Genomic DNA, 144,179 nt, shown 5'->3' on the forward strand with positions numbered 1-144,179 from the left:
CCTTGCATCATGAAATTTTATAGCATGCTGATCATATTTTCTACATGTTTCTTACCCATCTCTCTTTTATAAAATAAGCTTAACAGATAGAAGATTTTCTACAATGGTATCGTTTATGAGGAAAGATTCTTGCAGGAATTCTCTGTGCTCCAATGTAGATGTAAGTACCTGTTGTATATCACTATATTTTTACATCAGCATGTATTTTGTTAATCAGTGTGAAGCCAACCTTTATCTGATCTAAACTTAGTTGTAGCAAAATGTATGATTAAAGGCCACAATGTTGATTTTTGCAAGGAAAACTGCCTGGTAGTTTTGCATCCTGAGCTGCATGAGTGTACTATCTCATATCAGCGGGTTTGAATACTTTGGTTCTGAAGTGGGTTTTTTAGTGTTTTTTACTGTGTTGTCCTGTCGTATCCCTAGCTCTTACATCATATTCCCTCCGTCTGGATTAAATGTCGCAGAAATGGATAAAACTGTATGTATCTACAACTGAAATATGCCTAGACCCATCCTTTTATTTCTGGATGGAGTGAATACATGTCAGTATGTCATGCCTTTCTATTCTTCAGTACCTATTCCATCTCTGTTGTAGCATGTTTTATAACTGAATCACCATTCTTCTATATAAGGCATGCAAGGGGAAGATGACTATGTTAGAATCTGAAGGGTTACAAACCAGGTCTTTGCAAAAGATCCAAACACCAGGAGATAATAAACCAACTCCATTTTTCATAGATACTGCTCCAGCACAGAGAAACCTAACTCCCACTGATAATAAGAAGATTCCAGTGGCCAAAGATCTAGGCCGCTCCAGTCCAGCAAAAGAATGTCAACTCCATTCTAAGAAGCGTGTGCGTATCCTCGCATCATGAAATTTTATAGCATTCTGATCATATTTTCTACATGTTTCTTACCCGTCTCTCTTTTAGAAAATAAGTTTAAACGATACAAGACTTCCTCCATTGGGATCGTATTCAAGGAAAATATCTTGCGGGAATTCTCTGTGCTCCAGTGCTGATGTAAGTACCTGTTCTATATCACTATATTTTTACATCAGCATGTATTTTGTTAATCGGCCTGAATCTAACCTTTATCTGATCTAAAATTAGTTGTAGCAAAATGTTAAAGGCGCCAATGTTGATTTTTGTAAGGAAAACTGCCTGGTAGTTTTGCGTACTGAGCTGCATGAATGTGCTATCTCATATCATGCACATTACTGAATTGTAGTGCTTCTCTGGTTGCCCATTCATTCATTGTGTCAATGTTGCTTTCGTATTACCTTACCTGGCTGATGATAGCTGTGCCATATTGTGTTAATTTGGTGTAGGCTAGTTTCCCAAATGTTCGTTGCTTTCCTATTATCTGACCTGGCCAATGATAGCAATGCTAGTGTGTTAATTTTGTGCAGGCTGCTGAAGATAAGAAGACAAACTCTGAAAACAGCAAGGCAACCCCATTGTTTCTTTCCAGTAAATCTAGGCCAATTAATATGGCAATAACTCATGATTAATTTGTTTGGTTTCTATCCTAATTTATGTTATGATGAAGTGGTCAAGAGACTCTCCACTATCAATAATACAAGCCTGCCAAAATCGCCATCTGAATCTGTTCAGTATCCTCTGTCTCGAATGTGACAGAATAAATGTATGTTTGTGAACCAATTAATGGCTGAAGCAATGATGGAAATGGTGGATGAATCAGAGGTGCAGAGTCATGCAACACAACAACTGATCAATGTTTTCAGAGACAGTGTGGCAAAGCAGCAAGAACTTGCCCACATGCTTATGGGTGTCATCTGTGCTGAGGTTGCAGATTGTGACGTTGTAGATGGTTAGGTTCTGCTCATTTATTTGCACTGGCATCAATCTTTGATTGCCCAGTGGATGTAATTTCCTGTAATATATTCTGGATGTGCAACGTTATTCCCTGTATGCCATACCTTTGCTCGTCGTAATGGGCTCAAATTATCTAATTTGGCCTAAATACATGAACGAACTTTAGTGGGCCCATTAAGTTGATGGCTTGTTACTAGGCCGAAAGTTAATGGTCGGCCCTCTTACCTCCCAGGTCGTTAACAGGCCGACATCGAAGCGGGCAACAGGTGGCCCCAATTTATGTCACGGGCCGTTAACAGGCCGTTACTAAGTTTGGGCTACATATGGCCCAACTATACTGTAGGCCTTTAGCAGGCCGAAAGAGACAGCGGGCTTGTATTGGACCATGAAGAGCATTGGCCGCTAAGAGGCCGAAAGTCAGGTCGTATTGTAAATGGCCCAACTGTGTTGTGGGCCTTTAGCAGGCCGAAAGAGAAACCGGGCTAGTATTGGACCATGAAGGGCATGGGTCGTTAAGAGGCCAAAACTAAGGTCCGACTACAAATGGCCCAACTCATTTATGGTCCGTTAATAGGATGAAAGGCACACAGGGCCAGGAATTGTCCCAACACTTAAATGGGTCGCTAAAAGGCCAAAACTCAGGTCCGACTACAATTGGCCCAACTGATTTATGGGCCGTCAACAGGCTGAAAGTGACACCGGGACAGAAATTGGCCCAACACTTAAATGGGCCACTAAAAGGCCAAAACTCAGGTCCGACTACAAATGGCCCATCAGATTTATGGGCCGTCAACTGGCTGAAAGACACACCGGGCCGAAAATTAGCCCAACATTTAAATGGGTCGCTAAAAGGCCGAAAGATGTACATCCTGAAAATTGGCCCATCCATTAAATGGGTCGTTAACAGGCCGAAATCTCGTCGGGCCGATATTGAGCCCAAACATATAGCGGGCTGTTAAGGGCTCGAACTGACGATGGGCTGCAATGGTGTCAAATCTTTAACGGGCCGAATTGGCACATCTCGTATGGGCCGTGGGCATAAATGGACCTGACACAAGTAGGCCTTATATGGGCCGGCCTGCTAATTTTTACTGAGCTGGCCTTTTTCACCAGAATGGGCCACTATTGGGCCGTGCCACGTGTCGACCTATCATAGGCGCCTCCTGTCCAATGAGTGGATGACATCTGTCCCAGCGATGATCCGACACGTGTTTCCTCTAGCCAATGATGATTTTACACATGGAAAATCCCCATTGGTCGGGGCTGTTAACGGGTTATCGGATCCAAAACCCGACCCGATAGTGAAAGTGCGTTATATCGACTAGAGGGGGGGTGAATAGGCGATTTTTATGAAAGTCTTCAAAACATGGAAGTTATGAAGAAAAACAATAGAAATAAACCTATTACCATGCAGCGGAAGGTAGACTACACTAAGCAAACCATAGTCAAGTATTCAATGGAGTGAAAGCACAATGACTAATAGCAGCAATGTAGTAAGGATCAGGTAGGAAGATATTATGAAGCCAAACAGAACACGCAGTCACTCAGTGAAGACAAAAGATAGTGCAATCATACAATGACTTCACAAGGACAAACAGTAAGTAAAGGGAAGGGAAGGATGAAACTAGTGACTCATTGAAGACAATGATTTGTTGGAACAGTTCCAGTTGTTGTGACAACTGTACGTCTGGTTAGGGCGGCTAGGTATTTAAACCTGAGGACACACAGTCCCGGACACCCAGTCCTGAACACGCAGCTCAGGACACCCAGTCCTCACCGTATTCCCCTTGAGCTAAGGTCACACAGACCTCGCCCAATCACTCAGGTAAGTCTTCAAGGTAGACTCCCAAACCTTCACAGACTTCGTTCACCGGCAATCCACAATGTCTCTTGGATGCTCAGAACGCGACGCCTAACTGGCTGGAGGATTCACAGTCCTCAAGTGTAATAAGTCTTCAGATCACACAGACAAGAAGACTTAAGTGATGCCTAACACTCTTTGGCTCTGGGTGGTTAGGGCTTTATCCTCGCAAGGAATTCTCTCTCAAAGGCTTCGAGGTGGGTTGCTCTCAAACGACAAAAGCCGTACTCTAACTCTGAGCAGCCAACCGTTTATGGTTGTAGGGGGTGGGCTATTTATAGCCACTAGGAAACCCGACCTGATTTGTCCGAAATGACCCTGGGTCACTAAGGAACTGACACGTGTTCCAACGGTCAGATTTCATACACACACGGCAACTTTACTTGGGCTACAAGCAAAGCTGACTTGTCCGACTCTGGACAAGATTCGCTCTCATAGTCTTCACTCGAAGACATATGTTTTGGTTAAGCATCACTTCAGTCATTCTGACTGGTTCTCTTGGACCCCACTTAACAGTACGGTGGTTCCTATGACTCAATAAAGAAGAAAAAGAACTACAAAAGATCTAAGTCTTCGAGCTCCATAGGCTTCATGCGATGTCTTCTCTTGTCATAATCTTCAATGTGAGTATCTTCACATACCACCTTTGACATCAATGTCTTCATACATTTTTAGGGGTCATCTCTGGTAGGAAAACCGAATCAATGAGGGACATCAACCTGTGTTATCCTGCAATTCTCACAAACACATTAGTCCCTCAAGTAGGTTTGTCGTCAATACTCCAAAACCAACTTGGGGTGGCACTAGATGCACTTACAATCTCCCCCTTTTTGGTGATTGATGACAAACTAGTTGAAGTTTTCAACAGGGAATATAATATGTGAAATTGTAAAGGATAAGGAATTGTCTTCATAAGTTGCAAGGGCTCCCCCTGAAGATGTGCATATAAGTAATTTGCTTTTGGAATGCAAATGCACATGGCAGGTTGTACTTGTGGAGCTCCTCTTCAACTTATGATGACAATTCATTATGCATGTGAAGATATGTGAAGATAATGACATGCATAATGGAAAATGGACGTCTGCAAAATGATCTAAGTGCGGATTTTATCGTTGCACATGCAGAATTTATCATAGCATCACAAAGTGGCAAATAAGCAGCATACGACCATTGAGTTTAAGTGTTACAACTCAAAGAACCAAATGTATCAAAACGAGAGTTGTAAACACGAAGCAAAATATAAAGCACCCGCCCATATGGACCTGCTTGAAGACTATCAAACTCATATGCTTCTCCCCCTTTTGTCAGTAAGGACCAAAAAGGTTTGAAGACATAGAGCATCTACTCGTTCCCATGAAGAGTAGGTGAAGCAGCAGGGTCGTCGGTGGTGTTCGGCGGTGCAGAAGAACTGGGAGCAGTGTCGAAGCGTGCTGAAGGAGGTGGCGGTGAAGTGGCATCGTCTTCATCCTCGATCACTCTGCCATTCACAGTTGCAGCAGAGGAAGAGAACTCAGAGTCTTCAAGAGATGGAGTGCGTCGCAGCACTACCCTTCGAGGAGGTGTGGAGTCAAACTTGAAGCATTCAGAGAAGCCATCCTCTTGAAGATCATCTTCAGAGCACATCAGCGTCAGCCCCTTCCATATGCGTCGAGAGGTTTCATGGGAAACAAAAGCATTCTTGGTGGCAAGATTGCGAATGCGGTTGACATCCACCAAGAGGCTTTGCATTTGACGCTTCAGCCAGTCATGATGCCTATCCTGTTTCTGATGAAGAGCCACCAAAAGCTCTCGGTCATTAAGAACACGAGTGCGCTTCTTGGGTCGTTGGGCAGTTGTGCTGTTGGTGGCTTCAGTAAGGGCAGGATGTGGTGCACGTGTAGTTCCAGCCAAAGGATACACATGAGTGACTGCTTCAACTCCTTCAATGTTCTGAGAAAAACTTTGATGCTCCGCATTCTGAAGACTTTGAGGTTCCTTGGCAGGCTCAGGATAGATGGCTTCAATAGACATATCCACATCAGGTAGAAAGATCCGATGATTGTGAGCAGATGGCTGATATGAGATAGCGGAGTGAAGTTTGATCAGCCGCATTACCCATGGGGCGTAGAACTTCAAGCCAAAAGGATCAGAGCCTGATGCAGCAAGTTGGCGAATGAAGAAGTCCTGTGCATTGAAGCATTTGCCATGAAGAATATAGAAGACCAAAGTCTTCATTGCACCTTCCATCTTGGCATGTGGAGAGTGTCCTTTGATGGGCCAGAGAGTTCGCCTTATGATGTGATAAATAGTCCTTGGCAGATACTCTAGATCTTCAACAAAGAACTCTTTGGGATATGCAGCATCTTGGGGCAATGGCTTCATCATACTGAGCATCTGACTCATGTTAGGTTCAGGCTTCTGAAAGATGCTCTCCACAGCTTCACTGTGAAGTTGACAGCCAGATTCGTAGAGATCGCCAGGAGTGGGTAGACCAGTGAGCTCAATGATGTCAAAGGCTTTGGCTTCGTGATGAACGTTTCCTGTCATCCACTCCAGGACCCAAGTCTTCGGATCTTTGTTGTACCCGCGGATGTGAAGTGTGGCATAGAATTGGATCAGCAACTCTTCATTCCAATGCTCTTGATCGGTGATGAATGGCAGCAATCCAACCTCTTTGAAGCAATCCAGAGCTTCTTCCAGACAGGGCAGACCAGTTATTGCTTCAATGTCAAGACACTTGTGTGGGAAGATGCAACCTTGATTGTATAGAATGCAGGAGTAATAGCTTCGCTGCGGATAGCTCCAGAACCGATTAGATGATATTCTTTCCCTTGAGTAGGGGTTCCTGGAGCTATTGAAGAATCTGTTGTCTGCTCTGAAGCCATTGACACTGAAGGATCCAGGTGCTGATGCAGGACCTGGAAACCTGGGCAATCTTGGGATTGGCTTCTGTACCTAAGTCCTGTGCTCAACATGATAGTCGAACTGAGGACCAGCAGCAGGCGCAGGAACAGAAGCAGTGGGATCAGTGGCTTCGCTGAATTCTGGTGCTTGGGTTGGTGAAGGCTCCACATTAGCTTCAGCCATGACAGCGCCAGTTGCTTCATTTGTGTTGGTGGTGGCATCCTCAAGATTTTCAACCTCCACTTGACGAGTTGGAGGGTCGGTCACGGTCACGTTCTCCTCGAGAACAGCTTCTTGGTGGGACGGGGGAGTAGTAGCTTTTGGTGCTTATTCTTCATCGGCTGATGCAGCCGGAATGTCTTCAGCAGCTTTAGCTTCAGACTCAGAGACTGGAGGCCTTGGTCCTTTGCAAAGCCTGCGCAACGCTGGCGACGCCTGTGGAGTTGGAGTTGGCTGGGCCTCAAAGTCTTCTTCCTCTTGTGGGCGATCAGCCCATGATGCATCCTGAGCAATTGGCGTCAGAGGACGACCAATGCTGATGAGTTCGCTGTGTGTTAGCACAGGCGATGATACCTATTGGTGCTCGAGCTGAGGAAGGACTGCATCATCTTCAACATGGTCATGGTGACCAATGTCTTCAGCAGCGATGGGATCAGCTGCTGGAAAGTCTTCAGCTTCATGAGCCTCTGTGAAAGCAAGCTCATGGACAGTCAGTTGACGTTCTTGCGGTTCAGCGTCAGGGTGAACCATGGAGATGGGTTCAACAATCAAGGGCTCTGTGGGAGCAGCCCGTTCCTTCTTGGTCTTCCTCTTCTTCTTGGAGGGGCAGTAGCAGAGGCTTCAGGATGTTTCCTCTTCCTGGCTTCAGCCTCAGCAGTCCTCGTCTTCTTCAGCTCTGAAGCGGTTGACCGGGCCTTTGGCTTCGAGCCAGTCATGCTAGTTGGGAAGACAATGGGATCTGCTTCCTGCCTTGGTGCGTTGGGTTTGGCCACAATGGGCTTCTTCTTCTGCTTAGCAGCCATCCTGGGATCAATGCCCGGACGCCCAAGGGCCTTGCGCTTCTCAGCCTCGTTGTAGCCTTGCACACACTTGTCAGCCAGGCTCTTCATGCGCTCCCGAGAACCCTGAGCTTCTGCGAGTTTCTTGAGAAAGGCTTCTTTGACCTCGTGCAGCATAATCTTGAAGTTTTTCACCTCTTGCACGCTGAGCTTGGCCATCTGCTTCTTAAACTGAGGCTTTTCATAGTCAATCTTTTGCTTCAGTTTGACGATGCGCTGAGCGAGAGCTAACTCTGAAGCAATGGCGCCATGGAAGGTGACACTGAGGCCAATGGGTAGTTTCAGATCTTCGAAGCTGATGTTGGGCATGTCAGACCACTCATCAATGAAGTTGTGGATGATTGTCACATCAAAGAGAGGCAGATCATTGAAGATTTCTGCTTCTTCTTTGCTCTTGATGAGTTGCTCAAGAGCGTCATCTGCAAGATCTTCATCACTGGACAGATCAATGGCATCGTTGCGCAGAATGGCAGCAGCTGTCAGCTCTTGGCCGGTGTGTGGCAGAGGCATCTTGACCTTCTGGGGCTTGGAGATGCGTGACAAATCTTTAGACTGCACACTGTCTTCAGGAGGTGCAGTTGCCAATGGCTTCGCTCGTGAGATTTTTGGTACAGAGGCAGGCTTGGAAGCTTTTGGCTGCTTCAGTTTCTTTGGCTTCGGCACTGCAGGCACTTCATCTGAGTCAGCGTCATCTGTAGGCTCATTTACAGCAGTCCCTTGAACCACTATATGGGTGATGAGACCTTCAAGGTTGTAGAAGGGCCCAAGAAGATTGGGTTCAGCTTCGCGAGTTCCATCGGCACGGGGAGCAGAGGGACCAGGGTTGAAGTCTAATCCCAAAGACTTCTTGTTCTGCTTCGCTGAGTTCTTGGCAAACTGGAAGTTGCGCTTGAATAGATTGTCGTCGCGGCACCATAGTAGCAACGATGGGTGTGCATCTGCAGGCTGTGGCCCGCGGACCATGCAGGGATAGAAGCCTTGTTCAATGGCTTCTTCTCTAGACCGGGGTTGAAGATTCTTGTATAGGATGTCTCCCCATGGTCTCTTGATGGCATTTTTCTCAGCATATTCTTGGGTCACAAACCGGTATTTGAACCATTGTTCTACCCAATATCTTCAAATCCACTGGATTCGGGTCTTGCACTGATTATAATCCTCTTCAGGATCTGTCTTCTAAAGTTCTGAGAGGTCATCAGACAGATCTCTTGATGTTCCGCCATGACGCTGTCTGCCTCCCTTCCTTGCAGCTTTCTCTGAAGCCATGAATTTTAACCTGAAAGGCTTCAGTATGTTCAAAGGCTTCAAGGGCTTTTGTTTGCTGGACAAACAAGAACTAGCTTCGGGAGAATTTATATGATGCTGTAAGAATTCTGCAAATGAATGCAGACTATGAGAACCAAGGGATTCTCCCACGGACATGTACCTATGACAGCATTAAGGTGCGAGGGAAGGGGAAGAGGTCATATGCATTCTCAGAAGATTTTGAAGATAAATCAGTTTAGAAGACATTGACCTCATCGTGCGAAGACATTCACTCATAGATAAGGAGTTGGTTCCAGATTTGTACGAATCCATGGATCAGTACAAGTGAGGAATCTAACTACTTTGTGAAGTACAAGTGAATATACTAGGCATATTATGAGATGCAGTATGTAAGAGATCCAACTTGTGTGAACAGAAACTGCTTGTGGTAGAAAGTGACGAAGCTATAGGATCAAAGGGGCTGTAAAAAGGAAGTTTTATTTACCACACGAAGAACTTCTAGACGGAGTGGAAGAGGAGGCCGAGCAATTCGATCGTCCATGCCCTAACTTGGCGACGGAGGGCACCTACGGCGACGGCGGAGAGGACGATGTCCGCGGTCGGCGTGAGGACGGTGTCGGAGAGGTTGCAGCAGCGAAGCGCTTCATCATCGGCGTCGTCGAGAGTTAGCAGTGGTGCTAGGGTTCGTGCGAGAGTGGAAGAAGAGATAATGACTGCGGTGAGGCATGTATTTATAGGGACAGGGGCGGCTCAGTGTTATTACACAGGTGCCCCTGGCGATTCACATCTGAGGAACACGTGGCCATCATGCAGCATGTCGGAGGTTGTTCCACGTCCCACGCACGCCTGGATTGTCGGGTGGTCGTTCCCACTTCTCCGGGTTTCAGGTGAAGGAATGAGCATTGAAAACGGACTTAATGTTTGTCTCTGTATCTTCTGCTGACAAGGACGCAGAGAAGACATTCGACAGTTTCAATAGAATGCATATGACTTGGAGAGATGGAGTTTGAGATAGAAAGCATAGAGAGGTTAGGGTCCGATCACATTCACTTAGTTCAAAAGACTCAACATGAAGACATAGCTATAAGTGAATGCTGTAGAGGACGGAACACTAGTATATATATATTCAACATAGTGAAGATAATCATGAGGACATGTTGAAATTTAAGCCAAACCAAATGTGAAGACATAGCAAATGTAACGCCATGAGTGAAACACTTCGAACAGAACCTTTGGTGGTGGCGTTACCCACCGTATAGGAAGTATTAGACCCAGACACGGCGCACAATTATCATGGCGTTCCGAAGTCAAATTCCACATTAATGTATTCACACTTAGAATGTATGTCTTCATTGATTGAAGATATACTTTACTTCGTGTGTTGCACATCTAAGTCATCAATATGCATAAGTGTTAGGATGTGTGCCTGATCACAGGACATTTGAGGATTCCAGGATATTTCGCTCACACCGTAACTTGCAAAATCTCTTCTCATCCAAGGGCTTGGTGAAGATATCTGCCAATTGCTCTTCAGTGTTGAGGTGTATGATATCAGTATCTTCCTTCACAACATGATCTCTGAGAAAGTTATGATGAATTTCAATGTGCTTTGTCTTCGAGTGCTGAACTGGGTTGTTGGCAATCTTGATGGCGCTTTCGTTGTCACAGTAGAGTGGCACTTGCTTCAGATGAATGCCATAGTCCTTGAGTGTTTGCTTCATCCACAGAAGCTGAGCGCAGCAAGATCCAGCAGCAATGTATTCAGATTCAGCAGTGGAGAGAGATACATAATTCTGCTTCTTTGAAGACCAACATACAAGTGATCGTCCCAGAAAGTGACATGTGCCTGATGTAGACTTGCGATCCACCTTGTCACCAGCATAATTAGCATCCGAGAATCCAACCAGATCAAACTCTGAGCCCTTTGGATACCATAATCCTAGAGTTGGGGTGTGAGCCAAATATCGAAGAATTCGCTTCACAGCTAAGTGATGCGACTCCTTTGGTGCCGCTTGGAATCGGGCACACATGCAAACACTAAGCATAATATCTGGCCTAGATGTACATAGATAAAGTAAAGAACCAATCATGGAGCGGTATACCTTTTGATCGAACTCTTTACCATTGTCGTCGGGACCCAGATGATGTTTGGCTGGCATTGGCGTCGTGAAGCCTTTGCAGTCTTGCATACCGAACTTCTTCAGGCAATCTTTGAGATACTTCTCTTGAGATATGAAGATGCCGTTGCGTTGCTGTCGTATTTGAAGACCGAGGAAGAACTTCATCTCTCCCATCATGGACATCTGATATTGCTCTTGCATCATATATCCAAACTCTTCACTGTACTTCTGACTGGTGCAGCCGGAGATGATGTCATCCACATATATTTGGCACACAACAGTTCACCATCATATGTCTTCGTGAAGAGAGTGGGGTCAAGGGCACCAGGTATGAAGCCTTTGCTTTTCAGGAAGTATTTGAGTGTGTCATACCAAGCCCGAGGGGCTTGTTTGAGGCCATACAGTGCCTTATTGAGCTTGTATACCATGTCAGGATGTTTGGGATCTTCAAAGCCAGGCGGTTGTGCAACATACACTTCTTCTTCAATCTTGCCATTGAGAAAGGCGCTCTTCACATCCATTTGATATAGAAGTATGTTATGATGATTTGCATAGGCCAGTCGTATGCGTATGGCTTCAAGTCGAGCCACAGGAGCAAATGTTTCATCGAAGTCAATGCCTTCCACTTGAGTATATCCTTGAGCAACGAGACGAGCTTTGTTTCTGACAACTTGACCATGCTCGTCTTGCTTGTTGCGGTATATCCATTTGGTGCCTATTATATTGTGCTTCCGAGGATCAGGACGCTTAACCAGTTCCCATACATTATTCAGCTCTAACTGTTGAAGCTCTTCTTGCATAGCTTGAATCCATTCAGGTTCCATGAAGGCTTCTTCAACTTTCTTGGGTTCTGTTATTGAGACGAATGTGAAGTGCCCACAGAAATTTGCCAGCTGAGTTGCCCTTGAATGAGTGAGCGGACCAGGTGCATTAATGCTATCAATTATTCTCTCAATCTGCACTTCATTGGCAACACGAGGATGTACAGGGCAAAGGTTTTGCTCTTGCTGTTCATTGTCATTGTTAGTGGGATTGTCTTCAGGCTGAGCATTGTCTTCAGGTTGATCAGGTGCGGAGATGATAAGTTCCTCTTCAGGTTGAGCCTCAGAGGGTATGATTTCTCCAGTTCCCATTAGCTTGATTGACTCGCTGGATGGAATTTCATCTAGCACATTTGGCATGTGCTCTCTTTGTGAACCGTTAGTCTCATCAAACCGCACATCCATTGTTTCAACCACTTTATAATTAAAGAGATTGATGACTCCGTAGGAGTGCGAATCCTTTCCATATCCAAGCATAAAACCCTCATGTGCTTTTGGTGCAAATTTTGAAGTTTGATGTGGATCCTTGATCCAGCACCTGGCTCCAAATACTCTAAAGTAATTGACATTTGGCTTCTTGCCAGTAAGGAGCTCATAAGATGTCTTGTTCAGAAGCTTGTGAAGATAAACACGATTGATTGTATGGCATGCAGTATCAATGGCTTCAGGCCAGAATTTTCTTGGAGTCTTGTATTCATCAAGCATCGTTCGGGCCATCTCAATGAGTGTTCTATTCTTGCGTTCAACGACGCCATTCTGCTGTGGCGTGTACGGAGCTGAGAATTCATGTGTGATGCCCAAAGTATCAAGATATGTATCAAGGCTAGTGTTCTTGAATTCAGTGCCATTGTCACTTCTGATGTGCTTTATCTTGGCGCCATAGTTGTTCATTGCTCGATTGGCGAAGCGTCTGAAGACATCCTGCACTTCAGTCTTGTAGAGGATTATGTGCACCCAAGTATATCTAGAATAATCATCAACAATGACAAAGCCATAGAGGCAAGCAGTAGTAGTAAGAGTTGAGTAATGAGTGGGACCGAAAAGATCCATGTGGACCAGTTCGAAGGGTCAAGTGGTTGTCATGATTGTCTTTGAGGGATGTTTGGCCCTCGTCATCTTTCCTGCTTCACAGGCACCGCATAAGTGATCTTTCTTGAACTTGACGCCCTCGATGCCTATGACATGCTTCTTCTTTGCAAGGGTGTGAAGGTTCCTCATGCCAGCATGCCCTAGCCTCCAATGCCAGAGCCAGCATTCTGAAGCTTTTGCTAGAAGACACACGGCAAGCTGTGGTCCTGCTGAGAAATCTACCATGTACAAATCATCTTTCCGATACCCTTCAAACACTAGAGACTTGTCAGATTCCATTAGAACAAGGCAGCGATATTTTCCAAACATTACGATCATGTTCAAATCACAAAGCATTGAGACAGACATTAAGTTGAAGCCAAGGGATTCAACAAGCATGACTTTATCCATGTGTTGATCCTTTGAGATTGCAACTCTACCTAGACCCAATACCTTACTTTTACCAGTGTCAGCAAATGTGATGTGACTCTTGTCGGATGGACATAAGGTTGAGTCCATAAGAAGGCTTCTTTTGCCAGTCATGTGATTGGTACACCCACTATCAATAATCCATTCTGAAGACGCTGGTGTCGTACCCTATAGTGCAGTTAGGGGGATAGGCTTCACGAAGAGAATTGTGAAGCAAAAACATTTGACGAACCAGTGGGTTATGAAAGCTTAGATCCATATTAGGACTAATAGGGAGAGTAGCAAGCGATTCAGGAACGAAGTACATAGTAAGACCATTCGGGCATTTGATCTTGCGCCCTACAAGATGTTTAAGGTTCCCAGCAATAAGTCTAAGTGCAGCATCTGAGAACTTTGGCTTTGGAGCCCTAGCAAACAGTCTTGCAGGCGGACAATAGTACTCATAAGAATAAGTAGAATAGTTCTTGGTCTTATGAACATGGCGGTTTGATGAACGGCGCTCATATTCATAGGCCTGAGTATGGTTTCCCTGCAAAACATTTGTGTTAGTGCGACTCAGGTGAGTCCTCTGTCTGTATGAAGCCTTTGGACCGTATGAAGCCTGTGGTCTGGGGTTTGTCTTCTTCACGTGTGGTGTCATGATGACATTCACAGGAAGATTCTCCAGACACTTTTTCGGAACCCAGATCTTCTTCATAGGCGGTCCATTCCTGCAGTTAGTACCAATGTACCTGGCAAACACTTCACCATTCTGATTCTTAAACAGTTTATAGTTTGCATCAAAGGATTCATCAATGACAATAGGGTTTGCACAAGTGAAGCCAGATAGGGTGGATGGATCTGCTGAAGATTCCTTTGCAGCAACCCATGTGGTTTTGGGGTACTGCTCAGGTTTCCAGTAAGAGCCATTAGCATTCATTTTCCTTACGAACCCAACACCCTCTTTCCTCGGGTTTCGGTTCAAGATCTGCTTTTTGAGGACATCACATAATGTTTGATGCCCTTTAAGACTTTTGTACATCCCTGTTTCAAGCAATGTCTTCAACCTAGCATTCTCATTAGCAATAGCAGTGGTATCCTCAGCAGAGGGGTTAGTTTCCACATCAACAGTTGAAGATGTTGCAACAGTAGCAGCAGTAGAACATTCAGCAACAGAAGTAGTATTATCACGCTCAATGCATTTAAGACATGGTGGTTCAAATCCTTCCTGAGCGGAACTGATCTGTTTGGCGCGAAGTGACTCATTTTCCTTTTGAAGATCTTCATGAGCCGCTCTCAATTTCTCAAGATCTTGCTTCCTTTGAAGATAATCATAGGAAAGCTTTTCATGAGTTGTTGAGAGCGTTTCATGACGACTTTCAAGTTCCTCATACTTAACATGAAGATTTTTTATGTCTTCAATTAAGGACTCAGATCGAGTCATTTCAGCGCCTAACAGATCATCGCTTTTGTCTAACAGTTTTTGAATATGTTCCATGGCTTTCTGTTGTTCAGTTGCAATTTTAGCAAGTGTTTTGTAGCTGGGTTTTGAACCACAATCAGAGTCATCGTCACTAGATGTTTGATAGTGAGTAGTGCGTGTGTTTACCTTGGCACCGCGTGCCATGAAGCAGTAGGTAGGAGCGGAGTAGTCCTTGTCATTTGCATCGGTGTCGGTGATGAAGTCATTGTCTTCAGTGTTGAAGATGGACTTGGCAACGTATGCTGTAGCCAGACTTGCGACGCTAGAATCGGACTCCTCCTCAGACTCCACCTCCGCCTCCTCAGAAGCGGACTCCTCCTCTGAATCCATTTCCTTGCCAACAAATGCACGTGCCTTGCTAGATGAGCTCTTCTTGTGTGACGAAGACTTTGAGGAAGACTTGGAAGAAGACTTTGAGTATTTCTTCTTCTTCTTGTCGTCAGAGTCATATTCCTTGTTCTTCTTATTCTTTTTGTTCTCATTGTCCCACTGCGGACACTCAGAGATGAAGTGGCCAGGTTTCTTGCACTTGTGACATGTTTTCTTCTTGTAGTCATGAGCAGAAGCTTCACCATTCCTTGTGCTTGATCGGGAAGACTTTCTGAAACCTTTCTTCTTGGTGAATTTTTGGAACTTCTTCACAAGCATAGCAAGTTCCCTTCCAATGTCTTCAGGATCATCAGAACTGCTGTCAGATTCTTCTTCAGATGAGGAGACAGCTTTTGCCTTCAAGGCACGAGTTCGCCCATAGTTTGGACCGTAGATATCTCTTTTCTCAGAAAGCTGAAACTCATGTGTGTTGAGCCTCTCAAGTATGTCAGACGGATCGAGTGTCTTGAAATTAGGACGTTCTTGAATCATCAGGGCTAGGGTGTCAAACGAGCTGTCAAGTGATCTCAGTAGTGTCTTGACGACTTCATGCTTGGTGATCTCAGTAGCGCCAAGGGCTTGAAGCTCATTCGTGATGTCAGTGAGTCGATCAAACGTGAGCTGGACATTCTCATTGTCATTTCTCTTAAAGCGGTTGAAGAGGTTGCGAAGGACACTGATTCTCTGATCTCTCTGGGTTGAGACGCCTTCGTTGACCTTGGAGAGCCAGTCCCAGACTAGCTTAGATGTTTCCAAAGCACTCACGCGGCCATATTGTCCTTTGGTCAGATGACCACAGATGATATTCTTGGCAGTAGAGTCCAGTTGAACAAACTTCTTGACGTCAGCAGCAGTGACACCTTCTCCAGCCTTGGGAATGCCGTTCTTGACGACATACCATAGGTCGACGTCAATGGCTTCAAGATGCATGTGCATCTTATTCTTCCAGTAGGGATTTTCAGTTCCATCAAAGACGGGGCACGCAGCGGAGACTTTGATTATCCCTGCAGTCGACATAGCTAAAACTCCAGGTGGTTAAACCAAATCACACAGAACAAGGGAGTACCTTGCTCTGATACCAATTGAAAGTGCGTTATATCGACTAGAGGGGGGGTGAATAGGCGATTTTTATGAAAGTCTTCAAAACGTGGAAGTTATGAAGACAAACGATAGAAATAAACCTATTACCATGCAGCGGAAGGTAGACTACACTAAGCAAACCATAGTCAAGTATTCAATGGAGTGAAAGCACAATGACTAATAGCAGCAATGTAGTAAGGATCAGGTAGGAAGATATTATGAAGCCAAACAGAACACGCAGTCACTCAGTGAAGACAAAAGATAGTGCAATCATACAATGACTTCACAAGGACAAACAGTAAGTAAAGGGAAGGAAAGGATGAAACTAGTGACTCATTGAAGACAATGATTTGTTGGACCAGTTCCAGTTGCTGTGACAACTGTACGTCTGGTTAGGGTGGCTAGGTATTTAAACCTGAGGACACACAGTCCCGGACACCTAGTCCTGAACACGCAGCTCAGGACACCCAGTCCTCACCGTATTCCCCTTGGGCTAAGGTCACACAGACCTCGCCCAATCACTCAGGTAAGTCTTCAAGGTAGACTCCCAAACCTTCACAGACTTCGTTCACCGGCAATCCACAATGTCTCTTGGATGCTCAGAACGCGACGCCTAACCGGCTGGAGGATTCACAGTCCTCAAGTGTAATAAGTCTTCAGATCACACAGACAAGAAGACTTAAGTGATGCCTAACACTCTTTGGCTCTGGGTGGTTAGGGCTTTATCCTCGCAAGGAATTCTCTCTCAAAGGCTTCGAGGTGGGTTGCTCTCAAACGACAAAAGCCGTACTCTAACTCTGAGCAGCCAACCGTTTATGGTTGTAGGGGGTGGGCTATTTATAGCCACTAGGAAACCCGACCTGATTTGTCCGAAATGACCCTGGGTCACTAAGGAACTGACACGTGTTCCAACGGTCAGATTTCATACACACACGGCAACTTTACTTGGGCTACAAGCAAAGCTGACTTGTCCGACTCTGGACAAGATTCGCTCTCATAGTCTTCACTCGAAGACATATGTTTTGGTTAAGCATCACTTCAGTCATTCTGACTGGTTCTCTTGGACCCCACTTAACAGTATGGTGGTTCCTATGACTCAATAAAGAAGAAAAAGAACTATGAAAGATCTAAGTCTTCGAGTTCCATAGGCTTCATGCGATGTATTCTCTTGTCATAGTCTTCAATGGTAGTATCTTCACATACCACCTTTGACATCAATGTCTTCATACATTTTTAGGGGTCATCTCTGGTAGGAAAACCGAATCAATGAGGGACTTCTACCTGTGTTATCCTGCAATTCTCACAAACACATTAGTCCCTCAACTAGGTTTGTCGTCAATACTCCAAAACCAACTAGGGGTGGCACTAGATGCACTTACAGATAGCTTAACGGCGTTCCGTTACGGTGGATGCCACGTGTCGGTCACCCTTGACGAAAGCACTTCTGTGAGGCGCGATTTATCGTCATGGAAGTGGACACTTCCGTGATGATAATTTTGGTAATGTCATGGAACACTTCTACGACATCACAGGTATGACTATCTTGATTCTGTCATAAATTTGTCATGGATGTACATGCATGACAAAAAAAGTGACCTACTGTGACAAACACGTATCATCACGGAAGTGTATTTTTTTTGTAGTGCAAGTCTGAAACATTTGAAAAGTTCAAAGAATTTTAGAGTGAAGTGGAGAATCATCGTAACAAGAAAATAAAGTTTTAACGATCTGATCGTAGAAGCAAATATTTGAGTTGCGAGTTTGGCCTTCAGTTAAAACAATGTGGAATAGTTTCACAACTCACGCCACCTGGAACACCATGGCGTAATGGTGTGTCCGAACGTCATAACCGTACTTTATTAGATATGGTGCGACCTATGATGTCTCTTACCGATTTACCACTATCATTTTAGGGGTTATGCCTTAGAGACAGTTGCATTCACGTTAAATAGGGCACCATCTAGATCCGTTGAGATGACACCATATGAAATATGGTTTGGCAAGAAACCAAAGCTGTCTTTTCTTAAAGTTCGGGGTTGCGATGCTTATGTGAAAAAAATTCAAACTGATAAGCTCAAACCCGAATCAGAGAAATGCGTCTTCATAGGATACCCAAAGGAGACTGTTGGGTACACTTTCTATCACATATCCGAAGGCAAGATATTCGTTGCTAAGAATGGATCCTTTCTAGAGAAGGAGTTTCTCTCGAAAGAAGTGAGTGGGAGGAAAGTAGAACTTGATGAGGTAATTGTACCCTCTCCCGATTGGAAAGTAGTTCATCACAGAAATCAGTTCTAGTGATTCCTACACCAATTAGTGAGGAAGCTAATAATGATGATCATGAAACTTCAGATCAAGTTACTATAGAACCTCGTAGGTCAACCAGAGTACAGTTTGCACCAGAGTTAATAAGGATCAACGTGATGATCCTAGTGTTTTTGCCCGGTCTTTCACCGCAAGAAAACCGGATAGCAAACCTTCTAATCATGAGATCAATCCACGCAACCTGAAGATGAGGAAACGAAACCAGCAAGCATCGTGGAGATGAACAACATGCCTCTAACCTTGGCACGATAATCCTTGATCACACAAGAACCTTCACGCAATCATCACTTTATTTGATAAATAGCAGTGCCGTCCTCGGAGGGATGATTCACCACGTGGACACAATGTTCAAAACTCAATCTAAAAATTTAACCCCCTCTAAACCTAGCCACTGGCCTCCTTATATAGGCATCTAGAAAACTAGTTGGTTGGACAAGCCCACACCGAAACACACAAAAAAAATCCTAAGTGGCACATAACATGACCTGGAAATAAAAATAGATAAAACTAGAACCAATGGTTCGGTCACCCCCTTTGGAACACCTCTATCTTGGAGGAGTCCTGAAGTTGGGCTTCACCTTCTCCTTCGTGGGAACAACAAGATGTACTGGGATGCCCTCATCATCCTCCCCCCATTGAAAGGGCATTGTCCTCAACGCTGGAGGGCCTTCTCTAATGAGTGGCATCAAATCAGCAACAATGGCATGCTTCACCGCCATTTCCAAGTCTCGCTGACCTGCCACACCACCTCCTCCCTCTCGGCTAGTTGTACTTGTCACAACGGGTGGCACCACTATGGCACCCCGGCTCAGAGAAACCGGAACGTCCCATATTCTAGCCCAGAGATCGAGGAAAGTCTTCTGGAATACGGCACTGCTTAGTATAGAACAAATCAGCTCTTTATTACAATCTATATGGGTACAAGGGGGGTTACATCGGCATAGCGACACTATGCCTGCCACGGTTGCTCTATGCAAGGAGCTGAACAACATGAAGCAGCGGAATGAATACTGGCAGCGGAGCAGCGACGGCCATGGTGAACTCCACTCCGCACAGACTCTGGCTGGAACGCTTATCCTAGCTCACAAATAAGGAATCCACGTCAAACAAGCAATCAAATCCGGCATGACCTGCAAACTGGCATGACACGCCAGGTCAGTACATTGAATGTACTTGCAAGCTCACAATAACCAGAAGCAATCAAGACAGAGAACAACATGGCAATTACAGATTATTAAGCAAAGATGAACACAATACTATCAGAACAATAGGGCATGTGCAACATGATACAGCTATAACAATACGAGCATGGCATAAACATATGAACATGATAATACTAGCATGCAACATGATGACGCTATCATGCACCAACTTACACTGCTCGGGTTACCTCATAACCATCACCTGCACAAACTTACCATCACGGACATCAGATGATCATCTCAGGATCCAATCAAGCTTGGTATTAACAATACCGTAGTAATCATTCATAACCACAAGGAGCTTGACTTTTACCCTTGACTCTCGCATAACGCCACAAATATCCACAACGCGGTATCCTTGAAACCACGGTGACCCTCTCACGATCACATAAATATCAACCAACTTCTTTCATCATCAAACCGGGGTTGTTATTAAGCAAATTATTATTATTACTGTTGACCCATAGTGTGACCGACTATGAACTGGGCCCTTATCCACGGGCGCGGCTATCGATAGGTTAAAACACACTCTACAGAGGTTAGCACACTGTACCCACACCACAGAACCCATGGCCTCACACTCCCATTCGGGTGGACCAACAGTGTTCCGACAAAACCGTCCTACTGCCATGACACTCTCCCAGCCACTCCGACCAACTCCCCTTTGGGCTAAGTCCTGGGTGGCCCCGTGCCTACCAAAGGCACCAACGGCCATCGTCGTGGCAAAACGGTCCCAAACAGGGACAAGGATCCATACTCAACAACGGGCACACAAGGCTTATGCCATCCTACCTGATCAGGGTAGCGCCCACGCATAACCTTCCCTCATGGGAGGCATCGGCAAGAGGCATGACAGTAGACCCAGCTAGGACCTTCCCACAAAGGTAAGCGTGGTTGCACTAGTCAGCTCGATATGGTGGCACCATGACTCAGCCAACAGTTGTTCAAGTTCAATTTAATCCGGTTAAACTTGAATGCAAATATGCTGAGCCATGATAAAATAACATGATGCAATTACAATGAATGAACATGATATCAACATAAGCATGGGGGTGCAACATAACTATCACCCATATCAACAATAAATCATATCCAACTGAGCATGTCATAATGACGAGCATGAATATCACCAGTACAACACTACTCATAGCATAACATGACCACTAGCATCAACAATAAACATCATGCAAGAACATAACGATAAAACTACTATGCAAACTTTTAACCAACTGGATGCAAAGGAACTTGCATAACATCGGTACTCGGAACAGGCGATAGTCCTGCACCGAAGACCATCACCAACATCCACATGTACTACTATCAATCATGACATATTAAAGTAATACTAGCAGGTAGAACATAATAACAAAGTGCAAGAAACCATGGCATGACGGTAACCACATAACGGAAATAACGATGACAGTAGCAAAACAAACAGACATGTATTAAAGATTTAAGTTGAAAACCAATGCTACTGCATGGCTATCATGCAAATGGTGGTTGTGGCTTGCCTGGGATGAAGAAGGCTCCGGAAAGAAGTGCGGACCGATCGTGGAAAGAATCACCGGAAAGGGTTCTCTCAGAGGGGGCTGATTTGGGGCAAGGGCAAAATGGTCATTTCCAGAATTTTAAAACATAAATAAAATGGTTCCAATAGAACGGGCTCGACGAGACGAAGATGTGGGCATTGGATTCACCTCAATCGGAGTTACAGGTAAAACGTTGTGAAGAGATGAAGATCAGGGACTTTTCTGCAAATTTATCATCACAAACAAGTCCCTGAGTGGATAAGACAGATGCGCAAAATTAGAAATATGCTCTCTGACTAAGAAAACATATTCCAGGGTGAAACAGAGAGGAATACGCTTTCAATAAAAGAAAATGTACTCCAGCTGAAGGAGATGGAAAATACGCTTTCTGAAAACGAAAACGTACTAACGGGTTTACGCCTCCACATAATCCAGTTAGCAGGGTGCGGGGCCGACCTAGTCTCGCTGACATGCGGGGCCCGCGACCAGTTGGCAGGGAGGGTGTCATCTCCTTCTTCCTCGCGCGCCTGCCCGCGCTGGGCCGAGGGAGTAGCCGCCCCGACGAGGTTCATCGGTGACTCCGACCACCGTAGGCGGCGCCCGACCTACCAAAACGCTCAGCAGGACAAGCCGCGTCGACTGGTAGGTGGCACTGTCGCCGGAGACGACGGAGGAGAGCAGGGCTTCGGCCGCGGCGGACGGCCGGCGTCGATGAAGATGGAACTAAGGCCATGGTGCTCTGGAGGATGAGGTGAAGGGCTGAGAGGCTTCGCCGTGGTGGTGGTGGTCTACTGGTGGTGGAAGAAAGGAAGGGGAGGGCTCAGCTTGAGCCAATTTAGGCCGAGGCTGATGATGGGCACGGCGGCCATGGCAGGCAGAGAGGGACTCTGGAGCTCGTTTGAGTAGCTAGGCGGGGTTCTGGGAGTGAGGGGGAGGCGATGGAGTGCTCGGGAGCCATGGGAAGGGGCTATATATAGCCGAGCGGCGAGGGGTGAGGTGGCATGCGCGCGGCTACGTGTCCGCGCTCCGGCGACGGGCACACGCGGCCAAGGGTCACGGGGAGGGGTGGCAAGGAGACGAGGGAGGATGCGGACGAGACACAGAGGTCACGGAGATGAGGCAGAGGTCGGGGACAAGGGAAGGAAGAAGCCAACAGAGGTGAAGAAGACGGTCGGCTACAGCGCGCCCGTGGACCCGCGGCAATGAGTGCCATTAAAGCCTTGTCGGAGGGGGAGAGGAGTCCAAGGGGACGGCGATGATGCGGGGAACACGCTGGACAGGCTCACGTGCGCGAAGACGACGAGCAATAGCAGGGCCGAGGCGAAACGACACTCTGGACATGGCCGCTACATGCCAAAATGGTGGTCACCACTGGCACTGGCACGAAGAGGACAAGGGAGGCTACGAGGAGTTGTCAAGTGACTAGTCCCTGCATAATAGAGACAGAGGGAGGTGACGGATCACGGAAAAGTGCCAAGGAGAGGTGTGAGTGATCGTCTAAAGTTTGTTGCATCAAACTTGGCTGAGTACTGCTGATCAATAAGGAGCTGATTGGGGTCAATGGAGTTGTCTGGGGTGTTTAGGTAAGGAAGGACTATGATCCTGGAGAGTTTGAAAGGGAATGGACCAAGATTTAATATGGTTGCTTCACAACTGCTTAAATTGGTCCAGAATCAAAATGATGAAGTGGCACTCACTAGGAGTAACCATTTGAGCTGAAAATGAACATGTCAAGATTATTTGGGCAAATGAGAGTGCCATAAAAATTTCATGCCATTTGGCCAAGCCAAAATGGTACTTCCTTCATAGCTATCCTCTCTGTCCAGAAAATTGGGAAAAATCTTAAGGGAAATGGCTAGATGAAATTATCCCAAAACTTGTGGATATAGGTTATATAGGTAGGAGAAGGCCTAGGAAAATATTCAGACATAATGGAGCAAGATAAAATATACTTGCTTCATTAACTGAAGATTGGGACAAAACCAAAGAATTGAAGATGAGCTCATGGGGAGGCATGACATGAGCTCAAATTTGGTGGAGGTCTATGATATTATGATATTGAGTTCATGCATAACTTTCAACTCATTTGGATATGCCTAGCTTGTACCTCCTTCACAAAGTTTCTTTCTGGACAGAAACTTTGGGAAATCATTGATAAATAATAACTAGGCAAATGAAGTTGAATTTTGGCATGTGGCAATGATATGGACATGAAAAGATGTCCAAGAAGTTTGGAGTCAATTACACAAAGATAAATAGCACTTGCTTCACAATGTGCTATTTAGGACAGAATAGGGAGTGAATTATTTGATCATGATGGAAAACATGGCAAGTGAAATATTTTGCCATATTTGAGGAAAACATGACCCAAACAATTTATGAGAATTATTTGGGAATTTTAGGAGTGATGGAAATATAGGTTGCTTCACAACCTAGGGCAAATTGAGTTATTCCTTTAATAGAAAAGGAATATTCCCACTAAAAAGAATATTGGGATTTGGTCCAAGGTGGAAATGGCAAAGTCTTGGGATGGATATGGGTATGACAATCCACTCTGGAAAGAAAGAATAGGGCATCTTCTTCAGTTTCCAGACCACAAAGCCACTGAAAAAGAAAACTCAAGCAAAAATCCAGAAAAACAAACGAAAAAGAAAGAGCCAAAAATCAGGCTATGACAACTCTTCCCCCCTTAAAGAAATCTCGTCCTCGAGATTTGGTTGCTCAAGGAACAAGTATGAATATATCTGACTTAAGGAAACCGTTTCCAGCTTGGGTATCCTTTTTCCTTATTGATTGTTCTCCGCTGGATTTTATCTGACTGACTGTCTGTCTCTGGAGTGGTTTGCTTCACAGTATCCTCATCCTGACAGATCTTACCTCACATTTTCATGCTTATACTGGCCCCAATTGCCCGTCTCACAAATCCGAGAGTGATTACCAATTGTTGTGTCTGTACTAACAACCTTCCATAATTTGGTGATCAGATTTTTCCTGATGAACACCCAAGCTCAGATTCCTTGCATTGGGTTTCTCCACTAAATGCAGGTTCTTGGGGTTCCAAACAGAGAGTTGAGACATAACCGTTTTCCTGACAAACTCTAACTTATTGCAGGAATTTCTGAATCATCCTGACTGACTCCACTGTGTCGAGCCTCAGATTCATATCAAATATTTGATTGTCACCTATCATGGCCAGCATAAGGGGTATGACCTTATATGATAATATCCTCATCCTTGACTGACGGTGGCTCTGGCGAAAAAATTTCTTCCAGGCAGGCTATCCTTCGGTGATTCACATAAGTGTGGGCACATGCTTCGAGACGGTTATTCCTCATACTGGTCATTCATTTTGTTGGTATATCTATGGGGATAGTAGGCTGTGTGATGCTTTACCATAATCGCTGGAATCAGACTATTGAATTGACCTTTGGTCTGACTTCACAACCCAGATATTCGATATTGACAAACTTGAGCATATGTAGTTAAATGAGCGGGTTGTCTGGATATGGGTTCCTTACCAAAATTTGAGTAGACCCCTTAAGTGAGTATCCATGGCGGTCGATACTGACTTAGACTGTCCGGGGTCCCGGCACCATATGGTTCACACAACCATTTTCATATCTGCACCACTGGTCTTGCTCCTTCATTATTGTTTTCTTGATCTGGATCCTTGGTTGAAAGAGCGAGGTCATATTGCTTCTTCGTGTGACCATAGGTTCTGTCGGGTGCAATATTCCAATAGGCGTACCTTTATCCTCATCTCCTGACATAGTAGCATCATTCAAATCGCATGTTCATCGTTCCTCAAGTTTCAACCGTAGGAAAATGATCATCTAAACCCTTGCAACAAATCGGCAAATAAATTAGTAGCCACTAGAATGGTCTTTACAACTCAGATCTAGGACATCACTGAAATGGCTCAACCACGGCTCAAGACGGCCAAAAAGCAGCTCAGAGCATGAGACCGTGTTGATAAGAAGAAAGTGGTAGTTCCCTAAGACGGCTGAAAAGCAGCTCAGAGCATAGGGCCACTGTCACAAAAAGAAACTCAATAGATGTACGAGACGGCCGAAAAGCAGCTCAGAACCGGTGATGGTTGTTGAATAGAGAAATATAAAGTCGGCATCCACCTTGGACACCCAAAAACGGCTCAGAACACAGGCGTGGTGCCATTACTAGAGAAAAAGAAGACAAGGGATCATCGGGATCATATTCCAGGTGCACCGATACTTGTACAGAGCTCAGTGTTGTCGTCAATCTTCATAGTCCTTTGTCACACTGAGGCGTATATCTGGCTTCCTCCACATATATCTGAGAATCTGATTCCCGAGGCAGACTTGTGTTCTGACTGATTCTTGCTTCTGACCATCTGTTGCGGATCTGATTCTGCCATCTGCTGTCAATTCACAATGTACTATCTTGCACCAGTGTCGTACTGAGGATGATTGGAGGGCTTATGTTGGAAACCATCGAGAGTATCTTGCTGAGGAAGACTGGGTTTCGTGCTTCAGAAGATGGATATGCGGACCGATTACCACATATGCATACCATCTTAATATTTCTACGGTTGATTACTTGCATGAAACAGGGTTTGCTGGACTATCCTCCTTTCTATGACTGAGATTATACTGTTGGTCTTGCACATAGCTTATCTTCTTGCTGATTTGATCATTTCTGTCATGAAGAGTGCACCATGAGGCAAACTTTATTATCCGTACTGTTGGAAGGAGTGCACGCTAATACAAACATGATACTGACTGTCCACCCAAGATTCCTTTTGCATTCAGATGAGATATTCCAAATTTCACTGTAGTTTGCTGATAACTTCATTCCGTTTATCTGAGCTCCCAAGTATTTGAATTCCTTACTGATTCTTCAGGTCTGGTGTTGGTTGACGAGCAACTTTAATAAGGGGAAAATAATGCCACACCGCAGGCCCAAAGAATGAAGCAAAAGAAGCAACGAAAACAAAATCACACAAGCATACTAATGATAAAAAAATATCAAGCAACATCACATATTACTGCTACTCACAACAATAATATGAATGCATACCTAAGCACACAAATCTCACGGAAACTCTGGTGTTATGATCTAATATGCTGTGGCGGTGAGCAAGAAAATGAAATCCATGTGTGGAAGGAATTGGTGTAACCAAGGCTACACCAAAGCGCTGGTTGAACTCCGGTTGCAACTGGATGGATACGGAGGCGAGGACGGACTTGGTGATCATGTAGCGAGACACAAAGGTCATGACCACATCATTATCAAGCGTACGGAAGGAAACCGTACACGTACAAAGAAATGGAATGATAGGGTAGGATAGGGGTGGAAAAGAAAGGCTGGCTGGCATTGCCCTTTTCTGATAACAAAGATCAGTAAGGGTTGCCAAAGGGACGAGATGGAGAGTACGATTCGGGACAAAGATAAGTCTATCACCGAAACGATATGGGTGGGTGGTGGAAAGATATCGATGCGATACCTGAGCATAACTCCTGCAAATGGTGTCTGGAACACTTGGTACCAGGGCATCACTCTGCTAGGACAGAGATGACGCCAAACACCAAAGAGCAGGCATGCAAAGAAGGAGGGTGCAGGTAGTAGATCGAAACCGATACCACCTACACTCACAAGATCACTATAAGCGACCAGATAATATTCTATATGCATGCTATGCAACAAACAAATGCAACAATCAAGTGCAACAAATCAATTGGGGTCTATACTACCGTTTCAAACGTTCGCGCAGGCTAGGGCATCCTACAGCCAGACCTGCTCTAATACTAAGCCTGTGGCACCCCCGCTTAGAGAAACCAGAACGCCCCGTATTCCAGCCTAGAGATCGAGGAGAAGTCTTTTGGAATATGACACTGCTTAGCATAGAACAAAATAGCTTTTTATTACAATCTATATGGGTACAAGGGGGGTTACATCGGCACGGCGACACTACACCTACCACGGTTTCTCTATGCAAGCAGCAGAACAACATGAAGCAGGGGAATGACTATTGGCAGCGGAGCAGCGACGGCAGTGGTGAACTCCACTCCGCAGGGACTCTGGCTAGAACGCTTATCCTAGCTCGCAAACAAGGAATCCACGGCAAACAAGCAATCAAATCCGGCATGACCTGCAAACTGGCATGGCACGCCAAGTCAGTACATTGAATGTACTTGCAAGCTCACAATAACCAGAAGCAATCAAGACAGACAGCAGCATGGCAATTACAGACTATTAAGCAAAGATGAACACGATACTATCAGAACAACAGGGCATGTGCAACATGATACAGCTATAACAATACGAGCATGGCATAAACATATGAACATGATAATACTAGCATGCAACATGATGACGCTATCATGCACCAACTTACTCTTCTTGGGTTACCTCGTAACCATCACCTGCACAAACTTACCATCACGGACATCACATGATCATCTCAGGATCCAATCAAGCTTGGTATTAACAATACCGTAGTAATCATTCATGACCACAAGGAGCTTGAGTTTTACCCTTGACTCTCGCATAACGCCACAAATATCCACAACGTGATATCCTCGATACCACGGTGATCCTCTCACGATCACGTAAATATCAACCAACTTCTTTCATTATCGAACCGTGGTTGTTATTAAGCAAATTATTATTATTACTGTTGACCCATAGTGTGACCGACTACGAACTGGGCCCTTATCCACGGGCGCGGCTAACGATAGATTAAAACACACTCTGCAGAGGTTAGCACACTGTACCCACACCACAGAACCCATGGCCTCGCACTCCCATTCGGGTGGACCAACGTCATTCCGACAAAACCGTCCTACTGCCATGACACTCTCCCGGCCACTCCGACCAACTCCCCTTTGGGCTAAGTCCTGGGTGGCCTCATGCCTACCAAAGGAACCAACGGCCACCGTCGTGGCAAAACGGTCCCAAAAGGGGACAAGGATCCATACTCAACAATGGGCACACAAGGATTATACCGTCCTACCTGATCTGGGTAGCACACTCTGCAGAGGTTAAAACACACTCTGCAGAGGCTAGCACACTGTACCCACACCACATAACCCATGGCCTCGCACTCCCATTTGGGTGGACCAATGGCATTCCGACAAAACCGTCCTACTGCCATGACACTCTCCCGGCCACTCCGACCAACACCCCTTTGGGCTAAGTCGTGGGTGGCCCCGTGCCTACCAAAGGCACCAACGGCCACCGTCGTGGCAAAACGGTCTCAAATGGGGACAAGGATCCACACTCAACAACGGGCAAAATAGTCATTTCCAAAATGCTAAAACATAATGAAAATGGTTCCAACAGAACGGGCTCGATGAGACGAAGATGTGGGCGTTGGATTCACCTCAATCGGAGTTACGGGTAAAAAGTTGTGAAGAGATGAAGATCAGGGACTTTTCTGCAAAAATATCATCACAAACAAGTCCCTGAGTGGATAAGACAGATGCGCAAAATTAGAAATACGCTTTATGACGAAGAAAACGTATTCTGGGCTGAAACAGAGATGGATACGCTTTCAATAAAAGAAAACGTACTCCAGCTGAAGGAGATGGTAAATACGCTTTCTAAAAACGAAAACGTACTAACGGGTTTATGCCTCCACTTAATCGAGTCAGAAGGTTTCAGGGCCGACCTAGTCTCGCTGACATGCGGGGCCTGCGGCCAGGTGGCAGGGAGGGCGTCATCTCCTTCTTCCTCGCGTGCCTACCCGCGCTGGGCCGAGGGAGTAGCCGCCCCGACGAGGTTCGTCGGTGACTCCAGCCACTGTAGGCGGCGCCCGACCTACCAAAACGCTCAGCAGGATGAGCCGCGTCGACTGGTAGGTGGCTTGGTCGCCGGAGACGACGGAGGAGAGCGGGGCTTCGACCGCCGCGGACGGCCGGTGTCGGTGAAGATGGAACTGAGGCCATGGTGCTCCGGCGGATGAGGAGAAGGGCTGAGGGGATTCGCCGTGGTGGTGGTGGTGGAAGAAAGGAAGGGGAGGGCTCGGCTTGAGCCAGTTTAGGACGAGGCCAACGATGGGCACGGCGGCCATGGCGGGCAGAGAGGGACTCCGGAGCTCGTTTGAGTAGTTAGGCGGGTTTCTGGGAGTGAGGGGGGCTATGGATTGCTCAGGAGCCACGGGAAGGGGCTATATAGCCGAGCGGCGAGGGGGTGAGGTGGCATGCGCGCGGCTACGTGTCTGCGCTCCGGCGACGGGCACGCACGGTCAAGGGTCACGGGGAGGGGTGGCAAGGCGACGAGGGAGGACGCGGACGAGGCACAGAGGTCACGGAGACGAGGCAGAGCTCGGGGACAAGGGAACGAAGAAGCTAACAGAGGAGAAGACGACGGTCGGCTACAGCGCGCCTATGGACGCGCGGCGACGAGCGCCATTAAAGCCCTGTCGGAGGGGGAGAGGAGTCCAAGGGGACGGCGACGACGTGGGGAACACGCTGGACAGGCTCACGTGCGCGAAGACGACGAGCATGAGCAGGGCCGAGAAAAAATGATGCTCTGGACATGGCCGCTGCACGCCAAAACGGTGGTCACCACTGGCACTGGCACGAAGAGGACAAGGGAGGCTGCGAGGAGTTGTCAAGTGACTAGTCCCTGCATAATAGAGACCGAGGGAGGTGATGGATCACGGAAAAGTGCCAAGCATAGGTGTGAGTGATCGTCTGAAGTTTGCTGCATCAAACTTGGCTGAGTACTTCTGATCAACGGGGCGCTGATTGGGGTTAATGGAGTTGTCTGGGGTGTTTAGGTAAGAAAGGACTACGATCCTGGAGAGTTTGAAAGGGAATGGACCAAGATTTAATATGGTTGCTTCACAACTGCTTAAATTGGTCCAGAATCAAAATGATGAAGTGGCACTCACTAGGAGTAACCATTTGATCTGAAAATGAACATGGCAAGATTATTTGGGCATATGAGAGTTCCATAAGAATTTCATGCTATTTGGCCAAGCCAAAATGGTACTTCCTTCATAGCTATCCTCTCTGTCCAGAAAATTGGGAAAAATCCTGAGGGGAAAATGGCTTGATGAAATGATCCCAAATATTGTGGAGATAGGTTATATAGGTAGGAGAAGGCCTAGGAAAATTTTCAGACAGAATGGAGCAAGATTAAATATACTTGCTTCATTAACTGAAAATTTGGACAAAATCAAAGAATTGAAGATGAGCTCACAGGGTGGCATGACACGAGCTCAAATTTGGTGGAGGTCTATTATATGATGATATTGAGGTCATGCATAAATTTCAATTCATTTGGAAATGCCTAGCTTGTACCTCCTTCACAAAGTTTCTTTCTGGACAGAAACTTGGGAAAATCATTGATGATAAGTAATCACTAGGCAAATGAAGTTTAATTTTGGCATGTGGCAATGATATGGACATGAAAATATTTCCAAGAAGTTTGGAGTCAATTGGGCAAACATAAATAGCACTTGCTTCACAATGTAGTATTTAGGACAGAATAGGGAGTGAATGTTTTGAGCATGATGGAAAACATGGCAAGTGAAATATTTTACCATATTTGAGGAATACATGACCCAAACAATTTATGAGAATTATTTGGGAATTTTAGGAGTGATGGAAATATAGGTTGCTTCACAACCTAGGGCAAATTGAGTTATTCCTTTAATAGAAAAGGAATATTCCCAATAAAAAGAATATTGGGATTTGGTCCAAGGTGGAAATGGCAAAGTCTTGGGATGGATATGGGGATGACAAGCCACTTTGGAAAGAAAGAAGAGGGCATCTGTCGGTTTTCAAAACCGGCGGATCTCGGGTAGGGGGTCCCGAACTGTGCGTCTAGGATCGATGGTAACAGGAGACAGGGGACACGATGTTTACCCAGGTTCGGGCCCTCTCTATGGAGGTAATACCCTACGTCCTGCTTGATTGATATTGATGAATATGAGTGTTACAAGAGTTGATCTACTAAGAGATCGTGATGGCTAAACCCTAGAAGCCTAGCATATATGACCATGGTAATGAATATATCCTTTCCGGACTAACCCCTCCGGTTTATATAGACACCGGGAGGATCTAGGGTTTACATAGAGTCGGTTACATAAGAAGGGATTTTCATAATCGGTTGCCAAGCTTTCCTTCCATGCCATGGAGAGTCCAATCCGGACACAGGTACAGTCTTCGGCCTTCATATCTTCACAGCCCATCGATTCGGCCCATGGATAACAGGCCGGACGCTCGAGGACCCCTTAGTCCAGGACTCCCTCAGTAGCCCCTAAACCTAGCTTCAATGACGAGGAGTCCGGCACGCAGATTGTCTTCGGCATTGCAAGGCGGGTTCCCTTCTATCCGAACTTCAAGATAGTCTTCAGATGCGATGATAGTATCTGGACCTGTCATACACACCATACATAACCGTAGAGAGAATATATATTTTTACATGAGTCTAATCCACTGACAGCTTTTACAATATGGTATCACGTCTGTCCAGTCATAATTTCGAACTATTTTTCGTCTGCCGCTCCATGTTTCGAGACGCGGTTGCCATTGGCACGTCTTGTCGAAGTAGAGATCGTGCCCCCTTATTACGGGATTCTCACCAATACGGGCGTGGGTGACCCAACCGTGCCGTTTTGCACGACCCTTGTGAATAGGAGAGTTCAAGGTGAGTGGGAAGACGCTTGATATTCATGGCCTTTATAAGGGGATAAGAAGTCCCTACCTTCACCCACACCTCAGCCACTCCTCAGTCCTTCCGTCCCTGAGCTCCAGCGCTTCTAGCTTTTCCCTCAATCGAGAAAGCACTCCAAAAATGTTCGGATCCGGAGCTGGGGGTAAGTGGATGGCCTCCTCTATTAAGAAGAAGGATATCAAGGCGCTCTGGGAGGCCGGATATCTGGCCAAGGAGATCGCTCACCGACTCCCAAATAAGGGACAGATCGTCCCTACTCCAGAGCCCCACGAGAGGGTTGTTTTTCTCACACATTTCATCCGCGGGCTGGGCTTCCTCTCCACCCTTCGTCTGTGGACTGATGTTTTACTACGGGCTAGACTTCCATGACCTAGCCCCCAACTTCATCCTCAACATCACGGCATTCATTGTCGTGTGCGAGGCCTTCCTCCGCATCCCGCCTCATTTCGGCCTACGGTTGAAGACCTTCAACATGAAGCCGAAGATGGTGAGCGGCCAACAAGCAGAGTGCGGAGGCGCCATGGTGGGCAAGATGCCCAATGTTACCTGGCCCGAAGGCTCGTTCACGGAGACGGTGAAAGGGTGGCAATCGGGGCGGTTCTATATCACCGAGCCGCGCGACGCCAACTGGGTGGCGGCCCCCGAATTTAGATCTGGATTCCCGATGCGGCTCACCTCCTGGCAAGAGAGGGGCCTAACCTGGGTCCCTCAGACGAGCTGACTGGGCTCCAAACGTGTGTCCAGAACATGATACATAGGAAGATCAAACTCGTCAACGTGGTCCAGGTCATGCTCATTCGTCGGGTCCTTCTGTGCCAACGCCAGACTTGCTATTTGTGGGAGTACGATCCGGCCAAGCACGAGACGCTACTAGAGCTCTTCGGCACGACGCATGAAGAAATCTGGAAAGTGCTCTTCAAGGCCGGCGAGACGCCACCTCCCACGACCGAAGATCGCGGGCTTAGCTTAAAACGCCAGGCTAACCCAGTAAGCTCTTTTAATGTTTTCAAGGCGTACCCTTTACTAGCATATTTTGAGAAAAATCCTAAGCCTTCCTACCCGTGTTTTCAAGCCTGGATCAAGATAGCGGAGGGGATTAACAGTCCGGCTCTGCTGTCCGAAGAACAAGAATTCCCATTGTTGACGAAAATGCTTTTTTCCAGCACCTTATGAGGTGCCAGAGAAGACAGCCAAGAAAGCGGCCAAAGGGGCCAAGAAGGGCCCTCGCCAAAAAGGCGCTCCGGACATGATGTCCGAAGACGAGACTTCCTCTTCATCCGCTGACAACGACGACGAAGAGGAAGAAGAAAGCGACTCCCCACCTAAAGTGGGGTGGAAGAAGAGAGCGATTCCCCACCTGAAGTGTTGAGGAAGAAGAGAGCGGCCCCCACAAATCCGGAGGCGAAAGCGCCTAAGAGGGTTAGAGGCTCCCACGCGGATAACTCCGTGAGGGATGTTGACAGTAGTCCGGAGCGACCTCGCCAGACCAAGCCTCGGGCCGCCTCATAAGTACAAGGATCCGAAAACATCTAGCCTTCCCGGTTTGTAATATTGATAGACCTTAAACCTTGTTATTGCAGTCCCGCACGCGGTGGCTCCCCGCGATCCTCGTCAGAGGGATCTCTAGACTCAAAGGAGATGGCTAGCATGTCTCCGCCACCTGCTCATTCCGTCTTTCCCAAGGGTGATGATGAGGTGGTGTCGCAAAAGACCTTCCCTGACCAGGGGGGCTTCCGGAGATCGTCGGGGTGGTGCCCCAGGACGATTCCTCAATCGTCGGACGCATGGTGGAAAAAGCCCCTGTGGGGACTGGCGACGGGGGGTGGGTTCCCTTCGGACCAGAGCCGGATACCATTCCGGAGACCTGTGCGGCTCCGGAGTCCAGCGAACGGCATGCCCCGAAAGGAGGGAATGTGCTTGTTCCGCCAGTGACCTCTATCCAACTAGAGGCACCAGATAACCTGCTGGAGGCGCTACGAGGCGCCTCTATTGTGGATGCACACCGCGCCCTTATGGGCACGGTAATAGAGAAGGTCCAGTTCGTGAAAAGCGGACTAACCGAAGCCTGCACTAGCCTTCTATCAGCCTTCGAGGTAAGTAATGTGTTTGTAGGAAGAATATCACAGTATAGACAGTAGCCCCTGATGCTTTGTTTGGTGTCCGGAAAGAAAAAGGAGAACAGAGGATCAAAAGAAATATCGCAGGAGTCTAACATAAGTTGTCTTTGTGAATAAGCAGGTGTCGTTGCAGGCTGCCACCACTCATGCTGCAGAGGTCTCCGGACTGAAGCGGAAACTGGAGCGGGCCAAGGAAGGGCTCGGCCTCGTAAAGAAGCAGCTAGAGGATAGCCAAGGTATGTGCTGATCTGCTGGTACCTTTTAAGAAAAAATGAATAGTTCGTCCAGACTGAGTTGTCATGAACTTTATTAGGGGCCACGACTGAGGTGGCAACCCTCAAGAAGGCGTTGGCCGAGGTCGAGGACAAAGCGGCCAAGGAACGTGCCGCGCGCGAGAAGCACGGGGCCCAGGTTGGCGAGGCGCAGCAACAGCTCCAGGGCGCGATCAAGAGATTTGAGTCCTTGGAGCGTGATTGTAAGGCACAAGAGTCCGAACTGGCGAAGGCCCGCCAGAGCGCACAGGATGCACGAGCCGAAGCCTAGAACGCCCTCCAGGAAATTCAGGCAGCCAAGGAGATTGCGGGTGGGTAATTCTTTCACCATGCACAACAAGTATGTAGAAGAAACGTTCCTTGTACTTATCCGAATTCGAGTTTTCCAGGGGCATTTACGAATCTGCCGTGCAGTATATCGGATGCTGCCGAGCATTACAGAGCCGAAGAAGGGATGTCTACGGAGAAGCTATTCTGGTCCCAGTATCTTGGACCCGAACATCCGTTGCCCTTCATCGACCAGCTAAAGCAGTTGGTCGAGCTGCACAAGTCGGCAGAGCTAGCCATGAAGGACCTGATAGTCTGGCTGTGGCCTCTCGAGCCTGTACCTAGCAGCTATTTCGGACTTGTTAAGTAGCTTGTAAATGCCTGTCCGCGGCTCGAAACCGTGAAGCGCGGTCTGCATTGAAGGTGCGCATATGGCCTTTGCCCGCGTCAAGACGCATTGGGCAAAGCTGGATGCCAAGAAGCTGATGACCGAGGGACCGCTGGAGGGCAAGGAGCAGCGCCGACCCGAGCTCTATTTTGATGGCGTCCTAGAGGGATCCCGCCTTGTGGCGGAACAATGTTCGAAGGATATCATATTCCCATGAGAACATTTGTATTATCATGTCCTGTAAGATGGAACAATGATGTTATGTATTATAATGCTTGTTATTTATATTTTACCTCCTGTGCGGCCGTTTATGAAATCTGAGGGTTGACCAGTCGTCGGCTTCTGCCCCCACGTAGATAGTACGGGGGTGTTCGGGATAAATCTAAACACTCTATACTCCACATTCTGGTCCTTAAAGGAGGTGTTTAGTGCAACGAACAAGGCAATCAAACTATGCGGCCTTTACCGCCCTCACTTAGCCATAGGAGTTTGACAATTAAAAAAGTTGGCGAAGCCCCTGGTATTCGGAAGGCCGCACTAGGGGCATATACACGCCTAATCGGAGGGACCGATTCTTCGCAAGAAGCGGAAAAAATCTCTAACAATTTGGAACCTCTCGAACAGCTGACCGGCTCTCGCCGCATCATGACAGTCAGTTTTTGGCTTTCTCTACTGAGGTGCTCGTCCGGAAGAATCGGGACACAATCGCAGTAGTTCTCCCTTTACTACCCTAGCCGATATAGCGGAACGTAAGGTAGTAAGCACAGGAGCCGGGCAACCCAACTATTGACCAAAGACATGATTCGGAGCCGATGCATATAATGCTATAAGTTCGGGGTGCCGAACTATACTGGAAAAGTGTTCGGACTTTTATTGCTGTAATACGGGGTGTAATGAAGCGCCTGGCACTGTAATACGTACCATAGTGTATGCATGTAATAAGTAATATACACAAAGGTGAGGAAACAGGAAAAATTAAGTAATAAGTTGATGCCACCATTTATTCACCATTGTGATGTAATTAGTACGTCGAGGCGTACTTTGTGCGAGTAATGTGATAAGCAAGTAAAGCTATTTAACATGTCGCAACCAAGGGCGAGCTACGTGCGGGTATGTAAAACAAGTATGGCAATCGTTTAATAGAGACCACCTTGGGATTCCCTTGTATGCCAGAGCTTCTTGCCTCCTTGGTGTGTTCTGCAAGCGGGTCGTCCGCATAGACCTCGAAAAGAGAAAAGACCCGTGATAATAAAAAGAAAAAATAAAGGCGTGCGAATCCCAGGGTCGGTCAAGCCGCACTATGGATCTCGAGCGAGTTATGCCTCCGTCAGTACCCATGGGGTTTTGAGTGCGTAATTATGTACGCGCGTTACGGATACCCTTTCCTCATCGGGGCCAGGACGGAGGCCGAATTTACTAATTCAGCTCTTGACGAACCGAGCTGCCCTATTGCAGTCTAGTCCAGACCTTCTTACCGATGTCCAGGGGTTGGCGGTCAGATTATGGTGCATAGGGGATTGCAACAGCTTTCGAGGGTAGAGTATTCAACCCAAATTTATTGATTCGACACAAGGGGAGCCAAAGAATATTCTCAAGTATTAGCAGCTGAGTTGTCAATTCAACCACACCTGGAAACTTAGTATCTGCAGCAAAGTGTTTAGTAGCAAAGTAATATGATAGTGGCGGTAGCGGCAACAAAAGTAAAGACAGCAAAAGTAATTTTTTGGTATTTTGTAGTGATTGTAATAGTAGCAGCAGAAAAGTAAATAAGCGAGAACCAGTATATGGAAAACTCGTAGGCATCGGATCAGTGATGGATAATTATGCCAGATGCGGTTCATCATGTAACAGTCATAACATAAGGTGACACAGAACTAGCTCCAATTCGTCAATGTAATGTAGGCATGTATTCCGTATATAGTCATACGTGCTTATGGAAAAGAACTTGCATGCCATATTTTGTCCTACCCTCCCGTGGCAGTGGGGTACTATTGGAAACTAAGGGATATTAAGGCCTCCTTTTAATAGAGAAACGAAACAAAGCAATAGCACATAGTGAATACATGAACTCCTCAAACTATGGTCATCACCGGGAGTGGTCCCGATTATTGTCACTTTGGGGTTGCCGGATCATAACACATAGTAGGTGACTATAGACTTGCAAGATAGGATCAAGAACTCACATATATTCATGAAAACATAATAGGTTCAGATCTGAAATCATGGCACTCGGGCCCTAGTGACAAGCATTAAGCATAGCAAAGTCATAGCAATATCAATCTCAGAACATAATGGATACTAGGGATCAAACTCTAACAAAACTGACTCGATTACATGATAAATCTCATCCAACCCATCACCGTCCAGCAAGCCTACGATGCAATTACTCACGCAGGGCGGTGAGCATCATGAAATTGGTGATGGAGGATGGTTGATGATGACGACGGCGACGAATCCCCCTCTCCGGAGCCCCGAACGGACTCCAGATCAGCCCTCCCGAGAGGTTTTAGGTCTTGGCGGCGGCTCCATATCGTAAAACGCGATGATTTCTTCTCTCTTATTTTTTTCTCTCCGAAAGCAAATATATAGAGTTGGAGTTGGCGTCGGAGGGTTTCCAGGGGGCCCACGAGGTAGGGGGCGCGCCCTAGGGGGGGCGCTCCCCCCACCCTCGTGAGAAGGGTGTGGACCCCCTGGTCTTCATCTTTGGTGAGGATTTTTCATTGTTTTTGCTAAGATATTCCGTGGAGTTTCAGGTCATTCCTAGAATATTTGTTTTCTGCACATAAAACAACACCATGGTAATTCTGCTGAAAACAGCGTTAGTCCGGGTTAGTTCCATTCAAATCATACAAGTTAGAGTCCAAAACAAGGGCAAAAGTGTTTGGAAAAATAGATACGACGGAGACGTATCAACTCCCCCAAGCTTAAACCCTTGCTTGTCCTCAAGTAATTCAGTTGACAAACTGAAAGAAAAACTTTTACAAACTCTGTTTGCTCTTGTTGTTGTAACTATGTCAAGCCAGCATTCAAGTTTTCAGCATAGATCATAACTAACCACATTTGCAATAATTCTCAGGTCTCATAATTACTCATATCAATAGCATAATCAACTAGCAAGTTATAATAATAAATCTCGGATGACAACACTTTCTCAAAACAATCATAATATGATATAACAAGATGGTATCTCGCTAGCCCTTTCTGAGACCGCAAACATAAATGCAGAGCACCTTTAAAGATCAAGGACTGACTAGACATTGTAATTCATGGTAAAAGAGATCCAATCATAGTCATACCCAATATAAATTAACAGTGATGAATGCAAATGACGGTTGTGCTCTCCAGCTAATGCTTTTTAATAAGAGGGTGATGACTCAACATAAAAGTAAATGGATAGGCCCTTCGCAGAGGGAAGCAGGGATTTGTAGAGGTGCCAGAGCTCGGTTTTGAAATAGAGATAAATTGTATTTTGAGCGGTATACTTTCATTGTCAACGTAACAACTAAGAGATGGCGATATCTTCCATGCTAAACACATTATAGGCGGTTCCCAAACAGAATGGTAAAGTTTATACTCCCCTTCCACCAACAAGCATCAATCCATGGCTTGCTCGAAACAACGAGTGCCTCCAACATACATTAGGTCCCAGGGGGAGTTTTGTTTGCAATTAATTTTGATTTAGTTTGCATAAAGCATGGGACTGGGCATCCCGGTGACCAGCCATTTTCTCGTGAGTGAGGAGCGGAGTCCACTCCTCTTGAGAATAACCCGCCTAACATGGAAGATAAGGACAGCCTTTGTTGATACATGAGCTATTCGAGCATACAAAACAGAATGATTATTTGAAGGTTTAGAGTTTGGCACATACAAATTTACTTGGAACGGCAGGTAGATACCGCATATAGGAAGGTATGGTGGACTCATCTGGAATAACTTTGGGGTTTAAGGGATTGGATGCACAAGCAATATTCCCGCTTAGTACAAGTGAAGGCTAGCAAAAGACTGGGAAGCGACCAACTAGAGAGCGACAACAGCCATGTACATGCATTAAAATTAATAAACATTGGATGCAAGCATGAGTAGGATATAATCCACCATGAACATAAATATCGTGAAGGCTATGTTGATTTTGTTTCAACTACATGCATGAACATGTGCCAAATCAAGTCACTTAAATCATTCAAAGGAGGATACCACCCCATCATACCACATCATAATCATCTCAATAGCATGTTGGCACACAAGGTAAACCATTATAACTCATAGCTAATCAAGCATGGCACAACAAACTATGATCTCTAATTGTCATTGCAAACATGTTTATTCATAATAAGCTGAATCAAGAACGAGGGACTCATCATATTTACAAAAACAAAAGAGGTCGAGTTCATACCAGCTTTTCTCATCTTAGTCAGTCCATCATATATCATCATAATTGCCTTTCACTTGCACGACCGAACGGCGTGAATAATAATAAGAGTGCACGTGCATTGGACTAAGCTGGAATCTGCGAGCATTCAATAAACAGGAGAAGACAAGGCAATATGGGCTCTGGGTTAAATCAACAATAATGCATATAAGAGCCACTTCAACAATTTAATTATGGTCTTCTCCTACTGACCCCCAAAGAAAAGAAATAAAACTATTTACACGGGAAAGCTCCCAACAAGCAAAAGAAGAACGAGAAATATTTTTGGGTTTTCTTTTTAATTATTACTACTACAGCAGAAAAATAAGCTACTACTAATTTTTTTGTTTTTCTTAAGGTTTAACAAACACACAAGAAGAAAGCAGGAAAAAGAAAATTAACTAGCATGGATATTACAGTGAAAAAGTATGAGCACCGACATCTAGCAATGAGTGTGTGTGAACATAAATGTAATGTCGGTGAGAAATACGTACTCCCCCAAGCTTAGGCTTTTGGCCTAAGTTGGTCTATGGCCACGGCTGGCCTAGCGGATATCCATAATAATAGTTGTTGGGGTCGTACTGTGATGAGGAGGAATAGTTGGGATCATACTGTGATGAAGAAGAAGACTCTGACTGCCACTGGCTGACAGTCATCTCTGGATCCCAAGAATAAACAGATTGTCGTGGAGGCTCATCTTGTGGTTCCTGTTCCGGGGCTGGTGCAGGATTCTTGTAAGCTTGGACGGCAGCCCACGTAACGAGGTAGGGTCCTACAAAATTAAACAAAGAAGGAGCAGGCAGGATAATAGTCTCAGGATGATGTTTGTTAAAGAACAATTGATATTTAAGCTCTCCTGCCCTATTCTTAACAATAAAATCATGTGCCACCATACTTTTATGATCTAGATAAACACGGGACGGCACCTTTTCTTCCTTCTCAGCATGCCTAATAGGTATGTTAAAATGTGCAGCTAGGCGTGTGGCATAGACGCCTCCAAAGATGGGACCCTTAGTACGGTTCATACTTAACCGTCTAGCAATAATACCGCCCATACTAAAAGTGTTATCACCATATAAACCGTGGTGCAGAATAATTATATCAGGGATGCTAAGGTTTCCACTGTTTCCGCGTCCAATTAAACAACGAATAGCAAATAATGCAAAGTAACGTAAAACAGGAAAATGTATGCTAGTGATTCGTGCACCGGAAACCTTCCTAGTTTCTCCTACAGTGATAGTATCAATAAATCCAGCCACATCATCATGATGTGGTTCTTCTGTCTTACCCTCAAAAGGGATTAAACAAATCCGACAGAAATCATAAAGTGACATCTCCTTATGCTCATCATATAAATGAAACTCCACCGTAGGTGGTGAGTTCCTAGAATGAAAATGAAAGTTTTGCAGAAAAGTATTTGTGAGTAAGAGATACTGATCGCATTGGTCTTGGAGGAAAGCGGTGAGGCTTGCATTGTGAACCAATTCATGAAAATCTTCATATATATCGGCTGCTCTCAAGAAATCTTCAGAAGGCCATTCACACACCCGAATCTCCGTGGTGCGCGGCAAATTATACTTAGGCTTCGGTGCCTTTTCCTTCGAGCTTTGGCTCGACGAGCCCCTCAAAAATCTCCTCATTATTTTTCTGAAACAATCTGAAATTTTTAGTAACTTCAAACAAAATGAACCAACTTCAATAATATTGATAGCAACTACTCCTACAAGTGCCTAGAGCCTAAATCAAGCATTAGAACTACTTGGAACCATATAAATTTGACATGCAAGCTCAAGAACATGGTCACCTATGCAGCAAAAATTTGCAAAGAATAAAGCACTAGAACAAAAACTAATTGGACCAACGGAGGAGTCACATACCAAGGAACAATCTCCCCAAGCAGTTTTGCGAGAGGTTCTTTGAGCAAGAAGATCAAAAATCGTAGCAAAAGTGGCTGGAACTCATGCTTGAGTTGGTTTTGCAGGTTTGTGTGAGACAGAGGAAGAAGATGTGTGTTGGGATAAGTGGAGGAGGGCCACCGTGGGCCCATGAGGCAGGGGCGCGCCCTAGGGGGGGCGCCCACCACCCTCGTGGCCAGGTGGCAGCTCCTCCCGCGGTAATTTTTGCACAGTAAATCCTCAAATATTCCTGAAAAAATCATATTAAATTGGCATGGCATTTTGAGGACTTTTATTTTCGGGATATTTTTATATTGCACGGATAAGTCAGGAAACAGATAGAAAATATTATTTTTACTTTATTTAATATAAATAACAGAAAGTACAGAGAGGGTACAGAAGTTTGTGCTTCTAGTTTCATCCATCTCATGCTCATCAAAAAGAATCCACTAACAAGGTTGATCAAGTCTTGTTAACAAACTCGTTCCGATAATCATGAAACCGGAGAAATTTCGAATAACACTAAGTTACCTCAATGGGGATATGCACATCCCCAATAATAAGTATATCATATTTCTTCTTGACAGTTGGTAGAGGAAATTCAAAACCTCCAAATATAATCGATGGAATTTTTCCAATAGAGTTGATACTATGAACTTGAGGTTGTTTCCTCGGAAAGTGTACCGTATGCTCATTACCATTAACATGAAAAGTGACATTGCCTTTGTTGCAATCAATAACAGCCCCTGCAGTATTAAGAAAAGGTCTTCCAAGAATAATAGACATACTATCATCCTCGGGAATATCAAGTATAACAAAGTCCGTTAAAATAGTAACGTTCGCAACCACAATAGGCACATCCTCACAAATAGCGACAGGTATAGCAGTTGATTTATCAGCCATTTGCAAAGATATTTCGGTAGGTGTCAGCTTATTCAAGTCAAGTCTACGATATAAAGAGAGAGGCATAACACTAACACCGGCTCCAAGATCACATAAAGCAGTTTTAATATAATTTCTTTTAATGGAGCAAGGTATAGTAGGTACTCCGGGATCTCCAAGTTTCTTTGGTATTCCACCCTTAAAAGTATAATTAGCAAGCATGGTGGAAATCTCAGCTTCCGGTATCTTTCTTTTATTAATAATGATATCCTTCATATATTTAGCATAAGGATTTGTTTTGAGCACATCAGTTAATCGCATACACAAAAAGATAGGCCTAATCATTTCAGCAAAGCGCTCAAAATCCTCATCATCCTTTTTCTTGGATGGTTTCGGAGGAAAAGGCATGGGTTTCTGAACCCAAGGTTCCCTTTCTTTACCATGTTTCCTAACAACAAAGTCTCTTTTATCATAACGTTGATTCTTTGATTGTGGGTTATCAAGATCAACAGCAGGTTCAATTTCTACATCATTATCATTACTAGGTTGAGCATCATCATGAACATCATCATTAATATTTTCATTAGGTTCATGTTCATTACCAGATTGTGTTTCAGCATCAGACATAGAGATATCATTTGGATTATCAGGTGGTTCAGGAATAGGTTCACTAGAAGTTTGCATAGTTCTATCATTTTTCTTCTTCTTTTTAGAAGAACTAGGAACATCAATATTATTTCTTTGAGAATCTTGCTCGATTCTCTTAGGGTGGCCTTCAGGATACAAAGGTTCCTGAGTCATTCTACCAGTTCTAGTAGCCACTCTAACAACATAATCATTTTTCTTACTATTCATTTCATCAAGCACTTCTTTTTGAGCCTTAAGTACTTGTTCTACTTGAGTGGTAACCATAGAAGCATGTTTGCTAACAAGTTTAAGTTCACCTTTAATATTAGCCATATAATCACCCAAGCGTCTAATCATATAAGCATTTTCTTTTAATTCTCTACCAAAATAAGCATTGAAGTCGCCTTGCTTAAACATAAAGTTATCAAACTCATCCAAGCACTAACTAGCAATTTTAGTAGGAGGGACTTCAGCTTTATCATATCTATAGAGAGAATTTACCTTTACTACCTGTGTCGGGATATCGGGATCAGGAGGTTCTTCAATAAATAAATAATTAAGATCATATGTTTCTTCAATAGGCGGTATATTAAGACCATGTATTTCTTCAATAGGAGGTAAATTCTTAACGTCTTCAGCTTTAATACCTTTTTCTTTCATAGATTTCTTTGCCTCTTGCATATCTTCGGGACTGAGAAATAGAACACCTCTCTTCTTCGGAGTTGGTTTAGGAATAGACTCAGTAATTGGAGCGGGAGATGGCTCAGGAGCTGGCTCAAGAGGTGCCCAATTATTTTCATTTGTCAACATATTATTCAATAGAATTTCAGCTTCATCCGGTGTTCTTTCCCTGAAAAGAGAACCAGCACAACTATCCATGTAATCTCTGGAAGCATCAGTTAGTCCATTATAAAAGATATCAAGTATTTCAGGTTTCTTAAGAGGATGATCAGGCAAAGCATTAAGTAACTTGAGAAGCCTCCCCCAAGCTTGTGGGAGACTCTCTTCTTTAATTTGCATGAAGTTGTATATTTCGCTCAAAGCAGCTTGTTTCTTATGAGCAGGGAAATATTTAGCAGAGAAGTAATAAATCATATCCTGGGGACTACGCACACAACCAGGATCAAGAGAATTAAACCATATCTTAGCATCACCCTTTAATGAGAATGGAAATATTTTAAGTATATAAAAGTAACGCGATCTCTCATCATTAGTAAACAGGGCAGCTATATCATTTAACTTAGTAAGATGTGCCACAACAGTTTCAGATTCATAGCCATAAAACGGATCAGATTCCACCAAAGTAATTATATCAGGATCGACAGAGAATTCATAATCCTTATCAGGAACACAAATAGGTGAAGTAGCAAAAGCAGGGTCGGGTTTCATTTTATCTCTAAGTGATTCTTTGTTCCATTTAATTAATAACCTCTTAAGCTCATATCTATCTTTGCAAGCTAAAATAGCGGCATAAGATTCCATATCAAAAAGATAGCCCTCAGGAATAACAGGCATATTTTCATCATCACTATCGTCATCGTATTCAGATTCAATAATTTCTTTTTCTCTAGCCCTAGCAATTTGTTCATCAAGAAATTCACCAAGGGGCACAGTAGTATCAGGCATAGAAGCACTTTCATCATAAGTATCATGCATAGCAGAAGTGGCATCATCAATAATATGCGACATATCAGAATGAATAGCAGAAGCAGGTGTAGGTGTCGCAAACTTACTCATAACAGAAGGTGAATCAAGTGCAGAGCTAGATGGTAGTTCCTTACCTCCCCTTGTAGTTGAGGGATAGATCTTGGTTTTTGGATCTCTTAAGTTCTTCATAGTGTCCAGCTAATCTAAATCCCAAGTGACTCAAAGAATAGAGCTATGCTCCCCGGCAACGGCGCCAGAAATTAATCTTGATAACCCACAAGTATAGGGGGTCGCAACAGCTTTTGAGGGTAGAGTATTCAACCCAAATTTATTGATTTGACACAAGGGGAGCCAAAGAATATTCTCAAGTATTAGCAGCTGAGTTGTCAATTCAACCACACCTGGAAACTTAGTATCTGCAGCAAAGTGTTTAGTAGCAAAGTAATATGATAGTGGCGGTAGCGGCAACAAAAGTAAAGACAGCAAAAGTAATGTTTTTGGTATTTTGTAGTGATTGTAACAGTAGCAGCGGAAAAGTAAATAAGCGAGAACCAGTATATGGAAAACTCATAGGCACCGGATCAGTGATGGATAATTATGCCGGATGCGGTTCATTATGTAACAGTCATAACATAGGGTGACACAGAACTAGCTCCAATTCGTCAATGTAATGTAGGCATGTATTTCGTATATAGTCATACGTGCTTATGGAAAAGAACTTGCATGACAACTTTTGTCCTACCCTCCCATGGCAGCGGGGTCCTATTGGAAACTAAGGGATATTAAGGCCTCCTTTTAACAGAGAACTGGAACAAAGCATTAGCACATAGTGAATACATGAACTCCTCAAACTATGGTCATCACCGGGAGTGGTCCCGATTATTGTCACTTCGGGGTCGCCGGATCATAACACATAGTAGGTGACTATAGACTTGCAAGATAGGATCAAGAACTCACATATATTCATGAAAACATAATAGGTTCAGATCTGAAATCATGGCACTCGGGCCCTAGTGACAAGCATTAAGCATAGCAAAGTCATAGCAACATCAATCTCAGAACATAATGGATACTAGGGATCAAACCCTAACAAAACTAACTTGATTATATGATAAATCTCATCCAACCCATCACCGTCTAGCAAGCCTATGATGCAATTACACAGCGGTGAGCATCATGAAATTGGTGATGGAGGATGGTTGATGATGACGACGGCGACGAATCCCCCTCTCTGGAGCCCCGAACGGACTCCAGATCAGCCCTCCTGAGAGGTTTTAGGGCTTGGCGGCGGCTCTGTATCGTAAAACGTGATGATTTCTTCTCTCTTATTTTTTTCTCTCCGAAAGAAAATATATAGAGTTGGAGTTGGCGTTGGAGGGTTTCCAGGGGGGCACGAGGTAGGGGGGCACGCCCTAGGGGGGGCCCACCCTCGTGAGAAGGGTGAGGGCCCCCTGGTCTTCATCTTTGGCGAGGTTTTTTCATTGTTTTTTCTAAGATGTTCCGTGGAGTTTCAGGTCATTCTGAGAATATTTGTTTTCTGCACATAAAACAACACCATGGTAATTCTGCTGAAACAGCATCAGTCCGGGTTAGTTCCATTCAAATCATACAAGTTAGAGTCCAAAACAAGGGCAAAAGTGTTTGGAAAAGTAGATACGACGGAGACGTATCACTCCTCTGTGCGGAGGTAACATTCCGTATTTCCATTTACTGTAATGACGCCGCATGGACCAGGCATCTTGAGCTTGAGATAAGCATAATGTGGTACCGCATTGAATTTAGCAAACGCGGTTCGTACGAGCAGTGCGTGGTAGCCATCGCGGAAGGGGACGATATCGAAGATTAGCTCTTCGCTTTGGAAGTTATCTGGGGAACCGAAGACCATCTCCAGCATGATCGAGCCTGTACAACGGGCTTCTACGCCTGGTATAACTCCTTTAAAGGTAGTTATCGTGGGCTTGATTCGTGAGGGATTAATGCCCATTTTGCGTACTGTATCCCGATAGAGCAGGTTGAGGCTGCTACCACCGTCCATTAGGACTCGTGTCATGTGGAATCCGTCAATGATTGGGTCGAGTACCAATGCAGCCGAACCTCCATGACGGATGCTAGTTGGATGATCATGACGATCAAAGGTGATCGGGAATGATGACCATGGGTTGAACTTTGGGGCGACTGGCTATACCGCATAAACGTCCCTAAGTGCGCGCTTGCGCTCCCTTTTGGGGATGTGTGTAGCATATATCATGTCCACCATTTTGACTTGAGGCAGGAATTTCTTCTGCCCCCCAGTGTTCGGCTGCCGGGGCTCCTCGTCTTCGTCCTCGCTCTGCGATTCCCATTCCTTGTTTCTGCTATTTGCCATGTTGGCTTGCTTAAAGACCCGGCAATCTCTGTTAGTATGGTTGGCCGGTTTGTCTGGGGTGCCATGTATCTGGCACGGATGATCAAGTTTGCGGTCCAAGCTGGATGGTCCTCCACCGTTCCTTTTATAGGGCTTCTTTCGCTGGTCGGATTTGGAGCCGCTGAATCCGGCGTGAACTGTGGTGTCCTTGGTGTTATCGCCATTGCTTCGGCGTTTGTGTCTGTTGCGTCGGAGCTTGCTGGTGCTATTTTTGGCCTTAGAGGGGCCTGCTTCGTTGGTTATGTTTGTACTGCGAGCCAGCCAACCATCCTCTCCCATGCAAAAGCGGGTCATAAGTGCCGTGAGGGCTGCCATGGACCTTGGCTTTTCTTGGCCGAGGTAGTGGACTAGCCATTCGTCACGGATGCTGTGTTTAAAGGTCGCTAGGGCTTCCGCATCCGGACAGTCAACGATCTGGTTCTTTTTGGTTAGGAACCTAGTCCAGAATTTTCTGGCTGATTCTCCGGGTTGTTGAACTATGTGGCTTAGGTCATCGACATCGGGTGGCCGGACATATGGACCTTGGAAGTTATCGAGGAAGGCTTCTTTCAAGTCCTCCCAGCTGCCAATGGAATTTTTAGGCAGGCTGTTCAGCCAGTGGTGAGCAGGTCCTTTGAGCTTTAATGGGAGGTATTTGATGGCGTGGAGGTCATCTCCTCGGGCCATGTGGATGTGGAGAATAAAATCTTCAATCCATACTGCGGGATCGGTTGTTCCGTCGTATGATTCAATATTGACGGGCTTGAACCCCTCGGGGAATTCGTGATCCAGCACCTCATCTGTGAAGCAGAGAGGGTGTGCGGCGCCTCTATAGCGGGTGTTGGGGAACGTAGTAATTTCAAAAAAATCCTTCTCACACGCAGGATCATGTTGATGCGTAGCAACGAGAGGGGAGAGTGTCGTCCACGTACCCTCGTAGACTGTTAAGAGGAAGCGTTATGACAACGCGGTTGATGTACTCGTACGTCTTTATGATCAAGTGCTAAGCTAATGGAATGGGTCAAGTAAATCACATCATTCTCCTAATGATGTGATCCCATTGATTAAATAACAACTCATGTCTATGGTTTGGAAACTTAACCATCTTTGATCAATGAGCTAGTCATGTAGAGGCATACTAGTGACACTATGTTTGTCTATGTATTCACACATGTATTATGTTTCCGGTTAATACAATTCTAGCATGAATAATAAACATTTATCATGAAATAAGGAAATGAATAATAACTTTATTATTGCCTCTAGGGCATATTTCCTTCAGTCTCCCACTTGCACAAGAGTCAATCATCTAGATTACACAGTAATGATTTTAACACCCATGGAGCCTTGGTGCTGATCATGTTTTGCTCGTGGAAGAGTCTTAGTTAACGGGTCTGCAACATTCAGATCCGTATGTATTTTGCAAATCTCTATGTCTCCCACCTGGACTTGATCCCGGATGGAGTTGAAGCGTCTCTTGATGTGCTTGGTTCTCTTGTGAAATCTGGATTCCTTTGCCAAGGCAATTGCACCAGTATTGTCACAAAAGATTTTCATTGGACCCGATGCACTAGGTACGACACCTAGATCGGATATGAACTCCTTCATCCAGACTCCTTCATTCGCTGCTTCCGAAGTAGCAATGTACTCCGGTTCACATGAAGATCCCGCCACGATGCTCTGTTTAGAACTGCTCCAACTGATAGCTCCACCGTTTAATATAAACACGTATCCGGTTTGTGATTTTGAATCGTCCGGATCAGTGTCAAAGCTTGGATCAATGTAACCATTTACGATGAGCTCTTTGTCACCTCCATAAACGAGAAACATATCCTTGGTCCTTTTCATGTACTTCAGGATGTTCTTGACCGCTGTCCAGTGATCCACTCCTGGATTACTTTGGTACCTCCCTGCTAGGCTAATAGCAAGGCACACATCAGGTCTAGTACACAACATTGCATACATGATAGAGCCTATGGCTGAAGCATAGGGAACACTTTTCATTTTCTCTCTATCTTCTGCAGTGGTCGGGCATTGAGTCTTACTCAACGTCACACCTTGTAACACAGGCAAGAACCCTTTCTTAGCTTGATCCATGTTGAAATTCTTCAAAACTTTATCAAGGTGTGTACTTTGTGAAAGTCCAATTAAGCGTCTTGATCTATCTCTATAGATCTTGATGCCCAATATATAAGCAGCTTCACCGAGGTCTTTCATTGAAAAACTCTTATTCAAGTATCCTTTTATGCTATCGAGAAATTATATATCATTTCCAATCAATAATATGTCATCCACATATAATATTAGAAATGCTACAGAGCTCCCACTCACTTTCTTGTAAATACAGGCTTCTCCAAAAGTCTGTATAAGACCATATGCTTTGATCACACTATCAAAACGTTTATTCCAACTCCGAGAGGCTTGCACCAGTCCATAAATGGATCGCTGGAGCTTGCACACTTTGTTAGCTCCCTTTGGATCGATAAAACCTTCAGGTTGCATCATATACAACTCTTCTTCCAGAAATCCATTCAGGAATGCAGTCTTTACATCCATTTGCCAAATTTCATAATCATAAAATGCGGCAATTGCTAACATGATTCGGACGGACTTAAGGCATCGCTACGGGTGAGAAGGTCTCATCATAGTCAACTCCTTGAACTTGTCGAAAACCTTTTGCAACAAGTCGAGCTTTGTAGACAGTAACATTACCGTCAGCATCTGTCTTCTTCTTGAAGATCCATTTATTCCCGATGGCTTGCCGATCATCGGGCAAGTCAACCAAAGTCCACACTTTGTTCTCATACATGGATCCCATCTCAGATTTCATGGCCTCAAGCCATTTTGCGGAATCTGGGCTCATCATCTCTTCCTCATAGTTCGTAGGTTCATCATGGTCAAGTAACATGACTTCCAGAACAGGATTACCGTACCACTCTGGTGCGGATCTTGCTCTGGTTGACCTATGAGGTTAGGTAGTAACTTGATATGAAGTTTCATGATCATCATCATTAGCTTCCTCAATAATTGGTGTAGGTGTCACAAGAACTGGTTTCTGTGATGAACTACTTTCCAATAAGGGAGCAGGTACAGTTACCTCATCAGGTTCTACTTTTCTCCCACTCACTTCTTTCGAGAGAAACTCCTTCTCTAGAAAGGATCCATTCTTAGCAACGAATGTCTTGCCTTCAGATCTGTGATAGAAGGTGTACCCAACAGTTTCCTTTGGGTATCCTATGAAGACACATTTGTTCGATTTGGGTTCGAGCTTATCAAGTTGAAGCTTTTTCACATAAGCATCGCAGCCCCAAACTTTAAGAAATGACAACTTTGGTTTCTTGCCAAACCATAGTTCATAAGGCATTGTCTCAACGGATTTTGATGGTGCCCTAATTAACGTGAATGCAGCTGTCTCTAAAGCATAACCCCAAAATGATAGCGGTAAATCAGTAAGAGTCATCATAGATCACACCATATCTAGTAAAGTACGATTACGATGTTCGGACACACCATTACGCTTGGTGTTCCGGGTGGCGTGAGTTGCGAAACTATTCCACATTGTTTCAAATGTAGACCAAACTCATAACTCAAATATTCTCCTCGACGATCAGATCGTAGAAACTTTATTTTCTTGTTACGATGATTTTTCACTTCACTCTAAAATTCTTTGAACTTTTCAAATGTTTCAGACTTATGTTTCATTAAGTAGATATACCCATATCTGCTTAAATCATCTGTGAAGGTGAGAAAGTAACGATACCCGCCACGAGCCGCAATATTCATCGGACCACATACATCAGTACGTATGATTTCCAACAAATCTGTTGCTTGCTCCATAGTTCCGAAGAACGGCGTTTTTAGTAATCTTGCCCATAAAACATGGTTCGCAAGTACCAAGTGATTCATAATCAAGTGATTCCAAAAGTCCATCAGTATGGAGTTTCTTCATGCGCTTTATACCAATATGACCCAAACGACAGTTCCACAAATAAGTTGCACTATCATTATCAACTCTGCATCTTTTGGCTTCAACATTATGAATATGTGTATCACTACTATCGAGATTCAACAAAAATAGACCACTCTTTAAGGGTGCATGTCCATAAAAGATATTACTCATATAAATAGAACAACCATTATTCTCAGATTTAAATGAATAACCGTCTCGCATCAAACAAGATCCAGATATAATGTTCATGCTTAACGCTGGCACCAAATAACAATTATTTAGGTCTAAAACTAATCCCGAAGGTAGATGTAGAGGTAGCGTGCCGACGGCGATCACATCGACTTTGGAACCATTTCCCACGTGCATCGTCACCTCGTCCTTAGCTAGTCTTCGCTTAATCCGTAGTCCCTTTTTCGAGTTGCAAATATTAGCAACAGAACCAGTATCAAATACCCAGGTGCTACTGCGAGCTCTGGTAAGGTACACATCAATAACATGTATATCACATATACCTTTGTTCACCTTGCCATCCTTCTTATCCGCCAAATACTTGGGGCAGTTCCGCTTCCAGTGACCAGTCTGTTTGTAGTAGAAGCACTCAGTCTCAGGCTTAGGTCCAAACTTGGGTTTCTTCTCCTGAGCAGCAACTTGTTTGTTGTTCTTCTTGAATTTCCCCTTCTTCTTCCCTTTGCCCTTTTTCTTGAAACTGGTGGTCTTGTTGACCATCAACACTTGATGCTCCTTCTTGATTTCTACCTCTGCAGCTTAATTTTAGCATCGTGAAGAGCTCGGGAATTGTCTTATTCATCCCTTGCATATTATAGTTCATCACGAAGCTTTTGTAGCTTGGTGGCAGTGATTGAAGAACTCTATCAATGACACTATCAACGGGAAGATTAACTCCTAGCTGAGTTAAGTGATTATGATACCCAGACATTTTGAGTATATGCTCACTGACAGAACTATTCTCCTCCATCTTGCAGCTATAGAACTTATCGGAGACATCATATCTCTCAATCCGGGCATTTGTTGAAATATTAACTTCAACTCCTGGAACATCTCATATGCTCCATGACGTTCAAAATGTCGTTGAAGTCCCGGTTTGAAGCCATAAAGCAATGCACACTGAACTATCGAGTAGTCATCAACTTTGCTCTGCCGGATGTTCATAACATCTGGTGTTGCTCCTGCGGCCGGTTTGGCACTTAGCGGTGCTTCTAGGACGTAATTCTTTTGTGCAACAATGAGGATAATCCTCAAGTTACGGACTTAGTCTGTGTAATTGCTACCATCATCTTTCAACTTTGCTTTCTCAAGGAACACATTAAAATTCAACGGAACAACAGCACGGGCCATCTATCTACAACAACATAGATAAGCATAATACTATCACGTACTAAGTTCATGATAAATTTAAGTTCAATTAATCATATTACTTAAGAACTCCCACTTAGATAGACATCCCTCTAATCATCTAAGTGATCACGTGATCCATATCAACTAAACCATAACCGATCATCATGTGAAATGGAGTAGTTTTCAATGGTGAACATCACTATGTTGATCATATCTACTATATGATTCATGCTCGACCTTTCGGTCTCAGTGTTCCGAGGCCATATCTGCATATGCTAGGCTCGTCAAGTTTAACCCGAGTATTCTGCGTGTGCAAAACTGGCTTGCACCCGTTGTAGATGGACGTAGAGCTTATCACACCCGATCATCACGTGGTGTCTCAGCACGACGAACTTTGGCAACAGTGCATACTCAGGGAGAGCACTTTTATCTTGAAATTTAGTGAGAGATCATCTTATAATGCTACCGTCAAACAAAGCAGAATAAGATGCATAAAGGATAAACATCACATGCAATCAATATAAGTGATATGATATGGCCATCATCATCTTGTGCTTGTGATCTCTATCTCCGAAGCACCGTCATGATCACCATCGTCACCGGCGCGACACCTTGATCTCCATCGTAGCATCGTTGTCGTCTCGCCAACTATTGCTTCTACGACTATCGCTACCGCTTAGTGATAAAGTAAATCAATTACAGGGCGATTGCATTGCATACAATAAAGCGACAACCATATGGCTCCTGCCAGTTGTTGATAACTCCGTTACAAAACATGATCATCTCATACAATAAATATAGCATCATGTCTTGACCATATCACATCACAACATGCCCTGCAAAAAAAGTTAGATGTCCTCTACTTTGTTGTTGCAAGTTTTACGTGGCTGCTACGAGCTGAGCTAGAACTGTTCTTACCTACGCATCAAAACCACAAGGATAGTTTGTCAAGTTAGTGCTGTTTTAACCTTCTCAAGGACCGGGCGTAGCCACACTCGGTTCAACTAAAGTTGGAGAAATTGACACCCGCCAGCCACCTATGTGCAAAGCACGTCGATAGAACCAGTCTCGCGTAAGTGTATGCGTATGTCGGTCCGGGCCGCTTCATCCAACAATACCGCCGAACCAAAGTATGACATGCTGGTAAGCAATATGACTTGTATCGCCCACAACTCACTTGTGTTCTACTCGTGCATATAACTGAGCAATATGACAGGCTCGGATACCACTGTTGGGCAACGTAGTAATTTCAAAAAAATTCCTACGCACACGCAGGATCATGGTGATGCATAGCAATGAGAGGGGAGAGTGTCGTCCACGTACTCTCGTAGACCGTTAAGCGGAAGCATTATGACAACGCGGTTGATGTAGTCGTATGTCTTTACGATCGACCGATTCTCAGTACCGAACGTACGGCACCTCCGCGTTCAGCACACGTTCAGCTCGGTGACGTCCCGCGAAATCACGATCCAGTAGAGCTCGAGGAAGAGTTTCATCAGTACGACGGCGTGGTGACGATGTTGATGATGCTACCGCAGCAGGGCTTCGCCTAAACACCGCTACAGTATGACCAAGGTCGATTATGGTGGAGGGGGGCACCGCACACGACTGGGAGAGATCTTTGTGATCAACTTGTGTGTCTAGAGGTGCCCCCTGCCCTTGTATATAAAGGAGCACGATGGAGGCCGGCCGGCCCTTGTTGGCGCGCCAGGAGGAGGAATCCTCCTCCTAGTAGGAGTAGGATTCCTCCCTTTCCTACTCCTACTAGGAGGGGGAAAGGAAAAGAGAGAAAGAGAAGTAAAGGGGGGCGGCCCCCCCTCTCCTAGTCCAATTCGGACAGAGGGGAGGGGGCGCGCTGCCTGCCCTAGGTCGGCCCCTCTTTCTTTCCCTTATGGCCCAACAAGGCCCATTAGCCCCCGGGGGGTTCCGGTAACCCCTCCGGTACTCCGGTAAAATCCTGATTTTACCCGGAACTCTTCCGATGTCCAAATGTAGGCTTCCAATATATCAATCTTTATGTCTCAACCATTTCAAGACTCCACGTCATGTCCGTGATCATATCTGGGACTCCGAACTACCTTTGGTACATCAAAACATATAAATGCATAAAACCGATCGTCACAGAACTTTAAGCGTGCGAACCCTACGGGTTCGAGAACTATGTAGACATGACCGAGACATGTCTCCGGTCAATAACCAATAGTGGAACCTGGATGCTCATATTGGGTCCTACATATTCTACGAAGATCTTTATGGGTCAAACCGCATAAAACTATATGTTGTTCTCTTTGTCATCAGTATGTTACTTGCCCGAGATTCGATCATTGGTATCTCAATACCTAGTTCAATCTCGTTACCGGCAAGTCTCTTTACTCGTTTCGTAATGCACTATCCCGCAACTAACTCATTAGTTGCATTGCTTGCAAGGCTTATAGTGATGTGCGTTACCGAGAGGGCCCAGAGATACCTCTCCGACAATCAGAGTGACAAATCCTAATCTTGATCTATGCCAACTCAACAAGTACCATCGGGGACACCTGTAGAGCACCTTTATAATCACCCAGTTACGTTGTGACGTTTGGTAGCACACAAAGTGTTCCTCCGGTATTCGGGAGTTGCATAATCTCATAGTCATAAGAACATGTATAAGTCATGAAGAAAGCAATAGCAGTAAACAGAAACGATCAAGTGCTAAGCTAACGGAATGGGTCAAGTCAATCACATCATTCTCCTAATGATGTGATCCCATTGATCAAATAACAACTCATGTCTATGGTTTGGAAACTTAACCATCTTTGATCAATGAGCTAGTCAAGTAGAGGCATACTAGTGACACTATGTTTGTCTATGTATTCACACATGTATTATGTTTCCGGTTAATACAATTTTGGCATGCATAATAAAAATTTATCATGAAATAAGGAAATAAACAATAACTTTATTATTGCCTCTAGGGCATATTTCCTTCAGCGGGCCGCGTCACGGTGCACCTCCGATGAAGTCCGTCTGCGTTTACCGGCCCGGGTGTAATTAAGTTTGTTACCTCCGAGTAGGTGCACTACAAGAAATCTGCTAATACATGACGGATTCCGACCGTCATGGATGTGCACAAAACCATCATGGATGGTAATGCGTGACGGATATGAAATCCGTCATGTATATCGCGTCATAATTTGACTACCTTGCACTCCTTGACGGATCTTCCAAAACCGTCATGGATCCATGACGGATCTCGATTGTCATAGATGGCACTTAACTGACATGCTAACAACGACGTTAACGCACGTGCCACATCATCATCTGACATGGCTGTCTACATGGCAGCGACCTATATATACTTTGGCCCATTGCAGCGACCCATATAGACTCTGGCCCATTGTTTTCCAGCCCATGTGATCATCAGCCCAGTTAAAACCTCAGCCCACTAGTTATAGTTGTGGCCCAATTAGTATTTTGCCCCACTAATTTCCATTAGAAATCTTTAGCCCACTAATTATAGTCGAGACTGATACCTACTATTTTTTTGTCTGTTAACATTTCAAGCACATACACTTTTTAAGATTTCTGCTCATATAATTAAATTTTAAAAAAATTACATAAACATAAATTACAACCAAAAGTATAAAAGGAAAATGAAACCCACTAAAAAATTACACAAACACAAATGACAGCCAAGTCATGCTCGTTGATTATTTTTTAGAAAGTGTAGTCGTATTCTTACGAAAAGAGAGTACAACATCACTGGGCGCTAAGCTTATTAGGTTATGATCCATCAGATCCACTGTCAGCCGTCATCTTCCACCATGGAAGGGCGCCTAGGATGGGATCTCGCTCCGTGAGGTGCCCCTGGATTCACGCTCCTCAAACATCCATGGGAGGGGATCACAAGCACACCGTCGCCTCGGTGTCCATCCCCATCTAGCCCCCATCCGCGTTGGCCTGTAGTTTCTACGCGTGGACGTGGAGGGGATCACGAGCTCGTTGCCGCCGCAGTACCCATTAGCCTGGCGACCTCGAGCACGCCCGCCGGGTATACTGTCGCACCAGGCCCATCAAAGTCCGGGAGGGAGCCGCTCGCGCCCTGCAGCGACTCGGGCATAGGACACATCAACTGCACCGGCGCCAGGTCGGCCTTCAGGGGCGTCGCCGCCTATATGGACGAGGCCGTCGTCGAGGCGCCATACGCGGCAAGCGCCCTGCAGCTACACGGCCACCGGTCGCGGCTGAACGGGAAGCCATCCCGCTGGCGCCGTAGAAACCGTCCGCCGTCGCACCGCTTGGCCTTCGGTGGCAGCGTCTGGCACGGCGCTGCTCCCCGGCGACCGGTCGATGCAGACACCTCGGGGGCCCAACGCGGCAACCACAATGGGTTCGATGGCGGCCTGGGCGTCGTGTACTCGTTGGGGATGTGCTTGCCTTCGGTGAGGAGATGGAGGAAGTTAGTTGCTGGGAGAAGGGAGATGTGGATTAGGAGATGGAGAAAGAAGGCGCTGGGAGGATCTGGAAGGATCGACAGGCGGGATGGATGCTCAACGAAGAGGAGAATAAATGCTCGGCTCCTTGTGGGTGGGGAGAAAGAGGAGAGATGGAACCATCCTGCTACCGTTGGATTAGAGAAGATCTAACGGCTGTGACTTGTGATCGGTGCGAGAGTAGAATGAACCAATCAGAAAGCCACGGTTTTCCTCAACCAGGATACACATGCATACTCAGCTAGGAATCTATTGGGCTTTTGTTGAGCTCAGCCCAGCATCGAGCAAGGCAACCCAATTTTTGAACTAGTTTTTTTCCTGTTTTGCAAATACTAAGTAAGGCATCCTTGTAAAGTAATTTGCAAAAAAAACATTTACCATATATACCCCAGCACACTTTTTACATCTAACATACTACATATGTTTAAAAGTGATATTTAGTACTTTATCCTAAATAGGTCGAACAATATTATTTCCAATCATTAGAATACCCAAAGAATAATTATGGTCTTTATAAATTTAAAATATATCTTTATCACTTGGTAATGATTTTGATATAGTCCTCGTATTCTTAGTGAACATTTACAAATTTAATTTATGGATTTTAGTTAAAAGATTAAACATTTTCTACTCACAAGTGAACTAACCATTGTCAACGATGTGCGGCTGTAGGAAACACTTGTTAGAATTTTAGCAATTATTGTGTATGTTGCCTGTGTGTCGTTACGGGGGAATGGAAGGTACTGAACGTACTAAGTTCTCTTACATATGATTGATGAACTCTTTCCCAGTAGCTAAGTAGGTAACCATCTAAACTTTTACCATGGCCTCTAGGGATCCTTTAATTACACCATATGAAAAGGTCATGTTTTTAGAATTTGTTTGCATTTTTCGGAATTAAAAGACCAACAATCTACATGTTTGGAGTTGAATCTTGCATCCTGATGTTTGATAACCCTTTCATTTTCTTGGTTAAGAGCCAAACATACACTCGTTAATGCAAACATAATTTTTAGAACCAATTTGTTCAACTTTTACATGCACTCGCAGTTCAAAATTGATTTGATTTTTTTGTTAGATGCCTAGAAATGCACTAAATGACTTAAATATAGCAAACGGACTTAAAAATGTTACATTTTGACATGGATCATGTAATGTTGTATGTTGAGTGTAGAAACAATCTCAAGGCCAACAGATGAAGCATCAGTCATTTCTCCTTCGAACTTGACCCATTCCCTCTCGAAACCTAGATTCTTCTTCACATATAGCATGATTTTTAAGCAACGTACGTTACAACTATTGCAAATCCTTCTCAAGTCTTTACCACAACCTCTAGGTGTCATTTTGAGAGCACCATGCCAAGTTTCATGTTTTTCAGGCTTCGTTTGCATTTTTTGGAATCAAAGAATCAATAAACTCTATGTTCGGGATCAAGTCTTGGCACCCTGATGTTTGGAATCTCTTTCCTTGTATTGGATAAGAACAAAACATATACTCGTTAATACAAATATGATTTTTCAAATTGATTTTGTCAGCTTTTGAGTTTTGAAAAAAAAATCAAGGCCAACTGATGAAGCAACAGTCGCTCTGCCTACAAATCAGACCCGTTCCCTCCCGAAACGTACCCAAAGATGGCCTAGTTTCTAAGCACCCTATGTCACAAACTACTGTAAAACCTTCTCAAAGTTTTACCACAACCTATAGGTGCCATACGAGCGCACCATGCCAAGTTCCATTTTTTCAGACTTCATTTCCATTTTTAGGAATTAAAAAAATCAATAAGCTCCTTGTTCGAGGTCAAGTCCGACACCCTCATGTTTGTAATTCCTTCCATTTTTTTGGATAAGACGCAAACATAGACTCAATAACACACGTAGCATTTTTCAAACAAACTCTGCCGGCCTTTTCATGCGCTTGCAGTTCCGAATTGAATTAAATGGCTTAAATATGCCTTAAAAAATGCCTGCCATGCCTTGAAAATGTGTGTTTTAAAAACAATGTACAACATGTTTTTAGAAATTGTTCATCGTGCATTAAATATTATTCTGTAAAATTATTCTTACATTTTTACAGACACGTTTAACATTTTAATACATTTCTAAAATTTATTATTATTACACAATACATTTTAATACAAGTTCAACAGTCTTCAGACCACATGTTGTCACTTTATAATAATTGTGTATTTTTTAAATACAATGAAGATATAAAATAATTGCATGCTTTTGATGCCGAATTAATATATAAAATTTTACAAAAAACTCGTTGACCTATTTAAATCCACACGAATTTTAGAAAATTTTCATGTTTACCTCTTCTAGGTACACAAGAACGAAAATGGAATAGAGATTTGAAATACACAGTAATTGTACATTAATAATGTAACTTTTATGTATGGTGAAAATAAAAAATAAAGGAAAATTAAACATGAATTTCGAAAAAGAATTAATGGTGTAATTTGGAAAAATTAAACACAAATATGCCGAATTTTGACATGGATCATTTAATGGTGTATCTTGAGTGTAGAAAATTTGGACATGATTGTTACTTTTTTCTTTAAATCAATTGATACACTTTACTTATTGAAAAAAGATTTCCCATTCAATTGGGCTGAAATTCCCAGTCCAAGCTCACGATCTTCTTTGTGTTTCAATTACTGGTTTTATGTGTTTTACAATTTTCATTTTTTTTGGATTTTCGTTTTTTCCTGTTTATTTTTATTTTATTTTATTTATTTATTTCCAATTATTTTTAAAATACATGTCAACTTTGTACAATAGACATTGTACATTTTTCGTATGCACATGTAACAGTTTTTTATACACGTTCAACATTTTTCAACATGTTGTATTTTTTGTTCAAAATACATGTTTGAAGATTTTTTGAAAAAATATTAAACATTTTTAAAATACAAGTAGGAAATTTTTGTTAATTGTACAAAATATTCTTTTACACAAATATGATTGTTACAAGCCACAGGTACCTGATTCGACCAGCAGCCTTAGAAGAGTTGATGTATATACTTTACTAATGGAAAAAGTCTCATTCATATATCGACAATGTAGTTCCCAAGTGGGAAGGTGCTAACCGCTTAAAATTCATGTCTCGGGTTGAGTTCCATTTATGTGTTGTTCCTTTTTCAATTAAAACATGCGGCGTACCCCTATTTCAAATGTACTATAATACATATATTTTATTTTTCCGCAAAAAACATATATTTTGTTTTGTAGGAGTTTCAATGATTTTAGAGATCATTTATTATTTTTATAGTTTAAATGAATTTATGTGTGCCTACTGAAGGTAATGCCATTTTGATGTATATACAAGTCAAATGAGGTTTAAACATTTCATTTTTATGGAATTATGTTTTATTTTAGCTCATATCCTAGAAATTGATGAAAATTTCAAAAGATACATAGGATGACTCAAACGTCTATTTGCAACCTATTAGATAAAATGGTAATAATATCCAAATATGGTAGACAATTCTTATAATTGGGCATGGAACAATATTATTGATTCATAAGATGGGCACAAATTTTTTCGGAGATCCCACGAATGTTTATTATACATTGTTGATAAGTAGTACAGTACCTAGATATATACAGTGTAAGGTCCGTTGTTCCATCCCCCTAGATGCTTATCCTTTTCAGATTTATTAAATAAACCATACAGTTTTTTTCTCTCCGTAAAAAAACAGCAACGTCGGCCACGGAGCAGTAGCATTCCGTTTTCCTACAAAAGAGCACCATAAGGCCCAAGACTTAGAGCAGCCCAACGTTCGGACGACACAGGAACAGCGGTCCTTTTTTTCTAAATATAAAAGCAACGCTGGGACACGCAACAGTAAGATTCCATTTTCCCTTAAAAAAGCACAAGAAGGGTGTCCGTCATGGTTTGAACAACAAAAAGAAAAACTAAGCCTGACATATGTGGATCGGACACATGTGGCACATCAGTATGAGCCATCCATGACGGACTGTTTGATCTACATCTAGTTGATTAGTGTCAGTATCTGTGACGGTCCATTGTAAGGGCGCCATTGGCGTAGGGCTTGTTCTCATCTCATTAGTCCGTGACGAATTCCATGACAAACCAGACAAATTTGTCATCGATCATGACGGTTCTTCAGAACGTTACCAGAAATCTGTCATGGATTAACACATTTCTTGTAGTGGTGGCTGTCATCCCGAATGGGGAAGTGTCCTCACGATCTGTAAATTGATATGGTTTGTCCTGCCCTGCTGTCCCTGTTTTTGCGAGGTGGTGGGGCCACTTGTTGTTCGGCCTGAGTTGTCGTTTTATCCCGACCGCGGGGTGGTCGGTCTGCCGCACTATCCCGACCGCATGATGGTTGTTCCGTATTATGCGAGGGAAGTATGGGATTTGGTGCCTCCTCATCAAACTGAGGTAGCAGTCCGCGCTTTGGATAACTCTTGGCTGGGTGCTTGAGGCCGTTTTCTTCGGCTGCCAGGACATCAGTCCATCTGTTAATTAGTAAGTCTTGATCGACTTGGAGCTACTGCTGCTTTTTCTTTAGGCTTCTTGCAGTAGCTATTAGCTGGCGCTTGAAGCGCTCCTGCTCTAGGGGTGCCTCAGGCACGATGAAATCCTCGCTGCCGAGGCTCTCCTCATCCTCGGAGGGTGGACGATAACTATCATCATCTGGGTCGCTCGGCATGTCCTGTTTATCAGGGTTAGCTTGCTCATTGTCCTGTTCCTCCTGTTCGGATGCTGCTCCAACAGGGTCTTCGTTGTTTTCGGCATCGTCCGGAGTGCTATTTTCTCCGGTGCCAGTGTTGCCATATTTTGAGCGGCGTGGCTTAGAGCGGCGTTTAAGGCACCGACGCTTGGACTGTGTCTCAAAAGGTTTATTCACATCTGGGTCTTCTTTGTCATCGCCGCTACATTCTTTAGGTGTATCAACCATGTACACATCGTATGAAGCGGTGGCCGTCCAACGTACCGTGAGTTGCGGGCCTTGGCCTTGCTCCTTATCAGCATCGTCGTCTATACTGTCGATGTCTTCGGAGTCATAATCCAGCACGTCGGTTAAGTCCTCGATGGTAGCTATGAAGTGGGTGGTGGGTGGGAAACAAAATTCTCCATCGTCAGCCCCTAGTTCGAACCGGACATAGTTCGGTTGCAAGTCTCCCGTGAATGACAGGTTCTTTAAAGAGTTTAGCACATCACCCAAGGGTGAGTTCTAAAAAAATTCTGCGGCGCTAAATTCGAAAATCGATAACCGATCCAGCTCGGTGTCCGCAGGCATACCCAGTCCGGGACTTATAGCCGGAGACGAATCCGGAGTTCCATTGGCGCAAATATCGCGAGGTGCCGAGTCCGTGTGCGGCTCCAACGGCGCGGACTCTGTGGCTTCGGATGGCACGATCTGCTCCGGTTCTAAGGCCGTTGCAGCAATAGGGACCATCCCCTGGATGTGATCCGATGACAGATTTAAGTCATGTTCATTGGAGCAAGGGGGAGCCATCGCTGCGGTCTCAAATCCATTGAAGATCAAGTCTCCACGGATATCTGCGACGTAGTTCAAGCCTCCAAATCTGACCTGGTGGCCAGGGGCGTAGCTATCGATCTGCTCCAGATGGCCAAGCGAGTTGGCATGTAGTACGAAGCCGCCGAACACGAATATCTGTCAGGGGAGGAAGGTTTCTCCTTGGACATCGTCGCTATAGACGATTGAAGGGGCCATCTAACCTTTTGTTGATGGCACAGTGGAGCTCTCAATGAAAGCACCAATGTCGGTGTCAAAACCGGCAGATCTCGGGTAGGGGGTCCCGAACTGTGCATCTAGGATCGATGGTAACAGGAGACAGGGGACACGATGTTTACCCAGGTTCGGGCCCTCTCTATGGAGGTAATACCCTATGTCCTGCTTGATTGATATTGATGAATATGAGTGTTACAAGAGTTGATCTACCACGAGATCGTGATGGCTAAACCCTAGAAGCCTAGCCTATATGACTATGGTAATGAATATATCCTTTCCGGACTAACCCCTCCGGTTTATATAGACACCGGGGGGATCTAGGGTTTACATAGAGTCGGTTACATAAGAAGGGATCTTCATAATCGGATGCCAAGCTTGCCTTCCACGCCATGGAGAGTACAATTCGGACACAGTTACAGTCTTCGGCCTTCATATCTTCACAGCCCATCAATCCGGCCCATGGATAACAGGCCAAACGCCCGAGGACCCCTTAGTCCAGGACTCCCTGAGGGGGTGCGCCCCCAAGCCCAATCCGAATTGGGAGGGGCGCCCCCCCTTTCCTTCTCCTCTTCCCCTTCCTCCCCCTCCTATTAGGACGAGGAAAGGGGGGAAACCTACTCCTAGTAGGAGTAGGAAACCCCCCTTGGGGCGCACCTTGAGGGTCAGCCGGCCCCCTTCGCCCCTCCTTTATATACGGGGGAGGGGGCACCCCATAGACACACAAGTAGACAATTGTTTTAGCCGTGTGCGGTGCCCCCCTCCACAGATACACACCTCGGCCATATCGGCGTAGTGCTTAGGCGAAGCCCTGCGCCGGTAACTTCATCATCACCGTCAACACGCCGTTGTGCTGACAAAACTCTCCCTCAGCCTCAACTGGATCAAGCTGAACGTGTGCAGATCGTGGAGGTGCCATGCGTTCGGTACTTGATTGGTTGGATCGCGAAGACGTTCGACTACATCAACCGCGTTTCTAAACGCTTCCGCTTTCGTTCTACGAGGGTATGTAGACACACTCTCCCCTCTCGTTGCTATGCATCCCTAGATAGATCTTGCGTGATCGTAGGGATTTTTTTGAAATACTACGTTTCGCAATAGTGGTATCAGAGCCAGGTCTATGCGTAGATGTTATATGCACGAGTAGAACACAAAGGAGTTGTGGGCATGGGTATATACATATTGCTTACCATCACTACTTGTTTCTTGATTCAGCGGTATTGTTGGATGAAGCGGCCCGGACCGACAATACATGACCGCATTCATGAGACTGGTTCTACCGATGTGTTTTGCACACAGGTGGCTGGCGAGTGTCAGTTTCTCCAACTTTAGTTGAATCGGATTCAATGAATAGGGTTCTTTCTGAAGATAAAAAAGAATCACTATACCGCGTTGTGGTTTTCGATGAGTCGGTAAGAACGGTTCTTGCTAAGCCCGTAGAAGCCACGTAAAACTTGCAACAACAAAGTAGAGGACGTCTAACTTGTTTTTGCAGGGCATGTTGTGATGTGATATGGTCAAGACGTAATTATATAAATTGTTGTATGAGATGATCATGTTTTGTAACACAGTTATCAGCAACTGGCAGGAGCCATATGGTTGTCACTTTATTGTATGAAATGCAATCGCCATGTAATTGCTTTACTTTATCACTAAGCAGTAGCGATAGTCGTAGAAGCAATAGTTGGCGAGACGACAACGATGCTACGATGGATATCAAGGTGTCAAGCCGGTGATGATGGTGATCATGACGGTGCTTTGGAGATGGACATCAAGGAAAAAGATGATGATGGCCATATCATATCACTTATATTGATTGCATGTGATGTTTATCCTTTATGCATCTTATTTTGCTTAGTACGGCGGTAGCATTATAAGATGACCTCTAACTAAATTTCAATCTATAAGTGTTCTCCCTGAGTATGCACCGTTGCTACAGTTCGTCGTGCCGAGACACCACGTGATGATCGGGTGTGATAAGCTCTACATTCACATACAATGGGTGCAAGCCAGTTTTGCACAAGCAGAATACTCGGGTTAAACTTGACGAGCCTAGCATATGTAGATATGGCCTCAGAACACTAAGGCCGAAAGGTCGAACGTGAATCATATAGTAGATATGATCAACATAGTGATGTTCACCATTGAAAACTACCCCATCTCACGTGATGATCGGACATGGTTTAGTTGATATGGATTGCGTGATCACTTAGATGATTAGAGGGATGTCTATCTAAGTGGGAGTTCTTAAGTAATATGATTAATTGAACTTTAATTTATCATGAACTTAGTACCTGATAGTATTTTGCATGCCTATGCTATTGTAGATAAATGGCCTGTGCTGTTGTTCCATTGAATTTTAATGCGTTCCTAGAGAAAGCTAAGTTGAAAGATGATGGTAGCAATTACACAGACTAGGTTCGTAACTTGAGGATTATCCTCATTGCTGCACAGAAGAATTACGTCCTAGAAGCACCTCTAGGTGCCAAACCCACTGCAGGAGCAACCCCAGATGTTATGAACACCTGGCAGAGCAAAGTTGATGACTACTTGATAGTTCAGTGTGCCATGCTTTACGGCTTAGAACCAGGACTTCAACAATGTTTTGAACGTCATGGAGCATATGAGATGTTCCAGGAGTTGAAGTTAATATTTCAAGCAAATGCCTGGATTGAGAGATATGAAGTCTCCAATAAGTTCTATAACTGCAAGACAGAGGAGAATAGTTCTGTCAGTGAACATATACTCAGAATGTCTGGGTACCACAATCACTTGACTCAGCTGGGAGTTAATCTTCCGGTTGATAGTGTCATTGACAGAGTTCTTCAATCACTGCCACCATGCTACAAAAGCTTCATGATGAACTATAATATGCAAGGGATGGATAAGACAATTCCCGAGCTATTCGCGATGCTAAAAGCTGCGGAGGTAGAAATCAAGAAGGTGCATCAAGTGTTGATGGTCAACAAGACCACCAGTTTCGAGAAGAAGGGCAAAGGGAAGAAGGGGAACTTAAAGAAGAATGGCAAGCAAGTTGCTGCTCAAGTGAGGAAGCCCAACTCTGGACCTAAGCCTGAGACTGAGTGCTTCTACTGTAAAAGGACTGGTCATTGGAAGCGGAACTGCCCCAAGTATTTGGTGGATAAGAAGGATGGCAAAGTGAAAGGTATATTTGATATATATGTTATTGATGTGTACCTTACTAATGCTCGCAGTAGCGCCTGGGTATTCGATATTGGTTCTGTTGCTAATATTTGCAACTCGAAACAGGGGCTACAAATTAAGCAAAGATTGGATAAGGACGAGGTGACGATGCGCATGGGAAATGGTTCCAAAGTCGATGTGATCGTCGTTGGCACCCTACCTCTACATCTACCTTTGGGATTAGTTCTAGACCTGAATAATTGTTATTTGGTGTCAGCGTTAAGCATGAACATTATATCTAGATCTTGTTTGATGCGAGACGGTCATTCATTTAAAACGGAGAATAATGGTTGTTCTATTTATATGTGTAATATCTTTTATGGTCATGCACCCTTGATGAGTGGTCTATTTTTACTAAATTTGATAGTAGTGATACACATATTTGTAGTACAGAAGCCAAAAGATATAAGTTTAATAATGATAGTGCTACTTATTTGTGGCATTGCCGTTTAGGTCATATTGGTGTAAAGCGCATGAAGAAACTCCATGCTGATGGGCTTCTGGAATCACTTGATTATGAATCACTTGATGCTTGCGAACCATGCCTCATGGGCAAGATGACTAAGACTCCGTTCTCCAGAACAATGGAACGAGCAACAGACTTATTGGAAATAATACATACTGATGTATGCGGTCCGATGAGCATTGATGCTCGTGGCGGGTATCGTTATTTTCTGACCTTCACAGATGATTTGAGCAGATATGGGTATATCTACTTAATGAAACATAAGTCTGAAACATTTGAAAAGTTCAAAGAATTTCAGAGTGAAGTGGAAAATCATCGTAACAAGAAAATTAAGTTTCCACGATCTGATCGTGGAGGTGAATATTTGAGTTATGAGTTCAGTCTTCATTTGAAACAACGCGGAATAGTTTCGCAACTCACGCCACCTGGAACACCATAGCGTAATGGTGTGTCCGAATGTCGTAACCACACTTTATTATATACGGTGCGATCTATGATGTCTCTTACTGATTTACCGCTATCGTTTTGGGGTTATGCTTTAGAGACGGCTGCATTCACGTTAAATAGGGCACCATCGAAATCCGTTGAGACGACACCATATGAACTGTGGTTTGGCAAGAAACCCAAGTTGTCATTTCTTAAAGTTTGGAGGCTATGATGCTTATGTGAAAAAGCTTCAACCTGATAAGCTCGAACCAGATCGGAGAAATGTGTCTTCATAAGATACCCATAGGAGACTATTGGGTACACCTTCTATCATAGATCCGAAGGCAAGATATTCGTTTCTAAGAATGGATCCTTTCTAGAGAAAGAGTTTCTCTCAAAAGAAGTGAGTGGGAGGAAAGCAGAACTTGATGAGATAATTGTACCTGCTCCCTTATTGGAAAGTAGTTCATCACAAAAATCAGTTCCAGTGATTCTTACACCAATTAGTGAGGAAGCTAATGATGATGATCATGAAACTTCTGATCAAGTTACAACCGAACCTCGTAGGTCAACCAGGGTAAGATCCGCACTAGAGTGGGACGGTAATCCTGTTATGGAGGTCATGTTACTTGACCATGACGAACCTACGAACTATGAGGAAGCGATGCTGAGCCCAGATTCCGCGAAATGGCTTGAGGCCATGAAATCTGAGATGGGATCCATGTATGAGAACAAAGTGTGGACTTTGGTTGACTTGTCCAATGATCGGCAAGACATAGAGAATATATGGATCTTCAAGAAGAACACTGACGTTGACGGTAATGTTACTGTCTACAAAGCTCGACTTGTTGTGGAAGGTTTTCAACAAGTTCAAGGAGTTGAATATGATGAGACCTTCTCACCCGTAGCGATTCTTAAGTCCGTCTGAATCATGTTAGCAATTGACGCATTTTATGATTATGAAATTTGGAAAATGGATGTCAAAACTGCATTCCTTAATGGATATCTTAAAGAAGAGTTGTATATGATGCAACCAGAAGGTTTTGTCGATCCAAAAGGTGCTAACAAAGTGTGTGAGCTCCAGTGATCCATTTATGGACTGGTGCAAGCATCTCGGAGTTGGAATATACGCTTTGATAGTGTGATCAAAGCATATGCTTTTATACAGACTTTTGGAGAAGCCTGTATTTACAAGAAAGTGAGTGGGAGCTCTGTAGCATTTCTAATATTATATGTGGATGACATATTGTTGATTGGAAATAATACATAATTTCTAGATAGAAAAAAGGATACTTGAATAAGAATTTTTCAATGAAAGACCTCGGTGAAGCTGCTTATATATTGGGCATCAAGATCTATAGAGATAGATCAAGACGCTTAATTGGACTTTCACAAAGCACATACCTTGATAAAGTTTTGAAGAAGTTTAAAATGGATCAAGCAAAGAAAGGGTTCTTGCCTATGTTACAAGGTGTGAAGTTGAGTCAGACTCAATGCCTGACCACTGCAGAAGATAGAGAGAAAATGAAAGTCATTCCCTGTGCTTCAGCCATAGGTTCTATCATGTATGCAATGCTGTGTACCAGACCTGATGTGTGCCTTGCTATTAGTTTAGTAGGGAGGTACCAAAGTAATCCAAGAGTGGATCACTGGACAACGATCAAGAATATCCTGAAATACCTGAAAATGACTAAGGATATGTTTCTCATTTATGGAGGTGACAAAGAGCTCGTCATAAACAGTTACGTCGATGCAAGCTTTGACACTGATCCAGATGACTCTAAGTCACAAACCGGATATGCATTTTTATTGACTGGTGGAGCTGTCAGTTGGTGCAGTTCTAAGCAAAGCGTTGTGGCGGGATCTATGTGTGAAGCGGAATACATAGCTGCTTCGGAATCAAAAAATGAAGGAGTCTGGATGAAGGATTTCATATCTGATCTAGGTGTCATACCTAGTGCATCAGGTCCAATAAATCTTTCGTGACAATACTGGTGCAATTGCCTTGGCAAAGGAATCCAGATTTCACAAGAGAACCAAGCACATCAAGAGACGCTTCAATTCCATCCGCGATCAAGTCAAGGAGGGAGACATGGAGATTTGCAACATACGGATCTGAATGTTGCAGACCCGTTGACTAAGCCTCTCTCACAAGCAAAACATGATCAGCACCAAGACTCCATGGGTGTTAGAATCATTAAAATGTAATCTATATTATTGACTCTAGTGCAAGTGGGATACTGAAGGAAATATGCCCTAGAGGCAATAATAAAGTTGTTATTTATATTTACTTATATCATGATAAATGTTTATTATTCATGCTATAATTGTATTAACCGGAAACTTAGTACATGTGTGAATACATAGACAAACAGAGTGTCACTAGTATGCCTCTACTTGACTAGCTCATTAATCAAAGATGGTTAAGTTTGCTAGCCATAGACATGAGTTGCCATTGGATAAATGGGATCACATCATTAGAGAATGATGTGATTGACTTGACCCATCCGTTAGCTTAGCATTATGATCGTTTACTTTACTCCTATTGCTTTCTCCATAACTTATACATGTTCCTATGACTATGGGATTATGCAACTCCCGAATACCGGAGGAACACTTAGTGTGCTATCAAACATCACAACGTAACTGGGTGATTATAAAGATGCTCTATAGGTGTCTCCGATGGTGTTTGTTGAGTTGGCATAGATCGAGATTAGGATTTGTCACTCCGATTGCCGGAGAGGTATCTCTAGGCCCTCTCGGTAATGCTCATCACTATAAGCCTTGCAAGCAATGTGACTAATGAGTTAGTTATGGGATTTTGCATTACGGACCAAGTAAAGAAACTTGATGGTAACGAGATTGAACTAGGTATGATGATACCAACAATCCAATCTCAGGCAAGTAACATACCGATGTAAAAGGGAACAACGTATGTTGTTATGTGGTTTGACCGATAAAGATCTTCGTAGAATATGTAGGAACCAATATGAGCATCTAGGTTCCGCTATTGGTTATTGACCGGAGATGAGTCTCGGTCATGTCTACATAGTTCTCGAACCCGTAGGGTCCGCACGCTTAACATTCGATGAAAATTGGTATTATGAGTTTATGTGTTTTGATGTACAGAAGGTAGTTCGGAGTCCCAGATGTGATCACGGATATGACGAGGAGTCTCGAAATGGTCAAGACATGAAGATTGATATATTGGAAGGTTATGTTTGGACACGAGAATGGTTTCGGATGAGTTCGAGCATATACCGGAGTACCGGGGGGGGGGGGGGGGGGGTTACCGGAACCCCCCAGGAGCTTAATGGGCCTACATGGGCTTTAGTGGAAGAGAGAGGAGGCGGACAAGAGGTGGGGGCGTGCCCACAAGCCCAATCCGAATTGGGAGGGGGTCGGCCCCCCTTTCCTTCTTCTCCTCTTCCCCTTCCTTCCCCCTCCTATTAGGACTAGGAAAGGGGGGAAACCTACTCCTAGTAGGAGTAGGAATCCCCCCTTGGGGGCGCACCATGAGGGCCGGCCGGTCCCCTCCTCCCCTCCTTTATATACGGGGGAGGGGGAACCCCATAGACACACAAGTTGACAATTGTTTTAGCCATGTGTGGTGCCCCCTCCACCGATACACACCTCGGTCATATCGTCGTAGTGCTTAGGAGAAGCCCTGCGCCAGTAACTTCATCATCACTGTCAACACGCCATCTTGCTGATGAAACTCTCCCTCGGCCTCAACTGGATCAAGAGTATGAGGGACGTCACTGAGCTGAATGTGTGCAGATCCTGGAGGTGCCATACATTCAGTATTTGATCGGTTGTATCGCGAAGACGTTCGACTACATCAACCGCGTTTCTTAACGCTTCCGCTTTCGGTCTACGAGGGTACGTAGACCCAGTCTCCCCTATCGTTGCTATGCATCCCTAGATAGATCTTGCATGATCGTAGGAAAAAATTGAAATACTATGTTCCCCAACACAAAATAGGAGCAATGCCTGGGCCACACAATTGACGAACACATCTATCTTTGCATGTGTGCATACGCATAGCTGCTCCAACAAATCTCCGCCCAACTGGTCCATCAAACATGTGGTCTACTACCTGCTCCTCCATAAGCACCAAGACACGAGCAACACAACTATAGTCTGTTTGAACACCTTGACTGACATAAATTGGAAGTGTAGGACTAGCTGCAATCTTTGTCATCTCACCACTAAGAGGCTTGACATCAACCGACTTGTCACCAACAGGCACAACTGGATTGTCATGGACAGACACGGCTGAAGCAATATCAGTACTGACACTCCTCCCATCATGCTCCTCCTTCGGAAGCTCACCTATCCTTCGTTGTGGCTTGGCCCTGTGCACTTTCTCCTCACCACCAACACCACATTAGACTTGATATGATCATCTGTCATAGGCTTCAACATCCGTTGTTTGCCCTCATGCAAAAATGTATATGTACTTGCTCTCCCATCATGGATAGCATTGTGATCATACTGTCATGGACGCCCAAGTAACAATCCACACACCTCCAATGGAAATACATCGCATGCCACCTCATCAGTATACTCACCAACTGTAAATGGCACACGCGCCTTATGTGTAACCTTCAGCATACCACAACTATTCAACCACTCTAGATGGTTAGGTTCTGGAATACGCCAAGTGGACAACCCCAAAGATGCCACCATTGCCTTGCTTATGCCATTGGTACAGCTACCGCCGTCAAGCATCAACTTGCACGCATTTCCCTTGATCATGCATTGCATCTGAAATAAATTCCAATGCTGGCCTCTATCAACTGTCATGCAAGCATCACCATGTACCCACTTGAGCTGCACATTTAGCCCGGTCAATGGTACAACATCATCCACCAAAATCGTGTCAACATCAGCCTTGTCCTCCTTAGAACCAGTATGTGTTGCCGTTGCCTCCTTGTCGTTGTTAACATCATCTATCTTCACCACAGATGTGCCCTTGGAAATTACTTTCGCAGAATGCTGCACAATATGCACGGGAAAAACTATAGTGCGTTCTTTTAATTCCGCCCGCATCTCTTTAATGATCTTTTGTATATCAGCTATCTCAGTCTGAGAACGTTCCTTAGACTTCTCATCCAGCCGAGAAAACCATGTCAAAGGCATCTTCCCGATCCGGCCAACAGAAAATAAAATCACAATTTTCTTTGTTACCACGAGTCCGACTCTACCGTGAGTTGGTTTTCAAACAGACTGAAACAAGAGAACTGTCTCTCTCTCGCCTTAACTAATTAGGATTTAACTAATTTAAAAATCCGGCAAGCTGATTGTCATGGAAGTGTCATGGCAGATGTCCTCATGGAAGGACTTAGTTATGGAGCCATTGCGACGAGGTTAGCTTAAAGGGGTTAAACAGGACAATTTATACTGGTTCGGCCCCTTGCGGTGAAGGTAAAGGCCTACTCCTGTTGAGGTGGTATTGCTAGGGTTTCAATTACCAGGGAGCAAACATGCTTTGCCTGGCTTTTGATTTGATGTTTCTTGCCCTATGCCGCTGTCGGCTTGTCCCCTTATATACATGGATTGACGCCCTGCAGCCTACAGAGTCTTGGCCGGCTCATATAACGTGTCCGGCTCGGTGACGTATCTTACATGCCTTATATTGCAAGTCTACACGTACATGGCAGTTTACACTTACGGGCCCTAAGCCGCCTCTGGACTTGGGCCTCTTACAAGCCTATCTATGAACTGCCATCTTAGTATACTTTTGGGCTTCATAATAGATGAACCGCCATAATGGTTGACCCGGCCCCTCCTGGGCGGGTCATATCTGATAGTCATATCCCCAACATTAGGCCCCAGGTTGATTTGAACTTGTTCATGTCAATCTTCGACACTTAGACAGATCCTTCTTCATCTGCTATAAAACATTGTAACCCGCCATGACGTCATCTTTAGAAATTTAGGCAACATGCCATGGCGTCATCTGCCATTAACTTCGCACATGACATAACGTATCTTTAATGGATCTTTATCTTTAATGACCTTCCAAAAATTGAGGCATTCAATCGGTTGGATAATCATCATTTGGCCTCCTCATTTTTCGCGCCCGCATGTCTACTCTTTCCCTTATAAATAGGGTCAAACCGCCCCTTTCTCATTCTCCTCTATTCTCCTTCTCGTCTTCTTCTTCCTCGCGACGCACCAGCCCGCCCGAGCTCCGCCGCCGTCGACCTTCGTCTTCTGCCTCGACTCTGGCCGCTGCATCACCCTGAATCAGACCAGAACACTACGGCGCTCCTCCGCTATCTCATCAACATCGGTAAGCCTCCTTTTCCCCGTAACAGATCTGTTCTTAGGGTTTTGGTGTTCGTCGGTGTTCATAACTGCCCCTCCTTCTCCTTGCTAAATCACGTAGTTTTGATCTGAAAATAACATAGGTCCTGTGAGGTAGCAGTTTTAGTACCCGTTTTTGATATTATAACATATACTCATCGTGACAGATCTCCTCTGGGCACCTCCACTTTTCTGCTACCGCCTCTGTAGGTTTAGAATTTATTTCGTTTTTCTGAACAGTTGCAGATCTGAACTTATAGCTTTAATCTGTGAACCCTGTTTGTCCAACACTTAGTAGAATTTTGTTCTTTGTCAGATTTTGAATACCTATATATGTCATGGAGGCTTACATGTCCGGCTTATAATCAACCTTATGTCATTAGTCCTCACTTAAGCCACCATTCTGAACGTATACTACAACTGTTAACTTGTGTTTTCACTAACTAATTTGAACCGACAAATTACTTCCTCCTTTTAGGTTTTCCTTCTTTCACCATGTTGCCAAAGATAGTCTATACATGCAATTGGGTCCCCTCCATCATCACTGAGGGCACATTCAAAGACTTTGTCAAAGTTGGGTACTTGCCCGCAAAGAGTGTTATGCATTACCGCATCCCTGAACTGGGCCAGGAAAGACCTCAGCCAAAGGATGGCGAAGTCATTGTATTTAGGATCTCATGAACCGGGGCTTCTCACCACCCAGCTCTAAATTTTTCCGGGATGTTCTGCACTTCTTCCAACTCCATCCTCAAGACATCGGACCCAATTCCGTGTCAAACATTTGTAACTTTCAAGTGTTCTGCGAAGTATATCTTCAAGAGGAGCCCAGCATTGATCTCTTTAGAGAGTATTTCTATTTGAACCACCAAAATGAGTTCACCAACAGACCAAGTTTGGAACTTGGCGGAATATCAATTCAACGCAGAAGAGACGCCATTTTCCCTTATGCACTCCTACCGAGTCACCCGAAGAATTGGAATCAAACATGGTTTTACTACAAAGATACCTCACCGGCTGATAAGAATCCACTGTCGGGTTACCGTGTCGAGCGCCTGTACTCAAAGCATAATCTTCCTGAGAAGCTTACCACCGTTGAGCGGGGAAAAATTGCTCCTACCATTGCAAAGGTTACAGCTCTGCTAGGAAACGGCTTAACTAGTGTTGACCTGGTCAGGTGATGGGTTTCTTGGCGGATCATCCCCTTGAGTCGTCGCTCCGGTTTAATGTGCACTTACACTGGTGATGTAAAGGATCCACTGCGCCACAGCTCTGCACCATTAGCTGACGAGGCAGTAAATGAAATGGTTAAGTCCCTTCTGAATGAAGATCTAGAAGATTGCCTAAAAACGGGTCTGGCCCCTTTCTGCAAGCTTAACCCGCCATCGGATGTGAGTCTCTGAACTTATTTACCTTTACCTCATTATTCAAGCATTTTACTCAACCTTTGATAACTTGTACAGTCTAAGTCTGATTTTTGGAAGAAGGCAGATGGTCATGAAGCTGCCAAGAAGGCCAGGGCTGCCAAGAAAGCCGCCAGAAAAACCATCAAGAAGACCAGTAAGAAGAAGAAGAAATCAAGCGCCTTTGATCTGCTTAAGCTGGATGACACCTCTGAGTCGGAGGTAGCTATTGACTCTCTTGGCTCGCTTTTCAACCATCTTATTGACACTGATTATTATCAGGATGACACGAGAGCCAGCCAAGCAGTTGAAGAAGAGGTAACTATTATTTCCTCCGACTCAGAACCTTTGCCAAGATAGAAACTTCGGCGAGTAACCCGGAAAGTAAGGTTTTCACACCCCATGGCTTATTTAGATCCTCACTTTCTTTTGAAACGACAGCAACACGATAGTCGACGTCAGACACGGACCAGTGGAGGTGAAGGATTATCCTCCGGTTTACCAAACACTCCCGCTCCTCGAAAACGCCAAAATGAGGTTCTTTTAACCTTAACTCTTTTATTTACTGGCGGGTCTCTTTCACCAGTCACTCAATTCATTTGATTCAAACTTCCAGGAGGTTTCTCGTTCTTCCTCTGGCGATTCATCTCAGACCCAGCTACCGGCTTTCAAGACTGCCCCTGGGTAAGAACAATTACCTTTCTCCTGTACTTTTATACTATTATATTTACACTGACTTGGCATAATCCGTGTAGTGGTCAAGAAGGCAAAGGTGACCAAGCCAACTGGGGCACCTGAATCTGCTGAACCGGAGCGGCAAGTCCCTGCACCTGAAACTTCCACCCAACAGCCAGAAGAACCTGCTTCTCACACTCAAGCTGAGATGCCTAACCTCTCTGTGGATCAAACCAACATTGACCCTTTAAACACTGAATCGTCAAGCTCATTTAAACCGTCGGAGACTTATGCTGATGACATTCTGATCACTGGCACTGGTTTTACTGAACCGGGGAACCCAACCGTTTTAGCCAGAGATTCTACCAAGCAAGAAGTGATGGAGAGACGGAAAGTGAGATTTGATGTCTCCCACTATGCTCAATTGAGCAGTAGTGAAATATTGTCTGGTTATCTCAACCAAGTACACTCCAGCCGTGATTTGGAAATTGAGATGGTGAAGCAGATGCACCAGAAATATGAGGTATGTCATCTGGCTAACATAAGTTATATATATCCTGCCAGCCCCCAAGTCTTCTGATTATGATAAGATTTGAATAATCTGTAGACTTATAAGAATCATAAGCTTATGTCCTAGACTCCCTCCAAGTCTGGTTTTAAAACTAAACCGGATGCTGAAATAGCATAATTTTGCATTCATAGTCCCCTAGGGCCAGTTTAATCAGCATGAATGAGCCGGTCCGATTTATCACTGTGTAAGAAAGTAGAGCTTAACTGCATAGCCCCCATGAGTCGGCTGAGACTGTTTATAGCACATCCGGCTCACCATTACTAAGATATAAGCGATATGCATTAGCCCCAAGTGCCAAGTAGTGTTGCTTTCAAAGTGCTTGGGACTTCATTCATAAGAGACGGTTCTTTGAAAAATTCTTTTGACAGACATTAGCCCCCAAGTGCCAAGTGTTGTTGATTGCAAAGGACTTGAGAATTTTATTGTTGTAATCCTGATATAAATGTGTTGGTAACTCTGTACTTCATACAGGCTGCTACTACTGAACTGGAGTCTCAGTTGAACGATGCAAAGACCCGGCTGGTGGCTCAGGAAAATGAGACCCGAAAAGCTGAGTCGAAATTCCAGTTTAGTGTGGCTGAGTCGAAAAAGTTGAAGACCAGTTTTGCTACGGATAAAAAGACTTGGGCTGAAGAAAAGACTACCTTGATACAGCGAGCTGAGAAGGTAGAGGCGGCTCTTCAAGAGGCTACCGCTGAACTCGTTGGTTTAAAACACCATGTAAATCAGATGGTTTCTGCTATCTTCGGTGAGTCGCCTTACTATTCATCCATAATGAGTACTTATCGCAGTAATATAAACCGCCATTTAACCGATCTATGATTTACTCAGGTCCTAGGAGCAACAACTTAAACCAGGACATACTTGTGAAGCTTAAGGCGGTCTATACTCTTGTTGAACAATTGTATACTGGAGCTCAATGTACACTGGCTACCATCTCCCCGGCTAATCAAGGATCCAATCTGTTAAGCGATGTGCTGAAGAAATTATCAATCTTACCCACCAGGATTCAAGAGATAAAACGGTCGTGTGCGAGAGCCGGTGCTGTGACGGCCTTGAGCCGTGCGAAGGCATGGGTATCGGAGTTGGACCCGGCTGATGTAGCCAGTGGATATCCAAGTCTGAAGGAGGACGGTACTTCTTTTGATCAACAGGATTTCACTGCTTGTGTTAAAGCAATCTGTCCCCATGCGATAGTCGTTGCCGAAGAAACCAACCTCTCCAAATATCAGCCGGCTTACGATGCAGAGAACCAAAAGATGCATACGCCCGCATACAAAGTGATGGACTTAATTCCGCCAATTCGTAAGCACACTTTCGCTCCTGAAATTGACCCGTCCAATCTGATTGACGGGAAGCTGAATTCTTCGCCTTGCGTGGCTTTGATTGGTCAAAGCCAAACTTCCAGACGGTGGAGGAGGACAAAGAACCGGCAAGGGATGAACCGGAGGCCTCCCATCAGCAAGGTCAAGAAGATTGAATCGCCAGGCGATTTAGAAACTTGACCTTTGAAAAAACACTTGATCTCTTTTTGGCTCATGGAGCCATGTAATAGGGTAGTTAAAACTTTAACTTTGTCGTGCCATCGTGCACGTTTCTGTTTTGCGTAATACTGCTGATCCACAGGTTTAAAAACCATTATTGATAGTCTTTGATTTATGCAGATTTGAATGATTTTTATCCTGCACACAAAGAAAACACAAGTGCCCTGGCGGCTTACCGTTGGGCGGGTCATGATACCCAATTAAAGCCACTGGGGACGAATAGTCCATAACCAGAGCCGGTCTGATAATTGCTAAGTAAAATGACATACATGTGATATATAATTAATTGCCGGCTTATCAACTTCATGTAGTTTAGAGGTGTTAGAGCTATAACTCTGACCATAGGGTTCGTTATGCTCTGGCAACGTAGAGTCTGCCCTCCTGATGGGTTGTATAAACCCAAAGTATGCTTCAAATGCGAACCGTAAACATGGCAACGGGGCCCGACTTAAAAAACAGAAGACAATGAAAGAACCAAATACAAATCAGAAATCAGAAGAGATTCGAGGCTTTTGTAGGCCGCCAAGCCTAAGTGTCTTCTTCAATGAAACTAGTCGGAGCCACTGGATTGTTCGTGTTGCCATGCGCCTGACTCACAGTGTGCCCAATCAACATTTGAACCCTGGATAAAGTCTGGTCTTGCTCAAAGACTTATCAGGAGTACGCGGGGCCAGAGTAACAACATACTCATGAGCTGATTTATCCAAGTTCCAAGGAAGGTGGCTTATGAAGCCTGGATGCATCCTGACTATCTGTAGACCGTGCTCTCGCATGACAATCCGCCATTTGAACCTTAATCGAGCTCAGATCTTGGTCGAATACGCCGTAAAGACTGGTCGTTAAGTGTTTGGCGGGTCAATCAGGATGACCTGATGGAGTTGAAGCAGCTGGTGTACAGGTAGGCTGACCCGGTCAGATTTTGTTCTCTTTGGTCGAATACGCCTATGTTTGAACAAACCTGGTCAAGAGGGTAGTAACGCTATGTTCTCTTTGGTCGAATACGTCTATGTTTGAACAAGAAGCCCCCAAGTGACATACTTACAAGTGTGGCATCAAGCCGATCAAGAGGGTACCGACAGCTATGTTCTCTTTGGTGAATACATCTATGTTTGAATAGGAAGCCCCCAAGTGACCCTATAAGTTTTTAGCCTTTCGCCGATCAAGAGGGTACCGACAACTATGCTCGATGAGAAGGAAGCCCCCAAATGACCATATAAGTTTTGGCATTGCGCCGATCAAGAGGGTACTGACAGCTATGCTCGATGAGCAGGAAGCCCCCAAATGATCATCGGGGACCTATGTTTGAGTTGTGTTGTGCATCCAACTCTCTTTGATCCCTGAGGTTGTGGGCGTTGAGCCTCTTAAATGATGATAAAGACTCAGCTTTGAAGAAGTGAAATGACAGAGGCCCTGAATTGTCAGGGATGCCGGCTTTATTATATTGTTTATAATATATACATCAGATAACTATGTACATCATGAGAGCGGGAGGCTCAAGTATAGTAGGGACAAAGATGAGCAATGTTCCATGGCTGACGGGTCTCTTCCTCTGATGTGCGTGAGTCCTTATTGTCTCAAACGTCAAGAAGTTAGTATGACCCATTATGCAAATTCTTGCGAACCACAAAAGGTCCTTCCCAGGGTGGTGATAACTTATGCATATCTGTCTGATCTTTGATGAGCCGGAGCACTAAGTCGCCTTCTTGAAAGGTTCTGGTTTTGACCCGGCGGCTGTGATAACGCCGTAGGTCTTGCTGATAAATCACCGAATGAGCCGCATCAAGATCACACTCTTCATCCAATAGGTCAAGTGCGTCTTGACGCGCCTTTTCATTGTCAGCTTCAACATAAGCCGCCACCCGAGGTGAGTCGTGACGGATGTCACTAGGGAGAACCGCTTCTGCCCCATAAACCATGAAGAAAGGTGTGTAACCCGTAGATCTGTTGGGGTCGTGTTGATGCTCCATAACACTGAGGGTAATTCCTCCACCCAACAACCCGGCGTTCTCTGCAAAGGAACCATAAGTCGGGGCTTGATACCTCGCAGAATCTCCTGATTTGCTCGTTCTACCTGCCCATTGGATTGAGGGTGAGCCACAGAGGAGATGTCAAGCCGGATGTGCTCCCGTTGACAAAATTCATCCATCATGTGTTTAGAAAGATTAGTGCCATTATCTGTTATGATGCTTTGTGGAAAGCCAAAACGGAAGATCACCTTCTTCATGAATTGAACCGCCATTCTGGCATCACATTTACTAACCGGCTCTGCTTCAACCCATTTAGTAAAATTATGAACTGCCACCAAGAGGTGGGTCTTCTTATCCTTGGACCTTTTAAAAGGCCTAACCATATCAAGCCCCCAAGTTGCAAACGGACAAGTAATTGGAATCGTCCTCAATTCTTGAGCTGTCACATGAGATCGTCGTGAAAATTTCTGACAGCCGTCACATCTGCTTACCAAATCCTCAGCATTAGTGTGAGCCGTCAACCAATAGAACCCATGACGGAAAGCCTTGTCTATAAGAGATTTAGAGCCGGCATGATGATCACAATCTCCTTCGTGGATCTCTCGTAAAATCTCACAACCTTTTTCAGGAGAGACGCAACGTTGAAACGCCCCTGTGACACTGCGATGGTGCAACTCCCCATTGATAATCATCATTGACTTAGATCGTCGGGTTATCTGTCTGGCCAAGACCCCATCCTCTGGCAACTCACGTCGGGTCATGTAAGCCAAATACAGAACCGTCCAATCAGGAATAGCATGGAGAGCCGCCACCAAATGTGCTTCCGGGTCAGGAACAACGAGATCCTCCTACGTAGGCAATTTGACCGAAGGGTGGAGTAAAACATCCAAGTACGTGTTAGGTGGCACTGGCTTACGTTGTGACCCTAGCCGACTTAAGTTGTCGGCTGCCTCATTCTTCCTTCGATCAATATGCTCAACTTGATAACCCTTGAAGTGACCTGCAATGGCATCAACCTCGTGTCGATAAGCCGCCATGAGAGGATCCTTAGAATCCCAAGTACTAGAAACTTGCTGAGCTACCAGATCTGAATCGCCAAAACACCTCACCCAGCTCAGATTCATCTCTTTAGCCATCCAAAGACCATGGAGCAAGGCCTCATACTTAGCCAGATTGTTAGTACAAGGGAACATCAGCCAGAGAACATAAGAAAATTTATCACCTCGTGGGGAAGTCAAGACAACTCCAGCCCCCGAGCCCTCTAACTGTATGGACCCATCAAAATGAATAGTCCAATATGTGTTATCCGGCTTTTCCTAGGGTGCCTGTAATTCTGTCCAATCATTGATGAAATCCACAAGTGCTTGAGACTTGATGGTTGTACGTGGTACATACTTTAAACCGCGAGGACCAAGCTCAATAGCCCATTTAGCAACTCAGTCTGTGGGTTCCTTGTATTGTATGATATCTCCTAAAGGAGCAGAACTAGCCACAGTGATGGGATGACCCTGAAAATATTGCTTAAGCTTCTGGATTGCCATGAAAAACCCATACACAAGCTTCTGCCAGTGTGGTACCTCTGTTTGGACTCGATAAGCACCTCACTGATGTAATAAACCGGCCGTTGGACCGGGTACTCCTTGCCTACCTCCTTTCTTCCCACCATGATGGCTACACCGACAGCCCGACTATTAGCAGCCACATATAACAACAGAGGCTCTTTATCAATAGGGGCAGCAAGCACGGGTGGCTCAGCCAATTGTTTCTTCAGATCGTCAAACGCTTAATTAGCAACATCACTCCAAACAAAGTGATCTGTCTTCTTCATCACCTGATAAAGAGGAATAGCCTTCTCACCACTATAAAAAAATACACTTTCGTGATGATACGTGTTTGTCACAGTAGGCCACATTTTCTGTCATGCATGTACATCCATGACAAATTTATGACAGAATCAAGATAGTCATACATGTGCTGTCGTGGAAGTGTTCCATGACATTACCAAAATTATCATCATGGAAGTGTCCACTTCCATGACGATAAATCATGCGTCATAGAAGTTCTTTCGTCAAGGGTGACCGACACGTGGCATCCACCATAACGGAACGCCGTTAAGCTATTTGGTCCGGTTTTGGATCCGATAACCCGTTAACAGCCCCGACCAATGGGGATTTTCCACGTGTAAAATCATCATTGGCTGGAGGAAACACGTGTTGGCTCACCGTTGGGACAGATGTCATGCATTCATTGGACCCAAAGCGCCTATGATACGTCGACACGTGGCACGACCCAACAGAGGCCCATTCCTATGAAAAGGCCGGCCCGTTTGACTTGGTCAAAAGGTGGCGGGCCAGCCCACGGCAAGACTATTAACGGCCTGTTCGCATATAGCCCATTTACAGCCCGCTATCCTAGGGCCTGTTTACGGCCTATCCGAATTAGGCCTAGTAGCATTATCTGGGCCGTCTAATATAATTCTAGCCCATTTTAACTTCTGGCCCATGTATGGCCCATGACGTCTTTCGGCCCATATGAGGCCCTTAGTAACCGTCGGCCCCTTAACGGCCCATGGTAAAATTGGCCCGTAATGAATAGTGTATCACTTTATACCCATTAACGGCCCATTATTCTGTTGGGCCGTTTCCAGCCCATGTTATCTTTCGGCCTTCTCGGGCCCATTTATTCTTGGGCTCATTTACTATCATTTTCTGCTTATGGGCCAAATTCAGCCTGTGGTTACAGTCGGCCCGTTTGTGGCCCGTTAATACGTTGGGCGGTTTTCATGTCGAAAAAAACCCGTTGGGTTGTTTTCATAGAGTTATCAAATACGGGCTATTAACGGCCCGTTATTGTCCATGAATAGTATGGCCCATGATTGGCGAAATGATGATACGCCCCGTAGAAGGCCCATGGATCGTACGACCCGTAAAAGGCCCATGGATCGTACGGCCCGTAGAAGGCCCATGGATCCTACGGCCCGTATAGAAGGCCAATGGATCCTACGGCCCGTAGAAGGCCCATGGATCATACGTCTCGCAGGAGGCCCATGGTTACAACAGTCTGTGTGTTTCCATGATTATTTTGGCCTAGTTTCCAAAAATAGGTTATTGTGGCCACTAGAAAAACACAGAAAAAGAACTACAGTGACTCCAAGCAAACAACTAAACAAGACAATAAGGAAATAAATAAGCAAGCAATTAACGCTAGCCTATTACCGCTATTACACATATTACATCCAGTGGGCATCAAAGTTTGCCACCAGTGCAAATATAGGGAACAAAGCAGCATATTACATACACTGGCCGTCAAAATTGGCCACCAGTGCAAATAAACCCAGCAGCAAAACAAGAGCATAACTGAAACAACTTCAGAAGAGCTCAAGAAACATGGTATCCGCCATGCTGGCAATAAGCTTAGCAAGCTTATTAGCTTTGTCCTATTTGGTGCTAAAATCCTCCAATGCTTGCTGTTGCACCAGAAAGTATGCATCTGAATGCTCCAGGGACTTCCGCAGTCCTTCTGCTTCTTGTCGCAGCACAGCTGATCGATGTCTTTCAGCTTGTAGTTGAGACTCAAGAAACCGAACTGATTCAGACAGTGAGTTTGAATAGCTTGTCAAGCGGCAGTGGCCAGTAACTCGAACACTAAACCAAGACAGAACTTTGGGGTTGTCTCACTGTCTTCGAGATAGTCTTCCTTAGCTATTTTATCAGCTTTGTTGGAGACCAACAAGGATGTGTCACTATCCTGAACCTTATATGCATTACTTCCTTTACCATTGCTTAATAAGGCACTCTTCCCCAATATTCTGTCAGCATTCTAAAAGAAGAAACAAGCAGACACATAACAGGTTTAGCATGTACTAGTATATGAAACTCATTTCGGTGAACCAGTTCATTAGTAAGGTGGACAGGATTAAACTACCAAGTCTTCTATTGCCAAGTAATAGTACATAATAAAAGCATCAAACAAACATATATCTATGTCCTATGGTCACTGCATTGTCTTCCCAAATCAAAATAGAGACACGGTTCAAATCATATTAGTTCAAGACAAAGCAGCAGTGAAGGAATACAAAGCGTGGGAAACTAGATGGGTACCACGGGTCTACATGTACAACAACACTATTGGCTCTATTGTGATGCTAGGAATGTGCATGATATGAGAAGTCAACTGTATACACAATTGAAATTGAAATAACAGAGCTATTGATAAGAGCAAGCCTGTTAAAGAAACATGCGTGAACAGACCTGCTGTGCCATTGGAGTTTCGATTGGATCCTTCAATTTAAAAATAAGTTTGTATGAGTAAATACAGTGATACAAGAGCAAAGTAGTATGCACGATAGCAATCATAGTTAAAAAAAGGCGCGCCTAAGAGAGCGCTTAAGCGCTCCTAGGCTCTAGGCGTTGGCGAAACGCATTGCGCATAACTACACTTAATCTGTGCATAACTGCGCATAAGCATGCGCTTTGGTTAGTAAAGCGCAAGGTGGTGGCAAAACGCACAATTGACGCCTAGCGCTTTTTTGAACTATGATAGCAATGGAATCTTAAATTAGAACAGTTGTTCTTCAGGTTTAGGCACTTGTTCTACATGAACAGAGTACAGTAAGATGCAAGAATATAGTACTTAAAAATAGAAAATGAGCTCATAGACCTTACCACATTCTTGGTTCGGGACCTGTACAGAACAAGGCGTTCCCAGTCATCGTCCAATAAATGTGTCTCAGGAGAACATAAGGGAATTTGATGAGTTTCTTTGCCGGTGAAGTACATTTTCTTCAGGTAATTCCGATAATGCCACCAAGCATTCTTGAAGATAGCAGAGGTATTAGCACAGGTTACCTCATCCCGAGTTTCCAAATCGGTCCTTCTCTATAGAGAAAAATGGGAAAATTTGCTGTATTATAACCATCATGGAGGTAGGATGTATGGGACAAAGCAAAGTTAATTGCCATGAATAACATTACTTACACATAACTCCTGGACAAACACCTGCAACTGGCATTTTCCTTCATCTTCAGTATAATATTTCCAAGATGGGAAGATACGCACATATGATTTAACAACATCAAATGCGATAGATGATAAACTACGACTAGCTGGTTGTGCTTCCTCCACAGGAATAGGCGTACTAACTGGTGGAGTTGGGGTTCGCCGTGGTAGTACTGGCCCTTTGGGCACAGGAGCTGCCTTACTAATTGCTCTTGTTTGGGAGCTCTGTGGTGGAGATGGTGCTGTGTTAACGGGAACTGGGTTACTATCTGCTGGGGTTGGGGTTAGATTGGGTGACGCTGGTTCTCTGTCCATCACAGTAGGGGTACAATCTGCGAGGGTTTGGGTTATGTGTGGTAGGGCTGGTTCTCGTGCATGTACAACCGGGGTGCTATCTCCACCAAGAGGTAGCACTGTTTTAGCTGGTTCTCTATCCATCGCAGTAGGGTTACAATCTGCGAGAGTTTGGGTTATGTGTGGTAGGGCTGGTTCTCATGCATGTACAACCGGGGTGCTATCTCCACCAAGAGGTAGCACTATTTTATTTGAAGACCGTGTTTTTAGTCCGCTAGATGCTGGCATCACCTGCTCCAATTCAAATGGCTGATAAACAGGAAACATAGTTGAATGTACAGACATTGTATGAGAGACAGATGCAATAGATAGTGTGGAAAAAAGAGGGCATGAAATAGTTGACATGTATATTGTTTAACTAAAACAGATAGCATGACATAATTTCACATATATGATGTCTATCTAAACTGGATAGCATAGCATAACATAATTCAAAGATATGATGAATAACTAAACATGATCGCATGACATAATTCACCTATATGTTATCTAAGTAATTAGGATCACATCATTTAATTCACATATGTGATTTATATGCTAAACAGAGGGCATTAGATATGATGTCTGAACTAAGAATATGGTGTTGAATATTGTGTATATGATGTCTAAACTATGCAATGCAAGACACCATATGCATGATATGAGCAGTATAACCGTGCCAAGTTAGAGCATACATCTTGGTGGGGGAATAGGACTGGCCATCTGTCTCTGAATCCATCTCTGAGGAGCTATCGGGACCCAACAAGAGATCTGCTTCGATAGGTAGCACTGTCTGCTCTGAAGGCCTTGTTTTCACTCCAGATTTTTCAATCTCCCACCCAAATGGCCGATTCACAGGAAGAGTAGTTTAATGTACAAACATTGTCAACAAATGGAAATGTAATGAAGAAAAGGATGGGCAAGATATCATTCAAATATATGATGCCTGGTTAAACAGGATGGCATTGCACATTTCACGTATATTATGGCTGGCTAAAAGACATGAGACTGCATAATTCCCATATATGATATAGAAACTAAACAGGTGGCATGACAGAACATGTCTAAACTAAGCAGATGACATATATGATGTCAAAAGTAGGCACTGCAAGGCAACATATGCATGATATGACTAACATCATCATGCCAAGGTAGAGAAAACACCTTGGGGGTAAATAGGAGTGGTCAGTGGCGTCTGAATCTGCCTTAGAACAGATATATTCCTCTGGATTACAATCTGGAGTGGGATGGGGAGGGTTTGCCATTGAACCCACCATGGAGCGATGTCTGCATGACATTGTATTGCCGCACAAAACTCTTCTCTTTTTCTCTACATGTTCAGCATGACTGTGTACAATATCTGACATGCATACAAAAAAATATGGTGAGATTATGTAAGGAGAGCATGCAGAAATTTAGAGTGATGGTAACAACTAGTGGATGGATCCAAAAATAATGATAGCAGGCTGATGATTGCTTTAATTTAATAAAAATACAGATGATGATTGCTTTACTATTTTTTCCCACCCAAGATGAACAACATAGGCATACCCTAGGTGAATTAGATATTAGACAGAGATACTATTCATTGATTCCTCGATATGTGCCCCACAACTAATTTAGAACTCAAATTTGAACATTAATTTGGACCTGACTTGGAGTCCAAGAGGTGAATAGGATGATAAAGTAGCAGGTAATTTTAAGCAATGCATAACATAAGCAGAAACAAAAGAGTGCGACCTCTCTTGTGGACTCGTGTACTCCTTGGGTTCATCTGTTGAGTCGATGATGGTGATGCCGTTGCGGTGGGTGCCGACGGTAGGGAAGGAGATCTGAGGCGGCGAAAGACGGTTAGGAGTCGTAATGTCTGGTTTGGTGGATGTTTCTGTTGATGGAGCAGCTTAGTTGAGGTGGACGACGTCGCGGCAGGAGCAGGACAAACCACACAAAGTTCCCTTTGACACCTACCTGTAACTGAAGTAATTCTGTAAGGGCTCATTTGGCTTGCATGATTCTAAAAACACAAGGATAGGAAAAACACCGGAATAGGATAGGAATGCACATGGTAAACAGAGCATTTGTAAACACAGGATTTCTGTCAACTTGAGTGTTTGGTTTACAAGAATTGGAAGAGTAGAGGAATGCAAAGAAACATGGCCATAATAAAGTGAAACCATATGAAAGCGTGTACAGTTAGAATGTTATTCTGCCACTAATGCACTTGGTCTTGTTTTCATGCATAGGATTTTGAAAAGTAGGTCCATGTGGATGTTTTGCTTCATTCCTTTCAACAAAATGCATGAATAATTGAATAGTAGAGTGCCATTGGAAAATTCCCTATTGCTATGTTTTTCCGTTGAACCAAAATATCCCTAATGGATCGACATGAATGTATAGTAATAAGTGATGCAACAAGTGTACAACCTCTTTGCCATAGCCGTGTCGACCTCAGCATCATTGGGTTGGTCGCTGAAGCAGTTGAGGCAGAGGTGGCTGTCGGAGGTGTGGAAGAAGATCTGAGGAATCTGTAGATGGCATCCAGGGCACTGCTCTGTTGTGATGGATCGTTCTGTTGTTGGAGCAGCACAAGACAGACATCGTCAATCTCAAGTGGGATTCTAATAGCATCTCCAATAGATGATGTAAAATTTACATCATCAAAAACCACCTGACTACAACAGATGAGGTAAAAACTATTGACTCTAAACTTAACTGTCAAAACTGAAATTTACTGTGGAATCTGAATGTTACTGTCGAAATTGAACGTAGTGGTATCAGAGAGGCACTTGACATGTAGTTTTGGGAGGGCCTGCAGTTCATCTTCAACCTGCACCCCCCTGAGTCATCAGCCACCACCGGCCGAACCGCCGGCCCCAGCGCCAACTCGCCGCCTCGAAACAACTCCCCACCACCGGTCCGCCGCCGCCCCGGCCAGCCCTATAGGCCCCCTGCCCCACCCTGAACCCTAAGATAGATAGTGGGGTACCTCTCCAGCGAGCCCCCGTCCCCGCTGCGGGTGGTTCTTCCTTAACTCCGGCAAGCCCCCCACCCCCTGAAAATCGACTGACCCAAAAGTCTATTCATTCGAATGAAGTGTAGCTAAATCGGAGCAGAGCAGCAGCACGAGCGAGGGGGAGAGCAGCAGTAGCAGCCCGAGCGAGCAAGAGTGGGAGCAGCAGCAGCTGGGCGAGCGAGGGAGAGCCGGAGCAGCAGCAGCAGCAGCGCGAGTGAGCGAGCGAGAGCCGGAGCAGCAACAGATCTGGCTGGTATGGACGCCACCACCGAAGGGGCCTCTCACTGGGGGAGAGTCGCCGTGGAGATGTCGCCCGCGACGCCGACTTCAAGGTAGCCGCTCCATGGGGGTGTGGGATGGAGCACCGTCGGCGCCGGGAGGTCGAGCTAAGGAGAAGGTGCGATGCGATGAGTGTACAACCTCTTTGGTGGCGCTGAGTAGGCCTCGGCTTCGTCCGAGGAGTCGGTGAGGATGTTGCGGTTCCGGTGGAGCAGGTTAAGGCGGCGCTGTGGGGATGGAGCAGCCGCGATAGACGAGGCGATCATCGGAGCAGCTCCTTGGAGGTGGATGATGGGGCGGCTGAACCGGCGGGACGACAAGATGGACGACGGGTCCTCATCCGGGGAGGTGGACGAGGGACATCGAGCTGTTGCGGTGGACGACTTCGTCGGGGAAGAGGCTCCGGCTGGGAAGCAGTGAGGTGGCGGATGGAGGAGGGTGGGGTTTCACGGCTGGAGCGGAGAGGTTATGGCGGCCTGGGATTTCGAATGGCAAAAAGGAGGCGATGGGAGGGGGTGAACCATGACTTAGGGACGCGCTTGTCCAAAATGTAGGGTGTGTTACAAAAGTACCCCCCACCGATTTGAACTAGCGGCCCTTTCGGCTCAGGGTTAGAAGGGGGATTTTGCATGTCGGGATTTGGCAGCTGGAGGGAGTTTTTGTGCGCGTTGTAATTTTGGGATAGCAAGGCGCGGGTTGTGAAGGCGCTAGTTTTGGGAGCATGATATCTGAATTTTTGGGATATAACAAGGCGCGGGTTGAATTTTAGGGACAAGCCTAACATGTAATATTGTACTTGTATGTACCAAATCAATTCGCACTTCCCTCAACCAAGAAGAAAACGAAAAAATAAAAATATTCACAATACACAAAGAGAGAGTCTTGTCCCGTTTTACTATAAAAATGATATTCAAAGCTACTCCCTCCTTCCATCTATATAGGGCTTAATGCGTTTTTCGATGCTAACTTTGACCAATATTAGAGCAATAATATATGACATGCAACTTACACAAAGCACACCGTTAAATTCGTCTGTGAAAGGTTCTTTCAATGATATAATTTTCACATTGTGCTTGTCATGTACTATTAATCTTGTCAATAGTCAAAGGCGGTCTTAAAAATGCATTACGCCCTATATAGATGGAAGGAGGGAGTATGAATCCATGTTATGTCCAATTAAATGTTTTCGCTTGCTATATAATGCATGTAACCTACTCATACCAACATTTTAGTGCATTCCAAATGTCTATACTACCGCTGCAATTTGAACTGAATTTGAATTCGTTTCTCTATTTCAATAAGAATCTACAATCATGATTGTTGCCAACTTCAACCATCATTCGTGTATTACCTTAATAACACACCACATGATTACTATAGAGATAGATATGAACTATGTGTACTACATGAACTTGAATTCTATTTTTTGAATACACTTGATGTTGATTCCAAATAATAGTACATTTGATGTACTAACTATATATTCATAATCTAAACCATGTTCCATACGTGTACATCGTGTTTATCACACATAGTATAGTGCCCCGCCCCCCTACATTATGACAAGTATTTAGACCTGAGCTGCAAAAGCCACACATTAGCCCAAATTATGATCAATGTTCTATATATTATACGTAGTACTAGCAAGATGCCCATGCGTTCCATAGAACATCAACATGATCAAGGGGAGGCCTAATTTGCAAATATGGAGAGGGGTGTGGGTATCTTTTTTCAAAATTGCCATAGTTTCCTTCCTATCCGTCAGATATAAATTGGATGGCCTATATTGCAGGATGGCAGGAACATCATCATCAACAACTCCGTTTTTATAAGAGTAGAGATAAAATATATTATATTTAGTATAACATGTTCATAACCACACCATGTGTATCACCGTTATATATTCACACATGCGTTGATTTAAAACACTATGATAAATTCTTCAAATATCCGAATTCGCTTTTTAAAATGAAGTATGGTCTCTATTCGTCTTTTACACCCACACTATCCTCTTATCTTTTTATCTAGCTAGCGCTAACTTTCTCTCATGCATGTACACGCCCACATCCCTCTCACCCTCCCTCAGCATTCTCTAGCTCCATCGCGCAAATTCATCTTTTCACTTTAGGTCGTTCACCCACGGTGTGTGTAGGCCCCCAGCTCCTTCTTTACGGCACACATCGATCGATATGCCTCTCTAGCCAGGTGTGCCTAGCACAAACACAAGCTTCCCCTCTTCTCTTATCACCGTCCATGCCTCACTCCCACCACTCTTTTCATCGATCTCGTACTCGCACACTCCTTCCCCCTCGATATAGTATGACTCTCGCACCACCTCCTAGATGCATCCCTCTCTCTCCATCCTTCTCCCCGTGCCTCATTTGCTTCTAACACACATATGCATGTATACCGATCGATCTCCCAACATATACTTAGGTCTACTTTAACTATTCCCCCCATCGATCGACGTACCTCACAAGTTATGTCTCTCCTTTCTCTGACAAAGGATGATTGATCCTCCTATGTAGTTATGTCTGCTTACCACAACCATATCGTCCCCCCTCATCATTTTTTCATGCCTCCTGGCTCGTCTCTCACACGCACACTACTAGGAAAAGGGCTAAAGATGGAATTGGCACTAATGGCGCACCAGAGAAGTGGTGCGCCACTACTATATACTAATGGCGCACCATGTGGGAATGCACCATTAGTGTGGAAGACACTAATGGCGCACCAGGCACACGGTGCACCACTAGTAACAAAATGTTTTTTTTCATTTTTTCAAACATACTAATGGCGCATCCGGGCAGAGTGAGCCATTAGTAGTTAGAACTACTAATGGCGCACCAGCCGTAGAGTGCGCCACTACTGTATTTTTTTTACTTTTTTGCAAAACTACTAATGGCGCACCGTTGCATAGTGCGCCATTACTAGTTTAAACTAGTAATGGCGCACTATGCCACGGTGCGCCATTAGTATAATTTTTTTTTTACTTTTTTGCAAAACTACTAATGGCACATGTCTGTGTGGTGCGCCATTAGTATGTTGGGTTACTAATGGCGCATGTCTGTGTGGTGCGCCATTAGTAACCTGGGACCAGCTAGATATTTTTGGACAGCCACACCTACACACTCACTTTCCCCACTTCATTCCCCCACCTCCTTATCTAAGCTTGTCGGCTGCCTCCTCCTCCTCACCTCATTTGCACCATAGATTCATCAAAATTAAGTGTTGAAATTACCTTTTTTGATAGGTAAGTAAGGGGAAAGCTATCTTCATGTTGTAGATCTACTTTTTTTCTCCCTAGCTCGCTCCAACAACGTGCACATGCACTTTTTGTGGCCTAGCTAGATCTATGTATGTTTGTGGTGTTGCATATGTTTGTGGTGTTGCATATATGTTTGTGTTTTGCAGGTACCGGTATTTGAAATGCGATAGTTGCCAATATTTTGCCGGAATGTTGATTCATTTCTGTTTCGGCGAGAATTTTGGCACTATGCATTCTTTTTGGTCCTATTTTTAGGGAAAGTCATGCCAAATTTTTTCTTGGTTCTAAAATATCGTTTTGCTCTACCCCACAGGTGACCATGGTCCACACGATGACCGAAGGCATTGTGAATAGGTTTTTGAGCTCCGCGAAGGCCGAGATGCTTCAATAGAACGAGACGGAGATAAGATGTCCGTGTCGAAGATGCAAGCTGAAGAGCCTTATTGCGGACCCGGATTCCGGGCAGGTGCGGGACCACCTGCTCTTGCGTGGTTTCATGGATGGCTATCGGTGGCAAGGTGATGAAGATGACTATGAAGTCGTCCATGGGGGCCGGGCAAGAAATGAGGAAGGGCAGCAAGACAACCACCGCGGCTCGGGCGGGCGAGAAGACAAAGAATCTCCAGGACATGATCACGACGGTTCTGCTGTACACAGTCATCATGTAGAAGATGCCGGACATGATGATGAGGAAGATGCTGGAGCAGACGAAGGGCATGATCATGAAGATCTAGATGCCGGAGGAGCATACGATGATGGACCATCGATGGGCTGGGTGCAGCACCCTCATATTCAAGAGCTGCTTCTCAAGCAGACGGATAACGCAACAGCTGCCGCCCGAGAGAAAGCCAAGCTGGATCGACTGGAGATAGACGCGGTTACTCCATTGTATGAAGGATGCAGACCCGAGGATACCCACCTGAAAGTAACGCTCATGGCTTTGGAGATGAAGGTAAAACACAAAATGACCGACGCATGCTTCGACGAGAACATGTCATTCTGGCACGAACGTCTTCCCAAGGGGAACAAGTGCCCAACCAGTTTCGAGGAGGCGAAGAAAGTCGTGTGTCCTCTGGATTTACCGCACGTGAAATACCATGTGTGCATGAACAATTGCATCATTTATCGGGGCGAGCACGCGAAGTCTACCATATGTCCGGTGTGTGGCGTCACTCGATACAACAAGAGGAAGAAAGCTCCTCGAAAAGTGGTGTGGTACTTTCCGATCACTCCTCGTCTGCAGCGGTATTTCGAGGACCCTAAGGTAGCAAAGCTCCTGCGTTGGCATGCGGATAGGGAGGAGAAGAAGCGAGAAGATGATGCAAATGATCCGGAGATAAATAAAAAAGACAAGATGCTGAGTCACCCTAAGGATGGGAGCCAGTGGCAAGCGTTGAACTTCGAACACCCAGAATTTGGGAAGGATCCAAGGAACATCGTGCTGGGCACGAGCACCAATGGAGTCAATCCGTTTGGCAGCCAAAGAAGCACACATAGCACCTGGCTTGTGTTTGTGTGGATGTACAACCTTCCCCCTGGTTGTGCATGAAGAGGAAGTACATTCACATGAGTATGCTAATTGAAGGGCCGAAACAACTAGGGAACGACATCAGTCTGTATCTGGGGCTGCTGAAAGAGGAGCTAGACACGCTGTGGAAAACGCCAGCCAATACTTGGGACACCGCAGAGAAAGAATATTTCCCTATGAGAGCCGCACTGCTCATGACGGTGCATGACTATCTCGGTTACGGATATCTCGCGGGGCAGGTGGTCCACGGATTTTCTGGATGCGTCAGGTGCATGGATGACACAACGTATCGCCAGCTAGATAGAGATCCCGGGTCTTCGAAAACCGTGTTCATGGGACATCGAAGGTGGCTTCGCGACGATGACCCGTGGAGGAAACGCAAGGATCTGTTCGATGGTGAAACCGAACTCCGAAGACGCCCGCGTACGAGGAGCGGCGAGGAAATAGACAGGCTGTTGAAAAATTGGAAAGATTGCCCACTGCCAGGAAAGAAGCAAAAGGCGCCAGAGCTGGGAAAGAAGCGAAAGGCGCCAGAGCCGCTGCTGAAGGTATGGAAAACAAGGTCTGTTTTTTGGGACTTGCCGTACTGGAAGATCCACCATGTGCCTCACAGCCTTGATGCCATGCATATCACAAAGAACGTGTGCGAGAGTCTGCTTGGTACCCTGCTCAACATGCCAGAGAGGACCAAAGATGGGCCGAAAGCAAGGGCAGACTTGAAATCAATGGGCATCAGGCAGGAGCTTCACGCTAATGATGATGATGATGATGAGGCGAAGTAGGACACAAAAAGTCGTCGCAAAGGCAAAAAGGCCAAGAAGACCGGAAATGACTACCCTCCCGCGTGCTTCACTCTAAGTCAGGAGGAGATCAAGCAGTTTTTCACCTGGCTCGTAGGAGTAAAACTTCCTTACGGTTACGCGGGGAAGATAAGCAGATACCTAGACCCGGCGAAGCAGAAGTTCAGCGGGATGAAGTCTCTCGACTGTCACGTGCTGATGACGCAGATACTTCCAGTTGCAATCCGTGGGATCATGGACGCGCACGTCCGTGAAACGCTATTTGGCCTATGCAACTTTTTCGACGTCATCTCTCAGAAGTCGGTTGGCGTGAGGCAACTCATAAGGCTACAGGAAGAGATCGTGGTGATACTATGCGAGCTTGAGATGTACTTCCCGCCCGTATTCTTCGACGTTATGGTGCATCTGCTGGTCCATATCGTGGAGGATATCATCCAACTCGGGCCGACGTTCCTGCACAGCATGATGCCGTTTGAAAGGATGAATGGTGTCATCAAAGGATACGTTCGCAACATGTCACGTCCAGAGGGAAGTATAGCCAGGGGCTTTCTGACCGAAGAGTGCATCTCCTACTGCACGAATTATCTAGGCATCAAGAACCCCGTTGGTCTGCCCGTCAACAGGCACCTCGGCAGGCTTGCTGGATGGGGTCACCGTGAGGGTCGCCGCGAAATGCATGTCGACTTCGAGGGTCGACTCGCCGACTTTGAAAGAGCAAACCTAGTCGCGCTACAACACATAGACGTGGTCGATCCTTGGGTGGTAGAGCACAAAACCTTTATTGAGAAGACGTACAATGACCGAGGCCAACAAAGGACGGACGGAGATATAATCAAAGAGCACAACTCATGTTTCATGCGTTGGTTCAAGCAGAAGCTTCTGTCGTACCCTTTACATGAGGATTCTTCTGCGGAAGAACAACTCATATTCGCCTTGTCACAGGGCGCCGAGCACAACCTGATGACCTATGAGGCGTACGATATCAACGGCTACACATTCTACACCGAGGACAAGGACATGAAGAGCGATGGTTACCAGAACTCCGGGGTAACGATGGAATCCTACACTAGTAACGACAAGGACAGATACTACGGAAGGATCGAGGAGATCTGGGAGCTGAGCTACGCTGGAGAGAAGGTCCCGATGTTCCGTGTCAGATGGGCCAAGAGCGTCCTAAAAGAAGATCGGTATTTCACCACCATGGTTATACCCGAAGCCAAATCCAAGACCGCAGGCGCAAACGTCACCACGAAAAATGAGCCATGGGGACTGGCTTCCCAAGTGGACCAATTCTTCTTCATTACCGACCCGTCAAAGCCCAGTCGTGTTGTCGTGAGGAGAGGCAAAAGGAAGATCATCGGAATGGATGGAGTAGCCAATGACCAAGACTTCGACAAGTACGGCGACCCGAAGATCGAACATGATGACGACGATGAAGTAGCAGCATACACCACAAGAAGAAGCAGGACCACCCTACCTAAAGGACGTCCATTCCATAGAAGAACTCCATTTGCGAAAAAGAAGGGCAAGAAGATTATGAACAGATAGCTAGCTAAGATCGACTATATTTAAATCGTAGTCTTCATTTCTCGGTTGTATTTCATGGGCACTTTTTGATATCATGAATATTTTTAAATTTCATGGGCACTTTTTGAATTCATGAATATTTTTTCAAATTTGATGATATTTTTTCATATTCAATATGATAAAATATTGAATATTCATGGGGACACTCGATCTCGATCCCCCTCCATCTCGATCTCGATTCCCCCTCTATCTCGATCTCGATCCCACCCGCACCCTCCCCCACTAGCTCCACCGCCGACGACGACCCACCGCACCCTCCCCCGCTCCACCACCGCCGACGACGACCCCCCGCACCCTCCCCCGCTCCACCACCGCCGACGAGCACCCCCCGCACCCTCCCCCCGCTCCCCGGTGAGCTCCGCCTTCTCTCCCCTCTTCATTTTTAAAAAATAATAATAAAAAAGTGTAGACTCCAATTGTTGTTAAACAACAATTATTACTGTTTTTATAAAAAAATATTACTGTTTCATATTCATAGTCATTTTCTAAAAAATTATTACATGCAACAAAAAATAAAAATAAATTACTTATGGCGCACCTCTGGCTGGTGCGCCATTACTATATATATAAAAAAAGATTACTAATGGCGCACCTCTGCCTGGTGCGCCATTGCTATGTAAAAAAAGATTACTAATGGCGCACCTCTGCCTGGTGCGCCATTGCTATGTAAAAAAAAAGATTACTAATGGCGCACCGACCGCGGGTGCGCCATTAGTAGGATTCCCCCCTATCTAATTCCCTCCCTCTCGCCAGATCCCCTTCGTCCCTCTCCCTCGCCCCCCTAGCTAATTCCCCCCGCTGCCCCGACCCACGCCGCCGCCACCCCCGCGCCTCCGTCTCCGTCGCCGCCCCGAGTCAGCCCCTGCCCTGCCCCCCATCGCCGTCCGCTCCCAATCCACCCCTCCCTCGCCTTCACCCTACCCACCCACCCCCTCCCTCGCCTTCCCAGCCCTCGAAACCCTAGAAACCCGTGACACTCCACCGTGCCTTCTCCGCTCGAGCTCCACCGTGCGAGGCGACAGGCAAGGCGGCGGGCAGAATCTGCTTCAACACCGGGCCGGCGAGCCGCGGAACCAGGGCGCGACGGCGCTCGACCCCTCCACCCCCCTCCACCTCTTCTTCCTCGGGTCGCCGCTATCTTCCTCAACTCCGGCCACCTCTGTTGCTACTAAGCTATCGCAGGGCCTCCTTGCGCCTCCCCGGTGAGCTCCGCCTCCTCTCCCCTCTTCCTTCTCGCAAACACTCAATTTGTGCGCCTGGTTAGTGACTTGTGGAGTTGGCCCGGTTAATGCTTTGCTCTGTGATGCAAGATGTTAAGCCCTGGCACTTTACAGAGTTTCTTTGTGAAATCCCTAACTGTGAGTCTTGCTAGTGATCTAATTGTGATAATCCTGCTCACATCCCCACTTGCAGCAGAGGCAGGCAACGCCTCTATATGCTCTGTGTTACTGCCTAGCTAGAGCACAAAACTAGCCCCAGTTGTGTATTCCCAATTGCTAGTGGTCTAACTGATGTTTCCCTAGTTGGGTGAGACTGACTTGGCTCTTTCTTGGAGGAGACAGATCAAACAAGTGTTGTCAGTTTTTGTTTAAACTTCAAAGAGTGTTGTGACTTGGCTCTTAATCAAAAGAGTGTTGTCAGTTTTTGTTTGAACTTTGTTTGATTGGAGGAAATTACTCTTAAATGCTAGTCCTATTCTGGTGGAGATTTTTCTTGTCCTGAGTTACACTGAAGATATTTTTCTGATAATATTATAAAAATTGCCTGGTGTGTGTTCAACTTGTATCTTCTAGCTTAAGTTTAACTTGTCCTGAGTTACACTCAAGTTATAATGTGTTTAACTTGTAGCTTCTAGCTTAAGTGAGTAGCCAGTACTGTAGTCAGTAGCTTAACTTGTTTAAGTACTACTAGTTAGTTGTACTGATATTAAATGATGCCTGAAATGATGTATCATGTATCTTTAGCATGATCTATTTCAGATAATAAATGATGCTTGAAATGAATTCTTGTGTAAGTGAAGGCTTGCTATGTTGTTGCAGCCAGCTATTTTCTGTTTCCTCATTTGGATTACTCAGTTATTTAGTTTATTATTACTTGGGAAAAGTACCATGAGAAAAAAATGATTATCTGCATTGCATTGTTAAATGTTGTACTTGGTCACAATACCTTTTCATCCATCATTTACACTATGAATCCAATACTAGTTGCCCATGCTGATTATTTCACTTCAAACAGGCCACCTAGTGGCACAAAGCTCCATCAGAAACAGAATCAAAGATGGCCATGCCATGCTTGGCAGTAGCAGAAGTGACATGGAGCAGTGTAGTGGCATGGCCATTGACCTGTAGCTGGCATCTAGACACCACACACATACATACAGAGGCACATTGACTATTACTATGGCAAGTACTGTGTCAAGTACTCCATGTGTTTTTGTTGGCAGTTTATCATGAAATTGCAGGTACCCCGAGAGGCCCTTGAGTTTGCCGGAATGTCGATTAACTTCCGTTTCGGCAAATTCGGGTACTCCATATGTCCTATTTTCAGCAAAGGTCATGCTAAAATTTTCCGTGAATTTTAGCACGACTTTGCTAAAAATAGGACATATGGGGTACTTGCGACTAATGCATGGGCCGGGGTATCTTAGTACTTAGTTAAGTAGGATCAACTGCCCCGCCATTCTTGCTGCATTAAACCATAGGTGGCAATAGAGCCAAGTGATTAGGCCCAACTTAGAATTCTCCTTAGCATCGATAAACCCTAGATGATAAACCCAACATAGGTGGCAATAGAGCCAAGTGATTAGTGCCAAGTGATTAGGCCCAACCTAGGGTGCCTCGGCATCGATAAACCCTAAATGATGAAAACTTAACTTGGCTTCTATAGGGTGCCTCGGTGTCGATGAGAACCTAAATGATGTACGCTTAGGCTTTTAGGGTGCCTCGGCATCGACAAACCCTAAATGATAAAAGCTTAGCTTTTAGGATGCCTCGGTGTCGACAAACCCTAAATGATGAGACCATGATCTTGTTCCTTGACAATAACCAACTTTTTGACCAAACTTTTTTCCTATTTAGAGAGAAACATGGCCCACAACGATGAGGCTGGCGGTTCGGGCGGCAAGCAATTCTGGGAGCTGTCCCAGGAGTTGGAGGAAGAACCTCACCGCTATGAGGACGCCGCGGAAGACACCGATCCTGACTACACAACCCCTAGTGGCGTCGGGGATGACACCACTGATGATGGCGCCGCGGATGCCACCATTGATGATGGCGGCGCATGCACAGATGGCAGCAAACTGAAGAGACAACGGAAGGACCGGCGCCCGAACATGCTCGGCACCGTCAGGGAGGAATTTACTGAAGTGAACTCCGACGGGCATCCGACGGCGCCCAAACACGTAGTCAAGGGGTACTCGATTCAGCTCGGGTGCATTCTCCAGAGCACCGCCTCGATCAACACCGAGAACCTAAGGCATAAGGACCGAGGGAATTTGCGCAGCCTCCTCTTCACGAAGCTGCACAAATGATACAAGTTCCCCGCTGAGTTCGCAAACACAGGCCTCTCGGGTAATAAAGTGAACGGTGCCGCCCTCACGACGATGAGCACGGCCCTGTCTACTTGGAAAAGCACGGTGAAGGCAATGATTGACAAAGGTGATAGTTATGAGAAGATCAAGGCGAAATATCCTTTGATTAGCGAAGATGACTACAAGGAGTTCAAGATCAAGTGAAAGAGCCCCGCAACCTCCGAATCAAGTCAGTGGGGGAAAGAAATGCAGCAGTTGAACATAGGGGTCCACCAACTCGGTCCCGGCGGTTACAGAGTGGCGGAGCCTATATGGGACAAGGAGGACGCGGAGCGTGCCGAGCAAGGCCTATCGCCCCACTTCGAGAAATACAGTGACAAGCAGACCAGGAACTTTCTCAGGGCCCGGTACAAGGAGGACCCGGTAACAAAGGAGCTTACCACGGATCCGAAGACCAAGGATCTTGAGCTTGTTCTGGTAAGGAATACACCCCCGCGTAATTAGCTCCATATGGTTGCATTCTAATTAATCCCCAATATTTCTAAATGGTTCACGTTCCTTCCGCAGGACAAAGAAAGCAGTAGCGCGGGGTCGTCTCAGAGCTCCCCTTTCGACACCCCTTTGAATAGGGCGTTGAACGTAATGAAAAACAGGGATAAGCTCAATAAGCCAACGTCATCTGGTCGTGTGGCCGGCAAAGGCTTGTCCACAAAATGGTCGTCATACTATGCCGCTGGTGGGCGAAAGGAGAAAAAGACTAGCTCAGAAAGCCAGTCGCGCGAGGTTGAAGCACTCAAGGCGCAAGTGGCGCGGATTCCGGAGATGGTCCAAGAGCAAGTGCAACAACAACTGGGATCAACGCTCACCGGCATTATGCCTACCTTGATTCATGGGATAACGACGTGGATTGCGGGTGGCCAACAGGGGCCGCCCCCGATTCCCAGCTTCACGGCCAGCAACTCGCACAATGCGTAGGCGGCGCCATTGGTGTTTCCATCGGCGGCGGTATTGGTGTCTACGGCGGCGGCGGTATTGGTGTCTCCGACGCCGGCATGGAGCTTAATGCACCCGGGTGTACGCCGGCTGGCACCTCACCAGCAAGCGGCCCCTCCGTCAGTTGCACGCCCGCCATTGGCGGTGCCTCGACATTAGCCGAGATCGATGGCATCACGGTAACTAAGCCTCTCGGCCGAGGACTTCATCTCCTTGCCTTTGACTGGGCATCCCTGACGCCCTACATGTTTTCGTAGGGCGCTGCCGATGTTCCTTGCACTCTCCTGCACTTCGTGGGTGGCGAGTTGGTCAATGTCGCCAAGGGCAGAATCGTTCAACCGGGCAACCCCGTGTTCCACGGTAATCCGATGCCACCCACAATGTATAGGGTTGAAGTGGTTCGGGTGCTGCCAGGCTACGACGAGCTGTTACCTCCGATTCGACCCGCTGGGGCCGACGAAGAAGATGAGATGACCCTCAGCGCCTGCGTAAGCTGGCCCCTACTTTGGCCAAAGAGCCAGATTCGTTTGGGGGCGGGGGACAGCACCCCATAGACAAGACCGCCACTCGTGCCGATGCCAAGCCATGGCAAGAACACTGCAATGCTACCGGACATGCCGGACATCCCTATGGCACAGGATCCGGACATGCATATGGCACAGGATCCGGACGACGACAACGACGATGGTACATTTACCAACATCGATAAGTACTTTGCCGAACATGGGTATGGTGACGAGTTCTGCGGGCCTCCTTCTCAAGAACCGCGATCTAGCTGGTACGGCGGAGAAACCCAATTGCAACAGGCGTCGTCTGGCGTTCAGTTCTCAGGAGACGCCTCCAGCTGCCGCCTTCACCGAGCCTCAGATAGCGGAGGTGCCAAATATTATCAGCCCCAACACGCTCAAGAAGGCGGTCTGGGAGCAGAACTTGGTCCCATTACAGCAGATCAAGAAGAAGGGCCGGAAACGGCAGACTAAAAAGGGTGCCGGTGCGAGCCAGCCGGCACCGAGTACGATCCATGCTCAGGACGGGCCACCTTCACCTAAGGATATCTCGAGGGGGGGTGCATGTGGCGGGTAGGGTGATGCTACCGACAAATATGCTCAATGCTGCAACCGGTGCTATGCGGAGTCTGCACGACAGTGTTCTTTCTTTGGAGAAGCGGCGTCTCAGATAGAATGATGTGGCATACCCGGTTTTCATGGTCAAGGTGCCAGAGGGCAAGTGCTTTGTGGATGGCGACATCGGGGGTACGATCGTCCTGCGGTTTGATGACATCTTTTCTATGTTTAACCTTCATCCGCTGCACTACACCTTCGTTCGGCTGTTTTCGTTGAGTATGGAGATGCGGATCATTAGAGACAAGACCCCGGACATCGTGATCGTCGACCCCTTCTACATGCGTGCCAAGCTCTTGAGCAGCGCTGGGGACCGCCAAGTCGCGAGTTCACACCTCGAAGACGTCATTCTGGCAAACCCAGATAAGGATAACTTCCTTGTGGCTTACTTTCCCGAGTAAGTCATCCCTTAACCGCCCCGTAACATATGATTTCTTAGATTTCGATCGTTCTTTTTTTTTTCTAACATTCCGTGTTCTGAGCAGTGACACACATTGCACACTCATCCTCTTAGGCCCGAAATATTCCATGGCCACGTATTTCGACCCGAAACGTGACTCCAAGATAGACTACACAAATATCAAGAAAGTTCTTGATGATGTTCTCCCCGGCTACACCAAATCTAGAGGCACCTTCACCAGGGCAGTTCGTAAGTACGACAAGCACGTGTTCGCCCACAATACGATGTTCTGCTGCGTCAAGCAGCCGCCTGGCGGTCAGAAGGATGCCTACTACGCCCTCCATCACATGCGGGCGATCGTAAGGGACCATCATCACCTTCTGCTACCAAATAATATCAAAGATTGGGCCGCGAGCTTGTCGGCAATCCAGGACGCGGACATCAGACAAGAATTCTTTCGCATCCAGTCGGAGTTTGCGGACATCATCCATCAAGATGTCCTTCATACCTCGGGGCACTTCTTCCTCAGATATCAACCGTCCAACATTGAGATAGACGGAATGCTACAAATGCAGGCTGACAACGCCCGCGATTTCATGACCATCACGACAGACGACGGCTTCATCCACGCTCCTGTCCATGAGTCGGGTCGAAAGTAGTGATGTGTAGTTCTGAAACATTGATTGGCTCATGTTGTAATTAAACTTTAATGAATTGTATGTCTCTTTGGTTTGGACAGTCGTTCAACTTAGATGTAATCGATGCTATTTATTAGTAGGACCATGAATTGTGCTATTAATGTCTTGCTTTTCTCTTCCGATCATTTTGTTGCATACTTATATATTGCTTATGTATGTATTGTCAGTTGTTTGGCTTGTGCATAGAGATGTCGTCGTATGTCGTGTACAAGGGTAAGGTTCCTGGAGTCTACGACGACTAGGAGGAGTGTCGGAGACAGGTTCACCGTTTCAGCGGTAACAGTTACAAAGGGTACACCACTAGGGCGGAGGCGGAATCTAGATACGCCTGCTATCTAGCGGGAGAGAGGAGGGAGCGTTGGAGGAACCGGATGAAGACCAGTTTCATCGTGATGATGCTCATCGTGATGACCGCAGCTCTCTTCTATGTGATGGTAGTTTAGATGATCGATATCGACTTGTAATGTGAAGACAAACTCGATAATCGCGGTCTCGAGACTTGTAATGTTTTATCTTTGTTCGGTCTTTTGAATTCGGAGACTAATATGATGAATTGTATTCGGAGACTAATCTTCTATTGTATTCGATGAATCTGCTGTTGCTGTGTGCTACTGTCTATATTCTGTCAAATAATATATTTTGTAACCTGTGCAAAAATCAGAAAAGTAAAAAAATAAAACCTAATATTCATACTAATGGCGCATCACTACAGAGTGCACCATTAGTATGCCAAAGTATACCAATGGCGCATCACCAAACAGTGCGCCATTAGTATGCCAAGTATACTAATGGCGCATCCATCCGCAGTGCGCCATTAGTGTGCCAAAGCACATGGTTAAATATGGCCCCTGGGAGGCATACTAATGGCGCATGGTGTTATATACTAATGGCGCACTGGGTGGTGCGCCATTAGTATACCAGATACTAATGGCGCACCAGTGGTGCACCATTAGTAATAAATACTAGTGGCGTGATACTAATGGCGCACCAGTGGTGCACCATTAGTAGGCAAAACTAGTGCGCCATTAGTAGGCCTTTTCCTAGTAGTGGCACGTGCATAGACAGACAACCATCCCCTCTCTTATTGATATTGCAGGCGTGCCCTCCAGTTGTCTAGCAAGCTTATCCCACCATTTGTTAGAAGCAACTCCACTACCACCCCCTCCAACACTCTAGCTCTGTCTCTCTCCCAGCCTTATTCCTCTCCTACACATATGCATGGATGTCGATCGATCTCCCTTAATACATGAGGTAGATCGATCTCCCTTAATACATGAGGTAGGCCTCTCTCCTCCTCCACACATATACCAGCCATTGTACCTCTATAGTTAATTAGGCCTCCCTCGCCCCCCACCACACACCAATAGTCGAGCGCTGTAGGTAGGTATCCATGCCATAGAGACAAACTGCACATGTCCCCTCTCTCGTTCTAGTAGACCAGCCACTCTATATCTTTGGCGTGGGCACACACAAATTCGATGGCACTCTTTATCGACCACGTGCGCACACACACACACCATCCCTCTCTTTGATTCTTTGGACACCTCAAGTCAGTGATACCTCCACTCTCTTCTCGTGGATTGCCCCCTCTCTCTATATAATATATCCAGGACTCTATTTCACACTGCATATGTTACAATTTTTGATTGACCCCCCCAAAAAAACTCTCATGAACCCACACACTATATCTCTCTACGTTTGTATCTCTCTCACACAACCCCACGTAGGTGGTGTACGTATATAAGAAGAGAATAGGTGACCGTGCATGTACTCATGCTTCATGCCCAGCCACACCCACGCGGGTACATGGTGGATCTCATTTCTGTATGAAATGGCAGCCCACGTGCTAATTTGAACGTGTGTAGCGGTTGTTTACCTACGGAGGTCGTGTACCACACGTGCACGAAACAAAGTTCGACTTGATGCGTTGGCACGTTATTTTTAAATAAAGTTATATCGCTCAATGGCACGTACACAGAATATAAAACGATTTTTATGGAGAAAAAGGTAGTTCGCTCCACTATATACAATGGAGCCTCCCTGCCTGGTTTGTCTCTCTTCAGAGTATCTCACACAAGGCTGCGGTGGCCTCTCTCTCTCACCGTTGGTCACTGATCCGGCCGCATCCCGTCCGCCGATGGAAAGGGAGGACATGCATCGTTTCTCTGTTCGACGGCGCCGAGGCAGCACGTCCCGATCTGCGGTACACGCCATTCTCTCTGACCAAGCTCTGGCGCGGTAGGGCCTACACCACCTGCTTGCTGCCGCAGTATGGGCAGATTCCACCCGCCGTCGCTCACCTAGTTACATCCCGACGACCTCCAGGTATCCCCTCCGGCCTTGCTCCACTACCCGTCTTCCCACGTCGCTACATGTGGATCTTCCGTAGTTCTTTGCACAAAACGTAGCTCGTCCGGCGTACTTTCCATATTGCAATCTCGTCCTCACACCGTTTTAGACAAACACAACCGTGGTGTTATCTTCCCTTAGGACAAAGAATATGCTTCTTTTTTGTCGTCGAAACTGTCATCAACAATATTTGTCTTTTTACAAATTTCAAGTGGGCATATTTTAGAGTGTAGATTCACTCATTTTGCTTCATATGTGTACTCCCTCCGTTACTAAATATTTGTCTTTCTAGAGATTTCAACGGTGACTACATATGAAGCAAAATGAGTGAATCTACACTCTAAAATATGTCTATATACATCGATATGTAGTAGTCCATTTGAATCTCTAAAAAGACAAATATTTGAGTAGTCACTCGTTGAGATCTCTAGAAAGACAAATACTCCGGAGTATATTTAAGAACCGAGGGGGTAGTGCACAGCCGCATGGGAGACTCAGACCGGTCGTTAAGCCGCATTAATAGTGAGTAATGAGTAGTCAAATCATAGGCCCCACCTTTCCACTGTAAGTTGCTCGGAAGAAGCAACCATCAATATGCTCTTCTTTGAATCCGCTCATACTACTCCATCCGTCACTATTTATAGAGCGCGCTTTAGAAAAAGAGAAAATCTCTGGGACCAAGGCGACTAGCGATCGGCCAGAAAAATAGCATTGGTAGTTATAGCACGACGTCTATTACTAGAGGAAATAATGCGTACACACATGCACGGAGTGCTTCCACCCCGGGTACACACATGCATGCACTTACTGTTGGGGAATGTAGCAGAATTTTAAAATTTTCTATGCATCACCAAGATCAATCAATGGAGTCATCTAGCAATGAGGGAGAGAGGAGTGCATCTACATACCCTTGTAGATCGCGCGCGGAAGCGTTCAAGAGAACGGGGTTGATGGAGTCGTACTCGTCGTGATCCAAATCACCAATGACCTAGCGCCGAACAGACGGCACCTCTGCGTTCAACACACGTACGGTTGGGAAGACGTCTCCTCCAACTTGATCCAGCAAGGGGGAAGGAGAGGTTGATGAAGATCCAGCAGCACGATGGCGTGGTGGTGGAAGCAACGGTGATCTCGGCAGGGCTTCGCCAAGCACAGGGAGAGGGAGGAGTGTCACGGGAGGGAGAGGGAGAGGCCAGGGGCTAGGGTGCGGCTGCCCTCCCTCCCCCCCACTATTTATAGGACCCCTAGGGGGGGCGCCAGCCCTAGGAGATGCCATCTCCAAGGGGGGGCGGCCAAGGGGGTGGCTTGCCCCCCAAGGCAAGTGGGGCGCCCCCCACCCCTAGGGTTTCCAACCCTAGGCGTAGGGGGAGGCCCATGGGGGGGCGCACCAGCCCACTAGGGGCTGGTTCCCCTCCCACTTCAGCCCATGGGGCCCTCCGGGATAGGTGGCCCCACCCGGTGGACCCCCGAGACCCTTCCGGTGGTCCCGGTACAATACCGATTACCCCCGAAACTTTCCCGATGGCTGAAACTTGACTTCCTATATATAAATCTTCACCTCCGGACCATTCCGGAACTCCTCGTGACGTGCGGGATCTCATCCGGCACTCCGAACAACTTTCGGGTTACCGTATACTAATATCTCAACAACCCTAGCGTCACCGAACCTTAAGTGTGTAGACCCTACGGGTTCGGGAGACACACAGACATGACCGAGACAACTCTCCGGTCAATAACCAACAGCAGGATCTGGATACCCATGTTGGCTCCCACATGCTCCTCGATGATCTCATCGGATGAACCATGATGTCGAGGATTCAATCAATCCGTATACAATTCCCTTTGTCAATCGGTACGTTACTTGTCCGAGACTCGATCGTCGGTATCCCAATACTTCGCTCAATCTCGTTACCGGCAAGTCACTTTACTCGTACCGTCATGCATGATCCCATGATCAACCACTTGGTCACATTGAGCTCATTATGATGATGCATTACCGAGTGGGCCCAGAGATACCTCTCCGTCATACGGAGTGACAAATCCCAGTCTCGATTCATGCAAACCCAACAGACACTTTCGGAGATACCTATAGTGTACCTTCATAGTCACCCAGTTACGTTGTGACGTTTGGCACACCCAAAGCACTCCTACGGTATCCGGGAGTTGCACAATCTCATGGTCTAAGAAAATGATACTTGACATTCGGAAAAGCTATACCAAATGAACTACACGATCTTTGAGCTATGCTTAGGATTGGGTCTTGTCCATCACATCATTCTCCTAATGATGTGATCCCGTTATCAATGACATCCAATGTCCATAGTCAGGAAACCATGACTATCTTTTAATCAACGAGCTAGTCAACTAGAGGCTCACTAGGGACGTGTTGTGGTCTATGTATTCACACATGTATTACGATTTCCGGATAACACAATTATAGCATGAACAATAGACAATTATCATGAACAAAGAAATATAATAATAACCATTTTATTATTGCCTCTAGGGCATATTTCCAACAGTCTCCCACTTGCACTAGAGTCAATAGTCTAGTTACATTGTGATGAATCGAACACCCATGCAGTTCTGGTGTTGATCATGTTTTGCTCTAGGGAGAGGTTTAGTCAATGGATCTGCCACATTCAGGTCCGTATGTAGTTTACAAATCTCTATGTCTCCATTTTGAACACTTTCATGAATGGAGTTGAAGCGACGCTTGATATGCCTGGTCTTCCTGTGAAACCTGGGCTCCTTGGCAAGGGCAATAGCTCCAGTGTTGTCACAGAAGAGAGTCATCGGGCCCGACGTATTGGGTATGACTCCTAGGTCGGTAATGAACTCCTTCACCCAGATTGCCTCTTGTGCTACCTCCGAGGCTGCCATGTACTCCGCTTCACATGTAGATCCCGCCACAACGCTTTGCTTGCAACTGCACCAGCTTACCACCCCACCATTCAAAATATGCATGTATCCGGTTTGTGACTTAGAGTCATCCAGATCTGTGTCGAAGCTAGCATCGACGTAACCCTTTATGATGAGCTCTTTGTTACCTCCATAAACGAGAAACATATCCTTAGTCCTTTTCAGGTACTTCAGGATATTCTTGACCGCTGTCTAGTGTTCCATGCCGGGATTACTTTGGTACCTTCCTACCAAACTTACGGCAAGGTTTACATCAGGTCTGGTACACAGCATGGCATACATGATAGACCCTATGGCCGAGGCATAGGGGACGACACTCATCTTTTCTCTATCTTCTGCCGTGGTCGGGCATTGAGCCGTGCTCAATCTCGTACCTTGCAATACAGACAAGAACCCCTTCTTTGACTGATCCATTTTGAACTTCTTCAATATCTTGTCAAGGTATGTACTTTGTGAAAGACCAATGAGGCATCTCGATCTATCTCTATAGATCTTGATGCCTAATATATAAGCAGCTTCTCCAAGATCCTTCATTGAAAAACACTTGTTCAAGTAGGCCTTTATGCTTTCCAAGAATTCTATATCATTTCCCATCAACAGTATGTCATCCACATACAGTATGAGAAATGCTACAGAGCTCCCACTCACTTTCTTGTAAATGCAGCTTCTCCATAAGTCTGCGTAAACCCAAACGCTTTGATCATCTCATCAAAACGAATGTTCCAACTCCGAGATGCTTGCACCAGCCCATAAATCAAGCATTGGAGCTTGCACACCTTGTCAGCATTCTTAGTATCGACAAAACCTTCCGGCTGCATCATATACAATTCTTCCTTAAGGAAACCATTAAGGAGTTCTGTTTTGACGTCCATTTGCCATATCTCATTATCATAGAATGCGGCAATTGCTAACATGATTCGAACGGACTTCAGCTTCGCTACGGGTGAGAATGTCTCATCATAGTCAACCCCTTGAACTTGTCGATAACCCTTAGCGACAAGCCGAGCTTTATAGATGGTTACATTACCATCCGCGTCTGTCTTCTTCTTAAAGATCCATTTATTTTCTATGGCTCGCCGATCAACGATCAAGTCAGTCAAAGTCCATACTTTGTTTTCATACATGGATCCTATCTCGGATTTCATGGCTTCCAGCCATTTGTCAGAATCCGGGCCCGCCAGCGCTTCTTCATAGTTTGAAGGTTCACCGTTGTCTAACAACATGATTTCCAACACAGGGTTGCCGTACCACTCTGGTGCGGAACGTGTCCTCGTGGACCTACGAAGTTCAGTAGCAACTTGATCTGCAGTTTCATGATCATCATCATTAAATTCCTCTCTAGTCAGTGCAGGCACCTCAGGAACATTTTCTTGAGCTGCGCCACTTACCGGTTCAAGAGGTAATACTTCATCAAGTTCTACTTTCCTCCCACTTATTTCTTTCGAGAGAAACTCTTTCTCTAGAAAGGATCCATTCTTGGCAACAAAGATCTTGCCTTCGGATCTGAGGTAGAAGGTATACCCAATAGTTTCTTTAGGGTATCCTATGAAGACGCATTTTTCCGATTTGGGTTCGAGATTTTCAGGTTGAAGTTTCTTGACATAAGCATCGCATCCCCAAACTTTTAGAAACGACAGCTTAGGTTTCTTCCCAAACCATAATTCATACGGTGTCGTCTCAAAGGATTTCGACGGAGCCCTATTTAAAGTGAATGCGACAGTCTCTAAAGCATAGCCCCAAAATGATAGCGGTAAATCAGTAAGAGACGTCATAGATCGCACCATATCCAATAGAGTGCGATTACGACGTTCGGACACACCATTACGCTGAGGTGTTCCAGGTGGCATGAGTTGTGAAACTATTCCACATTTCCTTAAGTGTGTGCCAAATTTATGACTCAAGTATTCTCCCCCACGATCTGATCGCAAGAACTTGATTTTTCTATCACGTTGATTCTCAACCTCGCTCTGAAATTCCTTGAACTTTTCAAAGGTCTCAGACTTGTGTTTCATTAAGTAGACATACCCATATCTACTCAAGTCATTAGTGAGGGTGAGAACATAACGATAGCCATCGTGAGCCTCAACACTCATTGGACCGCACACATCAGTATGTATGATTTCCAATAAGTTGGTTGCTTGCTCCATTGTTCCTGAGAACGGAGTCTTGGTCATTTTACCCATGAGGCATGGTTCGCACGTGTCAAATGATTCGTAATCAAGAGACTCCAAAAGTCCATCTGCATGGAGCTTCTTCATGCGTTTGACACCTATGTGACCAAGACGGCAGTGCCACAAGTATGTGGGACTATCATTATCAACCTTACATCTTTTGGTATTCACACTATGAATATGTGTAACATTACACTCGAGATTCATTAAGAATAAACCATTCACCAACGGAGCATGACCATAAAACATATCTCTCATATAAATAGAACAACCATTATTCTCGGATTTAAATGAGTAGCCATCTTGAATTAAACGAGATCCTAATACAATGTTCATGCCCAAAGCTGGCACTAAATAACTATTATTGAGGTTTAAAACTAATCCCATAGGTAAATGTAGAGGCAGCGTGCCGACGGCGATCACATCGACCTTGGAACCATTCCCGACGCGCATCGTCACCTCGTCCTTCGCCAGTCTCCGCTTATTCCGCAGCTCCTGCTTTGAGTTACAAATGTGAGCAACCGCACCGGTATCAAATACCCAGGAGCTACTACGAGTACTGGTAAGGTACACATCAATTACATGTATATCACATATACCTTTAGTGTTGCCGGCCTTCTTGTCCGCTAAGTATTTGGGGCGGTTCCGCTTCCAGTGACCACTTCCCTTGCAATAAAAACACTCAGTCTCAGGCTTGGGTCCATTCTTTGACTTCTTCCCAACAGCTTGCTTACCGGGCGCGGCAACTCCCTTGCCGTCCTTCTTGAAGTTCTTCTTACCCTTGCCTTTCTTGAACTTAGTGGTTTTATTCACCATCAACACTTGATGTTCCTTTTTGATTTCCACCTCTACTGATTTCAGCATTGAATATACCTCAGGAATGGTCTTTTCCATCCCCTGCATATTGAAGTTCATCACGAAGCTCTTGTAGCTCAGTGGAAGCGACTGAAGGATTCTGTCAATGACCGCGTCATCTGGGAGATTAACTCCTAGCGGAGTCAAGCGGTTATGCAACCCAGACATTTTGAGTATGTGCTCACTGACAGAACTATTTTCCTCCATCTTACAAATGAAGAACTTGTCGGAGACTTCATATCTCTCGACTCGGGCATGAGCTTGGAAAACCATTTTCAGCTCTTCGAAAATCTCATACGCTTCGTGTCTCTCAAAACGCTTTTGGAGCCCCGGTTCTAAGCTGTAAAGCATGCCACACTGAACGAGGGAGTAATCATCAGCACGTGACTGCCAAGCGTTCATAACGTCTTGGTTCTCTGGGATGGGTGTGTCACCTAGCGGTGCTTCTAGGACATAATCTTTCTTGGCAGCTATGAGGATGATCCTCAGGTTCTAGACCCAGTCCGTATAGTTGCTGCCATCATCTTTCAGCTTGGTTTTCTCTAGGAACACGTTGAAGTTGAGGGCAACATTAGCATGGGCCATTTGATCTACAAGACATAGTGTAAAGATTTTAGACTAAGTTCATGATAATTAAGTTCATCTAATCAAATTATTCAATGAACTCCCACTCAGATAGACATCCCTCTAGTCATCTAAGTGAAACATGATCCGAGTCAACTAGGCCGTGTCCGATCATCACGTGAGACGGACTAGTCAACATCGGTGAACATCTTCATGTTGATCATATCTTCTATACGACTCATGCTCGACCTTTCGGTCTTCTGTGTTCCGAGGCCATGTCTGTACATGCTAGGCTCGTCAAGTCAACCTAAGTGTATTGCGTGTGTAAATCTGGCTTACACTCGTTGTATTCGAACGTTAGAATCTATCACACCCGATCATCACGTGGTGCTTCGAAACAACAAACCTTCGCAACGGTGCACAGTTAGGGGGAACACTTTCTTGAAATTATTATGAGGGATCATCTTATTTAAGCTACCGTCGTTCTAAGAAAATAAGATGTAAAACATGATAAACATCACATGCAATCAAATAGTGACATGATATGGCCAATATCATTTGCTCCTTTTGATCTCCATCTTCGGGGCTCCATGATCATCGTTGTCACCGACATGACACCATGATCTCCATCATCGTGTCTTCTTGAAGTTGTCTCGTCATCTATTACTTCTACTACTATGGCTAACGCTTTAGCAATAAAGTAAAGTAATAACATGACGTTTATGTTGACACGCAGGTCATAAATAAATAAAGACAACTCCTATGGCTCCTGCCGGTTGTCATACTCATCGACATGCAAGTCGTGATTCCTATTACAAGAACATGATCAATCTCATACATCACATATATCATTCATCACATCCTTTTGGCCATATCACATCACACGTCACATGGTGCAAAAACAAGTTAGACGTCCTCTAATTGTTGTTGCAAGTTTTTACGTGGATGCTATAGGTTTCTAGCAAGAACGTTTCTTACCTACGCCAAAACCACAAGTGATATGCCAATTTCTATTTACCCTTCATAAGGACCCTTTTCATCGAATCCGATCCGACTAAAGTGGGAGAGACAGACACCCGCCAGCCACCTTATGCAACTAGTGCATGTAAATCGGTGGAACCAGTCTCACGTAAGCGTACGTGTAAGGTCGGTCCGGGCCGCTTCATCCCACGATGCTGCCGAATCAAGATAAGACTAGTAACGACAAGCAAATTGACAATATCCACGCCCACAACTGCTTTGTGTTCTACTCGTGCATAGAAACTACGCATAGACCTAGCTCATGATGCCGCTGTTGGGGAACGTAGTAGAATTTTAAAATTTTCTACGCATCACCAAGATCAATCTATGGAGTAATCTAGCAACGAGGGAGAGAGGAGTGCATCTACATACCCTTGTAGATCGCGCGCGGAAGCGTTCAAGAGAACGGGGTTGATGGAGTCGTACTCGTCGTGATCCAAATCACCGATGACCTAGCGCCGAACGGACGGCACCTCCGTGTTCAACACACGTACGGTTGGGAAGATGTCTCCTCCAACTTGATCTAGCAAGGGGGAATGAGAGGTTGATGAAGATCCAGTAGCACGATGGCGTGGTGGTGGAAGCAACGGTGATCTCAGCAGGGCTTCGCCAAGCACAGGGAGAGGGAGGAGTGTCACGGGAGGGAGAGGGAGAGGCCAGGGGCTAGGGTGCGGCTGCCCTCCCCCTCACTATTTATAGGACCCCTAGGGGGGCGCCGGCCCTAGGAGATGCCATCTCCAAGGGGGGCGGCGGCCAAGGGGGTGGCTTGCCCCCCCAAGGCAAGTGGGGCGCCCCCCACACCTAGGGTTTCCAACCCTAGGCGCAGGAGGAGGCCCATGGGGGGCGCACCAGCCCACTAGGGGCTGGTTCCCCTCCCACTTAAGCCCATGGGGCCCTCCGGGATAGGTGGCCCCACCCGGTGGACCCCGGGACCCTTCCGGTGGTCCCGGTACAATACCGATTACCCCTGAAACTTTCCCGATGGCCGCAACTTGACTTCCTATATATAAATCTTCACCTCCGGACCATTCCGGAACTCCTCGTGACGTCCGGGATCTCATTCAGGACTCCGAACAACTTTTAGGTTACCGTATACTAATATCTCAACAACCCTAGCGTCACCGAACCTTAAGTGTGTAGACCCTACGGGTTCGGGAGACACGCAGACATGACCGAGACGACTCTCCGGTCAATAACCAACAGCTAGATCTGGATACCCATGTTGGCTACCACATGCTCCTCGATGATCTCATCAGATGAACCACGATGTCGAGGATTCAATCAATCCGTATACAATTCCCTTTGTCAATCGGTACGTTACTTGTCCAAGACTCCATCGTCGGTATCCCAATACCTCGTTAAATCTCGTTACCGGCAAGTCACTTTACTCGTACCGTAATGCATGATCCCGTGATCAACCACTTGGTCACATTGAGCTCATTATGATGATGCATTACTGAGTGGGCCCAGAGATACCTCTCCGTCATACGGAGTGACAAATCCCAGTCTCGATTCGTGCCAACCCAACAGACACTTTCGGAGATACCTGTAGTGTACCTTTATAGTCACCCAGTTACGTTGTGACGTTTGGCACACCCAAAGCACTCCTATGGTATCCAGGAGTTGCACAATCTCATGGTCTAAGGAAATGATACTTGACATTCGGAAAAGCTATAGCAAACGAACTACACGATCTTGGAGCTATGCTTAGGATTGGGTCTTGTCAATGATGTGATCCCGTTATCAATGACATCCAATGTCCATAGTCAGGAAACCATGACTATCTTTTGATCAACGAGCTAGTCAACTAGAGGCTCACTAGGGACGTGTTGTGGTCTATGTATTCACACATGTATTACGATTCCCGGATAACACAATTATAGCATGAACAATAGACAATTATCATGAACAAAGAAATATAATAATAACCATTTTATTATTGCCTCTAGGGCATATTTCCAACACTTACTCCACTCCGTAGTACTACGTCGAGAGAAAATTGCGGTTACCACGCCCTAATTAATTGAGCATTAAACCAAACGCGTCTAAAGTCTCTCTGGTGGTGGAAATGCATTGAGAGAAATGCATCATAATGAAGCGCGCCCTGTAAACTATGACGGGGGGAGGAGTAGTATGAAGGTGCAAAACCAAGTACGCGTATGGCCAGTCGGTCAACGCACCTCCTCTTGGCATATCACTGACATGTGGGACCGGAGTGTGAGCAAACCGATCTCAATTGACGGCAAAATGGCCAACCTGCCGTTCCTTGAGAGAGACGAGGAGCAAGAACACACAGACGGGCTCGCACGGAGGCCAATATATATTCGAGCATGGTTGATCAATATCATCATTACATGTTGGGCTGCCGTTTTCCGCCCTTCTCCGGAATAAATGTGTACTTTATCAGAGATTAAAAAAAAAGAGTACAGAGGCTCCACCATGCGGTTCTAGTAGTAGTACTACTCGTACTACTAAACCTTGCGCTTGGCTCTTAGCCTCTTCGTGAAGTCAAACAATGATGGTACTCCGCATGTCCGGTTAATATGGCTTAATCTTTTTTGCGGGTAAATGAGAGAGCTTTATTCATATATAAGCATTCTTAGGACGATCAGCCAAGACTGTCGGATTTCGGGTTCCAGCAGACCCTTGAGGTTCGAACACTGGGGTGCGCGCGGAGATTTCGCTTCCTCCCTACCTGCACCCCTCCGCCTCGCTAAGATCTAAGCTATGGAAAGAACAACACAAGGGACACAGGGTTTATACTGGTTCGGGCCACCGTTGTGGTGTAATACCCTACTCCAGTTTGTGGCATGGTGGATTGCCTCTTGGGCTGATGATGATGAATGATACAAGGAAGAACAGCCTCGCGAGGGTCTGTTCTTGGCTGGGGCGATGAACTGCTGGGAGGAGTTTAGCCACCCTTCTCTCTCTCTCTCTCTCTGATCGAACCCCCTCTCCTCTGTGGGTGGCTGGTCCTATCTATAGAGGCCCTGGTCCTCTTCCCAAATATCGAGCGGGAAGGGAGCCAACAATGGCGGGCTAATTTGAAGGGGACAGCTAGTACTAGCTACCCTGACAAAAGTAGTCTTCGCCAGCACAAAGCTCTGGTTGTGATGCCGTCTTGGGCCCCACGATGACCTCCGTCTTGCAGTCCTCCTGGTCCTGGTCTTGTTGCACTGAAATGGAAACCTTTGCCTGATGCCTCGGTATTCCGCGGCTACGCTTGCCCCCTTTGCACCAAAGAGGAAAGGAGGACACCGCGCGGACTGGTACCCGCCTGGCGCCCTTGGTCATCATGGCTTGCGTCACGGGCACCTCGTGAGGTACCCCGCCTTGATCTCTCCGCCTCTTCACGAGCCAGCCTGGTGAGGCCGTGCCCGAGGAAGCTCCGGGTCGTCCGCCTCGCGAGGGTCTTGGGTCTGTGTTGATGAAGATGGGCCATGCTGGGCCCCCTTTTAAGCCACGCCGCAGGCCGCAGGCAGGCAAGTCTGAGGACCCCCATTCCCAAAACGCCGACAGTACCCCCCGGGCCCAAGGCACGCCCGGACTTGGTCGTGCAGGGAGGCAGAAGGGCAAGAGCGAAGCGCCGCGGGCCCTAACAGCCTGCGGTCTTGGGCGCCGCATGGCAGTTGATTGGACGTGGGCGTCTCCACTTCCCCATGGCGCCTCGGCAACTGCACGGATTGGACAAGTCCATGCATGCAAAGCGGGTCATGATTACCTGTGATAGTGGGGGCCAACGGTTGGCCTTCACCGGCTATAAGTACGGATTGGCGCGCGCCCTTCCAGTTCATTCTCCCTTGCTTCTCCTTCTTCTTCATGGCCCCATCGAGGAGGTTCTCGGCCGCAGAGAAGGGGAAGGCTCTCCGGGTAGAGCCTGCCTCTTCCCCGCCCAAGCGTGGCCGAGGGCGCCCTCGCAAGCATCCTGTGGTCTCCACGGCAGCTCCCCGCGGCCGTGGAGACGATTCCCAGCATGGTGACGGTCGGACTGCTGCGGCCGGGGGGTGCGCTTCAGTCGCGCGTCCCCCTAGGTCGTGCTTTCGCGCTGCAGAGGTGCTGCCGGAGTTCGTTGTGTGGTCGGCGGAGCCGACTAGCACCCGGCTTCCACTTCCTCGCTTTCCTCCTCGGCGAGCTCCTGGCCGGCGCCCCGGGCGGCCTCTGGCTCCAGGCTGACGGCTGCTGCAGCCGGGCCTCATGGGCTTCACTAGAGGTCTCTGCAGCTGGGAGCCTGGCCTTGGCTCGCGGTTGGCAGACGTTTGCCCGCACGCACGGCCTGAGGCGTCGGTGCACCCTGCACTTCAAGTTTGACGGCGATGCCACCCTCTATGTGAGGGTGTTTGGGGAGGATGGTCGCCGCGCGGGGTGCTGCCCTGAGGATGACGACCGCGGCCGGGAACCCAGCTCCGACGACGATGGAGAGGACAGCGCTCGGGTGACTAGCGGCGCTCAGGGTTCCTCAAGCTTCTCTGGTTCTTCTTCAAGCAGCGACTCCTCCAGCGGTGGCCGTGGTCAGCCTCCACGCCGTCGTATCTGCTTGGGAGGTGGTGGCATGCCTGCCCGCCATCGCGCCCCGGTGAAGCGCGCGAGGGAGTCTGCCTGAGCCCCGTGGGCGGCTCGAGTCCTCCCTGCAGGCCGGTGTGAGGCGAGCTGCGCCTGATTTGTTCTTTCTTTTCCTTTTTCCTGCGCAAAAAGACAGTAGTGTGGAGCCCCGCGGGGGCGTGTTTGGGTTATTGCCGTTAATCATCATTTGCTTCCGCTATCGTGCCTTCCGGCTACGTGCCCGCGCGTGGGTAGTTCCCGGCCCCAGCCGTGGGGGGCGACCGACCCAGGCCCTGTGTTCGTGTCGCGGTGCCCGTGGGGCACGGACTGGAGGGGTGCTCCTGTAATGGACCCAGGTCACGAAACCTTTGAATGACTAGGATAGGAACACTCGCGAGGGCGCTCGGCTGTCCCCCTCCCTCTCGAGGCCTTGCAAAAGAGAAATCGAGGCGGGAGAGCGAAAAGTCGAAGAACCACAAGCCAAACACGGCAACAACTTCAATAAAACTTCGAATGAGAAGGAGCAAGCCAACCGCGGAAAGGAAATGAAAAGCCGCGTCCGGCACCTAATCTAGTCTTCGACGTCTTCTCACCAGCGCGGAGCTAAGTGCTGCCACTGGGCGTGGGAGGGAGCCCCAGGGCCTGAGGACGGCGCTCCTGAGACTCCGGGGCGTGTACAGCCCCAACTCATTATTACGTGAGTGTGTCACGGGCGGCGAGCTTCACAGGCATTGGCCTTCTTCACAGGCTCCGGGCCTTTTCCAAAACGCGACAGCTTCACAGGCATTCGCCTTCTTCACAGGCTCTGGGCCTTTTCCAAAACGCGATAGCTTCACAGGCATTCGCCTTCTTCACAGGCTCTGGGCCTTTTCCAAAACGCGACAGCTTCACAGGCATTCGCCTTCTTCACAGGCTCTGGGCCTTTTCCAAAACGCGACAGCTTCACAGGCATTCGCCTTCTTCACAGGCTCTGGGCCTTTTCCAAAACGCGACAGCTTCACAGGCATTCACCTTCTTCACAGGCTCTGGGCCTTTTCCAAAACGCGACAGCTTCACAGGCATTCGCCTTCTTCACAGGCTCTGGGCCTTTTCCAAAACAAGACAGCTTCACAGGCATTCGCCTTCTTCACAGGCTCCGGGCCTTTTCCAAAACGTGATGGCTTCATAGGCATTCGCCTTCTTCACAGGCTCTGGGCCTTTTCCAAAACGCGATGGCTTCACAGGCATTCGCCTTCTTCACAGGCTCCGGGCCTTTTTAGGGGTAGAACCTCCGGAGGTGCTGGATGTTCCATGCGTTCTGGACTGGCACCCCCTCCTAAGTCTCCAAGCGTGCGGAGCCGGGCCTGGAAACATGAACAACTTTGAACGGGCCCTCCCACATGGGAGAGAGCTTGTGCAGCCCCTCCCTGGAGAGAACCCGCCTGAGCACGAGGTCTCCTACCTCAAGAGTTCTGGGGCGGATGTTGTGGCAGTGATATCGCCGTAGTGCTTGTTGGTACCTCGCCGCTCGTAGCGCGGCTTCTCGGCGACGTTCCTCCCCCAGCACGAGGTCCATCCCCCGCATGGCGTCCTGCTACGCCTCGTCGAACGCCAGGACCCGCGCGGACTGACGTCTGACCTCGTGAGGGAGGACCGCTTCGGCTCCGTAGACCAGGAAGAATGGGGTCTCTCCAGTCGGCTTGGTCACGGTTGTGCGGATGGACCACAACACGGACTGAAGCTCGTCATACCAACCTCTGCCGCAGGCCTCCAGCTTCTTCTTGAACGTCCTGGTCTTGAGGCCCCTCAGGACCTCCGCGTTGGCTCGCTCGGCCTGGCCGTTGCTTCGGGGGTGCGCCACCAAGGCGTAGCATATCTGCGTTCCAAGGTTAGCACAGTATGTTTTGAAGAGGTTACTGGTGAACTGCGAACCGTTGTCCGTGATGATGCGGTTCAGCACCCCGAACCGGCTCACGATGCCCTTGATGAACTTGACCGCGGAACCCGCGGGAATGGTGCAGACAGCCTCTACTTCAACCCACTTGGTGAACTTGTCCACGGCGACGTAGAGGTAGCGGTAGCCCCCTGGCGCCCGAGGAAACGGGCCCAAGATGTCCAGCCCCCAGACTGCGAATGGCCACGAAAGGGGTATAGTTGGCAGGCCTCCTGCTGGCTGATGGATCTGCTTGGCGTGGAACTGGCAGGCCTCAAAGCTTTCACTAGTTCGACGGCGTCATTGAGCGCAGTGGGCCAATAAAACCCACTGCGGAACGCCTTGCCGACGAGGGTCCGTGATGATGAAGGATGTCCACAGTCTCCGCCGTGTATATCTTCCAGCAGTTCCTTCCCTTTCTCCCTGGAGATGCAGCGCAGGGATACATCGTTTGGTCGCTTCCGGTAGAGCTCTCCATCCTTGATGCAGTATGTCGTGGCCTGGCGTGCCACTCGCTCCGCTTCCTCCTCCTTCTCCGGCAGGGTACCTTGCATTAAGTAACTCCAGAGCTCCGTGATCCAACATCCCTCCTGAGGTTCCATCGTCAGGAGCAGGCGTGCTCCTGAGGTCGGGCCACAGGCCAGAGCTCCTAAGGCAGGTGGCTGGGGGAGTTCCTCCCGGGGCTGAGCCGTGCTTGATAATGACGGCAGGGCTGAGGGCTTGAAGAGCCTCTCCTCGAAAACGCCAGGCTCCTGAGGTAACCGTCTGGACGCCCGTTTGGTGATGTTGTCGACCTCCTGATTGGTGCCACGGGGCACATGCTGCAACTCCAACCCCCAGAACTGCTTCTCCATCCTGCGAACCTCCGCAAGGTAGGCTTCCATGTGCTCATCCTTCGGCTCGTACACCTTGTTGGAGAAATTGACAAGGAGCCGCGAATCGCCCTTGATGGTGAGGCGTTTCACCCCCAGGGCAGCTGCGGCCTTCAAGCCCGCTATTAAACCTTCATACTCCGCTATGTTGTTGGAGACCTTTTCACCTTGTTGGAAACAGAGCTGCACAGCGTAACAGAGCTTGTCCTGAGTGGGCGATATAAGCACCGCCCCAGCCCCAGCGCCATGCCTGGAGAACGCCCCATCGAAGTACATGACCCAGCCTTCTGGCGCCTCGCTTCCTGGGGATAGGGACCGATCCTTGTCGGCCTTGAGGCCTGGCGCCTCCGTCCATTCTACCACAAAATCCGCCAACGCTGCTCCCTTGATGACTCTGGTCATGCTGAATTCGAGCTGAAACGCTTGCAGTTCTATGTTCCACTCAGCAACCCTTCCAGCTGAGTTAGGGCTCCTGAGCACTCTCTCCAGGGGGTATGATGAGACGACCTTGATGGGGTGACCCTGAAAATAGTGCCGCAGCTTGCGCGAGGCCACCAGTAGCGCGAGGAGGAGTTTCTGAGGCATGGGGTACCATGCCCTCGCATCCCGCAACAACGTGCTAACGAAGTACACCGGGTGCTCTATGAGGTTGGGTGCATCAGTGCTGGCGGCTCCCTTCGGAGACCATGGCGCCTCTTGAGGCGACGGGGCCTCCTGAGGCTGGCCATCTGGGGGAGGAGCCTCTTCCGCCTCCGGTGCACTCCTCTGCGGCGGCTGATCCCCCTCAGTCGCGGTGGCGGTTTCTGTGGGTCTTCCTTGGTCATGCTTTGCCTTGTCCTGGGCTGCTACTGCGGTTTTGATTTGACGCTCCTCTCTAACCGCCACCAGGGCTGCACTGGCGGAGTACGGAGTGGCGGCGAGGTAAAGCACCAGGGGCTCTTGAGGGCGCGGAGCCACCATGACCGGTGGGCTGGTCGGGTATCTCTTAAGATCCTGGAACGCCTTGTCGGCCTCTTCAGTCCACTCAAAGGGCCCATTTTTCTTCATTAGCTAGAAGAAGGGCAGCGCTTGTTCCCCCAACTTGGAGATGAAGCGCCCTAGTGCGGTCACGCGCCCGTTGAGCTTCTGCGTTTCTCTGAGGGTCTTTGGCGGGCTCATGTCTTCCACCGCCTTGACCTTTTCCGGGTTAGCCTCGATGCCTCGGTGGGACACGAGGAAACCCAAGAGCTTGCCCGAGGGGACTCCGAACACACACTTCTCTGGGTTGAGCCATAGGTTCACTGCGTTGAGGCTCGCGAAGGTTTCCTCCAGGTCTTGTATCAGGGTCCTGGCCTCCCGAGACTTTACCACGATGTCATCGACGTAAGCTTCAACATTCTTCCCAAGCTGCGGGCCCAAGGTGATGTGCATCAGCCGCTGAAAGGTCGCCCCTGCGTTACGCAGCCCGAATGGCATGCACGTGTAGCAGTACACCCCACACGGGGTTAGGAAGGCCATCTTTTCGACGTCTTCCACCGCCATCTTGATCTGGTGATACCCAGAAAAGGCATCCAAGAAGCATAGCAGGTCGCATTCCGCAGTGGAATCGACGATCTGGTCGATGCGGGGAAGCGGGAACGGATCTTGCGGGCATGCTTTGTTGAGGTTGGTGAAGTCGACACACATGCGCTCCTTCCCTCCCTTCTTTGGCACAACGACAGGGTTGGCCAACCAATCTGGGTATCGGACCTCGCGAATGACCCCAGCGACTTCTAATTTGCGGGTCTCTTGGACGATGAAGGCCTGCTTTTCTATGGACTGCCGCCTGGCCTTCTGCTTCACAGGGCGCACGTTGGGGCACACATTGAGCTTATGCTCGATTACTCTCCTAGGGATCCCTGCCAACTGGTCAGGCTCCCAAGCAAATACCTTCTTGTTTGCGCGCAGGAACCCGACCAGGGCCTCCTCCTGCTCGGGTTCGAGGTTGGCGCCTATGGTGAAAGTGGCGTTGGTGGACCCGTCCTCATCAACGGGTATCTGCTTGGTTTCTGCCTTGTCCTGGGTGAACAACTGTTTCTTCTTGGCGGGTGCAGCCCCCTTGGGCTTGGGGGTCTCCACGTCGGCGGGCCGCGCCGACGCCGCCGTCTTGAAGGCGAGCTTGAGCACCCGCAGCGCGTCTCCGGTGTCCCCGTGCACGGTGAGGGCACCGCTGCTCCCGGGCATCTTCATGAGGTTGTACGCCGGATCTGTCCCAAGGAGCTGGATGATCCGCCCCCAACGCCTGAGAAGGGCTGGCTGGGTTGCAGCCGTTCCAGGGGTATGCGGAGGAGGTCGAAGGCCTCGACTGAGAGCACGCTGAGGCCCGCACCGCCATTGATGAGAGTTCTGGTGACGGCCACCTGGCAGATGGTGGGGGTGCACAGCATGGGGAGTGCACCCGAGCAGGCCGAGTTGGGAGGGTGGTCCTCCGAGCTGAAGGTCAGGCCGGCCTTGGGCGCCGCCCAGTCCGGGAGAGCCCCCTGCCACGTGGAAGCGGCACTGACCCGGCGGATGAACGGCTTGACATGATGACTTGTAGGCAGCGCCTGCGAGCCGCCCAGGAGGGCCGCGATGACCGGGGGTGTTGGTGTAGCGCGATGGGCGGGGAAGAGGCCGCGGGGCTCTTCCCAAGAGGCCACGGAGGCTGCCGGCGGGTGGAGCAGCCATGTGCGCGGAGCGCCGGTGGGGGCCATGGGGAGCCAGTTGGCCATGACCCTATCGTCACCTCTAGCTTCGAGGAGGGCCTCCTCGCTCGCCAGCAAGAAGGCCAGCGGATCTGTCGCGCCGCCATAGTGCGGCGGCGTCGTTGGCTTGAACTCGTCCGGCCACCGTACCCGTTGCAGGGCTGGGGCCAGGGCTCGGAGCCCCCTGGCCCCCGTGCTGGCGCCAGTGGCCGGAGCGGGCGACGCGCTACTCATCGCGAGGCAGGCCGTGGCGGTGGCGGAAGATAAAACTACGGTGCACCCCTACCTGGCGCGCCAAATGTCGGATTTCGGGTTCCGACAGACCCTTGAGGTTTGAACACTGGGGTGCGCGCGGAGATATCGCTTCCTACCTACCTGCACCCCTCCGCCTCACTAAGATCTAAGCTATGGAAAGAACAACACAAGGGACACAGGGTTTATACTGGTTCGGGCCACCGTTGTGGTGTAATACCCTACTCCAGTTTGTGGCGTGGTGGATTGCCTCTTGGGCTGATGATGATGAATGATACAAGGAAGAACAGCCTCGCAAGGGTCTGTTCTTGGCTGGGGCGATGAATTGCTGGGAGGAGTTCAGCCACCCTTCTCTCTCTCTCTGATCGAACCCCCTCTCCTCTATGGGTGGCTGGTCCTATTTATAGAGGCCCCGGTCCTCTTCCCAAATATCGAGCGGGAAGGCAGCCAACAATGGCGGGCTAATTTGAAGGGGACAGCTAGTACTAGCTACCCTGACAAAAGTAGTCTTCGCCTGTACAAAGCTCTAGTGGTGACGCTATCTTGGGCCCCACGATGACCTCCGTCTTGCAATCCTCCTGGTCCTGGTCTTGCACCGAAATGGCAACCTTTGCCTGATGCCTCGGTACTCCGTGGCTGCGCTTGCCCCCTTTGCACCAAAGAGGAAAGGAGGACACCGCGCGGGCTGGTACCCGCCTGGCGCCCTTGGTCGTCATGGCTTGCGTCACGGGCACCTCGTGAGGTACCCCGCCTTGATCTCTCCGCCTCTTCACGACCCAGCCTGGTGAGGCCGTGCTTGAGGAAGCTCCGCGTCGTCCGCCCCGCGAGGCTTGGCCCCATGCGAGGGTCTTGGGTCTGTGTTGATGAAGATGGGCCATGCCGGGCCCCCTTTTAAGCCACGCCGCAGGCCACAGGCAGGCAAGTCTGGGGACCCCCGTTCCCAGAACACTGACAAAGACACTGGTCACTAGGAAGTGAGGTACCCCGCAAAAAAGAAGTAGGAAGCGAGGTGTTTCATCAAGCCAGCTCTCAGCCACATTCAAAGTGCAGCAAGCACGGTTCGCACAAAGATGCGCCGCAAGGTTTGCTGACCTGTTTACATGCTTAATAACAAAAAAGAGGAAATATTACCGAGCGCTCCTATTTGTAACAGGATATGAGCCAGAATTAAGAGAGAATTGTGGCGAGTGTTCCATGCAATCAACTTCCACTATCACATGCGAGAACCCTCAAAGAGAACCAATTGTGTTGAAGATTACTTTATCACATTTTAAAAATATAATAAGAGTGCAGACGCTCCTCCATTCGGTTCCTAGTACTAGTATAGTACATACCTCTATAGACTATAGTAGTACTACTACTACTAGTAAAATTTGCGATTGGTTGTTCGCCTCTTCGGGAAGTGCAACAATAATAGTACTAGTACAGTGTATGCTTCTGGCAATCTGACACCGAATTAACTGTTGCATGTACACCGGCTGAGCGAAGGAGAGCTTGCATTAGTCAAAAGTTTCTCCTTGTCCTACGAGCCACCGCACGCAAGCTTCTCCCGTCTTGCAAGCTTCTCCTCGTTCGGCAAGTTGACGGGACACAGCAAAGTAATGCTAGTCCATACTGCCTCCTCTCTGGTTAATATGGCTTAATTTCAAACGAGATAAATACACCGTCTGTCACTGTATATTTGTAAAAATACGGTCAGTGGACTTCATAATACACTCATTGCGCTCAATATGTACATTTTCCGGTGTTTATACGGTCACTAGCTCACCCTGGCTGAGTATGTGTCTGCATGCACGTGTAGGTTGAGCACTTGAGCGTGACCGTGTGTGTTCCGCCGTGTGCTCGGACATGCATGCATTAGGGCATCGCGCGCGTTTTTGCGTCCATGTGTATGTGTGATTGTTGCACACACGTAGGGGGAGTACATGTAGGGGGCACTAAAGGAGCAGTCAAATCACACAGTAAGTTAGTCGGAAGAAGCAACCATCATTTCACACTTCAATGACACGTACGCAATATAAAATGGTTGATATGGAGAGAAAAAGGAAACCACTATATATACACTAGCAGGAGCCTAAGCTACAAGCCGGCTTGCTTGGGTTGCTCTCTTCACAAGCATAGAATGACGGTGGCCACACCGCTGGTCACATATCCGGCCTGATCCCACAGCAGGGGGAAGGGAGCAATGTTCTACGTAGACGCGGTCGACATCGGCGAGGGAGAAAATCCACAGTCGGTGCGTCCCAATCGGGGGTCATCACGGTATGGGCCAATGCCGCGTCCCAACCGCCCTTCTAGCTACAGCCCGACGTCCGTTTCGAAAATATTAGTGCATGTCAACAAAAATTATACTAGTATCGTTGTTCTGTTTCGAAAAAAAGCATATAAGCTGTTACTTCTTACCCAAAAGATCTTTATATCCAATAGACACAAAATATCCATTCGACTGTTCAAAATTACTTTCACTTCTGATCTGATGTCGAGGTAATTGCTGCATCGCCACCAAAACCCACCATCTCTTAAGCTAAAGTAGACCGAGCTAACCCCTATATTAGCATATTACTAAGATAAACAGAAGGCACTATAGAATCATTTAGGACGTGAGCTTGTCAATCTGAATGTGGAGGGGCACCAGCTTAGCCCCCGCCAGCAGCTTGGTCAGAACTGTGAAGTAGGTCAGCTCCTGCACGTCGACGTCGCCGGGATCCCTGCTGCTTGTCACCTCCATTTCCACCTTGACGGCATCTGTCCTGCCTTTGGGCCCCCCCGGTGGGCCGTTCGCCCACAGCTTGGCCACATAGTGCGATAGTGGGGATGCCCCCGCTCTGATGCAGACGACCGACACGGCGACACGCGCGCCGATGTCGAGCACGCTGCCGACCAAGAAAAATGTGCGGCCGTCCTCCTCTGCGAACAGCAAGAGCCGTGGCTCCGACAGTGGCACTTGTAGCTGGAGGGCCTTGCCGTACTGGATCCTGTGCATGGGCATGGGATGCACGGTGATGATGTGGTGGGAGACCACTAGTGACGGGCATTCGTAGCCGTAGACGGGCACGGGGCAATTGCAGGGCGCGAGCGGACACACGCTTTGGTGATCGGCGAGCTTGTGGTAAGTGACGTAGAGCCCACAGCCTTCGTGCGGGCACTCCACCCTCACCGAGGAGAGGACGGCATCCACCGCCGTGTTCCGCACGTCGAAGCCACCGCCGCGCTCGCACTTCTGGCACTACCGCTAGTTCTCGGGGCGCTCGAGGCGGCAGTCCGCACAAGCCAGGTGCCCTCCCTTGCACTGCACAAATCAATCGAACAACACATCAATCAAGAAACCTGCCCTAGTCAAAAAAATCAAGAAACCTGCACCTTGCTTGATCAGCCGAACGGACGAGGTGTATTCGAACCTCATACACTGGAGGCTTCAAGGGGTAGAGGCACAAGGGGCGGTGGATGAAGGTGAGGTCCATCGAGACCATAGAGAGTTCCATCGTCAGGTCATGTTCTGTCTACATGATCTCGCCCTTCGCGTGCACAACCATCTCTCGATTTATTAGGGCCGGGGCATTACAAAGCTTTACCATCTACTACCTCTTGAGCACTATGTTGGTTTTCCCCGAAGAGGAACAGATGATGCAACAAAGTAGCATAAGTATTTCCCTCAATTTCTGAGAACCAAGGTACCAATCCAGTAGGAGGCTACGCGTGAGTCCCTCGTACCTGCACAAAACAAATAAATCCTCGCAACCAACGTGAATAGGGGTTGTCAATCCCTACAGGCCACTTACGAGAGTGAGATCTGATAAGATAATATTTTTGGTATTTTTGTGATAAAGATGCAAAGTAAAATAAAGGCAAAGAAATAACTAAGTAGTAGGAGATTAATATGATAAAGATAGACCCGAGGGCCATAGGTTTCACTAGTGGCTTCTCTCGAGAGCATAGGTATTCTATGGTGGGTGAACAAATTACTGTTGAGCAATTGACAAAATTGAGCATAGTTATGAGAATATCTAGGTATGATCATGTATATACGCATCACGTCCGAGACAAGTAGACCGACTCCTGCCAGCATCTACTACTATTACTCCACTCATCGACCGCTATCCAACATGCATCTAGAGTATTAAGTAATAGAGTAACGCCTTAAGCAAGATGACATGATGTAGAGGGATAAACTCATGCAATATGATGAAAACCCCATCTTGTTATCCTCAATGGCAACAATACAATGCATGCCTTGCTACCCCTACCACTACAAAAAAAGACACATCCGTGACATTTTGGGCCAAAAGAATTTTTTTCCTGTCATACATATGACACTTCTATGACGATAATTGTGACAAAACCCGGTATCATCATAGATGTGGTGGGCTCCTACTTCTATGACAAAAAATCATGACAGAAAATGGGCTTTTCGTCCTGGGCGGGCCGGAGACGCAGCTGCATGACATTCTTTGGGCCGTCCATGACGCAAAAAACCATGGTAGAAGCGAGGGCGAGGAAAACTTCGGGGAGTTCCTGGTTACGGTGGGAGGTCGGGGGCTGAGCGATGCGCGTTTCTCTCGTACACGTACGCGTGTGTGTGTGTGTGAGGCGTTGGCTCTAACTGAACCCAAGCGAGGCGTTGGGATCTAACTGAACCCGAGCGATTGCACTACAGGCTACGTGTCGGTGTCAAAACCGGCGGATCTTGGGTAGGGGGTCCCGAACTATGCGTCAAGGCCGGATGGTAACAGGAGACAAGGGACACGATGTTTTTACCCAGGTTCGGGCCCTCTCGATGGAGGTAATACCCTACTCCTGCTTGATTAATATTGATGATATGGGTAGTACAAGAGTAGATCTACCACAAGATCAAGGAGGCTAAACCCTAGAAGCTAGCCTATGGTATGATTGTTGTATATGGAGTTGATGTCCTACGGACTACAACCCTCCGGTTTATATAGACACCGGATAGGGTTAGGGTTACACAGAGTCGGTTACAATGGTAGGAGATTTTGAATATCCGCATCGCCAAGCTTGCCTTCCACGCCAAGGAAAGTCCCATCCGGACACGGGACGAAGTCTTCAATCTTGTATCTTCATAGTCCAGGAGTCCGGCTGAAGGTATAGTCCGGCCATCCGGACACCCCCTAATCCAGGACTCCCTCAGTAGCCCCTAAACCAGGCTTCAATGATGACGAGTCCAGCACGCAGATTGTCTTCGGCATTGCAAGGCGGGTTCCTCCTCCAAGTCCTTCATAGAAGATTGTAAACACCAAGAGTAGTGTCCGGCTCTGCAAAATAAGTTTCCACATATTGCCATAGAGAGAATAATATAAACACAAATCAAATCTGCTGACGTATTCCGCAGTGTGTCATCACACTACGGCCAAGTCCTTTACTCGAATCGTTTTTACTTTTCCACCTCAGCACGTTTTGCGAGGCGGTTTCCTTGGCACGTCTTGTCAAAGCAGAGATCATGTACCCCTTTTACAGGATTCTCATCAATACGGACATGGGCAACCCAACCGCGCCATTTATCACGGCGCTGGGGAGGCAAGCGAGTTTTACTAGGCTGGTGGGGACGCACAACCGCATCCGCCCATATAAGGGGATAAGGATCCACCTTTTTACCTACACCTTCTTCCTCCTTTGCCTACCCATCTCCTACGCACTCGAGCTCCAGCGCCCAAGCCCGCACTTCCTACCTCAACCTTCTCCAGCAATGTCCGGAGCAGGAGGCAAGTGGATGGTCTCCTCCGCTACGGAGGGCCAAGTCAAGAAGCTAAGGAAGGCCGGATACCTGTCTAAGGACATCGCGCACCGGCTTCCCGAAAAGGGGCAGCTTCTCCCCACCCCAAGGCCCCATGAGAGGGTAGTATTTCTTCCCCACTTCCTCTGCGGACTGGGTTTTCCACTCCACCCATTTTTCCGGGGGCTCATGTTCTACTACGGCCTGGATTTCCACGATCTGGCCCCGAACTTCATCCTCAACATCTCGGTGTTTATCATCGTGTGCGAGGCTTTCCTCCGCGTCCTCCCTCATTTCGGCCTCTGGCTCAAGACCTTCAACGTCAAGCCCAAGGTGGTGCGCAGCAGCCAGGCGGAGTGCAGAGGCGCCATGGCGGGCAAGATGGCCAACGTCCTATGGTTCGAGGGCTCTTTTGTGGAGACCCTAAAGGGGTGGCAATCCGGGTGGTTTTACATCACCGAGCCACGCGATCCGAACTGGATCGCAGCCCCCGAGTTCCGATCCGGACCCCCCACGCGGCTTATGTCCTGGAAAGAGACGGGCCTGTCGTGGGGCGACGAAAAAGAGGTGACCGGATTGCAAACATGCATCCCGTCCCTGGTGAACAAGCCAATCCAGCTTGTTAATGTAATCCAGGTTATGCTCGTTCACTGGATCCTCCCGTGGCAACAACGGGATTTTAATCTGTGGGAGTTCGACCCGGCGCAGCACCAAACCCTTAGCAGGCTCTTCGACACGACGTACGAAGATGCCTGGAAGGTGCTATTCAAGGGCGCCGAGGCTCCCGCATCCACTTCCGAGGACCGCGGATACATCTCACGGCGTCACGCTAGCGAGGTAAGCTATCTTCACCTTTTACAGGATGTTAAGCTTTTTTCATAGTTTGACTCTATGCGGGATCTAAACTCCCTTACCTTCGACAGGCTTGGCGGGCGATATCCGGACCGATTAACTCTCTGGCACCACTGCCCGAAGACCTAGCCCCAGCTCTACTAGTGAAGCTGCTAGCTCGGGTGCCTTATGTGGTGCTGGAGAAGAAGGCCAAGAAGAAGAAGACCACGGGGACTCGAAAGAGTGCCCGTAACGTGGTGGTGTCGGACTCGTCATCCGACGAGTCCGAGACGCCCTCTTCCCGTGAAAACGAGGAGGAGGAAGAAGAAAACTCTCCCCCCCACAGCGGAGGGAGGAGAGAAGAGGAAGGCCGCCCCAACAGGGGAGGCCGAGGGGTCCAGGAAAAGGAAGACCCCTCCGCCGGACTACTTCCCCGACGCCGAAGAGGGCGAAGAGGAGTGGCCAGACAGGGCCAAGCGTTTGGCGAAATCGTAAGTTCGGATATCAGAGAACTCATGATGTTCCTTTGTTGCACAGCTTTCCCTAATGTCGAACGTAATTATGCAGCCCGCCCCGGGCCGAATTCAATGAATCATCGGGCGGCTCCCTGGACTCATCGGACGTGAACTCAGTTCCGCCCGCTGTCTCCCCCCGCACTGCAGACGACACCGAAGTGGCGTCGCGACAAGCTCCGAGGCAGGAGGAGGTGGTCCCGGAGGAGCCGCAAGGCAACCTCCCGGACTCCAGGAGTGAAGGGGATAAGGCCCCCCAGGGCTCCAAGTCCGGCTTTATGCCGGACACCGCGCCAGAATCTTCCACAGTTCCGGCCCGCGGTGGGCGAACTCCTTCCAAGAGGAGCAAGCCTTCTGAGCCGGCGGCCTCCGTCCAACCGGAGGTGCCAGACAATCTGCTGGAGGTGCTTGACGGCGCCTCCATCGACGAGGGGCACCATACTATTATGAGTACGGTGATCCAGAAGGTTCAGTCCGCCAAGAGCGGACTGACTGAAGCTTGCGCTAGCCTTCTAACAGGCTTCGAGGTAAGTAAAAATATGTAAAAATATTACCGCATAGACAGTAGCCCCTAATGCTCTGTTTGGCGTTCGGAAAGAAAAGCCGAATAGAGGATCTATTAAATATCACAGGAGTCTAACAAAAAAGAGTCAATATGCGTATGCAGGCTTCGCTGCTATCCACCGCCGCACTGACTGCGGAGGTGGGTGTCCTGAAGCAGGACCTCGAGCGGACCGATCAAGAGCTCGGCCTTGCCAAGCGGCGGCTCGAGGAGAAAGAAGGTAAGAAATACCTTACAGAAAAAGTGCCTATAAAAAGGCGTGATTGCAAAAGATAACAGGATTGTACTGCTTATTATAGGGGCCACGACTGAGGTGGCGACCCTTAAGCAGGCGCTGTCTGAGGCCGAAAGGAAAACGGCCGCGGAGCGCACCGAGCGAGACAGACTTGGGGCTCAGGTCGGCGAGGTGTAGCAAGAGCTTCAGGCTCTCATGAAAAAACATGAGAGTTTGGAGCATGAGTCAAAGGCGCAAGCATCCGAGCTCGCGACGGCCCTTGAGACTGCCAAGTCTGCCAAGGCCGAAGCCCAAAAGGCCCTCCAAGAGTTGGAGGAGATGAGGAAGATAGCAGCGGGTAAGGCATTCTTTATGCAAAGCAGAAATATAAAAGTAAACTACTTGTTACTTACCCGAATCCGGAGCTCTCCAGGGGCATTCGCAGATCTTCCCCGCAGCGTATCCGACGCCGCCGCATTCTACCGAGCTGAAGAGGGAAGCTTGACGGAGAAGGTGTTCTAGTCTCAGTATTCTGAGGCCGGACACTCTGTGCCCTTGAGTGACCAGCTGAAACAGCTGGTCGAGCTGCACAAGGTGGCCGAACAGGCCATGAAGGGCTTCATAGTTCGGCTGTGGCCCGGAGAGGCCCTGCCTGGGAGCTATTTCGGGCTGGTGCGGCGGCTGGTGGAGGCCTGTCCGAGGCTCGAGGTCATCAAGCGCTCCGTCTGCATCGAAGGTGCCCGTCGGGCCCTTGCCCGTGCAAAGGTGCACTAGGGTAAGCTGGACGGTGAGAAGCTTGTGAAGGACGAGCCACCTCCGGGGAAGGAGCATCGCAAGCCCGAGAACTACTACAAGGATGTTCTTGCAGGTGCCCGCCTTGTGGCGGATGAATGTACCAAGGATGTGATTTTTGAATGAACTCACTCGTGTTTATCCTGTGTGCTGAAAACTTGTTCATATGCGCTAAGCAATGCTTATTGAATTTAAAATATTACTTTCTGTGCGGCCGTTTATCAAAAAACTGAGAGATGGCTAGTCGTCGGCTTCTGCCCCCATGCCACTAGTGCTGGGGTGTTCGGGATAAACCTGAGCGCTCATTTTCCCATAGTTGGGTCCTTCGAGGGAGGCGCTCAGCACAATGAACCAGGCAATCGGACTATAATGCTTGAACACTCTCACTTAGCCATAGAACTCTATAATTTTAAATTTCGGCGAAGCCCCTAGTTCGGAAGACCGAGTTCGGGGCGCTATCCACGCCTTGGCCGGATAAATCCGGCTCCTCGCTCGAAGCGGCATAAGTCTTTAGGGACTCGAAAAACCTCTCGAACAGCGACCGGTCTCTCGCCTCATCATGACAGTCAGTTTTAGCTTTCTCCACTAAGGGCTTAACTCAGCTGAACCGGGGCACAATCGCAGTGGTTCTCCTAGTGCTACCTTAGCCGATATAGCGGAACGTAAGGCACCAAAACATAGGAGCCGGGCAAACCCAACTATTGACCCAAATCATGATTCGGAGCCGATGCATATAGTGCTATAAGTTCGGGGTGCCGCACTTGTGAAAGTGTACGGACTTCTCACACCATAATGAGGGGTACTGAAGCCCCTGGCGTGTTTGCCGTACCATGGTGTACGGGTGCAATCATGTCATTTAATAAACATATATGTGAAAAGAGGATAATGCAAAAAATAGACAAAAAGCTATGCATTGTTTATAGAGAGGCTATTTATCAAAGCCAAACGATACAAATAGTGCGATAAGCAAAAGGATATTGGACTATTTAACATGTCCTGACTAGGGGCAGGCCGTGGAATTGTATTCAAAACAGGTATACCGCTCGTAACAGAGACCACATGGGAGTTCCATAATGCGGCATGGCTTGTCTGCCTCCCTGGATCTTGCATCGTTTGTGCGGCAGTCAAATTGCCGAACAGGTCGTCCGAAGTATGGAGTCCTGAAAGTAAGAAAAAATTAAAAAAACTCCGGCAGCCCCTAGTACGTTTTAAGCCGTATTTTGGGTGTGCCGTTATTGTGCCCCTTCCCCTGTGCCCATGGTATTTCAAGGGCGTAGTTATGTACGCGAGGCACTGGTTTTGCTATGTCGCGAGAGCTGGGGTTGGGGCCGCATTGCTACGCTTGCTCAGAGCGTGCCAGGTGGTCCTGCTGTGGGTTACTCCGGGCGCGCTTGGCAGTGTCTGGCTTTTTAACGGCCGGACTGGAGAATTGCCTAAGAAGGCTACTTTGTACTTCCGCTGCGAGAGCCGCCGTGTGCTCCTCCGTACGGAGGGAGCGTTCGGTGTTTCCATTGACCGTGATTACTCCTCGAGGGCCTGGCATCTTGAGCTTGATATATGCGTAGTGCGGCACCGCATTGAACTTTGCGAATGTGGTTTGTCCGAGCAGGGCGTGATAGCCACTGCGAAACGGGACTATATCGAAGATTAACTCTTCGCTTCGGAAATTGTCCGGGGATTCGAAGACCACGTCAAGTGTTACTGAGCCTGTATAGTTGGCTTCTACACCTGATATAACGCCTTTAAAGGTCGTTTTTGTGGGCTTAATCCTTGAGGGATCTATGCCCATTTTCCGCACTGTATCCTGGTAAAGCAGGTTCAGGCTACTGCCGCCGTCCATGAGGACTCTTGTGAGATGAAATCCGTCGATGATTGGGTCGAGAACTAATGCGGCGAAGCCGCCATGACGGATGCTAGTGGGATGGTCCCTTCGATCAAAAGTGATCGGGCAGGAGGACCATGGGTTGAACTTTGGGGCGACTGGCTCCAACGCGTATACGTCCCGTAGCGCATGCTTCCGCTCCCTCTTGGGAATGTGGGTTGCGTATATCATGTTCACCATCCGCACTTGTGGGGGAAAGCCCTTCTGTCCATTGTTGTTCGGCGGCCTGGGCTCCTCCTCGTCGTCGCTGTGCAGCCCCTTGTCTTTGTTTTCGGCTCATAACTTGCCTGCCTGCTTGAACACCCAACAATCCCTGTTAGTGTGATTGGCTGGCCTTTCGGGGCTGCCATGTATCTGGCACAAGCGGTCGAGTATTCGGTCCAAACTGGACGGGCCCTGAGTATTCTTTTTGGATGGCTTTTTCCACTGACCGGATTTATAGCCTCTGAATCCGGCGTTGACTGCCGTGTCTTCATTGCTGTCGCTGCTAACGCGGCGTTTTTGCTTATTCCGACGTGTCCTGCCACTTTTGTCCTTGGTATCCGAATTGCCAGGGTTCTTTGATAAGTTGTTACTGCGAGCTAGCCAGCTGTCTTCTCCCGTGCAAAAGCGGGTCATGAGTGTCGTGAGGGCTGCCATAGATTTCGGCTTTTCCTGTCCCAGGTGCCGGGCAAGCCACTCATCGCGGATGTTATGCTTGAAGGTTGCTAGGGCCTCTGCGTCCGGACAGTCGACTATCTGGTTTTTCTTTGTTAGGAACCGTGTCCAGAATTGCCTGGCTGATTCCTCTGGCTGCTGAATTATGTGGCTTAAGTCGTCGGCATCTGGTGGTCGCACGTAAGTGCCCTGGAAGTTGTCGAGGAATGCGGCTTCCAGGTCCTCCCAAGAACCGATTGAGTCTGCTGGCAAGCTGTTAAGCCAATGCTGGGCCGGTCCTTTAAGCTTGAGCGGAAGGTATTTGATGGCATGTAGATCATCGCCGTGTGCCATGTGGATGTGAAGGAGATAATCCTCGATCCATACCGCCGGATCTGTTCTGCCATCGTATGATTCTATGTTTACGGGTTTGAAACCCTCTGGGATTTTATGATCCATTACTTCATCCGTGAAGCATAGCGGGTGTGCGGCGCCTCTGTACTGGGCTATATCACGACGCAGCTCGGAAGAGCTATGTCTGTTGTGTTCGGCCCGGCCGGATTTGTTGTATCCGGAGTGAAGATCCTCGTCACGTGCCGTAGGGCGCCTGCGCGATCCGTAGATCGATCTTGTTTGTCTTGCCTTATCCTCCAGTATGTCTCGCAGGTCTGGCGCATTTTCCCGTGCCTTAGTTGAGCGACGTCGGGGCATGGCTTCTGTTGAGGGCCGAGAGGCCTCTCTATCGCGGCCGCGAGGTGGCCGGTCTGCCATGTCATGCGCTGGTAATGTAGGTGCTTCCTCCTCTGATCGGGGTAGCGGCCTGCGCTTTGGGTAACTCTTGGAGGGGCGTTCGAGTTCATACTCTTCGGCTGCAAGGACTTCAGTCCATCTGTCAGCTAGCAAATCTTGGTCAGCTCTAAGCTGTTGCTGCTTTTTCTTGAGGCTGCCTGCCGTGGCTAAAAGCCTGTGTTTGAAACACTCTTGTTCGGCGGGGTCCGATGGTACGACGAATTCGTTGTCATCGAGGCTTGCCTCGTCTTCGGAGGGAGGCATATAGTTATCATCCTCGACCTCTCGGTCTGCCGCTCTCTCATGAGGGCTGGCTTCTCCATCTTCCTGTGCCGAGTCTTGCTGGGGTGGGTGTTCTTCGGCGCTATCCGGGTTAGTATTATCTCCCGTGCCGGAATCACCGTTTTTGCTTTGGCGGGATTTAGAGCGGCGCCGCTGACGCCGGCGCTTTGGTTGTTTCTTGGAGGTGTCATCCCCCGCTGTTCCATCGCCATCTCCATCTTTTGGAGTATCCACCATATATATGTCATATGACGAGGTGTCCTTCCAGCGCCCTACAGGTACTGGTTCCTGTTCGTCTCCTACATCGTCGTCCATACCGTCGATGTCCTCGGAGCCGAAGTCAAGCATGTCGGTTAAATCATCGACAGTGGCTACAAAGTGGGTGGTGGGTGGGCTTTGAACTTCTTCATTGTCCGTATCCATCGCATGTTTCGTCCAAGCCCTCCCGATGAACATGACGCATTCCGTTGCCTCCCCATGAACACGACGCATTCTGTTGCCTCCCCATGAACACGACGACGACGCTGTTTCTCCGTTTCGACCCAGCCATGTACACGAGCTCTAGCTGTACGTATGCGTGAGTAGGCGTTCGAGACCCCGCCCGTATGTACACATACGTGGATGTATTTTCTTTCTTGCACCCTGGCCGCTGTACGTACGTGTAAATGCTACGTGCGCGCCTCTACTACGACACATGCGCGCCTCTACATCGACCAGTATGTACGTACACGTTTGCGACCAGAATGACAACGCTATGTACGCTTCGACCAGGTGGGTCCCGACTGTCAGGCACTTCCTTGCCTACGAAGATGTAGCTGGTGGGTCCCAGCAGTCAGAGGGCGAATCGTTTTTTTTTTGCCCAGACGCACTTCCTTGCGTGCGAAGATGTAGCTGGTGGGTCCCAGCAGTCAGGGGGAAACGTTTTTTTCGCGAAATACGGTGGCCCGCCCGGTGGGTCCCGCTGTCAGGTGGAGGAATAATTATTTTGCACATAATAAGGAGGCACTTCCTTGCTGCGGTCGTGGACCCAGCTGTCAGCCTCTCCACGTACAGTCCACGTCCGATGGAAGCCGTTCCTTGACCACGTTGACCATGCCGCGCCGAGAGCACCAGGGCGGTGGACGACAGTGAGGCCTAGGAAGGGGACGACGCGGAGCCGGGGAAGACGCGACAGTGGATGCCCACGTGTAGAGGAGTACGAGGGTTCACTGGTTTGCTGCGGTGTAAGGCTGTCGTCGCCGCAGAATAACAGTGGGTGTGGGTGAGTAGAGGGATGGCCTGGCCAGCGGTGGGAGTAGTAGGGGGCGGTAAGGTCTCCGCCGCATCGCAGCCAGCCACGGGAGGCAGGAGCACGAGGTAGGACCGGCGCTGGTTTGGGCGGCTGGAGCAAGAAGACCAGAGGTTGAAGAAGCACTACGGCCGTTGGATGGACATCGTACGGTCACTGGAGCTAGAATCGTGCATATTGACTAAGTTGACAAAGCCCTCCGTCCCCGTCAACTTAGTAGGCCCACAAGTCAGCCTGCCACTATACTGGGTCATAGCTAACAGGGGGAGTATTCATTTTTTCTATGCGTAATAAGGAGGCACTTCCTTGTGTGCGAAGATATAGCTGGCGGGTCCGAGCTGTCAGCGGCGATAACGTTTTTTCGCGAAATACAAAGGCCCTTTCGATGGGTCCCTGATGTCAGGTGGAGGAATCATTATTTTGCGCGTAATAAGGAGGGATTTCCTTGCGTGCGGCCGTGGACCCAGCTGTCGGCCTCTCCACGTAAAGTCCACTTCAGATGCATGTCGGTTGTTGACCACATTGACCAGGCCGCGCCGAGACCACCAGGGCGGTGGACGACAGCGAGGCCTAGGAAGGGGATGACACGGAGGCAGGGAAGACTCGGCAGTTGTTTCCCATGCGGAGGGGAGTACGACTATACGAGGGTTTACTGGTTCGTCAGCCGTCGCCGGAGAATAACAGCAAGTGTGGGTGAGTAGAGGGATTGCTAGGCCAGTGATGGGAGTACGGTCGGGCGGTGAGGCCTGCGCGGTAGCACATCCGGCCGCGAGGAGGAGGGAGTAGGCAGTCCCGCCGGCGCTTGTTTGAGTGGCTGGAACAGGAAGAGCAGAGATTGAAGAAGCATGACGGCCGTTGGATGGACATCCAACAGCCAGTGCTTGTGCGTCAACCTTTTTTTAGGAAAGCCTCAAATCTGTGGAAAACAGCATACATCCCATCTGCCATTATTTCTGATAATTTACAACCCATTTGCTAATTCTTAAGGTTTTTTTGGAGCACATATTCTTTTTGTTAGCATTACAGCCCATATTGTGGCAACGGTTAAAAAATTATACAAAATTTTGCATATTTCGGTGCGGTCCGAACTGTTTTTAATCCCAAAATTTCGACTCACATTCAAACTAATTTTAAAAATAAGTTTATATCAATATAAAATCCGACAAATTCTCCACGCACAAAAATTAATGTAATTTAAAATCTTGAAATGAAAAAAAAGATATTTGAAACTAATTGCTGGTTTGATGTGTTTTAAAAATGTACAACCCATTTCTCATTACTGATGGGCCATTTTCTCGGCCAGCCGAATGAAAGCTCTCCTCGTCTTGAAAGATTTGCAGCCCAACAGGCCTGATAAAGCGACTTACTTGGCAAATCACAAAAAAACTGGGCTGTGGCCGTGGACCCAGCTGTCAGCCTCTCCACGTACAGTACTCTTCCGATGGAAGTCGTTCCTTGACCACGTTGACCACGCCGTGCGGAGAGCACCACGGCGGTGGACGACAGCGAGGCCTAGGAAGGGGACGACGCGGCAGTGGAAGCCCGCGCGGAGAGGACTACGGGGGTTCATTGGTTCGGCTGCGGTGTGAGGTTGCCGTCGCCGCAGGGCCTGGCCAGCAGTGGGAATAGTAGAGGGCGGTGAGGCCTCTGCGGCAGCACAGCCGGCAATGGGAGGCAGGAGCATGCGGCACGACCGACGCTACTTTGGGAGGCTGGAGCAAGACCAGAGGTTGAAGAAGCACTACGGCCGTTGGATGGACATCGTACGGTCACTGGAGCTAGAATCGTTCATATTGACTAAGTTGACAAAGCCTTCGTCCCCGTCAACATAGTAGGCCCACAAGTCAGCCTCCCAGCAAGGTGGGTCCTAGCTAGCCGGGGGAGTATTCATTTTTTGTGCGTAATAAGGAGGCACTTCCGGTGGGTCCGAGCTTATAGCAGGGGGAACATTTTTTTCACGAAATACGGTGGCCCGTCCGGTGGTTCCCAGCAGTCAGGGGGAAATGATTTTTTTCGCAAAATACTGGTGGCCCGTCCGGTGGGTCCCCGCTGTCAGGTGGCGGAATAATTATTTTCCGCGTAATAAGGAGGCACTTCCTTGCAGCTGCCATGGACCCAGCTGTCAGTCTCTCCACGTACAGTACTCTTACGATGGAAGTCGGTCGTTGACCACATTGACCACGCCGCGCCGAGAGCACCACGGCGGTGGACGACGGCGAGGCCTAGGCAGGGGACGACGCGGAGCCGTGCAAGACGCGGCAGTGGATGCCCATGCCGAGAGGAGTATGAGCGTTCACTGGTTCGGCTGCGGTGTGAGGTTGTCATCGCCGCAGAATAACAGGGGGTGTGGGTGAGTGGAGGGATGGTGTCAGGACCCCGATTCCAAGTCACATCGATCTAGCCGGTAACACCTCATATCACTTTGCGGCCTCACGCACGGTATCCCACGGGTGTCGCCTTACCATGGCCCGGGACCGTTTGCGCCTTTTGGCTCATGTATATGATAGTGTCGCTAGCATCCATATGACAGAGAACCCGGGCCGACATGGCTAGTCGTGAACCCAAAGCGGCACAGACCTATGGAGACAGGCATACATGAATCACATCGAACATGTCGGTCATCAACGAGTGATTCCGGGCTGTAGCACTGGGCTGACAGGACTCCGGGGGACCCGGGCTGTAGCGGGCTAGGCAGGACTCCGGAAATCACCGCGTGACATTTCCCCGAAGGGACAGACATAGGAACGAAGTGAAACACATGCCGGCCAGTCAAGTGTCCTGAACAGTAGTGCTGGGCTAGCAGGACTCCGGTGAACCGGGCTGTAGTGGACTACTATGGCTCGAGGAACACTAGACTACATTTCCCCATAAGAAAGGCTGCCAAGGATAAACAACTAGATTGTCAGATCCCACTCATACCAAGCATTTCAATCATACACACAATATGCCCGATATGAGTACATACAACATGGCATCACAACAAAACTCTACAACTCAAGTACTTTATCTAAAGGCTCCAGAGAGCCATACATAACATGTTCATACAGATAGGGGTCACATGACCCGACACTCAAGTCATACAAACATACAAGCACATGCGGAAGCAACTAGTCTGAGTACAGACTCTAGAAAGAAAGAAGGCTTCTCGAAGCCTGTCTATCTACATAAGGCCCTCCATGGCCAGGATCACCACCTGGGTGGCTAGTCACTCGTCGACGTCAAGGTCTACGTAGAACCCATCGGAGTGGGTGGTGTAGTCTGAAACAGTAATTAAGCAAACATGAGTACAAAGGTACTCAGCAAGTCTTACATCAGAACCTACTATACATGCTTATTCTCAAGAAGGCGGTGGGGTTGATGCAGCAAGCCAGCTTTGACAGATGCACACTCTAATGCATGGACTAGCTAGGGTGTGACAGATGGCCTGGCCAGTGGTGGGAGTAACATGGGGGCAGTGAGGCCTCCGCGGTAGCACAGCCAGCCATGGGAGGCAGGAGTAGGCGGCACGACCGGCGCTGCTTTGGGCGGTTGGAGCAAGAAGACCAAAGGTTGAAGAAGCACTATGGCCGTTGGATGGACATCATACGGTCACTGGAGTATTGACTAAGTTGACAAAGCTCTCCATCCCTGTCAACTTAGTAGTCCCACAAGTCAGCCCAACAATATGGTGGGTCCCAGCTAGCAGGGGGGTATTCATTTTTTTGGGCGTAATAAGGAGGCACTTCCTTGCGTGCGAAGATATAGCTGGTGGGTCCGACCTGTCAGCGGGGGGAACGTTTTTTTCGTGAAATACAGAGGCCCTTCCTGTGGGTCCTAGCTGTCAGGTGGAGGAATCATTATTTTGCGCGTAATAAGGAGGCATTTCCTTGCGTGCGGCCGTGGACCCAGCTGTCAGCCTCCCCACGTATAGTCCACTTCCGATGGATGTCGTTCATTGACCACGTTGACCAGGCCGCGTCAAGAGCACCAGGGCGGTGGACGATGGCGAGGCCTAGGAAGGGAACGACACGGAGCCAGGGAATACTCGGCAGTTGTTTCCCACGCGGAGGAGTACGAGGGTTTACTGGTTCATCTGCCATCGCCGGAAAATAACAGCATGTGTGGGTGAGTAGAGGGATGCCTAGGCCAGCGATGGGAGTACGGTGGGGCCGTGAGGCCTGCGTGGCAGCATAGCCGGCCGCAGGAGGAGGGAGCAGGCAGTCCCGCCAGCGCTTGTTTGAGCGGCTTGAGCATGAAGAGCAGAGATTGAAGAAGCACGACAGCCATTGGATGGACATCCAACAGTCACTGCTCTCGTGTGTTGACTAAGTTGACAGGGCGTTGCGTGTGCGTCAACCTTTTTTTATGAAAGCATACGCGTCAACCTGTAGTAGGCGCACAAGTCAGCCTCAAATCTGTGGAAAACAACATACATCCCATCTGCCATTATTTCTAATAATGTACAACCCATTTGCTAATTCTTAAGAATTTTTTTGGAGCCCATCTTCTTTTTATTAGCATCACACCCCATATTGTGGCCACGGTTAAAAAGTATACAAAATTTTGCATATTTCGGTGCGGTCAACTATTTTTAATCCAGAAATATCGATTCACATTCAAACTATTTTGAAAAATAATTTATATAAATATAAAATCCAAATAATTGTCCACGCATAAAAATCAATGGAATTTAAGATCTTGTAATGAAAAAAATTGAAACTAATTCCTGGTTTGATGTGTTTTAAAAATGTACAGCCCATTTCTGGGCAAACCGAATGAAACTCTCCTCGTCTTGAAAGATTTGCAGCCCAGCAGGGCCGATAAAGCAAGTAGGCCTTGTTTGGGTGTTTCTTTAAAAAAATAGAACTGGGCTAGCAATTTTCAGCAAGAAAAAAACACAACTGGGCTCATGATGTGGTAAACATAAATAAAACCCTGGCTAGACAGGCCACAGCCCCCGCACAGCCCCGTTGTTACCCTGATACGTTGCTAAAACTAGTATAAATAACAACTGCTTGTTCCTCAAAAAAAACTGCGCGACTTGCTGGGTCCCTGGTGTCAGCCGCTCGTAGTGTAATTCTCTCGTTTATTGACTACGTTGACAATGGCGTGAGCCCCAGATGTCCAACCATTAGGAGGAACCATATTTTTGGGCTTGTACTATAGAGACACTTGCTTGCGTACTGCCATGACACTGGTGGGTCCCTACTGTCATCCTCTCCACGTACAGTCATCTCCTTGTTCCTCTCGGTTGTTGACGACGTTGACAACGCAAGAGGGCGGCACACCGCGCACGGCGAGCGAACCAAGGCCGCAAGGCGGAGGACGACGGTGAGGCCTCGAACGGAACGAACAGGAGCCGTTGAAGATGCGCCGGTCCAGTCGCAGGCGGAGGGGAGTACGAGGGTTGACTGGTTCGGGCGCGGGTGCTTGTTGGGGCTGACGTCGCCGGAGAATAACAGGACGTGTGGGGGAATAGAGGGAGGGACTGGCCAACGTTGGAGGGTACGTACGATAGGGCGACGGAGGCGCAGCCAGCCATGGGAGGCGGGAGCAGGCGGAGCCAACGGGGTGGTTTGGTTTGGGCGATTGGAGGAAGAAGAAGACAAGAGATAGAAGATACACGACAGATGTTGGATGTCAATCCAACGGCTGGTAGGCAAAATCGTTTGTTGACTGGCTAGTAAGTCGACACCACCTTGGATGGGCTATTTCCTCGCGGGTCCCAAATGTCAGAATCCAAATCTGTCACTGTCATGCAGCCTTTCCTATGAAAATTTATAGCCCATTTGATGTGCTAGTTTGAAATAAGTTTGTGGGTGCTAGTGGGGGCTAATCACTTGGCTTCTGTAATGCACGGTGAGCTCAAGCAGCCGGCGAGAGTGATGTTATTTCCCTTGGTTTGGATTTGTTACAATATTTCACTCTAAATTAAACGAATGGCAAGCCATTTGCCTTGTTTCAAAGAAAATATGATAGTCACAGCCGAGTTGAAAAGGGCAGGGACATCTAACTCCAGCTTACAAACTGTACAAAAGCATGAGGGTTAATTGTTCATCAGGTTTACAAAAAAAACCAGATTGAAAAGGGCAACAACATCTAACTCCAACTCTGTTTTCGGCAGTCATAGTCAAATGGATCGGTCAGGTCCATAGAATGAACATCCCGGGTCGTAAAATTTACTGGATTATGACCACAATATGTTGTAAATAGAAGCCCGGCACGTTCAGAAGCTCTTTTTCCCACCTGAAACTCCTTTTTTTACTCTTCGACATACCCATCCGTCAAAACCATGCTGCTGATAAACTTAAGCCTGATGGACAATAGTAACCTCGCATTCAGCAGGAAGAATGTGACAAATCTTGTGTTTGCACGGTTGGCTACATATTGTTCTAGCATTATTGTCTTCAATCGAATCTCATGAGAAGTGAGAAAATCCCGATGCTTACGAATCCACTGATTGGTTATAACTTTCTTACCCCGTCCTATTCCTAAATAGACATGAAGATTGAAAACAGTTAAGGTCTAAAAGAAGAGTGTCGAAAGAGCAACAGCCGAACGGTTAATTCTAGTACACTATGCGGGCTTCCAATGTGCGTGAAATTATCACCTTTATATACAACTTCTCCAGACATGGAAAGCATTGCAGCAAGCCAATAATCTTGTTCAGATCAAAACTATTCATTTGGATATATAAGATCTTGACAGAATCCAGCACCATTGGTAGGCCATCCATGGAGAAACTCTTCATTGAGCATAGAACATAATATTAGTACAAAATGTGTACTCCAAGATGATATATAAATTATGCGCAAAAATTTAAAATGCAGCTTATGGTTATAAGTGTAGAAGATAATTTAAAGTACCTGAAGAACTGTAGAGCCAAACACCATATTGAAATGAGCACAGAGATCATGTATTACACCCAAGGTCTCCAGTTTAGGCGCAGAGAGGACGGTTATTTGCAACGGTGAATAACTAGAATCAAGGATCAACCTTTGAAGTGAAGGGGCATCTTGGATGATGAGCTGCCTTCCGTCAAAAGAAATTCCAATTCTTACAAGGTTAGGCGACTTTATTTGGAGACAACCAATTCTAACTGTGAAAACAAGCACCAAGCACTCCAGCGCAGGGCAACTGGAGTGGATGATGTTGTGCAATGAGGCCTCCGATATACGAACCCGCACAAGTGAAAGTTTATTGAGAAATGGGAGTCGAAGGTTTAGTACTAGATTGTCTGGTAGGTAGCACTGCGCAAAGGTGGCGGTGTGGAGAGAGGACGAAAACCCCGAGATGGACATCGGTGCTGAGGGCACAAGTTTCGGTATGTGGTATGTGATTTCTAGGGGAATAGTAGAACTCAAGTAGCTGTAGTTCTATGAATTCAGGGGATTCCAGCCAGGCGTCCACCGTGCAGGGAATGGTATGCTTGCTCAGGTAGCATGACGGGATGCACAGGCTTTGAACGGAGCCCTGGTGGGAGGAGATGATGGCTCTGGGGATTTCAAAATCATTGAAGAGAGATAGCTGACGATAGTCGAGATTAAGGGGAGCGGCACGCCATAGAGGGCGCCACCGAATTGAGAGGACCTGGGTGCGGCAGCAATCCTTGGTGGGGAGAAGCGAGATGATCTCCCCAAGGATGGCGTCCAGGAGATCGCTGATGCGGTCCACCCGAGATTCTATGGGTTCCTGGGATCCGGTGGGGGCGGGGTCGTCGCTTCTCCCCGTGCTTCCGAGTGCGGGATCTACAACAGGCGTCGCCGCTGGCGGGAGCCTCATCTTCTTGGTGCTGGGGTCAGCCGACTCCATTTTCCTCGAGGGCGTCGCGTCGCGCTCACGGATTTGAGCAGAGTAATGAATGACGAGCCTAGTTGTAGTGCAAGCGAAGAAGAAGGGGAGCTGGGGGTTTTCTGTAGGAGTGAGGAAGAAGGGGAGCTGGGGTTTTCTGTAGGTGTGAGGTGAGGAATTTGGGGGTACGAGTGGAGCGAGCTGACGTGAGGTGGGTGGGAGCGAGGAGGAAGAAGAGCATCCAGGTTTTTGAATTGATTTTACTATTTACTAGTGTGGATGGGCTGTTTTGTCTTGGGACCCGAGAAACAATTACTACTAGTACAGTGGAGATACTCTACAGCTACCCAGAAAAACAATTACTACTAGTACAGTGGAGACACTCTAGTGCTTCTGGCTCCTCCTAGGTCATTGAAACATCTCCCTCTACTAAATGTCATTATACTTTTGTTCACCGACATGCGGGCCATGCAGCGCGCCGGCCCAAATGCCATCCACCAAATTAGAAGGCAGTATGCAGGCGGAGAGTCACCCAGGTCGTAGCGCGGCAGTAACGAGCCGTCGTATCACAAAACCCCACCTCCCCGCAGTCTAAGTTTGACGGACGAAGCAACCATCATTTCACTCTTCGCTGAATCCCCTTCTCCCTCACCATCTTCAAGAAAGGCAACACTTGCATCTGCCACTGTTCTTCTCTCCGAACGAAGGGAAGGTAAGCGGATCCGTGATGTTGGTATATTTTCGTTCAGAGGAAAAAAAGAACTTTTGCAAAGCAGTAACCGATCCTCACTCTCTTTTTTGTTTCATTGTCATTGCAATTGTGTTTTCCTTTTAGTGGACTCCTAGTATTCGTCAGTTTCATGATGGACCAAGGAGAACCAGGCAAAGATCTGCCGATATTGGAGCAGACGCGGGAGGCTGATCCCCACAAGACAGAGAGCTCCAAGAAGATGGAGGCAACCACCGAGGCGACCCCAGATACTGGGATGGTCAACGCCCCGTTTGAGGTTACATCCCCCGTGGCACTGCAGGAGCAGTTTTCCCCCTTCGAGGATGTGTCCCCCCCCCCCCCCCCCGCTGAGCTGCCCAAGGTGATTTCCTTCTTTGCCGATCTCAATTGTGGTTTTTCATCTAAGTATGTGGTGATTTTTTTAGAAAAGGAAGTATGTGGTGATTAATAATGCAAAATTTTATTAGCTTCGATGCCATGGTATACGTAGTGGTTTAAATAACTTATGTTTCTTATACTGAAAAGTA

The 144,179-nt window shown here is 47.1% G+C and overlaps 1 protein-coding gene across 1 annotated transcript; it reads right to left on the bottom strand.

Moving 5' to 3' along the window:
* Positions 1 to 123,962: 123,962 nt before the first annotated feature.
* Positions 123,963 to 124,625, bottom strand: LOC147984278 (uncharacterized). Its single transcript, XM_087541037.1, has 2 exons — positions 124,269 to 124,625; positions 123,963 to 124,001 (listed from the first exon to the last, which is right to left on the bottom strand). The coding sequence occupies exons 1-2, from the start codon at positions 124,623 to 124,625 to the stop codon at positions 123,963 to 123,965; spliced, it is 396 nt and encodes a 131-aa protein (XP_087397163.1).
* Between the last annotated feature and the right edge of the window lie 19,554 nt (positions 124,626 to 144,179).

Source organism: Triticum urartu, chromosome 2A (genome assembly GCF_056163025.1).
Source record: "Triticum urartu cultivar PI428250 chromosome 2A, HENAU_Tu73, whole genome shotgun sequence".
Taxonomy (NCBI): domain Eukaryota; kingdom Viridiplantae; phylum Streptophyta; class Magnoliopsida; order Poales; family Poaceae; genus Triticum; species Triticum urartu.

Coding starts and splice junctions, on each gene's coding strand:
- LOC147984278 (XM_087541037.1), bottom strand. CDS start 124,625: ATGCCCATGCACAGGATCCAGTACGGCAAGGCCCTCCAGCTACAAGTG. Junction 124,002..124,268: donor TGCTGGCGGGGGCTAAGCTG/GTGCCCCTCCAC, acceptor TTTTCGAAACAG/AACAACGATACTAGTATAAT.